Source organism: Aulonocara stuartgranti, assembly GCF_965226115.1.
Source record: "Aulonocara stuartgranti genome assembly, chromosome: 5".
Classification (NCBI taxonomy): Eukaryota; Metazoa; Chordata; class Actinopteri; order Cichliformes; family Cichlidae; genus Aulonocara; species Aulonocara stuartgranti.
This window is the reverse complement of record NC_138943.1, coordinates 24,595,389-24,738,896: the sequence shown is the minus strand read 5'-3', so window position 1 is coordinate 24,738,896 and position 143,508 is coordinate 24,595,389. Positions and strand designations below refer to the sequence as shown.

Below are 143,508 nucleotides of genomic sequence, written 5' to 3'. Positions count from 1 at the left end.
TCTTTTCCTGCCCCTCGGTCCAACTCACCGCCAGTTGGTTCTCAGCTCAGCTCCTTTGCGAAACCCGGTGTCTAAGACATGCCAATCTCACCAAATCCGCCCTGGGTTTCTCGACACGTTACACTTTCACTTTTTTTCTGTCTTACTTTGGGTGGGACAACATTTAAGAGAGCAAAGTTCATCACAGTTCACTGTTAAATCCAAAGCTTAAAAGTTCACTTCACATTGATCCAGTGTCTCAGAATGGCAGCTGTAGTGCAGTTTGGCCAGCTGTAGACCTGACTGGTGATTAGAATGCAATTTTTGAGCACTTTCCATTGCAAAACGTGCCGAAATAGCTCAGCTGGGAGAGCGTTAGACTGAAGATCTAAAGGACCCTAGTTCGATCCTGGGTTTCGGCAAAGCTATTTTGGTCACCATCTAGGGCTTGGTAGGTTTGTTGGTAGGACTTCATTATACGGCCTACAACTACGTGGATCATTGCCATCAAATGAGAAAACAAACACAGATGGTGCAGCTTGCAAACGTCCATCAAGTGGAGGTGGAATTTGAAGAAGGTCCTCCTTCAGAAGCTCCCAGGCCTCACCCATTATACCATTGACTTACCTAGGGCTTTGTAGGTTGGGTGATCACACGTCATAATACAGCCTAGCGATGTTTCCCCTAGAATCAAATCCTTCCCTTGGCTCTTGTCTGAAATGACCATTTAATAATATCTAACTGCAAATCCTCACCAGTACCTACAGTAAAATGAGAGGATAAGACATCACGTTTTTACAGAAAAGAAAGACAATATGTGTCCCAGAGGACAAACACGTGACTCTTGTTACCTGGGTAGCTCAGATGGAAGAGCATCAGACTTTTAATCTGAGGGTCCAGGGTTCAAGTCCCTGTCCAGGTGTCTCCTTTGGATCCTTGCCCTTCCATGGCTTTACCTAACAAGCTCAGTTGTTCTTGATAGTTCTGTGACCTCATTGTCATCTTTAGCAAAGTCCATAGACTGCAGGTGGGATGACGATATGGGATTTGTGGATATCAGGGACAGAGGCCTCTTTCAGATAATCCCACCGTACAAGCTCTGTAAAGAATCTTTTCCTGCCCCTCGGTCCAACTCACCGCCAGTTGGTTCTCAGCTCAGCTCCTTTGCGAAACCCGGTGTCTAAGACATGCCAATCTCACCAAATCCGCCCTGGGTTTCTCGACACGTTACACTTTCACTTTTTTTCTGTCTTACTTTGGGTGGGACAACATTTAAGAGAGCAAAGTTCATCACAGTTCACTGTTAAATCCAAAGCTTAAAAGTTCACTTCACATTGATCCAGTGTCTCAGAATGGCAGCTGTAGTGCAGTTTGGCCAGCTGTAGACCTGACTGGTGATTAGAATGCAATTTTTGAGCACTTTCCATTGCAAAACGTGCCGAAATAGCTCAGCTGGGAGAGCGTTAGACTGAAGATCTAAAGGACCCTAGTTCGATCCTGGGTTTCGGCAAAGCTATTTTGGTCACCATCTAGGGCTTGGTAGGTTTGTTGGTAGGACTTCATTATACGGCCTACAACTACGTGGATCATTGCCATCAAATGAGAAAACAAACACAGATGGTGCAGCTTGCAAACGTCCATCAAGTGGAGGTGGAATTTGAAGAAGGTCCTCCTTCAGAAGCTCCCAGGCCTCACCCATTATACCATTGACTTACCTAGGGCTTTGTAGGTTGGGTGATCACACGTCATAATACAGCCTAGCGATGTTTCCCCTAGAATCAAATCCTTCCCTTGGCTCTTGTCTGAAATGACCATTTAATAATATCTAACTGCAAATCCTCACCAGTACCTACAGTAAAATGAGAGGATAAGACATCACGTTTTTACAGAAAAGAAAGACAATATGTGTCCCAGAGGACAAACACGTGACTCTTGTTACCTGGGTAGCTCAGATGGAAGAGCATCAGACTTTTAATCTGAGGGTCCAGGGTTCAAGTCCCTGTCCAGGTGTCTCCTTTGGATCCTTACCCTTCCATGGCTTTACCTAACAAGCTCAGTTGTTCTTGATAGTTCTGTGACCTCATTGTCATCTTTAGCAAAGTCCATAGACTGCAGGTGGGATGACGATATGGGATTTGTGGATATCAGGGACAGAGGCCTCTTTCAGATAATCCCACCGTACAAGCTCTGTAAAGAATCTTTTCCTGCCCCTCGGTCCAACTCACCGCCAGTTGGTTCTCAGCTCAGCTCCTTTGCGAAACCCGGTGTCTAAGACATGCCAATCTCACCAAATCCGCCCTGGGTTTCTCGACACGTTACACTTTCACTTTTTTTCTGTCTTACTTTAAGAGAGCAACTTTGCTCTTTAAGAGAGCAAAGTTCATCACAGTTCACTGTTAAATCCAAAGCTTAAAAGTTCACTTCACATTGATCCAGTGTCTCAGAATGGCAGCTGTAGTGCAGTTTGGCCAGCTGTAGACCTGACTGGTGATTAGAATGCAATTTTTGAGCACTTTCCATTGCAAAACGTGCCGAAATAGCTCAGCTGGGAGAGCGTTAGACTGAAGATCTAAAGGACCCTAGTTCGATCCTGGGTTTCGGCAAAGCTATTTTGGTCACCATCTAGGGCTTGGTAGGTTTGTTGGTAGGACTTCATTATACGGCCTACAACTACGTGGATCATTGCCATCAAATGAGAAAACAAACACAGATGGTGCAGCTTGCAAACGTCCATCAAGTGGAGGTGGAATTTGAAGAAGGTCCTCCTTCAGAAGCTCCCAGGCCTCACCCATTATACCATTGACTTACCTAGGGCTTTGTAGGTTGGGTGATCACACGTCATAATACAGCCTAGCGATGTTTCCCCTAGAATCAAATCCTTCCCTTGGCTCTTGTCTGAAATGACCATTTAATAATATCTAACTGCAAATCCTCACCAGTACCTACAGTAAAATGAGAGGATAAGACATCACGTTTTTACAGAAAAGAAAGACAATATGTGTCCCAGAGGACAAACACGTGACTCTTGTTACCTGGGTAGCTCAGATGGAAGAGCATCAGACTTTTAATCTGAGGGTCCAGGGTTCAAGTCCCTGTCCAGGTGTCTCCTTTGGATCCTTGCCCTTCCATGGCTTTACCTAACAAGCTCAGTTGTTCTTGATAGTTCTGTGACCTCATTGTCATCTTTAGCAAAGTCCATAGACTGCAGGTGGGATGACGATATGGGATTTGTGGATATCAGGGACAGAGGCCTCTTTCAGATAATCCCACCGTACAAGCTCTGTAAAGAATCTTTTCCTGCCCCTCGGTCCAACTCACCGCCAGTTGGTTCTCAGCTCAGCTCCTTTGCGAAACCCGGTGTCTAAGACATGCCAATCTCACCAAATCCGCCCTGGGTTTCTCGACACGTTACACTTTCACTTTTTTTCTGTCTTACTTTGGGTGGGACAACATTTAAGAGAGCAAAGTTCATCACAGTTCACTGTTAAATCCAAAGCTTAAAAGTTCACTTCACATTGATCCAGTGTCTCAGAATGGCAGCTGTAGTGCAGTTTGGCCAGCTGTAGACCTGACTGGTGATTAGAATGCAATTTTTGAGCACTTTCCATTGCAAAACGTGCCGAAATAGCTCAGCTGGGAGAGCGTTAGACTGAAGATCTAAAGGACCCTAGTTCGATCCTGGGTTTCGGCAAAGCTATTTTGGTCACCATCTAGGGCTTGGTAGGTTTGTTGGTAGACTTCATTATACGGCCTACAACTACGTGGATCATTGCCATCAAATGAGAAAACAAACACAGATGGTGCAGCTTGCAAACGTCCATCAAGTGGAGGTGGAATTTGAAGAAGGTCCTCCTTCAGAAGCTCCCAGGCCTCACCCATTATACCATTGACTTACCTAGGGCTTTGTAGGTTGGGTGATCACACGTCATAATACAGCCTAGCGATGTTTCCCCTAGAATCAAATCCTTCCCTTGGCTCTTGTCTGAAATGACCATTTAATAATATCTAACTGCAAATCCTCACCAGTACCTACAGTAAAATGAGAGGATAAGAGATCACGTTTTTACAGAAAAGAAAGACAATATGTGTCCCAGAGGACAAACACGTGACTCTTGTTACCTGGGTAGCTCAGATGGAAGAGCATCAGACTTTTAATCTGAGGGTCCAGGGTTCAAGTCCCTGTCCAGGTGTCTCCTTTGGATCCTTGCCCTTCCATGGCTTTACCTAACAAGCTCAGTTGTTCTTGATAGTTCTGTGACCTCATTGTCATCTTTAGCAAAGTCCATAGACTGCAGGTGGGATGACGATATGGGATTTGTGGATATCAGGGACAGAGGCCTCTTTCAGATAATCCCACCGTACAAGCTCTGTAAAGAATCTTTTCCTGCCCCTCGGTCCAACTCACCGCCAGTTGGTTCTCAGCTCAGCTCCTTTGCGAAACCCGGTGTCTAAGACATGCCAATCTCACCAAATCCACCCTGGGTTTCTCGACACGTTACACTTTCACTTTTTTTCTGTCTTACTTTGGGTGGGACAACATTTAAGAGAGCAAAGTTCATCACAGTTCACTGTTAAATCCAAAGCTTAAAAGTTCACTTCACATTGATCCAGTGTCTCAGAATGGCAGCTGTAGTGCAGTTTGGCCAGCTGTAGACCTGACTGGTGATTAGAATGCAATTTTTGAGCACTTTCCATTGCAAAACGTGCCGAAATAGCTCAGCTGGGAGAGCGTTAGACTGAAGATCTAAAGGACCCTAGTTCCATCCTGGGTTTCGGCAAAGCTATTTTGGTCACCATCTAGGGCTTGGTAGGTTTGTTGGTAGGACTTCATTATACGGCCTACAACTACGTGGATCATTGCCATCAAATGAGAAAACAAACACAGATGGTGCAGCTTGCAAACGTCCATCAAGTGGAGGTGGAATTTGAAGAAGGTCCTCCTTCAGAAGCTCCCAGGCCTCACCCATTATACCATTGACTTACCTAGGGCTTTGTAGGTTGGGTGATCACACGTCATAATACAGCCTAGCGATGTTTCCCCTAGAATCAAATCCTTCCCTTGGCTCTTGTCTGAAATGACCATTTAATAATATCTAACTGCAAATCCTCACCAGTACCTACAGTAAAATGAGAGGATAAGAGATCACGTTTTTACAGAAAAGAAAGACAATATGTGTCCCAGAGGACAAACACGTGACTCTTGTTACCTGGGTAGCTCAGATGGAAGAGCATCAGACTTTTAATCTGAGGGTCCAGGGTTCAAGTCCCTGTCCAGGTGTCTCCTTTGGATCCTTGCCCTTCCATGGCTTTACCTAACAAGCTCAGTTGTTCTTGATAGTTCTGTGACCTCATTGTCATCTTTAGCAAAGTCCATAGACTGCAGGTGGGATGACGATATGGGATTTGTGGATATCAGGGACAGAGGCCTCTTTCAGATAATCCCACCGTACAAGCTCTGTAAAGAATCTTTTCCTGCCCCTCGGTCCAACTCACCGCCAGTTGGTTCTCAGCTCAGCTCCTTTGCGAAACCCGGTGTCTAAGACATGCCAATCTCACCAAATCCGCCCTGGGTTTCTCGACACGTTACACTTTCACTTTTTTTCTGTCTTACTTTGGGTGGGACAACATTTAAGAGAGCAAAGTTCATCACAGTTCACTGTTAAATCCAAAGCTTAAAAGTTCACTTCACATTGATCCAGTGTCTCAGAATGGCAGCTGTAGTGCAGTTTGGCCAGCTGTAGACCTGACTGGTGATTAGAATGCAATTTTTGAGCACTTTCCATTGCAAAACGTGCCGAAATAGCTCAGCTGGGAGAGCGTTAGACTGAAGATCTAAAGGACCCTAGTTCCATCCTGGGTTTCGGCAAAGCTATTTTGGTCACCATCTAGGGCTTGGTAGGTTTGTTGGTAGGACTTCATTATACGGCCTACAACTACGTGGATCATTGCCATCAAATGAGAAAACAAACACAGATGGTGCAGCTTGCAAACGTCCATCAAGTGGAGGTGGAATTTGAAGAAGGTCCTCCTTCAGAAGCTCCCAGGCCTCACCCATTATACCATTGACTTACCTAGGGCTTTGTAGGTTGGGTGATCACACGTCATAATACAGCCTAGCGATGTTTCCCCTAGAATCAAATCCTTCCCTTGGCTCTTGTCTGAAATGACCATTTAATAATATCTAACTGCAAATCCTCACCAGTACCTACAGTAAAATGAGAGGATAAGAGATCACGTTTTTACAGAAAAGAAAGACAATATGTGTCCCAGAGGACAAACACGTGACTCTTGTTACCTGGGTAGCTCAGATGGAAGAGCATCAGACTTTTAATCTGAGGGTCCAGGGTTCAAGTCCCTGTCCAGGTGTCTCCTTTGGATCCTTACCCTTCCATGGCTTTACCTAACAAGCTCAGTTGTTCTTGATAGTTCTGTGACCTCATTGTCATCTTTAGCAAAGTCCATAGACTGCAGGTGGGATGACGATATGGGATTTGTGGATATCAGGGACAGAGGCCTCTTTCAGATAATCCCACCGTACAAGCTCTGTAAAGAATCTTTTCCTGCCCCTCGGTCCAACTCACCGCCAGTTGGTTCTCAGCTCAGCTCCTTTGCGAAACCCGGTGTCTAAGACATGCCAATCTCACCAAATCCGCCCTGGGTTTCTCGACACGTTACACTTTCACTTTTTTTCTGTCTTACTTTAAGAGAGCAACTTTGCTCTTTAAGAGAGCAAAGTTCATCACAGTTCACTGTTAAATCCAAAGCTTAAAAGTTCACTTCACATTGATCCAGTGTCTCAGAATGGCAGCTGTAGTGCAGTTTGGCCAGCTGTAGACCTGACTGGTGATTAGAATGCAATTTTTGAGCACTTTCCATTGCAAAACGTGCCGAAATAGCTCAGCTGGGAGAGCGTTAGACTGAAGATCTAAAGGACCCTAGTTCGATCCTGGGTTTCGGCAAAGCTATTTTGGTCACCATCTAGGGCTTGGTAGGTTTGTTGGTAGGACTTCATTATACGGCCTACAACTACGTGGATCATTGCCATCAAATGAGAAAACAAACACAGATGGTGCAGCTTGCAAACGTCCATCAAGTGGAGGTGGAATTTGAAGAAGGTCCTCCTTCAGAAGCTCCCAGGCCTCACCCATTATACCATTGACTTACCTAGGGCTTTGTAGGTTGGGTGATCACACGTCATAATACAGCCTAGCGATGTTTCCCCTAGAATCAAATCCTTCCCTTGGCTCTTGTCTGAAATGACCATTTAATAATATCTAACTGCAAATCCTCACCAGTACCTACAGTAAAATGAGAGGATAAGACATCACGTTTTTACAGAAAAGAAAGACAATATGTGTCCCAGAGGACAAACACGTGACTCTTGTTACCTGGGTATCTCAGATGGAAGAGCATCAGACTTTTAATCTGAGGGTCCAGGGTTCAAGTCCCTGTCCAGGTGTCTCCTTTGGATCCTTGCCCTTCCATGGCTTTACCTAACAAGCTCAGTTGTTCTTGATAGTTCTGTGACCTCATTGTCATCTTTAGCAAAGTCCATAGACTGCAGGTGGGATGACGATATGGGATTTGTGGATATCAGGGACAGAGGCCTCTTTCAGATAATCCCACCGTACAAGCTCTGTAAAGAATCTTTTCCTGCCCCTCGGTCCAACTCACCGCCAGTTGGTTCTCAGCTCAGCTCCTTTGCGAAACCCGGTGTCTAAGACATGCCAATCTCACCAAATCCGCCCTGGGTTTCTCGACACGTTACACTTTCACTTTTTTTCTGTCTTACTTTGGGTGGGACAACATTTAAGAGAGCAAAGTTCATCACAGTTCACTGTTAAATCCAAAGCTTAAAAGTTCACTTCACATTGATCCAGTGTCTCAGAATGGCAGCTGTAGTGCAGTTTGGCCAGCTGTAGACCTGACTGGTGATTAGAATGCAATTTTTGAGCACTTTCCATTGCAAAACGTGCCGAAATAGCTCAGCTGGGAGAGCGTTAGACTGAAGATCTAAAGGACCCTAGTTCCATCCTGGGTTTCGGCAAAGCTATTTTGGTCACCATCTAGGGCTTGGTAGGTTTGTTGGTAGGACTTCATTATACGGCCTACAACTACGTGGATCATTGCCATCAAATGAGAAAACAAACACAGATGGTGCAGCTTGCAAACGTCCATCAAGTGGAGGTGGAATTTGAAGAAGGTCCTCCTTCAGAAGCTCCCAGGCCTCACCCATTATACCATTGACTTACCTAGGGCTTTGTAGGTTGGGTGATCACACGTCATAATACAGCCTAGCGATGTTTCCCCTAGAATCAAATCCTTCCCTTGGCTCTTGTCTGAAATGACCATTTAATAATATCTAACTGCAAATCCTCACCAGTACCTACAGTAAAATGAGAGGATAAGAGATCACGTTTTTACAGAAAAGAAAGACAATATGTGTCCCAGAGGACAAACACGTGACTCTTGTTACCTGGGTAGCTCAGATGGAAGAGCATCAGACTTTTAATCTGAGGGTCCAGGGTTCAAGTCCCTGTCCAGGTGTCTCCTTTGGATCCTTACCCTTCCATGGCTTTACCTAACAAGCTCAGTTGTTCTTGATAGTTCTGTGACCTCATTGTCATCTTTAGCAAAGTCCATAGACTGCAGGTGGGATGACGATATGGGATTTGTGGATATCAGGGACAGAGGCCTCTTTCAGATAATCCCACCGTACAAGCTCTGTAAAGAATCTTTTCCTGCCCCTCGGTCCAACTCACCGCCAGTTGGTTCTCAGCTCAGCTCCTTTGCGAAACCCGGTGTCTAAGACATGCCAATCTCACCAAATCCGCCCTGGGCTTCTCGACACGTTACACTTTCACTTTTTTTCTGTCTTACTTTGGGTGGGACAACATTTAAGAGAGCAAAGTTCATCACAGTTCACTGTTAAATCCAAAGCTTAAAAGTTCACTTCACATTGATCCAGTGTCTCAGAATGGCAGCTGTAGTGCAGTTTGGCCAGCTGTAGACCTGACTGGTGATTAGAATGCAATTTTTGAGCACTTTCCATTGCAAAACGTGCCGAAATAGCTCAGCTGGGAGAGCGTTAGACTGAAGATCTAAAGGACCCTAGTTCCATCCTGGGTTTCGGCAAAGCTATTTTGGTCACCATCTAGGGCTTGGTAGGTTTGTTGGTAGGACTTCATTATACGGCCTACAACTACGTGGATCATTGCCATCAAATGAGAAAACAAACACAGATGGTGCAGCTTGCAAACGTCCATCAAGTGGAGGTGGAATTTGAAGAAGGTCCTCCTTCAGAAGCTCCCAGGCCTCACCCATTATACCATTGACTTACCTAGGGCTTTGTAGGTTGGGTGATCACACGTCATAATACAGCCTAGCGATGTTTCCCCTAGAATCAAATCCTTCCCTTGGCTCTTGTCTGAAATGACCATTTAATAATATCTAACTGCAAATCCTCACCAGTACCTACAGTAAAATGAGAGGATAAGAGATCACGTTTTTACAGAAAAGAAAGACAATATGTGTCCCAGAGGACAAACACGTGACTCTTGTTACCTGGGTAGCTCAGATGGAAGAGCATCAGACTTTTAATCTGAGGGTCCAGGGTTCAAGTCCCTGTCCAGGTGTCTCCTTTGGATCCTTGCCCTTCCATGGCTTTACCTAACAAGCTCAGTTGTTCTTGATAGTTCTGTGACCTCATTGTCATCTTTAGCAAAGTCCATAGACTGCAGGTGGGATGACGATATGGGATTTGTGGATATCAGGGACAGAGGCCTCTTTCAGATAATCCCACCGTACAAGCTCTGTAAAGAATCTTTTCCTGCCCCTCGGTCCAACTCACCGCCAGTTGGTTCTCAGCTCAGCTCCTTTGCGAAACCCGGTGTCTAAGACATGCCAATCTCACCAAATCCGCCCTGGGCTTCTCGACACGTTACACTTTCACTTTTTTTCTGTCTTACTTTGGGTGGGACAACATTTAAGAGAGCAAAGTTCATCACAGTTCACTGTTAAATCCAAAGCTTAAAAGTTCACTTCACATTGATCCAGTGTCTCAGAATGGCAGCTGTAGTGCAGTTTGGCCAGCTGTAGACCTGACTGGTGATTAGAATGCAATTTTTGAGCACTTTCCATTGCAAAACGTGCCGAAATAGCTCAGCTGGGAGAGCGTTAGACTGAAGATCTAAAGGACCCTAGTTCGATCCTGGGTTTCGGCAAAGCTATTTTGGTCACCATCTAGGGCTTGGTAGGTTTGTTGGTAGGACTTCATTATACGGCCTACAACTACGTGGATCATTGCCATCAAATGAGAAAACAAACACAGATGGTGCAGCTTGCAAACGTCCATCAAGTGGAGGTGGAATTTGAAGAAGGTCCTCCTTCAGAAGCTCCCAGGCCTCACCCATTATACCATTGACTTACCTAGGGCTTTGTAGGTTGGGTGATCACACGTCATAATACAGCCTAGCGATGTTTCCCCTAGAATCAAATCCTTCCCTTGGCTCTTGTCTGAAATGACCATTTAATAATATCTAACTGCAAATCCTCACCAGTACCTACAGTAAAATGAGAGGATAAGAGATCACGTTTTTACAGAAAAGAAAGACAATATGTGTCCCAGAGGACAAACACGTGACTCTTGTTACCTGGGTAGCTCAGATGGAAGAGCATCAGACTTTTAATCTGAGGGTCCAGGGTTCAAGTCCCTGTCCAGGTGTCTCCTTTGGATCCTTGCCCTTCCATGGCTTTACCTAACAAGCTCAGTTGTTCTTGATAGTTCTGTGACCTCATTGTCATCTTTAGCAAAGTCCATAGACTGCAGGTGGGATGACGATATGGGATTTGTGGATATCAGGGACAGAGGCCTCTTTCAGATAATCCCACCGTACAAGCTCTGTAAAGAATCTTTTCCTGCCCCTCGGTCCAACTCACCGCCAGTTGGTTCTCAGCTCAGCTCCTTTGCGAAACCCGGTGTCTAAGACATGCCAATCTCACCAAATCCGCCCTGGGTTTCTCGACACGTTACACTTTCACTTTTTTTCTGTCTTACTTTGGGTGGGACAACATTTAAGAGAGCAAAGTTCATCACAGTTCACTGTTAAATCCAAAGCTTAAAAGTTCACTTCACATTGATCCAGTGTCTCAGAATGGCAGCTGTAGTGCAGTTTGGCCAGCTGTAGACCTGACTGGTGATTAGAATGCAATTTTTGAGCACTTTCCATTGCAAAACGTGCCGAAATAGCTCAGCTGGGAGAGCGTTAGACTGAAGATCTAAAGGACCCTAGTTCCATCCTGGGTTTCGGCAAAGCTATTTTGGTCACCATCTAGGGCTTGGTAGGTTTGTTGGTAGGACTTCATTATACGGCCTACAACTACGTGGATCATTGCCATCAAATGAGAAAACAAACACAGATGGTGCAGCTTGCAAACGTCCATCAAGTGGAGGTGGAATTTGAAGAAGGTCCTCCTTCAGAAGCTCCCAGGCCTCACCCATTATACCATTGACTTACCTAGGGCTTTGTAGGTTGGGTGATCACACGTCATAATACAGCCTAGCGATGTTTCCCCTAGAATCAAATCCTTCCCTTGGCTCTTGTCTGAAATGACCATTTAATAATATCTAACTGCAAATCCTCACCAGTACCTACAGTAAAATGAGAGGATAAGAGATCACGTTTTTACAGAAAAGAAAGACAATATGTGTCCCAGAGGACAAACACGTGACTCTTGTTACCTGGGTAGCTCAGATGGAAGAGCATCAGACTTTTAATCTGAGGGTCCAGGGTTCAAGTCCCTGTCCAGGTGTCTCCTTTGGATCCTTGCCCTTCCATGGCTTTACCTAACAAGCTCAGTTGTTCTTGATAGTTCTGTGACCTCATTGTCATCTTTAGCAAAGTCCATAGACTGCAGGTGGGATGACGATATGGGATTTGTGGATATCAGGGACAGAGGCCTCTTTCAGATAATCCCACCGTACAAGCTCTGTAAAGAATCTTTTCCTGCCCCTCGGTCCAACTCACCGCCAGTTGGTTCTCAGCTCAGCTCCTTTGCGAAACCCGGTGTCTAAGACATGCCAATCTCACCAAATCCGCCCTGGGTTTCTCGACACGTTACACTTTCACTTTTTTTCTGTCTTACTTTGGGTGGGACAACATTTAAGAGAGCAAAGTTCATCACAGTTCACTGTTAAATCCAAAGCTTAAAAGTTCACTTCACATTGATCCAGTGTCTCAGAATGGCAGCTGTAGTGCAGTTTGGCCAGCTGTAGACCTGACTGGTGATTAGAATGCAATTTTTGAGCACTTTCCATTGCAAAACGTGCCGAAATAGCTCAGCTGGGAGAGCGTTAGACTGAAGATCTAAAGGACCCTAGTTCGATCCTGGGTTTCGGCAAAGCTATTTTGGTCACCATCTAGGGCTTGGTAGGTTTGTTGGTAGGACTTCATTATACGGCCTACAACTACGTGGATCATTGCCATCAAATGAGAAAACAAACACAGATGGTGCAGCTTGCAAACGTCCATCAAGTGGAGGTGGAATTTGAAGAAGGTCCCAGGCCTCACCCATTATACCATTGACTTACCTAGGGCTTTGTAGGTTGGGTGATCACACGTCATAATACAGCCTAGCGATGTTTCCCCTAGAATCAAATCCTTCCCTTGGCTCTTGTCTGAAATGACCATTTAATAATATCTAACTGCAAATCCTCACCAGTACCTACAGTAAAATGAGAGGATAAGAGATCACGTTTTTACAGAAAAGAAAGACAATATGTGTCCCAGAGGACAAACACGTGACTCTTGTTACCTGGGTAGCTCAGATGGAAGAGCATCAGACTTTTAATCTGAGGGTCCAGGGTTCAAGTCCCTGTCCAGGTGTCTCCTTTGGATCCTTGCCCTTCCATGGCTTTACCTAACAAGCTCAGTTGTTCTTGATAGTTCTGTGACCTCATTGTCATCTTTAGCAAAGTCCATAGACTGCAGGTGGGATGACGATATGGGATTTGTGGATATCAGGGACAGAGCCCTCTTTCAGATAATCCCACCGTACAAGCTCTGTAAAGAATCTTTTCCTGCCCCTCGGTCCAACTCACCGCCAGTTGGTTCTCAGCTCAGCTCCTTTGCGAAACCCGGTGTCTAAGACATGCCAATCTCACCAAATCCGCCCTGGGCTTCTCGACACGTTACACTTTCACTTTTTTTCTGTCTTACTTTGGGTGGGACAACATTTAAGAGAGCAAAGTTCATCACAGTTCACTGTTAAATCCAAAGCTTAAAAGTTCACTTCACATTGATCCAGTGTCTCAGAATGGCAGCTGTAGTGCAGTTTGGCCAGCTGTAGACCTGACTGGTGATTAGAATGCAATTTTTGAGCACTTTCCATTGCAAAACGTGCCGAAATAGCTCAGCTGGGAGAGCGTTAGACTGAAGATCTAAAGGACCCTAGTTTGATCCTGGGTTTCGGCAAAGCTATTTTGGTCACCATCTAGGGCTTGGTAGGTTTGTTGGTAGGACTTCATTATACGGCCTACAACTACGTGGATCATTGCCATCAAATGAGAAAACAAACACAGATGGTGCAGCTTGCAAACGTCCATCAAGTGGAGGTGGAATTTGAAGAAGGTCCTCCTTCAGAAGCTCCCAGGCCTCACCCATTATACCATTGACTTACCTAGGGCTTTGTAGGTTGGGTGATCACACGTCATAATACAGCCTAGCGATGTTTCCCCTAGAATCAAATCCTTCCCTTGGCTCTTGTCTGAAATGACCATTTAATAATATCTAACTGCAAATCCTCACCAGTACCTACAGTAAAATGAGAGGATAAGAGATCACGTTTTTACAGAAAAGAAAGACAATATGTGTCCCAGAGGACAAACACGTGACTCTTGTTACCTGGGTAGCTCAGATGGAAGAGCATCAGACTTTTAATCTGAGGGTCCAGGGTTCAAGTCCCTGTCCAGGTGTCTCCTTTGGATCCTTGCCCTTCCATGGCTTTACCTAACAAGCTCAGTTGTTCTTGATAGTTCTGTGACCTCATTGTCATCTTTAGCAAAGTCCATAGACTGCAGGTGGGATGACGATATGGGATTTGTGGATATCAGGGACAGAGGCCTCTTTCAGATAATCCCACCGTACAAGCTCTGTAAAGAATCTTTTCCTGCCCCTCGGTCCAACTCACCGCCAGTTGGTTCTCAGCTCAGCTCCTTTGCGAAACCCGGTGTCTAAGACATGCCAATCTCACCAAATCCGCCCTGGGCTTCTCGACACGTTACACTTTCACTTTTTTTCTGTCTTACTTTGGGTGGGACAACATTTAAGAGAGCAAAGTTCATCACAGTTCACTGTTAAATCCAAAGCTTAAAAGTTCACTTCACATTGATCCAGTGTCTCAGAATGGCAGCTGTAGTGCAGTTTGGCCAGCTGTAGACCTGACTGGTGATTAGAATGCAATTTTTGAGCACTTTCCATTGCAAAACGTGCCGAAATAGCTCAGCTGGGAGAGCGTTAGACTGAAGATCTAAAGGACCCTAGTTCGATCCTGGGTTTCGGCAAAGCTATTTTGGTCACCATCTAGGGCTTGGTAGGTTTGTTGGTAGGACTTCATTATACGGCCTACAACTACGTGGATCATTGCCATCAAATGAGAAAACAAACACAGATGGTGCAGCTTGCAAACGTCCATCAAGTGGAGGTGGAATTTGAAGAAGGTCCTCCTTCAGAAGCTCCCAGGCCTCACCCATTATACCATTGACTTACCTAGGGCTTTGTAGGTTGGGTGATCACACGTCATAATACAGCCTAGCGATGTTTCCCCTAGAATCAAATCCTTCCCTTGGCTCTTGTCTGAAATGACCATTTAATAATATCTAACTGCAAATCCTCACCAGTACCTACAGTAAAATGAGAGGATAAGAGATCACGTTTTTACAGAAAAGAAAGACAATATGTGTCCCAGAGGACAAACACGTGACTCTTGTTACCTGGGTAGCTCAGATGGAAGAGCATCAGACTTTTAATCTGAGGGTCCAGGGTTCAAGTCCCTGTCCAGGTGTCTCCTTTGGATCCTTGCCCTTCCATGGCTTTACCTAACAAGCTCAGTTGTTCTTGATAGTTCTGTGACCTCATTGTCATCTTTAGCAAAGTCCATAGACTGCAAGTGGGATGACGATATGGGATTTGTGGATATCAGGGACAGAGCCCTCTTTCAGATAATCCCACCGTACAAGCTCTGTAAAGAATCTTTTCCTGCCCCTCGGTCCAACTCACCGCCAGTTGGTTCTCAGCTCAGCTCCTTTGCGAAACCCGGTGTCTAAGACATGCCAATCTCACCAAATCCGCCCTGGGTTTCTCGACACGTTACACTTTCACTTTTTTTCTGTCTTACTTTGGGTGGGACAACATTTAAGAGAGCAAAGTTCATCACAGTTCACTGTTAAATCCAAAGCTTAAAAGTTCACTTCACATTGATCCAGTGTCTCAGAATGGCAGCTGTAGTGCAGTTTGGCCAGCTGTAGACCTGACTGGTGATTAGAATGCAATTTTTGAGCACTTTCCATTGCAAAACGTGCCGAAATAGCTCAGCTGGGAGAGCGTTAGACTGAAGATCTAAAGGACCCTAGTTCCATCCTGGGTTTCGGCAAAGCTATTTTGGTCACCATCTAGGGCTTGGTAGGTTTGTTGGTAGGACTTCATTATACGGCCTACAACTACGTGGATCATTGCCATCAAATGAGAAAACAAACACAGATGGTGCAGCTTGCAAACGTCCATCAAGTGGAGGTGGAATTTGAAGAAGGTCCTCCTTCAGAAGCTCCCAGGCCTCACCCATTATACCATTGACTTACCTAGGGCTTTGTAGGTTGGGTGATCACACGTCATAATACAGCCTAGCGATGTTTCCCCTAGAATCAAATCCTTCCCTTGGCTCTTGTCTGAAATGACCATTTAATAATATCTAACTGCAAATCCTCACCAGTACCTACAGTAAAATGAGAGGATAAGACATCACGTTTTTACAGAAAAGAAAGACAATATGTGTCCCAGAGGACAAACACGTGACTCTTGTTACCTGGGTAGCTCAGATGGAAGAGCATCAGACTTTTAATCTGAGGGTCCAGGGTTCAAGTCCCTGTCCAGGTGTCTCCTTTGGATCCTTACCCTTCCATGGCTTTACCTAACAAGCTCAGTTGTTCTTGATAGTTCTGTGACCTCATTGTCATCTTTAGCAAAGTCCATAGACTGCAGGTGGGATGACGATATGGGATTTGTGGATATCAGGGACAGAGCCCTCTTTCAGATAATCCCACCGTACAAGCTCTGTAAAGAATCTTTTCCTGCCCCTCGGTCCAACTCACCGCCAGTTGGTTCTCAGCTCAGCTCCTTTGCGAAACCCGGTGTCTAAGACATGCCAATCTCACCAAATCCGCCCTGGGTTTTTCGACACGTTACACTTTCACTTTTTTTCTGTCTTACTTTGGGTGGGACAACATTTAAGAGAGCAAAGTTCATCACAGTTCACTGTTAAATCCAAAGCTTAAAAGTTCACTTCACATTGATCCAGTGTCTCAGAATGGCAGCTGTAGTGCAGTTTGGCCAGCTGTAGACCTGACTGGTGATTAGAATGCAATTTTTGAGCACTTTCCATTGCAAAACGTGCCGAAATAGCTCAGCTGGGAGAGCGTTAGACTGAAGATCTAAAGGACCCTAGTTCCATCCTGGGTTTCGGCAAAGCTATTTTGGTCACCATCTAGGGCTTGGTAGGTTTGTTGGTAGGACTTCATTATACGGCCTACAACTACGTGGATCATTGCCATCAAATGAGAAAACAAACACAGATGGTGCAGCTTGCAAACGTCCATCAAGTGGAGGTGGAATTTGAAGAAGGTCCTCCTTCAGAAGCTCCCAGGCCTCACCCATTATACCATTGACTTACCTAGGGCTTTGTAGGTTGGGTGATCACACGTCATAATACAGCCTAGCGATGTTTCCCCTAGAATCAAATCCTTCCCTTGGCTCTTGTCTGAAATGACCATTTAATAATATCTAACTGCAAATCCTCACCAGTACCTACAGTAAAATGAGAGGATAAGAGATCACGTTTTTACAGAAAAGAAAGACAATATGTGTCCCAGAGGACAAACACGTGACTCTTGTTACCTGGGTAGCTCAGATGGAAGAGCATCAGACTTTTAATCTGAGGGTCCAGGGTTCAAGTCCCTGTCCAGGTGTCTCCTTTGGATCCTTGCCCTTCCATGGCTTTACCTAACAAGCTCAGTTGTTCTTGATAGTTCTGTGACCTCATTGTCATCTTTAGCAAAGTCCATAGACTGCAGGTGGGATGACGATATGGGATTTGTGGATATCAGGGACAGAGGCCTCTTTCAGATAATCCCACCGTACAAGCTCTGTAAAGAATCTTTTCCTGCCCCTCGGTCCAACTCACCGCCAGTTGGTTCTCAGCTCAGCTCCTTTGCGAAACCCGGTGTCTAAGACATGCCAATCTCACCAAATCCGCCCTGGGTTTCTCGACACGTTACACTTTCACTTTTTTTCTGTCTTACTTTGGGTGGGACAACATTTAAGAGAGCAAAGTTCATCACAGTTCACTGTTAAATCCAAAGCTTAAAAGTTCACTTCACATTGATCCAGTGTCTCAGAATGGCAGCTGTAGTGCAGTTTGGCCAGCTGTAGACCTGACTGGTGATTAGAATGCAATTTTTGAGCACTTTCCATTGCAAAACGTGCCGAAATAGCTCAGCTGGGAGAGCGTTAGACTGAAGATCTAAAGGACCCTAGTTCGATCCTGGGTTTCGGCAAAGCTATTTTGGTCACCATCTAGGGCTTGGTAGGTTTGTTGGTAGGACTTCATTATACGGCCTACAACTACGTGGATCATTGCCATCAAATGAGAAAACAAACACAGATGGTGCAGCTTGCAAACGTCCATCAAGTGGAGGTGGAATTTGAAGAAGGTCCTCCTTCAGAAGCTCCCAGGCCTCACCCATTATACCATTGACTTACCTAGGGCTTTGTAGGTTGGGTGATCACACGTCATAATACAGCCTAGCGATGTTTCCCCTAGAATCAAATCCTTCCCTTGGCTCTTGTCTGAAATGACCATTTAATAATATCTAACTGCAAATCCTCACCAGTACCTACAGTAAAATGAGAGGATAAGAGATCACGTTTTTACAGAAAAGAAAGACAATATGTGTCCCAGAGGACAAACACGTGACTCTTGTTACCTGGGTAGCTCAGATGGAAGAGCATCAGACTTTTAATCTGAGGGTCCAGGGTTCAAGTCCCTGTCCAGGTGTCTCCTTTGGATCCTTGCCCTTCCATGGCTTTACCTAACAAGCTCAGTTGTTCTTGATAGTTCTGTGACCTCATTGTCATCTTTAGCAAAGTCCATAGACTGCAGGTGGGATGACGATATGGGATTTGTGGATATCAGGGACAGAGGCCTCTTTCAGATAATCCCACCGTACAAGCTCTGTAAAGAATCTTTTCCTGCCCCTCGGTCCAACTCACCGCCAGTTGGTTCTCAGCTCAGCTCCTTTGCGAAACCCGGTGTCTAAGACATGCCAATCTCACCAAATCCGCCCTGGGTTTCTCGACACGTTACACTTTCACTTTTTTTCTGTCTTACTTTGGGTGGGACAACATTTAAGAGAGCAAAGTTCATCACAGTTCACTGTTAAATCCAAAGCTTAAAAGTTCACTTCACATTGATCCAGTGTCTCAGAATGGCAGCTGTAGTGCAGTTTGGCCAGCTGTAGACCTGACTGGTGATTAGAATGCAATTTTTGAGCACTTTCCATTGCAAAACGTGCCGAAATAGCTCAGCTGGGAGAGCGTTAGACTGAAGATCTAAAGGACCCTAGTTCGATCCTGGGTTTCGGCAAAGCTATTTTGGTCACCATCTAGGGCTTGGTAGGTTTGTTGGTAGGACTTCATTATACGGCCTACAACTACGTGGATCATTGCCATCAAATGAGAAAACAAACACAGATGGTGCAGCTTGCAAACGTCCATCAAGTGGAGGTGGAATTTGAAGAAGGTCCTCCTTCAGAAGCTCCCAGGCCTCACCCATTATACCATTGACTTACCTAGGGCTTTGTAGGTTGGGTGATCACACGTCATAATACAGCCTAGCGATGTTTCCCCTAGAATCAAATCCTTCCCTTGGCTCTTGTCTGAAATGACCATTTAATAATATCTAACTGCAAATCCTCACCAGTACCTACAGTAAAATGAGAGGATAAGAGATCACGTTTTTACAGAAAAGAAAGACAATATGTGTCCCAGAGGACAAACACGTGACTCTTGTTACCTGGGTAGCTCAGATGGAAGAGCATCAGACTTTTAATCTGAGGGTCCAGGGTTCAAGTCCCTGTCCAGGTGTCTCCTTTGGATCCTTGCCCTTCCATGGCTTTACCTAACAAGCTCAGTTGTTCTTGATAGTTCTGTGACCTCATTGTCATCTTTAGCAAAGTCCATAGACTGCAGGTGGGATGACGATATGGGATTTGTGGATATCAGGGACAGAGGCCTCTTTCAGATAATCCCACCGTACAAGCTCTGTAAAGAATCTTTTCCTGCCCCTCGGTCCAACTCACCGCCAGTTGGTTCTCAGCTCAGCTCCTTTGCGAAACCCGGTGTCTAAGACATGCCAATCTCACCAAATCCGCCCTGGGTTTCTCGACACGTTACACTTTCACTTTTTTTCTGTCTTACTTTGGGTGGGACAACATTTAAGAGAGCAAAGTTCATCACAGTTCACTGTTAAATCCAAAGCTTAAAAGTTCACTTCACATTGATCCAGTGTCTCAGAATGGCAGCTGTAGTGCAGTTTGGCCAGCTGTAGACCTGACTGGTGATTAGAATGCAATTTTTGAGCACTTTCCATTGCAAAACGTGCCGAAATAGCTCAGCTGGGAGAGCGTTAGACTGAAGATCTAAAGGACCCTAGTTCGATCCTGGGTTTCGGCAAAGCTATTTTGGTCACCATCTAGGGCTTGGTAGGTTTGTTGGTAGGACTTCATTATACGGCCTACAACTACGTGGATCATTGCCATCAAATGAGAAAACAAACACAGATGGTGCAGCTTGCAAACGTCCATCAAGTGGAGGTGGAATTTGAAGAAGGTCCTCCTTCAGAAGCTCCCAGGCCTCACCCATTATACCATTGACTTACCTAGGGCTTTGTAGGTTGGGTGATCACACGTCATAATGCAGCCTAGCGATGTTTCCCCTAGAATCAAATCCTTCCCTTGGCTCTTGTCTGAAATGACCATTTAATAATATCTAACTGCAAATCCTCACCAGTACCTACAGTAAAATGAGAGGATAAGAGATCACGTTTTTACAGAAAAGAAAGACAATATGTGTCCCAGAGGACAAACACGTGACTCTTGTTACCTGGGTAGCTCAGATGGAAGAGCATCAGACTTTTAATCTGAGGGTCCAGGGTTCAAGTCCCTGTCCAGGTGTCTCCTTTGGATCCTTGCCCTTCCATGGCTTTACCTAACAAGCTCAGTTGTTCTTGATAGTTCTGTGACCTCATTGTCATCTTTAGCAAAGTCCATAGACTGCAGGTGGGATGACGATATGGGATTTGTGGATATCAGGGACAGAGGCCTCTTTCAGATAATCCCACCGTACAAGCTCTGTAAAGAATCTTTTCCTGCCCCTCGGTCCAACTCACCGCCAGTTGGTTCTCAGCTCAGCTCCTTTGCGAAACCCGGTGTCTAAGACATGCCAATCTCACCAAATCCGCCCTGGGTTTCTCGACACGTTACACTTTCACTTTTTTTCTGTCTTACTTTGGGTGGGACAACATTTAAGAGAGCAAAGTTCATCACAGTTCACTGTTAAATCCAAAGCTTAAAAGTTCACTTCACATTGATCCAGTGTCTCAGAATGGCAGCTGTAGTGCAGTTTGGCCAGCTGTAGACCTGACTGGTGATTAGAATGCAATTTTTGAGCACTTTCCATTGCAAAACGTGCCGAAATAGCTCAGCTGGGAGAGCGTTAGACTGAAGATCTAAAGGACCCTAGTTCCATCCTGGGTTTCGGCAAAGCTATTTTGGTCACCATCTAGGGCTTGGTAGGTTTGTTGGTAGGACTTCATTATACGGCCTACAACTACGTGGATCATTGCCATCAAATGAGAAAACAAACACAGATGGTGCAGCTTGCAAACGTCCATCAAGTGGAGGTGGAATTTGAAGAAGGTCCTCCTTCAGAAGCTCCCAGGCCTCACCCATTATACCATTGACTTACCTAGGGCTTTGTAGGTTGGGTGATCACACGTCATAATACAGCCTAGCGATGTTTCCCCTAGAATCAAATCCTTCCCTTGGCTCTTGTCTGAAATGACCATTTAATAATATCTAACTGCAAATCCTCACCAGTACCTACAGTAAAATGAGAGGATAAGAGATCACGTTTTTACAGAAAAGAAAGACAATATGTGTCCCAGAGGACAAACACGTGACTCTTGTTACCTGGGTAGCTCAGATGGAAGAGCATCAGACTTTTAATCTGAGGGTCCAGGGTTCAAGTCCCTGTCCAGGTGTCTCCTTTGGATCCTTGCCCTTCCATGGCTTTACCTAACAAGCTCAGTTGTTCTTGATAGTTCTGTGACCTCATTGTCATCTTTAGCAAAGTCCATAGACTGCAGGTGGGATGACGATATGGGATTTGTGGATATCAGGGACAGAGGCCTCTTTCAGATAATCCCACCGTACAAGCTCTGTAAAGAATCTTTTCCTGCCCCTCGGTCCAACTCACCGCCAGTTGGTTCTCAGCTCAGCTCCTTTGCGAAACCCGGTGTCTAAGACATGCCAATCTCACCAAATCCGCCCTGGGTTTCTCGACACGTTACACTTTCACTTTTTTTCTGTCTTACTTTGGGTGGGACAACATTTAAGAGAGCAAAGTTCATCACAGTTCACTGTTAAATCCAAAGCTTAAAAGTTCACTTCACATTGATCCAGTGTCTCAGAATGGCAGCTGTAGTGCAGTTTGGCCAGCTGTAGACCTGACTGGTGATTAGAATGCAATTTTTGAGCACTTTCCATTGCAAAATGTGCCAAAATAGCTCAGCTGGGAGAGCGTTAGACTGAAGATCTAAAGGACCTTAGTTCGATCCTGGGTTTCGGCAAAGCTATTTTGGTCACCATCTAGGGCTTGGTAGGTTTGTTGGTAGGACTTCATTATACGGCCTACAACTACGTGGATCATTGCCATCAAATGAGAAAACAAACACAGATGGTGCAGCTTGCAAACGTCCATCAAGTGGAGGTGGAATTTGAAGAAGGTCCTCCTTCAGAAGCTCCCAGGCCTCACCCATTATACCATTGACTTACCTAGGGCTTTGTAGGTTGGGTGATCACACGTCATAATACAGCCTAGCGATGTTTCCCCTAGAATCAAATCCTTCCCTTGGCTCTTGTCTGAAATGACCATTTAATAATATCTAACTGCAAATCCTCACCAGTACCTACAGTAAAATGAGAGGATAAGAGATCACGTTTTTACAGAAAAGAAAGACAATATGTGTCCCAGAGGACAAACACGTGACTCTTGTTACCTGGGTAGCTCAGATGGAAGAGCATCAGACTTTTAATCTGAGGGTCCAGGGTTCAAGTCCCTGTCCAGGTGTCTCCTTTGGATCCTTGCCCTTCCATGGCTTTACCTAACAAGCTCAGTTGTTCTTGATAGTTCTGTGACCTCATTGTCATCTTTAGCAAAGTCCATAGACTGCAGGTGGGATGACGATATGGGATTTGTGGATATCAGGGACAGAGGCCTCTTTCAGATAATCCCACCGTACAAGCTCTGTAAAGAATCTTTTCCTGCCCCTCGGTCCAACTCACCGCCACTTGGTTCTCAGCTCAGCTCCTTTGCGAAACCCGGTGTCTAAGACATGCCAATCTCACCAAATCCGCCCTGGGTTTCTCGACACGTTACACTTTCACTTTTTTTCTGTCTTACTTTGGGTGGGACAACATTTAAGAGAGCAAAGTTCATCACAGTTCACTGTTAAATCCAAAGCTTAAAAGTTCACTTCACATTGATCCAGTGTCTCAGAATGGCAGCTGTAGTGCAGTTTGGCCAGCTGTAGACCTGACTGGTGATTAGAATGCAATTTTTGAGCACTTTCCATTGCAAAACGTGCCGAAATAGCTCAGCTGGGAGAGCGTTAGACTGAAGATCTAAAGGACCCTAGTTCGATCCTGGGTTTCGGCAAAGCTATTTTGGTCACCATCTAGGGCTTGGTAGGTTTGTTGGTAGGACTTCATTATACGGCCTACAACTACGTGGATCATTGCCATCAAATGAGAAAACAAACACAGATGGTGCAGCTTGCAAACGTCCATCAAGTGGAGGTGGAATTTGAAGAAGGTCCTCCTTCAGAAGCTCCCAGGCCTCACCCATTATACCATTGACTTACCTAGGGCTTTGTAGGTTGGGTGATCACACGTCATAATACAGCCTAGCGATGTTTCCCCTAGAATCAAATCCTTCCCTTGGCTCTTGTCTGAAATGACCATTTAATAATATCTAACTGCAAATCCTCACCAGTACCTACAGTAAAATGAGAGGATAAGAGATCACGTTTTTACAGAAAAGAAAGACAATATGTGTCCCAGAGGACAAACACATGACTCTTGTTACCTGGGTATCTCAGATGGAAGAGCATCAGACTTTTAATCTGAGGGTCCAGGGTTCAAGTCCCTGTCCAGGTGTCTCCTTTGGATCCTTACCCTTCCATGGCTTTACCTAACAAGCTCAGTTGTTCTTGATAGTTCTGTGACCTCATTGTCATCTTTAGCAAAGTCCATAGACTGCAGGTGGGATGACGATATGGGATTTGTGGATATCAGGGACAGAGGCCTCTTTCAGATAATCCCACCGTACAAGCTCTGTAAAGAATCTTTTCCTGCCCCTCGGTCCAACTCACCGCCAGTTGGTTCTCAGCTCAGCTCCTTTGCGAAACCCGGTGTCTAAGACATGCCAATCTCACCAAATCCGCCCTGGGTTTCTCGACACGTTACACTTTCACTTTTTTTCTGTCTTACTTTGGGTGGGACAACATTTAAGAGAGCAAAGTTCATCACAGTTCACTGTTAAATCCAAAGCTTAAAAGTTCACTTCACATTGATCCAGTGTCTCAGAATGGCAGCTGTAGTGCAGTTTGGCCAGCTGTAGACCTGACTGGTGATTAGAATGCAATTTTTGAGCACTTTCCTTTGCAAAACGTGCCGAAATAGCTCAGCTGGGAGAGCGTTAGACTGAAGATCTAAAGGACCCTAGTTCGATCCTGGGTTTCGGCAAAGCTATTTTGGTCACCATCTAGGGCTTGGTAGGTTTGTTGGTAGGACTTCATTATACGGCCTACAACTACGTGGATCATTGCCATCAAATGAGAAAACAAACACAGATGGTGCAGCTTGCAAACGTCCATCAAGTGGAGGTGGAATTTGAAGAAGGTCCTCCTTCAGAAGCTCCCAGGCCTCACCCATTATACCATTGACTTACCTAGGGCTTTGTAGGTTGGGTGATCACACGTCATAATACAGCCTAGCGATGTTTCCCCTAGAATCAAATCCTTCCCTTGGCTCTTGTCTGAAATGACCATTTAATAATATCTAACTGCAAATCCTCACCAGTACCTACAGTAAAATGAGAGGATAAGAGATCACGTTTTTACAGAAAAGAAAGACAATATGTGTCCCAGAGGACAAACACGTGACTCTTGTTACCTGGGTATCTCAGATGGAAGAGCATCAGACTTTTAATCTGAGGGTCCAGGGTTCAAGTCCCTGTCCAGGTGTCTCCTTTGGATCCTTGCCCTTCCATGGCTTTACCTAACAAGCTCAGTTGTTCTTGATAGTTCTGTGACCTCATTGTCATCTTTAGCAAAGTCCATAGACTGCAGGTGGGATGACGATATGGGATTTGTGGATATCAGGGACAGAGGCCTCTTTCAGATAATCCCACCGTACAAGCTCTGTAAAGAATCTTTTCCTGCCCCTCGGTCCAACTCACCGCCAGTTGGTTCTCAGCTCAGCTCCTTTGCGAAACCCGGTGTCTAAGACATGCCAATCTCACCAAATCCGCCCTGGGTTTCTCGACACGTTACACTTTCACTTTTTTTCTGTCTTACTTTGGGTGGGACAACATTTAAGAGAGCAAAGTTCATCACAGTTCACTGTTAAATCCAAAGCTTAAAAGTTCACTTCACATTGATCCAGTGTCTCAGAATGGCAGCTGTAGTGCAGTTTGGCCAGCTGTAGACCTGACTGGTGATTAGAATGCAATTTTTGAGCACTTTCCATTGCAAAACGTGCCGAAATAGCTCAGCTGGGAGAGCGTTAGACTGAAGATCTAAAGGACCCTAGTTCGCTCCTGGGTTTCGGCAAAGCTATTTTGGTCACCATCTAGGGCTTGGTAGGTTTGTTGGTAGGACTTCATTATACGGCCTACAACTACGTGGATCATTGCCATCAAATGAGAAAACAAACACAGATGGTGCAGCTTGCAAACGTCCATCAAGTGGAGGTGGAATTTGAAGAAGGTCCTCCTTCAGAAGCTCCCAGGCCTCACCCATTATACCATTGACTTACCTAGGGCTTTGTAGGTTGGGTGATCACACGTCATAATACAGCCTAGCGATGTTTCCCCTAGAATCAAATCCTTCCCTTGGCTCTTGTCTGAAATGACCATTTAATAATATCTAACTGCAAATCCTCACCAGTACCTACAGTAAAATGAGAGGATAAGAGATCACGTTTTTACAGAAAAGAAAGACAATATGTGTCCCAGAGGACAAACACGTGACTCTTGTTACCTGGGTAGCTCAGATGGAAGAGCATCAGACTTTTAATCTGAGGGTCCAGGGTTCAAGTCCCTGTCCAGGTGTCTCCTTTGGATCCTTGCCCTTCCATGGCTTTACCTAACAAGCTCAGTTGTTCTTGATAGTTCTGTGACCTCATTGTCATCTTTAGCAAAGTCCATAGACTGCAGGTGGGATGACGATATGGGATTTGTGGATATCAGGGACAGAGGCCTCTTTCAGATAATCCCACCGTACAAGCTCTGTAAAGAATCTTTTCCTGCCCCTCGGTCCAACTCACCGCCAGTTGGTTCTCAGCTCAGCTCCTTTGCGAAACCCGGTGTCTAAGACATGCCAATCTCACCAAATCCGCCCTGGGTTTCTCGACACGTTACACTTTCACTTTTTTTCTGTCTTACTTTGGGTGGGACAACATTTAAGAGAGCAAAGTTCATCACAGTTCACTGTTAAATCCAAAGCTTAAAAGTTCACTTCACATTGATCCAGTGTCTCAGAATGGCAGCTGTAGTGCAGTTTGGCCAGCTGTAGACCTGACTGGTGATTAGAATGCAATTTTTGAGCACTTTCCATTGCAAAACGTGCCGAAATAGCTCAGCTGGGAGAGCGTTAGACTGAAGATCTAAAGGACCCTAGTTCGATCCTGGGTTTCGGCAAAGCTATTTTGGTCACCATCTAGGGCTTGGTAGGTTTGTTGGTAGGACTTCATTATACGGCCTACAACTACGTGGATCATTGCCATCAAATGAGAAAACAAACACAGATGGTGCAGCTTGCAAACGTCCATCAAGTGGAGGTGGAATTTGAAGAAGGTCCTCCTTCAGAAGCTCCCAGGCCTCACCCATTATACCATTGACTTACCTAGGGCTTTGTAGGTTGGGTGATCACACGTCATAATACAGCCTAGCGATGTTTCCCCTAGAATCAAATCCTTCCCTTGGCTCTTGTCTGAAATGACCATTTAATAATATCTAACTGCAAATCCTCACCAGTACCTACAGTAAAATGAGAGGATAAGAGATCACGTTTTTACAGAAAAGAAAGACAATATGTGTCCCAGAGGACAAACACGTGACTCTTGTTACCTGGGTAGCTCAGATGGAAGAGCATCAGACTTTTAATCTGAGGGTCCAGGGTTCAAGTCCCTGTCCAGGTGTCTCCTTTGGATCCTTGCCCTTCCATGGCTTTACCTAACAAGCTCAGTTGTTCTTGATAGTTCTGTGACCTCATTGTCATCTTTAGCAAAGTCCATAGACTGCAGGTGGGATGACGATATGGGATTTGTGGATATCAGGGACAGAGGCCTCTTTCAGATAATCCCACCGTACAAGCTCTGTAAAGAATCTTTTCCTGCCCCTCGGTCCAACTCACCGCCACTTGGTTCTCAGCTCAGCTCCTTTGCGAAACCCGGTGTCTAAGACATGCCAATCTCACCAAATCCGCCCTGGGTTTCTCGACACGTTACACTTTCACTTTTTTTCTGTCTTACTTTGGGTGGGACAACATTTAAGAGAGCAAAGTTCATCACAGTTCACTGTTAAATCCAAAGCTTAAAAGTTCACTTCACATTGATCCAGTGTCTCAGAATGGCAGCTGTAGTGCAGTTTGGCCAGCTGTAGACCTGACTGGTGATTAGAATGCAATTTTTGAGCACTTTCCATTGCAAAACGTGCCGAAATAGCTCAGCTGGGAGAGCGTTAGACTGAAGATCTAAAGGACCCTAGTTCGATCCTGGGTTTCGGCAAAGCTATTTTGGTCACCATCTAGGGCTTGGTAGGTTTGTTGGTAGGACTTCATTATACGGCCTACAACTACGTGGATCATTGCCATCAAATGAGAAAACAAACACAGATGGTGCAGCTTGCAAACGTCCATCAAGTGGAGGTGGAATTTGAAGAAGGTCCTCCTTCAGAAGCTCCCAGGCCTCACCCATTATACCATTGACTTACCTAGGGCTTTGTAGGTTGGGTGATCACACGTCATAATACAGCCTAGCGATGTTTCCCCTAGAATCAAATCCTTCCCTTGGCTCTTGTCTGAAATGACCATTTAATAATATCTAACTGCAAATCCTCACCAGTACCTACAGTAAAATGAGAGGATAAGAGATCACGTTTTTACAGAAAAGAAAGACAATATGTGTCCCAGAGGACAAACACGTGACTCTTGTTACCTGGGTAGCTCAGATGGAAGAGCATCAGACTTTTAATCTGAGGGTCCAGGGTTCAAGTCCCTGTCCAGGTGTCTCCTTTGGATCCTTGCCCTTCCATGGCTTTACCTAACAAGCTCAGTTGTTCTTGATAGTTCTGTGACCTCATTGTCATCTTTAGCAAAGTCCATAGACTGCAGGTGGGATGACGATATGGGATTTGTGGATATCAGGGACAGAGGCCTCTTTCAGATAATCCCACCGTACAAGCTCTGTAAAGAATCTTTTCCTGCCCCTCGGTCCAACTCACCGCCAGTTGGTTCTCAGCTCAGCTCCTTTGCGAAACCCGGTGTCTAAGACATGCCAATCTCACCAAATCCGCCCTGGGTTTCTCGACACGTTACACTTTCACTTTTTTTCTGTCTTACTTTGGGTGGGACAACATTTAAGAGAGCAAAGTTCATCACAGTTCACTGTTAAATCCAAAGCTTAAAAGTTCACTTCACATTGATCCAGTGTCTCAGAATGGCAGCTGTAGTGCAGTTTGGCCAGCTGTAGACCTGACTGGTGATTAGAATGCAATTTTTGAGCACTTTCCATTGCAAAATGTGCCAAAATAGCTCAGCTGGGAGAGCGTTAGACTGAAGATCTAAAGGACCTTAGTTCGATCCTGGGTTTCGGCAAAGCTATTTTGGTCACCATCTAGGGCTTGGTAGGTTTGTTGGTAGGACTTCATTATACGGCCTACAACTACGTGGATCATTGCCATCAAATGAGAAAACAAACACAGATGGTGCAGCTTGCAAACGTCCATCAAGTGGAGGTGGAATTTGAAGAAGGTCCTCCTTCAGAAGCTCCCAGGCCTCACCCATTATACCATTGACTTACCTAGGGCTTTGTAGGTTGGGTGATCACACGTCATAATACAGCCTAGCGATGTTTCCCCTAGAATCAAATCCTTCCCTTGGCTCTTGTCTGAAATGACCATTTAATAATATCTAACTGCAAATCCTCACCAGTACCTACAGTAAAATGAGAGGATAAGAGATCACGTTTTTACAGAAAAGAAAGACAATATGTGTCCCAGAGGACAAACACGTGACTCTTGTTACCTGGGTAGCTCAGATGGAAGAGCATCAGACTTTTAATCTGAGGGTCCAGGGTTCAAGTCCCTGTCCAGGTGTCTCCTTTGGATCCTTGCCCTTCCATGGCTTTACCTAACAAGCTCAGTTGTTCTTGATAGTTCTGTGACCTCATTGTCATCTTTAGCAAAGTCCATAGACTGCAGGTGGGATGACGATATGGGATTTGTGGATATCAGGGACAGAGGCCTCTTTCAGATAATCCCACCGTACAAGCTCTGTAAAGAATCTTTTCCTGCCCCTCGGTCCAACTCACCGCCACTTGGTTCTCAGCTCAGCTCCTTTGCGAAACCCGGTGTCTAAGACATGCCAATCTCACCAAATCCGCCCTGGGTTTCTCGACACGTTACACTTTCACTTTTTTTCTGTCTTACTTTGGGTGGGACAACATTTAAGAGAGCAAAGTTCATCACAGTTCACTGTTAAATCCAAAGCTTAAAAGTTCACTTCACATTGATCCAGTGTCTCAGAATGGCAGCTGTAGTGCAGTTTGGCCAGCTGTAGACCTGACTGGTGATTAGAATGCAATTTTTGAGCACTTTCCATTGCAAAACGTGCCGAAATAGCTCAGCTGGGAGAGCGTTAGACTGAAGATCTAAAGGACCCTAGTTCGATCCTGGGTTTCGGCAAAGCTATTTTGGTCACCATCTAGGGCTTGGTAGGTTTGTTGGTAGGACTTCATTATACGGCCTACAACTACGTGGATCATTGCCATCAAATGAGAAAACAAACACAGATGGTGCAGCTTGCAAACGTCCATCAAGTGGAGGTGGAATTTGAAGAAGGTCCTCCTTCAGAAGCTCCCAGGCCTCACCCATTATACCATTGACTTACCTAGGGCTTTGTAGGTTGGGTGATCACACGTCATAATACAGCCTAGCGATGTTTCCCCTAGAATCAAATCCTTCCCTTGGCTCTTGTCTGAAATGACCATTTAATAATATCTAACTGCAAATCCTCACCAGTACCTACAGTAAAATGAGAGGATAAGAGATCACGTTTTTACAGAAAAGAAAGACAATATGTGTCCCAGAGGACAAACACATGACTCTTGTTACCTGGGTATCTCAGATGGAAGAGCATCAGACTTTTAATCTGAGGGTCCAGGGTTCAAGTCCCTGTCCAGGTGTCTCCTTTGGATCCTTACCCTTCCATGGCTTTACCTAACAAGCTCAGTTGTTCTTGATAGTTCTGTGACCTCATTGTCATCTTTAGCAAAGTCCATAGACTGCAGGTGGGATGACGATATGGGATTTGTGGATATCAGGGACAGAGGCCTCTTTCAGATAATCCCACCGTACAAGCTCTGTAAAGAATCTTTTCCTGCCCCTCGGTCCAACTCACCGCCAGTTGGTTCTCAGCTCAGCTCCTTTGCGAAACCCGGTGTCTAAGACATGCCAATCTCACCAAATCCGCCCTGGGTTTCTCGACACGTTACACTTTCACTTTTTTTCTGTCTTACTTTGGGTGGGACAACATTTAAGAGAGCAAAGTTCATCACAGTTCACTGTTAAATCCAAAGCTTAAAAGTTCACTTCACATTGATCCAGTGTCTCAGAATGGCAGCTGTAGTGCAGTTTGGCCAGCTGTAGACCTGACTGGTGATTAGAATGCAATTTTTGAGCACTTTCCTTTGCAAAACGTGCCGAAATAGCTCAGCTGGGAGAGCGTTAGACTGAAGATCTAAAGGACCCTAGTTCGATCCTGGGTTTCGGCAAAGCTATTTTGGTCACCATCTAGGGCTTGGTAGGTTTGTTGGTAGGACTTCATTATACGGCCTACAACTACGTGGATCATTGCCATCAAATGAGAAAACAAACACAGATGGTGCAGCTTGCAAACGTCCATCAAGTGGAGGTGGAATTTGAAGAAGGTCCTCCTTCAGAAGCTCCCAGGCCTCACCCATTATACCATTGACTTACCTAGGGCTTTGTAGGTTGGGTGATCACACGTCATAATACAGCCTAGCGATGTTTCCCCTAGAATCAAATCCTTCCCTTGGCTCTTGTCTGAAATGACCATTTAATAATATCTAACTGCAAATCCTCACCAGTACCTACAGTAAAATGAGAGGATAAGAGATCACGTTTTTACAGAAAAGAAAGACAATATGTGTCCCAGAGGACAAACACGTGACTCTTGTTACCTGGGTAGCTCAGATGGAAGAGCATCAGACTTTTAATCTGAGGGTCCAGGGTTCAAGTCCCTGTCCAGGTGTCTCCTTTGGATCCTTGCCCTTCCATGGCTTTACCTAACAAGCTCAGTTGTTCTTGATAGTTCTGTGACCTCATTGTCATCTTTAGCAAAGTCCATAGACTGCAGGTGGGATGACGATATGGGATTTGTGGATATCAGGGACAGAGGCCTCTTTCAGATAATCCCACCGTACAAGCTCTGTAAAGAATCTTTTCCTGCCCCTCGGTCCAACTCACCGCCAGTTGGTTCTCAGCTCAGCTCCTTTGCGAAACCCGGTGTCTAAGACATGCCAATCTCACCAAATCCGCCCTGGGTTTCTCGACACGTTACACTTTCACTTTTTTTCTGTCTTACTTTGGGTGGGACAACATTTAAGAGAGCAAAGTTCATCACAGTTCACTGTTAAATCCAAAGCTTAAAAGTTCACTTCACATTGATCCAGTGTCTCAGAATGGCAGCTGTAGTGCAGTTTGGCCAGCTGTAGACCTGACTGGTGATTAGAATGCAATTTTTGAGCACTTTCCATTGCAAAACGTGCCGAAATAGCTCAGCTGGGAGAGCGTTAGACTGAAGATCTAAAGGACCCTAGTTCGCTCCTGGGTTTCGGCAAAGCTATTTTGGTCACCATCTAGGGCTTGGTAGGTTTGTTGGTAGGACTTCATTATACGGCCTACAACTACGTGGATCATTGCCATCAAATGAGAAAACAAACACAGATGGTGCAGCTTGCAAACGTCCATCAAGTGGAGGTGGAATTTGAAGAAGGTCCTCCTTCAGAAGCTCCCAGGCCTCACCCATTATACCATTGACTTACCTAGGGCTTTGTAGGTTGGGTGATCACACGTCATAATACAGCCTAGCGATGTTTCCCCTAGAATCAAATCCTTCCCTTGGCTCTTGTCTGAAATGACCATTTAATAATATCTAACTGCAAATCCTCACCAGTACCTACAGTAAAATGAGAGGATAAGAGATCACGTTTTTACAGAAAAGAAAGACAATATGTGTCCCAGAGGACAAACACGTGACTCTTGTTACCTGGGTAGCTCAGATGGAAGAGCATCAGACTTTTAATCTGAGGGTCCAGGGTTCAAGTCCCTGTCCAGGTGTCTCCTTTGGATCCTTGCCCTTCCATGGCTTTACCTAACAAGCTCAGTTGTTCTTGATAGTTCTGTGACCTCATTGTCATCTTTAGCAAAGTCCATAGACTGCAGGTGGGATGACGATATGGGATTTGTGGATATCAGGGACAGAGGCCTCTTTCAGATAATCCCACCGTACAAGCTCTGTAAAGAATCTTTTCCTGCCCCTCGGTCCAACTCACCGCCAGTTGGTTCTCAGCTCAGCTCCTTTGCGAAACCCGGTGTCTAAGACATGCCAATCTCACCAAATCCGCCCTGGGTTTCTCGACACGTTACACTTTCACTTTTTTTCTGTCTTACTTTGGGTGGGACAACATTTAAGAGAGCAAAGTTCATCACAGTTCACTGTTAAATCCAAAGCTTAAAAGTTCACTTCACATTGATCCAGTGTCTCAGAATGGCAGCTGTAGTGCAGTTTGGCCAGCTGTAGACCTGACTGGTGATTAGAATGCAATTTTTGAGCACTTTCCATTGCAAAACGTGCCGAAATAGCTCAGCTGGGAGAGCGTTAGACTGAAGATCTAAAGGACCCTAGTTCGATCCTGGGTTTCGGCAAAGCTATTTTGGTCACCATCTAGGGCTTGGTAGGTTTGTTGGTAGGACTTCATTATACGGCCTACAACTACGTGGATCATTGCCATCAAATGAGAAAACAAACACAGATGGTGCAGCTTGCAAACGTCCATCAAGTGGAGGTGGAATTTGAAGAAGGTCCTCCTTCAGAAGCTCCCAGGCCTCACCCATTATACCATTGACTTACCTAGGGCTTTGTAGGTTGGGTGATCACACGTCATAATACAGCCTAGCGATGTTTCCCCTAGAATCAAATCCTTCCCTTGGCTCTTGTCTGAAATGACCATTTAATAATATCTAACTGCAAATCCTCACCAGTACCTACAGTAAAATGAGAGGATAAGAGATCACGTTTTTACAGAAAAGAAAGACAATATGTGTCCCAGAGGACAAACATGTGACTCTTGTTACCTGGGTAGCTCAGATGGAAGAGCATCAGACTTTTAATCTGAGGGTCCAGGGTTCAAGTCCCTGTCCAGGTGTCTCCTTTGGATCCTTGCCCTTCCATGGCTTTACCTAACAAGCTCAGTTGTTCTTGATAGTTCTGTGACCTCATTGTCATCTTTAGCAAAGTCCATAGACTGCAGGTGGGATGACGATATGGGATTTGTGGATATCAGGGACAGAGGCCTCTTTCAGATAATCCCACCGTACAAGCTCTGTAAAGAATCTTTTCCTGCCCCTCGGTCCAACTCACCGCCACTTGGTTCTCAGCTCAGCTCCTTTGCGAAACCCGGTGTCTAAGACATGCCAATCTCACCAAATCCGCCCTGGGTTTCTCGACACGTTACACTTTCACTTTTTTTCTGTCTTACTTTGGGTGGGACAACATTTAAGAGAGCAAAGTTCATCACAGTTCACTGTTAAATCCAAAGCTTAAAAGTTCACTTCACATTGATCCAGTGTCTCAGAATGGCAGCTGTAGTGCAGTTTGGCCAGCTGTAGACCTGACTGGTGATTAGAATGCAATTTTTGAGCACTTTCCATTGCAAAACGTGCCGAAATAGCTCAGCTGGGAGAGCGTTAGACTGAAGATCTAAAGGACCCTAGTTCGATCCTGGGTTTCGGCAAAGCTATTTTGGTCACCATCTAGGGCTTGGTAGGTTTGTTGGTAGGACTTCATTATACGGCCTACAACTACGTGGATCATTGCCATCAAATGAGAAAACAAACACAGATGGTGCAGCTTGCAAACGTCCATCAAGTGGAGGTGGAATTTGAAGAAGGTCCTCCTTCAGAAGCTCCCAGGCCTCACCCATTATACCATTGACTTACCTAGGGCTTTGTAGGTTGGGTGATCACACGTCATAATACAGCCTAGCGATGTTTCCCCTAGAATCAAATCCTTCCCTTGGCTCTTGTCTGAAATGACCATTTAATAATATCTAACTGCAAATCCTCACCAGTACCTACAGTAAAATGAGAGGATAAGAGATCACGTTTTTACAGAAAAGAAAGACAATATGTGTCCCAGAGGACAAACACATGACTCTTGTTACCTGGGTATCTCAGATGGAAGAGCATCAGACTTTTAATCTGAGGGTCCAGGGTTCAAGTCCCTGTCCAGGTGTCTCCTTTGGATCCTTACCCTTCCATGGCTTTACCTAACAAGCTCAGTTGTTCTTGATAGTTCTGTGACCTCATTGTCATCTTTAGCAAAGTCCATAGACTGCAGGTGGGATGACGATATGGGATTTGTGGATATCAGGGACAGAGGCCTCTTTCAGATAATCCCACCGTACAAGCTCTGTAAAGAATCTTTTCCTGCCCCTCGGTCCAACTCACCGCCAGTTGGTTCTCAGCTCAGCTCCTTTGCGAAACCCGGTGTCTAAGACATGCCAATCTCACCAAATCCGCCCTGGGTTTCTCGACACGTTACACTTTCACTTTTTTTCTGTCTTACTTTGGGTGGGACAACATTTAAGAGAGCAAAGTTCATCACAGTTCACTGTTAAATCCAAAGCTTAAAAGTTCACTTCACATTGATCCAGTGTCTCAGAATGGCAGCTGTAGTGCAGTTTGGCCAGCTGTAGACCTGACTGGTGATTAGAATGCAATTTTTGAGCACTTTCCTTTGCAAAACGTGCCGAAATAGCTCAGCTGGGAGAGCGTTAGACTGAAGATCTAAAGGACCCTAGTTCGATCCTGGGTTTCGGCAAAGCTATTTTGGTCACCATCTAGGGCTTGGTAGGTTTGTTGGTAGGACTTCATTATACGGCCTACAACTACGTGGATCATTGCCATCAAATGAGAAAACAAACACAGATGGTGCAGCTTGCAAACGTCCATCAAGTGGAGGTGGAATTTGAAGAAGGTCCTCCTTCAGAAGCTCCCAGGCCTCACCCATTATACCATTGACTTACCTAGGGCTTTGTAGGTTGGGTGATCACACGTCATAATACAGCCTAGCGATGTTTCCCCTAGAATCAAATCCTTCCCTTGGCTCTTGTCTGAAATGACCATTTAATAATATCTAACTGCAAATCCTCACCAGTACCTACAGTAAAATGAGAGGATAAGAGATCACGTTTTTACAGAAAAGAAAGACAATATGTGTCCCAGAGGACAAACACGTGACTCTTGTTACCTGGGTAGCTCAGATGGAAGAGCATCAGACTTTTAATCTGAGGGTCCAGGGTTCAAGTCCCTGTCCAGGTGTCTCCTTTGGATCCTTGCCCTTCCATGGCTTTACCTAACAAGCTCAGTTGTTCTTGATAGTTCTGTGACCTCATTGTCATCTTTAGCAAAGTCCATAGACTGCAGGTGGGATGACGATATGGGATTTGTGGATATCAGGGACAGAGGCCTCTTTCAGATAATCCCACCGTACAAGCTCTGTAAAGAATCTTTTCCTGCCCCTCGGTCCAACTCACCGCCAGTTGGTTCTCAGCTCAGCTCCTTTGCGAAACCCGGTGTCTAAGACATGCCAATCTCACCAAATCCGCCCTGGGTTTCTCGACACGTTACACTTTCACTTTTTTTCTGTCTTACTTTGGGTGGGACAACATTTAAGAGAGCAAAGTTCATCACAGTTCACTGTTAAATCCAAAGCTTAAAAGTTCACTTCACATTGATCCAGTGTCTCAGAATGGCAGCTGTAGTGCAGTTTGGCCAGCTGTAGACCTGACTGGTGATTAGAATGCAATTTTTGAGCACTTTCCATTGCAAAACGTGCCGAAATAGCTCAGCTGGGAGAGCGTTAGACTGAAGATCTAAAGGACCCTAGTTCGCTCCTGGGTTTCGGCAAAGCTATTTTGGTCACCATCTAGGGCTTGGTAGGTTTGTTGGTAGGACTTCATTATACGGCCTACAACTACGTGGATCATTGCCATCAAATGAGAAAACAAACACAGATGGTGCAGCTTGCAAACGTCCATCAAGTGGAGGTGGAATTTGAAGAAGGTCCTCCTTCAGAAGCTCCCAGGCCTCACCCATTATACCATTGACTTACCTAGGGCTTTGTAGGTTGGGTGATCACACGTCATAATACAGCCTAGCGATGTTTCCCCTAGAATCAAATCCTTCCCTTGGCTCTTGTCTGAAATGACCATTTAATAATATCTAACTGCAAATCCTCACCAGTACCTACAGTAAAATGAGAGGATAAGAGATCACGTTTTTACAGAAAAGAAAGACAATATGTGTCCCAGAGGACAAACACGTGACTCTTGTTACCTGGGTAGCTCAGATGGAAGAGCATCAGACTTTTAATCTGAGGGTCCAGGGTTCAAGTCCCTGTCCAGGTGTCTCCTTTGGATCCTTGCCCTTCCATGGCTTTACCTAACAAGCTCAGTTGTTCTTGATAGTTCTGTGACCTCATTGTCATCTTTAGCAAAGTCCATAGACTGCAGGTGGGATGACGATATGGGATTTGTGGATATCAGGGACAGAGGCCTCTTTCAGATAATCCCACCGTACAAGCTCTGTAAAGAATCTTTTCCTGCCCCTCGGTCCAACTCACCGCCAGTTGGTTCTCAGCTCAGCTCCTTTGCGAAACCCGGTGTCTAAGACATGCCAATCTCACCAAATCCGCCCTGGGTTTCTCGACACGTTACACTTTCACTTTTTTTCTGTCTTACTTTGGGTGGGACAACATTTAAGAGAGCAAAGTTCATCACAGTTCACTGTTAAATCCAAAGCTTAAAAGTTCACTTCACATTGATCCAGTGTCTCAGAATGGCAGCTGTAGTGCAGTTTGGCCAGCTGTAGACCTGACTGGTGATTAGAATGCAATTTTTGAGCACTTTCCATTGCAAAACGTGCCGAAATAGCTCAGCTGGGAGAGCGTTAGACTGAAGATCTAAAGGACCCTAGTTCGATCCTGGGTTTCGGCAAAGCTATTTTGGTCACCATCTAGGGCTTGGTAGGTTTGTTGGTAGGACTTCATTATACGGCCTACAACTACGTGGATCATTGCCATCAAATGAGAAAACAAACACAGATGGTGCAGCTTGCAAACGTCCATCAAGTGGAGGTGGAATTTGAAGAAGGTCCTCCTTCAGAAGCTCCCAGGCCTCACCCATTATACCATTGACTTACCTAGGGCTTTGTAGGTTGGGTGATCACACGTCATAATACAGCCTAGCGATGTTTCCCCTAGAATCAAATCCTTCCCTTGGCTCTTGTCTGAAATGACCATTTAATAATATCTAACTGCAAATCCTCACCAGTACCTACAGTAAAATGAGAGGATAAGAGATCACGTTTTTACAGAAAAGAAAGACAATATGTGTCCCAGAGGACAAACACGTGACTCTTGTTACCTGGGTAGCTCAGATGGAAGAGCATCAGACTTTTAATCTGAGGGTCCAGGGTTCAAGTCCCTGTCCAGGTGTCTCCTTTGGATCCTTGCCCTTCCATGGCTTTACCTAACAAGCTCAGTTGTTCTTGATAGTTCTGTGACCTCATTGTCATCTTTAGCAAAGTCCATAGACTGCAGGTGGGATGACGATATGGGATTTGTGGATATCAGGGACAGAGGCCTCTTTCAGATAATCCCACCGTACAAGCTCTGTAAAGAATCTTTTCCTGCCCCTCGGTCCAACTCACCGCCACTTGGTTCTCAGCTCAGCTCCTTTGCGAAACCCGGTGTCTAAGACATGCCAATCTCACCAAATCCGCCCTGGGTTTCTCGACACGTTACACTTTCACTTTTTTTCTGTCTTACTTTGGGTGGGACAACATTTAAGAGAGCAAAGTTCATCACAGTTCACTGTTAAATCCAAAGCTTAAAAGTTCACTTCACATTGATCCAGTGTCTCAGAATGGCAGCTGTAGTGCAGTTTGGCCAGCTGTAGACCTGACTGGTGATTAGAATGCAATTTTTGAGCACTTTCCATTGCAAAACGTGCCGAAATAGCTCAGCTGGGAGAGCGTTAGACTGAAGATCTAAAGGACCCTAGTTCGATCCTGGGTTTCGGCAAAGCTATTTTGGTCACCATCTAGGGCTTGGTAGGTTTGTTGGTAGGACTTCATTATACGGCCTACAACTACGTGGATCATTGCCATCAAATGAGAAAACAAACACAGATGGTGCAGCTTGCAAACGTCCATCAAGTGGAGGTGGAATTTGAAGAAGGTCCTCCTTCAGAAGCTCCCAGGCCTCACCCATTATACCATTGACTTACCTAGGGCTTTGTAGGTTGGGTGATCACACGTCATAATACAGCCTAGCGATGTTTCCCCTAGAATCAAATCCTTCCCTTGGCTCTTGTCTGAAATGACCATTTAATAATATCTAACTGCAAATCCTCACCAGTACCTACAGTAAAATGAGAGGATAAGAGATCACGTTTTTACAGAAAAGAAAGACAATATGTGTCCCAGAGGACAAACACGTGACTCTTGTTACCTGGGTAGCTCAGATGGAAGAGCATCAGACTTTTAATCTGAGGGTCCAGGGTTCAAGTCCCTGTCCAGGTGTCTCCTTTGGATCCTTGCCCTTCCATGGCTTTACCTAACAAGCTCAGTTGTTCTTGATAGTTCTGTGACCTCATTGTCATCTTTAGCAAAGTCCATAGACTGCAGGTGGGATGACGATATGGGATTTGTGGATATCAGGGACAGAGGCCTCTTTCAGATAATCCCACCGTACAAGCTCTGTAAAGAATCTTTTCCTGCCCCTCGGTCCAACTCACCGCCAGTTGGTTCTCAGCTCAGCTCCTTTGCGAAACCCGGTGTCTAAGACATGCCAATCTCACCAAATCCGCCCTGGGTTTCTCGACACGTTACACTTTCACTTTTTTTCTGTCTTACTTTGGGTGGGACAACATTTAAGAGAGCAAAGTTCATCACAGTTCACTGTTAAATCCAAAGCTTAAAAGTTCACTTCACATTGATCCAGTGTCTCAGAATGGCAGCTGTAGTGCAGTTTGGCCAGCTGTAGACCTGACTGGTGATTAGAATGCAATTTTTGAGCACTTTCCATTGCAAAATGTGCCAAAATAGCTCAGCTGGGAGAGCGTTAGACTGAAGATCTAAAGGACCTTAGTTCGATCCTGGGTTTCGGCAAAGCTATTTTGGTCACCATCTAGGGCTTGGTAGGTTTGTTGGTAGGACTTCATTATACGGCCTACAACTACGTGGATCATTGCCATCAAATGAGAAAACAAACACAGATGGTGCAGCTTGCAAACGTCCATCAAGTGGAGGTGGAATTTGAAGAAGGTCCTCCTTCAGAAGCTCCCAGGCCTCACCCATTATACCATTGACTTACCTAGGGCTTTGTAGGTTGGGTGATCACACGTCATAATACAGCCTAGCGATGTTTCCCCTAGAATCAAATCCTTCCCTTGGCTCTTGTCTGAAATGACCATTTAATAATATCTAACTGCAAATCCTCACCAGTACCTACAGTAAAATGAGAGGATAAGAGATCACGTTTTTACAGAAAAGAAAGACAATATGTGTCCCAGAGGACAAACACGTGACTCTTGTTACCTGGGTAGCTCAGATGGAAGAGCATCAGACTTTTAATCTGAGGGTCCAGGGTTCAAGTCCCTGTCCAGGTGTCTCCTTTGGATCCTTGCCCTTCCATGGCTTTACCTAACAAGCTCAGTTGTTCTTGATAGTTCTGTGACCTCATTGTCATCTTTAGCAAAGTCCATAGACTGCAGGTGGGATGACGATATGGGATTTGTGGATATCAGGGACAGAGGCCTCTTTCAGATAATCCCACCGTACAAGCTCTGTAAAGAATCTTTTCCTGCCCCTCGGTCCAACTCACCGCCACTTGGTTCTCAGCTCAGCTCCTTTGCGAAACCCGGTGTCTAAGACATGCCAATCTCACCAAATCCGCCCTGGGTTTCTCGACACGTTACACTTTCACTTTTTTTCTGTCTTACTTTGGGTGGGACAACATTTAAGAGAGCAAAGTTCATCACAGTTCACTGTTAAATCCAAAGCTTAAAAGTTCACTTCACATTGATCCAGTGTCTCAGAATGGCAGCTGTAGTGCAGTTTGGCCAGCTGTAGACCTGACTGGTGATTAGAATGCAATTTTTGAGCACTTTCCATTGCAAAACGTGCCGAAATAGCTCAGCTGGGAGAGCGTTAGACTGAAGATCTAAAGGACCCTAGTTCGATCCTGGGTTTCGGCAAAGCTATTTTGGTCACCATCTAGGGCTTGGTAGGTTTGTTGGTAGGACTTCATTATACGGCCTACAACTACGTGGATCATTGCCATCAAATGAGAAAACAAACACAGATGGTGCAGCTTGCAAACGTCCATCAAGTGGAGGTGGAATTTGAAGAAGGTCCTCCTTCAGAAGCTCCCAGGCCTCACCCATTATACCATTGACTTACCTAGGGCTTTGTAGGTTGGGTGATCACACGTCATAATACAGCCTAGCGATGTTTCCCCTAGAATCAAATCCTTCCCTTGGCTCTTGTCTGAAATGACCATTTAATAATATCTAACTGCAAATCCTCACCAGTACCTACAGTAAAATGAGAGGATAAGAGATCACGTTTTTACAGAAAAGAAAGACAATATGTGTCCCAGAGGACAAACACATGACTCTTGTTACCTGGGTATCTCAGATGGAAGAGCATCAGACTTTTAATCTGAGGGTCCAGGGTTCAAGTCCCTGTCCAGGTGTCTCCTTTGGATCCTTACCCTTCCATGGCTTTACCTAACAAGCTCAGTTGTTCTTGATAGTTCTGTGACCTCATTGTCATCTTTAGCAAAGTCCATAGACTGCAGGTGGGATGACGATATGGGATTTGTGGATATCAGGGACAGAGGCCTCTTTCAGATAATCCCACCGTACAAGCTCTGTAAAGAATCTTTTCCTGCCCCTCGGTCCAACTCACCGCCAGTTGGTTCTCAGCTCAGCTCCTTTGCGAAACCCGGTGTCTAAGACATGCCAATCTCACCAAATCCGCCCTGGGTTTCTCGACACGTTACACTTTCACTTTTTTTCTGTCTTACTTTGGGTGGGACAACATTTAAGAGAGCAAAGTTCATCACAGTTCACTGTTAAATCCAAAGCTTAAAAGTTCACTTCACATTGATCCAGTGTCTCAGAATGGCAGCTGTAGTGCAGTTTGGCCAGCTGTAGACCTGACTGGTGATTAGAATGCAATTTTTGAGCACTTTCCTTTGCAAAACGTGCCGAAATAGCTCAGCTGGGAGAGCGTTAGACTGAAGATCTAAAGGACCCTAGTTCGATCCTGGGTTTCGGCAAAGCTATTTTGGTCACCATCTAGGGCTTGGTAGGTTTGTTGGTAGGACTTCATTATACGGCCTACAACTACGTGGATCATTGCCATCAAATGAGAAAACAAACACAGATGGTGCAGCTTGCAAACGTCCATCAAGTGGAGGTGGAATTTGAAGAAGGTCCTCCTTCAGAAGCTCCCAGGCCTCACCCATTATACCATTGACTTACCTAGGGCTTTGTAGGTTGGGTGATCACACGTCATAATACAGCCTAGCGATGTTTCCCCTAGAATCAAATCCTTCCCTTGGCTCTTGTCTGAAATGACCATTTAATAATATCTAACTGCAAATCCTCACCAGTACCTACAGTAAAATGAGAGGATAAGAGATCACGTTTTTACAGAAAAGAAAGACAATATGTGTCCCAGAGGACAAACACGTGACTCTTGTTACCTGGGTAGCTCAGATGGAAGAGCATCAGACTTTTAATCTGAGGGTCCAGGGTTCAAGTCCCTGTCCAGGTGTCTCCTTTGGATCCTTGCCCTTCCATGGCTTTACCTAACAAGCTCAGTTGTTCTTGATAGTTCTGTGACCTCATTGTCATCTTTAGCAAAGTCCATAGACTGCAGGTGGGATGACGATATGGGATTTGTGGATATCAGGGACAGAGGCCTCTTTCAGATAATCCCACCGTACAAGCTCTGTAAAGAATCTTTTCCTGCCCCTCGGTCCAACTCACCGCCAGTTGGTTCTCAGCTCAGCTCCTTTGCGAAACCCGGTGTCTAAGACATGCCAATCTCACCAAATCCGCCCTGGGTTTCTCGACACGTTACACTTTCACTTTTTTTCTGTCTTACTTTGGGTGGGACAACATTTAAGAGAGCAAAGTTCATCACAGTTCACTGTTAAATCCAAAGCTTAAAAGTTCACTTCACATTGATCCAGTGTCTCAGAATGGCAGCTGTAGTGCAGTTTGGCCAGCTGTAGACCTGACTGGTGATTAGAATGCAATTTTTGAGCACTTTCCATTGCAAAACGTGCCGAAATAGCTCAGCTGGGAGAGCGTTAGACTGAAGATCTAAAGGACCCTAGTTCGCTCCTGGGTTTCGGCAAAGCTATTTTGGTCACCATCTAGGGCTTGGTAGGTTTGTTGGTAGGACTTCATTATACGGCCTACAACTACGTGGATCATTGCCATCAAATGAGAAAACAAACACAGATGGTGCAGCTTGCAAACGTCCATCAAGTGGAGGTGGAATTTGAAGAAGGTCCTCCTTCAGAAGCTCCCAGGCCTCACCCATTATACCATTGACTTACCTAGGGCTTTGTAGGTTGGGTGATCACACGTCATAATACAGCCTAGCGATGTTTCCCCTAGAATCAAATCCTTCCCTTGGCTCTTGTCTGAAATGACCATTTAATAATATCTAACTGCAAATCCTCACCAGTACCTACAGTAAAATGAGAGGATAAGAGATCACGTTTTTACAGAAAAGAAAGACAATATGTGTCCCAGAGGACAAACACGTGACTCTTGTTACCTGGGTAGCTCAGATGGAAGAGCATCAGACTTTTAATCTGAGGGTCCAGGGTTCAAGTCCCTGTCCAGGTGTCTCCTTTGGATCCTTGCCCTTCCATGGCTTTACCTAACAAGCTCAGTTGTTCTTGATAGTTCTGTGACCTCATTGTCATCTTTAGCAAAGTCCATAGACTGCAGGTGGGATGACGATATGGGATTTGTGGATATCAGGGACAGAGGCCTCTTTCAGATAATCCCACCGTACAAGCTCTGTAAAGAATCTTTTCCTGCCCCTCGGTCCAACTCACCGCCAGTTGGTTCTCAGCTCAGCTCCTTTGCGAAACCCGGTGTCTAAGACATGCCAATCTCACCAAATCCGCCCTGGGTTTCTCGACACGTTACACTTTCACTTTTTTTCTGTCTTACTTTGGGTGGGACAACATTTAAGAGAGCAAAGTTCATCACAGTTCACTGTTAAATCCAAAGCTTAAAAGTTCACTTCACATTGATCCAGTGTCTCAGAATGGCAGCTGTAGTGCAGTTTGGCCAGCTGTAGACCTGACTGGTGATTAGAATGCAATTTTTGAGCACTTTCCATTGCAAAACGTGCCGAAATAGCTCAGCTGGGAGAGCGTTAGACTGAAGATCTAAAGGACCCTAGTTCGATCCTGGGTTTCGGCAAAGCTATTTTGGTCACCATCTAGGGCTTGGTAGGTTTGTTGGTAGGACTTCATTATACGGCCTACAACTACGTGGATCATTGCCATCAAATGAGAAAACAAACACAGATGGTGCAGCTTGCAAACGTCCATCAAGTGGAGGTGGAATTTGAAGAAGGTCCTCCTTCAGAAGCTCCCAGGCCTCACCCATTATACCATTGACTTACCTAGGGCTTTGTAGGTTGGGTGATCACACGTCATAATACAGCCTAGCGATGTTTCCCCTAGAATCAAATCCTTCCCTTGGCTCTTGTCTGAAATGACCATTTAATAATATCTAACTGCAAATCCTCACCAGTACCTACAGTAAAATGAGAGGATAAGAGATCACGTTTTTACAGAAAAGAAAGACAATATGTGTCCCAGAGGACAAACACGTGACTCTTGTTACCTGGGTAGCTCAGATGGAAGAGCATCAGACTTTTAATCTGAGGGTCCAGGGTTCAAGTCCCTGTCCAGGTGTCTCCTTTGGATCCTTGCCCTTCCATGGCTTTACCTAACAAGCTCAGTTGTTCTTGATAGTTCTGTGACCTCATTGTCATCTTTAGCAAAGTCCATAGACTGCAGGTGGGATGACGATATGGGATTTGTGGATATCAGGGACAGAGGCCTCTTTCAGATAATCCCACCGTACAAGCTCTGTAAAGAATCTTTTCCTGCCCCTCGGTCCAACTCACCGCCACTTGGTTCTCAGCTCAGCTCCTTTGCGAAACCCGGTGTCTAAGACATGCCAATCTCACCAAATCCGCCCTGGGTTTCTCGACACGTTACACTTTCACTTTTTTTCTGTCTTACTTTGGGTGGGACAACATTTAAGAGAGCAAAGTTCATCACAGTTCACTGTTAAATCCAAAGCTTAAAAGTTCACTTCACATTGATCCAGTGTCTCAGAATGGCAGCTGTAGTGCAGTTTGGCCAGCTGTAGACCTGACTGGTGATTAGAATGCAATTTTTGAGCACTTTCCATTGCAAAACGTGCCGAAATAGCTCAGCTGGGAGAGCGTTAGACTGAAGATCTAAAGGACCCTAGTTCGATCCTGGGTTTCGGCAAAGCTATTTTGGTCACCATCTAGGGCTTGGTAGGTTTGTTGGTAGGACTTCATTATACGGCCTACAACTACGTGGATCATTGCCATCAAATGAGAAAACAAACACAGATGGTGCAGCTTGCAAACGTCCATCAAGTGGAGGTGGAATTTGAAGAAGGTCCTCCTTCAGAAGCTCCCAGGCCTCACCCATTATACCATTGACTTACCTAGGGCTTTGTAGGTTGGGTGATCACACGTCATAATACAGCCTAGCGATGTTTCCCCTAGAATCAAATCCTTCCCTTGGCTCTTGTCTGAAATGACCATTTAATAATATCTAACTGCAAATCCTCACCAGTACCTACAGTAAAATGAGAGGATAAGAGATCACGTTTTTACAGAAAAGAAAGACAATATGTGTCCCAGAGGACAAACACGTGACTCTTGTTACCTGGGTAGCTCAGATGGAAGAGCATCAGACTTTTAATCTGAGGGTCCAGGGTTCAAGTCCCTGTCCAGGTGTCTCCTTTGGATCCTTGCCCTTCCATGGCTTTACCTAACAAGCTCAGTTGTTCTTGATAGTTCTGTGACCTCATTGTCATCTTTAGCAAAGTCCATAGACTGCAGGTGGGATGACGATATGGGATTTGTGGATATCAGGGACACAGGCCTCTTTCAGATAATCCCACCGTACAAGCTCTGTAAAGAATCTTTTCCTGCCCCTCGGTCCAACTCACCGCCAGTTGGTTCTCAGCTCAGCTCCTTTGCGAAACCCGGTGTCTAAGACATGCCAATCTCACCAAATCCGCCCTGGGTTTCTCGACACGTTACACTTTCACTTTTTTTCTGTCTTACTTTGGGTGGGACAACATTTAAGAGAGCAAAGTTCATCACAGTTCACTGTTAAATCCAAAGCTTAAAAGTTCACTTCACATTGATCCAGTGTCTCAGAATGGCAGCTGTAGTGCAGTTTGGCCAGCTGTAGACCTGACTGGTGATTAGAATGCAATTTTTGAGCACTTTCCATTGCAAAACGTGCCGAAATAGCTCAGCTGGGAGAGCGTTAGACTGAAGATCTAAAGGACCCTAGTTCGATCCTGGGTTTCGGCAAAGCTATTTTGGTCACCATCTAGGGCTTGGTAGGTTTGTTGGTAGGACTTCATTATACGGCCTACAACTACGTGGATCATTGCCATCAAATGAGAAAACAAACACAGATGGTGCAGCTTGCAAACGTCCATCAAGTGGAGGTGGAATTTGAAGAAGGTCCTCCTTCAGAAGCTCCCAGGCCTCACCCATTATACCATTGACTTACCTAGGGCTTTGTAGGTTGGGTGATCACACGTCATAATACAGCCTAGCGATGTTTCCCCTAGAATCAAATCCTTCCCTTGGCTCTTGTCTGAAATGACCATTTAATAATATCTAACTGCAAATCCTCACCAGTACCTACAGTAAAATGAGAGGATAAGAGATCACGTTTTTACAGAAAAGAAAGACAATATGTGTCCCAGAGGACAAACACGTGACTCTTGTTACCTGGGTAGCTCAGATGGAAGAGCATCAGACTTTTAATCTGAGGGTCCAGGGTTCAAGTCCCTGTCCAGGTGTCTCCTTTGGATCCTTGCCCTTCCATGGCTTTACCTAACAAGCTCAGTTGTTCTTGATAGTTCTGTGACCTCATTGTCATCTTTAGCAAAGTCCATAGACTGCAGGTGGGATGACGATATGGGATTTGTGGATATCAGGGACAGAGGCCTCTTTCAGATAATCCCACCGTACAAGCTCTGTAAAGAATCTTTTCCTGCCCCTCGGTCCAACTCACCGCCACTTGGTTCTCAGCTCAGCTCCTTTGCGAAACCCGGTGTCTAAGACATGCCAATCTCACCAAATCCGCCCTGGGTTTCTCGACACGTTACACTTTCACTTTTTTTCTGTCTTACTTTGGGTGGGACAACATTTAAGAGAGCAAAGTTCATCACAGTTCACTGTTAAATCCAAAGCTTAAAAGTTCACTTCACATTGATCCAGTGTCTCAGAATGGCAGCTGTAGTGCAGTTTGGCCAGCTGTAGACCTGACTGGTGATTAGAATGCAATTTTTGAGCACTTTCCATTGCAAAACGTGCCGAAATAGCTCAGCTGGGAGAGCGTTAGACTGAAGATCTAAAGGACCCTAGTTCGATCCTGGGTTTCGGCAAAGCTATTTTGGTCACCATCTAGGGCTTGGTAGGTTTGTTGGTAGGACTTCATTATACGGCCTACAACTACGTGGATCATTGCCATCAAATGAGAAAACAAACACAGATGGTGCAGCTTGCAAACGTCCATCAAGTGGAGGTGGAATTTGAAGAAGGTCCTCCTTCAGAAGCTCCCAGGCCTCACCCATTATACCATTGACTTACCTAGGGCTTTGTAGGTTGGGTGATCACACGTCATAATACAGCCTAGCGATGTTTCCCCTAGAATCAAATCCTTCCCTTGGCTCTTGTCTGAAATGACCATTTAATAATATCTAACTGCAAATCCTCACCAGTACCTACAGTAAAATGAGAGGATAAGAGATCACGTTTTTACAGAAAAGAAAGACAATATGTGTCCCAGAGGACAAACACGTGACTCTTGTTACCTGGGTAGCTCAGATGGAAGAGCATCAGACTTTTAATCTGAGGGTCCAGGGTTCAAGTCCCTGTCCAGGTGTCTCCTTTGGATCCTTGCCCTTCCATGGCTTTACCTAACAAGCTCAGTTGTTCTTGATAGTTCTGTGACCTCATTGTCATCTTTAGCAAAGTCCATAGACTGCAGGTGGGATGACGATATGGGATTTGTGGATATCAGGGACAGAGGCCTCTTTCAGATAATCCCACCGTACAAGCTCTGTAAAGAATCTTTTCCTGCCCCTCGGTCCAACTCACCGCCACTTGGTTCTCAGCTCAGCTCCTTTGCGAAACCCGGTGTCTAAGACATGCCAATCTCACCAAATCCGCCCTGGGTTTCTCGACACGTTACACTTTCACTTTTTTTCTGTCTTACTTTGGGTGGGACAACATTTAAGAGAGCAAAGTTCATCACAGTTCACTGTTAAATCCAAAGCTTAAAAGTTCACTTCACATTGATCCAGTGTCTCAGAATGGCAGCTGTAGTGCAGTTTGGCCAGCTGTAGACCTGACTGGTGATTAGAATGCAATTTTTGAGCACTTTCCATTGCAAAACGTGCCGAAATAGCTCAGCTGGGAGAGCGTTAGACTGAAGATCTAAAGGACCCTAGTTCGATCCTGGGTTTCGGCAAAGCTATTTTGGTCACCATCTAGGGCTTGGTAGGTTTGTTGGTAGGACTTCATTATACGGCCTACAACTACGTGGATCATTGCCATCAAATGAGAAAACAAACACAGATGGTGCAGCTTGCAAACGTCCATCAAGTGGAGGTGGAATTTGAAGAAGGTCCTCCTTCAGAAGCTCCCAGGCCTCACCCATTATACCATTGACTTACCTAGGGCTTTGTAGGTTGGGTGATCACACGTCATAATACAGCCTAGCGATGTTTCCCCTAGAATCAAATCCTTCCCTTGGCTCTTGTCTGAAATGACCATTTAATAATATCTAACTGCAAATCCTCACCAGTACCTACAGTAAAATGAGAGGATAAGAGATCACGTTTTTACAGAAAAGAAAGACAATATGTGTCCCAGAGGACAAACACGTGACTCTTGTTACCTGGGTAGCTCAGATGGAAGAGCATCAGACTTTTAATCTGAGGGTCCAGGGTTCAAGTCCCTGTCCAGGTGTCTCCTTTGGATCCTTGCCCTTCCATGGCTTTACCTAACAAGCTCAGTTGTTCTTGATAGTTCTGTGACCTCATTGTCATCTTTAGCAAAGTCCATAGACTGCAGGTGGGATGACGATATGGGATTTGTGGATATCAGGGACACAGGCCTCTTTCAGATAATCCCACCGTACAAGCTCTGTAAAGAATCTTTTCCTGCCCCTCGGTCCAACTCACCGCCAGTTGGTTCTCAGCTCAGCTCCTTTGCGAAACCCGGTGTCTAAGACATGCCAATCTCACCAAATCCGCCCTGGGTTTCTCGACACGTTACACTTTCACTTTTTTTCTGTCTTACTTTGGGTGGGACAACATTTAAGAGAGCAAAGTTCATCACAGTTCACTGTTAAATCCAAAGCTTAAAAGTTCACTTCACATTGATCCAGTGTCTCAGAATGGCAGCTGTAGTGCAGTTTGGCCAGCTGTAGACCTGACTGGTGATTAGAATGCAATTTTTGAGCACTTTCCATTGCAAAACGTGCCGAAATAGCTCAGCTGGGAGAGCGTTAGACTGAAGATCTAAAGGACCCTAGTTCGATCCTGGGTTTCGGCAAAGCTATTTTGGTCACCATCTAGGGCTTGGTAGGTTTGTTGGTAGGACTTCATTATACGGCCTACAACTACGTGGATCATTGCCATCAAATGAGAAAACAAACACAGATGGTGCAGCTTGCAAACGTCCATCAAGTGGAGGTGGAATTTGAAGAAGGTCCTCCTTCAGAAGCTCCCAGGCCTCACCCATTATACCATTGACTTACCTAGGGCTTTGTAGGTTGGGTGATCACACGTCATAATACAGCCTAGCGATGTTTCCCCTAGAATCAAATCCTTCCCTTGGCTCTTGTCTGAAATGACCATTTAATAATATCTAACTGCAAATCCTCACCAGTACCTACAGTAAAATGAGAGGATAAGAGATCACGTTTTTACAGAAAAGAAAGACAATATGTGTCCCAGAGGACAAACACGTGACTCTTGTTACCTGGGTAGCTCAGATGGAAGAGCATCAGACTTTTAATCTGAGGGTCCAGGGTTCAAGTCCCTGTCCAGGTGTCTCCTTTGGATCCTTGCCCTTCCATGGCTTTACCTAACAAGCTCAGTTGTTCTTGATAGTTCTGTGACCTCATTGTCATCTTTAGCAAAGTCCATAGACTGCAGGTGGGATGACGATATGGGATTTGTGGATATCAGGGACAGAGGCCTCTTTCAGATAATCCCACCGTACAAGCTCTGTAAAGAATCTTTTCCTGCCCCTCGGTCCAACTCACCGCCAGTTGGTTCTCAGCTCAGCTCCTTTGCGAAACCCGGTGTCTAAGACATGCCAATCTCACCAAATCCGCCCTGGGTTTCTCGACACGTTACACTTTCACTTTTTTTCTGTCTTACTTTGGGTGGGACAACATTTAAGAGAGCAAAGTTCATCACAGTTCACTGTTAAATCCAAAGCTTAAAAGTTCACTTCACATTGATCCAGTGTCTCAGAATGGCAGCTGTAGTGCAGTTTGGCCAGCTGTAGACCTGACTGGTGATTAGAATGCAATTTTTGAGCACTTTCCATTGCAAAACGTGCCAAAATAGCTCAGCTGGGAGAGCGTTAGACTGAAGATCTAAAGGACCCTAGTTCGATCCTGGGTTTCGGCAAAGCTATTTTGGTCACCATCTAGGGCTTGGTAGGTTTGTTGGTAGGACTTCATTATACGGCCTACAACTACGTGGATCATTGCCATCAAATGAGAAAACAAACACAGATGGTGCAGCTTGCAAACGTCCATCAAGTGGAGGTGGAATTTGAAGAAGGTCCTCCTTCAGAAGCTCCCAGGCCTCACCCATTATACCATTGACTTACCTAGGGCTTGGTAGGTTGGGTGATCACACGTCATAATACAGCCTAGCGATGTTTCCCCTAGAATCAAATCCTTCCCTTGGCTCTTGTCTGAAATGACCATTTAATAATATCTAACTGCAAATCCTCACCAGTACCTACAGTAAAATGAGAGGATAAGAGATCACGTTTTTACAGAAAAGAAAGACAATATGTGTCCCAGAGGACAAACACGTGACTCTTGTTGCCTGGGTAGCTCAGATGGAAGAGCATCAGACTTTTAATCTGAGCATCAGACTTTTAATCTGATATCTTTACAATATCATTTACATTGTGTTCCTTACATTTTCCCCAATTGTATGTTATATTAATCCTATATTTCCGTTTTAATATTTCTAATGTTTGCCTTGTTTTCTTCACTGTCTGGTCTGCCTCTGTCTTGTCTGATTGCTCTGGCTTGGGTCATTAAAGTTCATCACTTTTGCAGTTGAATTTTTGCAGGTGAATTTTTGCAGGTGAATTTTTTGCAGGTGAATTTTTTTCAGGTGAATTTTTGCAGGTGAATTTTTGGCAGGTGAATTTTTGGCAGGTGAATTTTTTGCAGGTGAATTTTTGCAGGTGAATTTTTTGCAGGTGAATATTTTTGCAGGGAAATTTGGAGGATAAAAATTCAGTGTCATAAATTCAATGTCTAAAAATACTTGAATTCTGATGATACTATATTTCTTCCATACTCTAGGAGTTTAGCGTTAAGAGGTCAAGAGTTAATGTTTCCATTGTAACACCCCCAGATTTGAAATAGAAACACTCATTTTTAACACTCGATTTTAGCTACTATCATTTTACACCTCAGAGTTACATTAAAAGAATGTGACTCTGCTTAGAGTAAAATTAACTCTACTTTTGCAAGAAGACTACTAACACCAAAATATTTAACACTTTTGAATCTGCTGTGTATATACTGGTGGAATAATTGCCCAAAGGTGGGCAGCCAGGGAGGAGCAACAAGTCTCTACCCAGAGGAGGAGAGCTGCTGCTGGAGAAAATACTGTGACTCACCCAGACCGTAACAGTTTGGGTCATCTTCCAGACATCTTCCAGGCTGCATGCATACTTTTAACCCTGTGTAGATTAGAGAAAAAAAACAAATCAAACATATGCACCCAGTTCTAGTTGTCTTAAAGTCAATAAAGATGTATTCCGTGCAATCATTTCACCCTGGAGAAAGAACAAAATTACCAAGACATTTATGCCCATGATGAGTGTATGTAAACTTCTGAACACAACTGTAAAGGGATCATTTCTGTTGCTAGGCTATTGTTTCCTTCCTGTGGCCTTTGATTACCCCAAAACACATATCATTATGCGTTTTGATCACTTTGTAATGTAAATTTGTAATGCTGTTATCCTTCAAAAGTAAACTCAGTAAACTCTCTCATAAACTTAACTCGTGTTGGCCAATGTTGTGTTGTTGCAGAATTGTTTTTGCATTAGTTTTGTATGATATGAATCCATTAATAAAGCATTTTAGGGAATTAGCACCTGCTCTCTTAAACCACATACTACAACTCAGTGACTGACACAAAAACTCAGTTCTTTCACTGTTGTCTTCAGACTGCATTCAGTTTTTACAGTTTAAGGAAGCACTTAAAGATTGATTTGTTCTAAATGTTTCATATAAATCTGCTATACTTGCATACACACACATATATACTCTCTTTAACAGTTTGAATGAATAAAGTTTCGCTACTCCTATTTTTTCAGTTGTTGGTGGTTAGTATTTGTTGATGACGTGTGGATAGGGATGACTTTTTGTTCTCATAAGCCACATGCTGATCACGGGCTTGGGCCTGCTCCTTGCATGTCTACTGTAGCTTGCAAATAGAAATGAAATAAATAAAAGGTGAATAAGACTGATTTGAGTAGTTAACTCTTTAATGATTATTGACTAAGGTGTGCGAAGTGTGCGTTGCTTTTAATTGCTTTTAATAATGGTAGGCATGCGGAAGCTATAAGCCACGACCTCTTTAATGTTGCCTTCACGTGCTCACCGCAAACTCATGCTTTCATCAAATAAAGTAGTTACCAGATAGTATGATCCGATTTTGTAATTTATTTCTTTAAAATAATTTAGTACTGTAAAAGTTTATGTATTTACTGTAAGTTTGCAGGGAAAATTCTTTTATTTATTTTTTTATTTAAATGCTAAATGTAGTCAACTAAAGGTTAGTCACCAGGCTAAATGGGTTATTATAATTTATTGTCACGTATCGATATCGATATGAAAAGAAATTTCTATGATTTCTGGTTTTATTAAAGTGCGCATTTTCCTTGTGAAATGTAAATACGCGTGATAGTTCCTAATTCCGGCAACCTTGAAAGCGGCACAAAAACCGCTGGTACGGCTGGGACTGTTTCGGCTTGACAGTGAGCTACCAAGCAAAAATCGGCAGCGGTGTCGTTTGAGGAAATTTCGTTTTGCAATGTAAGTCTATCCTATACCGCACACTTTTATTTGTCAGTCAGATGTTGACGATTTCGCTTCCGTCTTTTTTTCTGGTAATACTTCAAGACGCGGGCGCAAAAACAACGCCCAGAACTTTTGCTACTAGCCTGCAACAAGTGCTAGTGCCCGTCTTCGAGATGTGAGCTAGCTTAGCCACAGCAGCAACGCTGCATTAAAGTTATCTAACGTTGCTCACTCCTCATCATATCAACTTATCTTTGCTAGTTATGTAGATAGTCAAGAAAGAGTGTACACAATCGGTTTGTATACAGGCCACAGCTGTTACTGTTACACGAATCTTACTGTTAGACAACGATATGTGCTAGCGTTTTAGTCTATGCTTAGAAACTACCGTTTCCTGTGTCGTTGGCCTATCTAAAAACTAGTGCTGTATACTTTTATTTAACAAGCTTAAAATGTTTGTGTATGTCGCTTTGTGATTTCTAATTATTGTAGCTCTAATTTGGATATGACTAAAATAATATCAAGACACAATCAAAGGCAACGCAAAGTTGTAAACAGGAAATATAATATTTATGGCCGAAGTGTTTCTGTTTTAATAGGTCGTAATCATGTTGATGACTGGGTAATTAAAATAAGTTTTAAACTATATCTAAGCTGAATACTTGCCACTCCAGTAATAACTTACACCCCGTTGTCGGTAATGCCGTTATCTAACGTTATTTCCATCATCAGCATCTACCGTTTTTTTTCTTTGTTGACACAGTTAGGAACTGTACTCTGATATGTTTCTCGGTCAATATGTGTATTAGTAGGCGCTTTGAAGCTTAGGGGTAATGAAAGAACAAGGGAAAAGACGTGTTTCGTGAGTGTTTACTTTCTGGGAAGGTGTATTGCCTTACAGCATCAAGAGAGGAAGCTTTTTTTCCCCCCTTTTAAACTAATAAAAAAATAAAAAAATATATATATACACACACACACACACAGTGCACATAGAGGCACTGTACTCAGCGTTTTCGTAATGAATCACAGACAGATTTCTAAAACTATTTTTGTCCATATTAAACAAAAATCCTTGACAGAGAATTTGCATGTCTTTCTGAAATTGAGTGATGATTTGATTAAACCATAAAAGTCATTCTTTCATGATGTTATAGTCATTTCTGTTCATTGTAGTGATGGTAGTCGATTAGTAGTATAGATACAACAGTGATGATAATGTAAAATTAGGTCCCGGAATGTATGGATAGTAGATTTACAATAGATTTGAAATAAAATAAATCTATTAATGCAAGAGGGTTAACAAGAATATTCAGTTAACCACGATCACAGTTTCTGCACTCAGTCATTTATTTGAAGTGGTCCAAATGTAACTGGACAATTTACTCCAAAGTTGTTTTAAATTTGTCTCCATCACTTAATTAGCAGTAAGGTTGGTAATTGAATGCTTGCAACTGTAGCCTTTGCATTTGGAAACTGTGGCTGTGAATCCATAACATATGGTCAAATGGAAACTTAATTCAAATGAAGCAATAAAGCAAAAATAAAATTTATCTGCAATTTTTGTTCAGTGAGTTAAATTGAGGCTGAAAGGCGGGACTTAAATTGCATCTTGATGCCTTTCTTTTTATTTTAATGCAGTGGTGAGCCAGCTCTTCCTTGGTGCCTTAGAACTGAGAACTTGTAGCTAGGGCTGCCACAAACTATTATTTTGATAGTCGGCTAGTCACCAATTATTTTTGCCATTAGTCAACTAATCAGATCATGCGTCCATTGGATGTACAACGTACAGCTTATTGCACCAGCATGCATGTGCTCTTATATAACTATCATTAGCTTATAGCTTTAAATGTTTAAGGTATGTGCTAACTAAAAATAAAGACATGATGATAGTTTATTAAATTTTAATGAAATTTACAGGTTGTTTCAGTGGAGTTTAATAAACTCAGCCGCTATCTAAAATACCTAATTTCCTGGAGGAACCCACCCTAGGGATTAATAAAGTTTTATCTAATATAATATAATATAATATAACAGGACACCGGAGTATATTCTTGAGCATCTCACACTTCTGATAACTGGTTGTCTGCTTGACGTTTATTCAGCAGTGTAAAAACTATAACTTTAATCTCAGCCAAACCGATTTACTCGGGAACAAATAAAATACTGAAAAAAGCCAAACAATAGCATTTTTAAGTTATCTAAGTGACTTATATACAGTGTTGGGGAGTAACGGCATACATGTACCGCCGTTACGTATTTAAAATACAAAATATGAGTAACTGTATTCCGTTACAGTTACCGTTTAAAAAGGTGGTATTCAGAATACAGTTACTTTGTTGAAATAAATGGATTACACAGTGGTACTTTCCTGTTTCATATTGTGGTGGGTCAGGACTGTTTGGGTTTTGTTTGACAGCTGTTCTGTTGCTCCAGGTGGCAGCGTTACGGTTGCCATGGTTACAGGGTGACGCTCTCTCTCTGTGTGTTTCCTGGGTGAGAGAGCACCTTTTTGTTGTTGTTGTTGTGCTAAGCTAATAGGCAGAATGCTACAGGTACATGCTCTAAAGAATGTAGCCTCATAGGCAGTGTAGTCCGTGCTGCTGGGAGAATGGACTGCCATACTTGTTATATGTCTGTGAGTGCGAGGAGGGAGAAAAAGGCGAGTGGAAAAGTACCAGGTGTCATCGAGCAAAAACGGGAGCTGGAAGCATGTAAATATAATAGTAATAATAATAATAACCACTGCAGCCAAGAAGAGTGCCTGACGAGCCCAGTTGTAAGTAAGCTATTAAGACTCGACTGTACGCCGTGTTCGTGTTTTCCTCCGAAACAATAAGTTCCGTTGGAGCAGCCTTTCAACGCCTCTCTCTGTCTCTCGCAAGCAAAGTTGACCCAGACAACAAAGTAAAGCTGTTTTTCGGCTATGAGCCCAACACGGAACCCACCGTATTAGTCAGAGGTCCCTTTACTACGGGTTCGGAGCCGCGGACCTTCAGTAACAGTAATAAATCACAGCAATAGTACATTCACGTAGTTGTAAAAAGCATGATAATATATTAAGTAATCCAAAGTATTCAGAATACGTTGCTGTCATTGAGTAACGTAACGGAATACGTTACAGAATACATTTTGGGGCATGTATTCTGTAATGGAATACATTTTAAAAGTAACCTTCCCAACACTGCTTATATACTAAAAAGTATTTAGTCAGCCACCGATTGTGCAAGTTCCCCCACCTAAAATGATGACAGAGGTCAGTAATTTGCACCAGAGGTACACTTCAACTGTGAGAGACAGAATGTGAAAAAAAATCCATGAATCCACATGGTAGGATTTGTAAAGAATTTATTCGTAAATCAGGGTGGAAAATAAGTATTTGGTCAATAACAAAAATACAACTCAATACTTTGTAACATAACCTTTGTTGGCAATAACAGAGGTCAAACGTTTACTATAGGTCTTTACCAGGTTTGCACACACAGTAGCTGGTATTTTGGCCCAGTAGGTATGGTGTTCTTGGGATGCAACTCAGTATTCTTCTTCCTCCAAACACGACGAGTTGAGTTTATACCAAAAAGTTCTACTTTGGTTTCATCTGACCACATGACATTCTCCCAATCCTCTGCTGTATCATCCATGTGCTCTCTGGCAAACTTCAGACGGGCCTGGACATGCACTGGCTTCAGCAGCGGAACACATCTGGCACTGCGGGATTTGATTCCCTGCCGTTGTAGTGTGTTACTGATGGTGACCTTTGTTACTTTGGTCCCAGCTCTCTGCAGGTCATTCACCAGGTCCCCCCGTGTGGTTCTGGGATCTTTGCTCACCGTTCTCATGATCATTTTGACCCCACGGGATGAGATCTTGCGTGGAGCCCCAGATCGAGGGAGATTATCAGTGGTCTTGTATGTCTTCCATTTTCTGATGATTGCTCCCACAGTTGATTTTTTTCACACAAAGCTGCTTGCCTATTGTAGATTCACTCTTCCCAGTCTGGTGCAGGTCTACAATACTTTTCCTGGTGTCCTTCGAAAGCTCTTTGGTCTTGGCCATGGCGGAGTTTGGAGTCTGACTGTTTGAGGCTGTGGACAGGTGTCTTTTATACAGATGATGAGTTCAAACAGGTGCCATTCATACAGGTAACGAGTGGGGGACAGAAAAGCTTCTTACAGAAGACGTTACAGGTCTGTGAGAGCCAGAGATTTTCCTTGTTTGAGGTGACCAAATACTTATTTTCCACCCTAATTTACGAATAAATTCTTTACAAATCCTACCATGTGAATTCATGGATTTTTCTTTTTTCTTTTTCACATTCTGTCTCTCACAGTTGAAGTGTACCTCTGGTGCAAATTACTGACCTCTGTCATCATTTTAAGTGGGGGAACTTGCACAATCGGTGGCTGACTAAATACTTTTTTGCCCCACTGTATCATGTTTAACCTGAGTAGCGAAAGACTGCAGTGGGTTTGAAAATGGAGTCCGGTATTCTCACCGGAACTAGTGAGCCTTGCCCCCGGCTAGCTATCGACAGTGTTGGGGAGTAACGGAATACATGTACCGCCGTTACGTATTTAAAATACAAAATATGAGTAACTGTATTCCGTTACAGTTACCGTTTAAAAAGGTGGTATTCAGAATACAGTTACTTTGTTGAAATAAATGGATTACACTGCGGTACTTTCCTGTTTCATATTGTCGCGGGTCAGGACTGTTTGGGTTTTGTTTGACAGCTACGTTCTTTTGTTCCAGGCGGCAGCGTTACGGTTGCCATGGTTACAGGGTGACTCTCTCTCTCTCTCTCTCTCTCTCTCTCTCTCTCTCTCTCTCTCTCTCTCTCTCTCTCTCTCTCTCTCTCTCTCTCTCTCTCTCTCTCTCTCTCTCTGCGACTGTGTGTTTCCTGGGTGAGAGAGAGCACCTTTCGTTGTTGTTGTTGTCGTGCTAAGCTAACAGGCAGAATGCTACAAGCATAGCTCTAAAGAATGTAGCATCATGGGCAGTGTAGTCCGTGTTGCAGGGAGAATGAACTGCCATACACGTTATGTCTGTGAGCACGAGGAGGGAGAAAAAGGGGAGTGGAAAGGTACGAGTTGTCATCGAGCAAAAACGGGAGCTGGAAGCATGTAAATATAATAATAACCACTGCAGCCAAGAAGAGAGCGTGACGAGCCCAGTTGTAAGTAAGCTATTAAGACTCGACTGTACACCAAAAATGGCACCACACCATGTAAAAATATAATATAAGCTCTGGCGGACTTGGTTCTATGGTAGGTCTTAAAGGGTTAAAGGCAGCTGGCATCCTTGTACATGCAGTGCTGCCATCTTCTGTTTCAGTCCGTTATTACACTCTTAAATCCTACTACTTATTCCTGCATCTTTTGGGATCTTACAAAGCTTCAAACGACGCGTCGACTATTAAATTAGTCGTCAACAATTTTAATAGTCGACTAATCGTGGCAGCCCCACTTGTAGCCTCATTTATCTTAAATTGGTTTCACTGAAATGGAAAGGAAAATCATAATGCACAAAAGATCCTAGGCTGCATCTGGTTAATTTTTTAGGTACACCTTCAAAAGCCACTGTCATCACTTGTTCCCAATTTGGGACCAGCGAAGTGGTGACATGTGAGTGTCAGCTTTTTGGCCCTGCACCTATATTTATTTCTGTGGTTGTAGATTAGGCACATGCACAGCATTAGTAGAAAAGAGGTGTGTGTGTGTGTGTAGACATGGTATCAGACCTACATAGTTCAACTAAAGAGTCTTCACGTGAACTCTGGCGCAATGGCAAAGGTTGCTATCTTTGCACAAGTAATGCCTAAACACAAATGTGAAACTACATAAACCTACACATAGACACACCAATGCACATTGCTAAACTAATTAATGAATAAAAATCGATTATTGTTATTTACAGCTTTTCCAAAAAAGTCAAAGATAGAAACTCATAGACTTGAATACATAAAAATAATGAGTTTGGTTAAAAGTATTGACCAAATTCTTTTTCTTTTTTTTAACCTAACACATATTTGGTAATCCACTCTTTATCCACTTGCTCTTCACGAATACAAAGACCAAACAAAACAAAAGAGAAAAAGCGTTTACTGCATTTGTTTATTAAACCTACCTTCATTGTATCCTAGTTAGACATCAATTTGTTTTTAACCGAGCCACACATTCCCCAAGGGATCCAGCATTTTTATTTATTTTTTTTCCAGTTGCATAAATTAGATGCTCTTTTTAAAAATAAATAAATAAATAAATCTTAAAAAAAATTGCAATCCCAGCTCTTGCCATGGCCCTCGTTGAGAAAAATGTGTTTTCATTTAAAGGAAAGTGGGCTGTATGTATATGGCAACCATCAATTTAAAATTATTATGAAACAGTCATATGCACAATGGTACAAACACAATTGGTTCCGGTGAATATTACATGAATCTGAGGCTAATTTTATGTGTGTACTCGTGGTAAGTTCCAGCCTTTTTACATATTAGAGAATGAAGCCCACCACTGATGCTGTAGTGTAGTTTTGATACTAGCAGCAGCTGCAGGAAATGTATATCTGCAGTTTGTTTGTAATAGTTTGCTTGTTTTTTGTGTTTATTTGTATCAAATTCATGCAATCAAAATTCAAAATAGTTTATCTTTTTAAATATACGTGAATTAGACGTGGCTGTAAAGTTGTTATCTTGGGGGCATAGAGGAGAGGCACTTAATCCACCCATTTCACATAGACTTCCTTTTGGAATAACTTGCATCATTGATTGTTTTTCTTCAGGAAACTGGGTACCTTTGGCTTCCAGACAGATGCTGTTTCTGTTGAGTTAACTGTGGCTTGTTCCTGTGTTTTGTTTTGGGGATTGTTTGTTTTTTAAATATAAACACATGTAGTTTTAGCAAGCTCTTGCCATCAACTATATTTTAGCAAACATGGGTATGCCTGCTTATTAGGGCCAGACAGATGTTTAAGATATTTAAGACTGATATTGATATTTGTTGATTTAAAAAAACAAATATCAATACCAACATGCCCTTGCGTTGACAAATCCTGTAACATTAACACTTATAACATATTTTGAGGGTGTTTCTCCCATCTATTCTTTACTTTCATTTTTAAAGACCGCTACAATGCATTGGCAAATCAGTAATATCAGGCAGCAGACTGCTTATATCTGCCTAAACTGTTTTACATTTAAACTAATATTGTAATTTGGCCTGAGTCAGAATTTATGTAATTAATGGCCACACTTGACTTAGACTGAATCATAATAATCTTTGTATAGCCCTGGTGTAAATAACAACCCAACTTTCAAGTTAGTTTCAATGTTACGAAAAGTCATTGCAAAGCAATGCTCTTTCAGGTCAGGGGGTGGCAGTAAATAACCACTGTTAAAAAGCCATTGGGACAATGAATGCATATCATATTTAGGAATCTAAATAAATAATTACTTAAATTAAATCAATGGGAACCAGAAGGAAAAAACTTTTTGCTTTGTCTCCGGTTTATATTTTTGTTATTGTTTTTAACAGTTTCTTAGAGTTAAAAAAAAAATGCATCAGATAATAATAAATGTGATGCTTGCTATTTTAGCAGGATTGTGTGGGACATCATCTTATTTGAATAGCTTTTCATGCTATCTGATGTCAGCTTTTTAACTGTTAAGAATATACTTAAACCATTATTTTGGGCAAGCATTTACTTAAGCCACATCACTGTCAAGTCTATTGTTGTATGAAAAATAATCTCCTGCCACTTATTGTCTATCCTCAGTTGATACAATGGAGCATGAGTTGAGGAACATCAGTGAGGTGTTTTTAATTAATTTAATTAATTTTTTTTTGTGCGTGCATGGCTGGCTGTTGTGTACAGTCAGAGACACTGAATTGTTCTGTTTTAGCTCACTATGAACTGTTACTCCTGTTGACCTTTAGCTATCCCACAGATTGGGTGCTATATCAAGCAATTTCCTCTGAGAGGACTGTTTTTCTTTTTTCTTGTACCTAAAACTGACTGGTTTCCTTTAAGGTTTTAGTGGGAGATTGTGATGTTATGTAACAGATGTTTCTAAGACATTTCACAGGGGGCTAAGATTTACACTGGGTTTTTTTTTGGGTTTTTTTGTAAATTTCTTCAGGTCAGCAGTTGGTCCAGAAGGTTCTGCCGCAGCGGCCGGCAATAAGCGCTTGCAGCAGACGCAGGCCCAGGTGGATGAGGTATGAAATATGTGAAAACTGGCTTCTATTTAATTTCAGAATTTAATTTGAGGCCAACAGTTCTATTCTCTTATGGCTTATTGATAAGGATCCCCAAAATATGTTCAAATCTTAATTCATGAGTGCTTTAGTGTTACAAATGCACCAGATCGTTTCCTCTCAAGCTAAGAAATTTGAAACCACCTCTCCAAAGATGCCTGCCCTTAATGCTACTTCATCTCCAACTTCAGGTTCATTTCTCAGTTATATGGTTATATGGTTAATTAAATGCTTATGTACCAGTCCAGCTGTACACAAATAAAGGAGAAGATGCAAGTAGAGAAAGATTCAATCAACAATTTGTATTTATTTATTTTTAAATAATTGCATAGTAGCACAGCCGTAATCCAGGAGTGAATAGTTAAATAATGAAAAGATAGTTGGTGGAGTCACAGTGTCAAATAATAAAAAATCTTTTCAAGCATTAAAAATCCTTAAATAACCTCATCTTGTTCACTTTGCATCATTTTTCTCACCTAGCCTATGGCCTTGAACTCCACCCCTGTCTGTCTTCACTTGCTTTGTGTCACTCCCTCTTTTCCTTGATGTTGGTCTCACACAGAACCTTGCATAACTCTTGGCAGCAGTGTTACAATTCACCATAATGTGGAATAATTTGCTCTCTAATACTCCAAAAGACTGCCAAAGGACATTCAGTGAAAGGCAGTCCTCATCCAGTTTTGAGAAATAGCATTCAGAACCATGTCAGTGAGGCCACTAAGAAAATAGGCTGCCAAGTCTCACTCTTAATTCCCTTTACATCTTGCTCTCTCTCGCTCTCTCGGTTGTAGCCCTTCTTGGGATAAGCCACTCCCTCATAGATCTTTAACCTCAGCACGTCACAGAAAGTGTCCAATTGGCTGCCAAACGCTTACATAATCACTGTCTCCATGGTTATGTAAGGCATGCACGGGCCTACACCCTCCCCTCCAACCTGCAGCTCTGTCTGAGAGGAGGGGCAGTAGTTGGGTTTGTGGATCAGTGGAACATATGGGTTACGTGTAATCTGTGTTTATGCACATGCATGTGTGTCTGACTAAAAGTGGAGTCTGTAGGAGTTATTTTACCCTGTTGATTTATTTATTTGGCATTTTTCTTCTTTCTCTTATGATTCTTTCCTATGCCCTCCAGAGAAAAACAAATTAGGGCAGATTTATTTACAGTGAGGGCTCAAGATTGCCTAACACCCATGTACATCAAGAAACGGATTGCAAAAAATGAATATTATGTTTGTTTTGAGTAGGTGGTGGACATTATGCGTGTTAATGTGGACAAAGTGCTGGAGCGTGATCAGAAGCTGTCTGAACTGGATGACCGAGCCGATGCACTCCAGGCTGGAGCCTCCCAGTTTGAGACCAGTGCAGCTAAGCTGAAAAGGAAGTACTGGTGGAAGAACTGCAAGGTGCTTAAACAAAGTTTGGTTCAAAAGTCACACACTTTCCACCACTTTAAATAACAATTACTCTAACTGATATGATGCACTCTATTTTTAAAGTCTTCAAAGACTGAGGTTTACTAAATTAATTGTTTTTATTTAACTACACAACTTACAGTATATATTTGCATGACTTATGGTGAAGACTTCCTGTTTTTATTCAACAAAATGAGGAGGTATTACAGATATAGTTCTTGTGTAATAACGTAGAAATTATCTTTAATTGTTTCAGATGTGGGCGATCCTGATAGCTGTCATTGTGTTCATCATCGTCATCATTATTAGTGAGTATTAAGGATGTGCTCATCAACAGTGTTGTTACAGTTTGTGTTACTTCAAACATAAAACAAAGCATTAAGAACTCTCTACAGTGTTGTAGTTTCGCAAACTGTGTTAGGTGTACTGCTACATTGGTGCTCTTTTAAGAGGCAAACACACATCAACTGTTCAAGATCATGTGATGTGTCATTTGATGACTTATCTGATAAGAGTTATAAAGTTTACGGACTTTGCCCCCAAACATTCAAAAAGCTTTATTTACTTAAAGTTTTACATCTACTATCCATACTATTCCCCCATCATTATTCATGCTAGTTCATGTTATGGATGCAGTAAGCCAAGAAGAAGTACACCCAATTACATAATGCAGCCTCTGTCTTTTGCCTTTATGGAATTCCCCCCCACAGTTCCTTTAGTGTCATATCTCTCTTTTATAATGTCTTATATAAAACATTTGGTTTAAACAAACTTGTTAATTCATTCACAGTCTGGAATTACTCTAAGTAAGCAACAGGAGGAGGAGGGGTAGAAGATACGATAAAGAAGAGAAGTGGAGCTATGTGACTCGTGTCTCAGAGTAGCTCCACATTTTCCACCTCTACAGGGGTCTTCATTCTTTGTTCTGGATTGCCCTGTGTGTGCGTGTGTGATTGCTTATGTGCCTTAGTCACAGTTTTAACCTATAACATTACAAAATTCCAGACATTACTAGGATATATACATACCAAAGAAAACAAACATATGTACAGAAATGTGTTTATAACTTGACTAAAGCCCAGTTATAAATATGAGTCTAAACAGACTTTGGCAGAACACACACACACACACATACTCAAACCTTAAGACTAGAATTGAAGAACATTGTAAACTCTCCTCAACTTGTATTTTTATATTTTATTAACAATTGTTTGATTCCGTGTGCCAGGCTAAGAGAAGTGCCTTTAAGGATTAGCTGTTCAGTGGTATAGTTTAGATTGTAACAGTAATCCTGCGTATGGTGGAAGAGATGCCCCTTCCCAGATTTAAAATATTTCTGCTCTTGATAGTGTAACACCAGTATTTTTTTTTCCTCTCTCATGCTTTTTCTTACTTAATTGGTCAGCTTTACAAATATTAGTGAAATCTCATTACTCATTTTATTTCTGCACATGGTTAAGTGCTGATCAGGTCCAATGTTTAAGGAGTTAATGTTAGATCTGAATGAAGAGGAAAGTCATTCTGACAACACAAAGCTTACTGGTAATGGGTAACGTACTGTTGAACCACCTCACTGTGTCCATTCCTGTTCATGTCATTTTCAGGCAGTAATTGGGATGCAGTAAAAGTTTGCATGAGCTTGTGTTTAGATTGAGTGCTGGTCATGTTTACTATAAGTAGCATGCTCATTGCCTGACAGATTTGCCATAAAATGTAAAAGGAAAAAAAAAATACACAGAAGTGCCATCATGAGGTATCAAGAGATTAATTATCTCAATTAGTTGCTCTTAAGTGTGGCAGAAAAATGGCCTTTATGTAATAATAATGATCAACAATTAAGAGGAAAGAAAATCTGCAGTTTAGCTTTAGACTTTGATAGGTGTCTCCAATGGAGAACAGCCAAAAATGCAGCCATACCTTCTGAACACATGTACCAGCCAGCCAGAGAACAAGTAGTGCCTTGTGAGCTCCCTGTCCAGCAGATACTGTGCAGCTAGCCTGTGCTATCAGTTGAATTTAACCTTTAATAAAGACCTTTGGATCAACGCCAGTGTGAAGAAACATTCTTGTTGATGCACAATGCTTCTAACACAAAACAATTAAAAATTCTAACATGCCATATTTGTCATACAGTTATTTGCATTCTGTTAAATGTAGAGTTGATCATAGTTAGGCTATAGTATGGGTTTTTTTTTTTTGTTTGTTTTTTTTTGTGATGTTTAGGTCAGTACTGCTGAGCATCATGGGTGATATAGAGTGGAAATATTTTGTTGGTCCATGGCATTGTGATACATGTGACACTAACACTGGATTTGGGATTGCTTTGTATATTATTTTCACTCTGTTTGGTATTTAAAGCTCCTGTTTTAGGTTACAGTTTCAGGATTTTTTTTTTCTTGACTTCTAGCAATCATTAGCTCCCCCCCCCCCTTCATACTTCTTGCTTGTTTCTGATAGAGAAATAAACACTAACACAAATATGTACTCACCCGCACCCTTTTCTCTTTTTGTTAAGCATGCAGATTTAATCAGACTGCAGCCACAACTAAAATTTGTAGGCATGGAAATGCTTTTATGGGCCAGCTTTTTATTAACCATACATGGAATTGTCAACCTCATCTTTTTCTCTCCCCCCCCCCCACAGAATTTAAGATCTTATAACTTCCAAGCCTTGCTTCACTTTTGGGAATTTACGTGGAAATATGTGCAATTCTGCTCTGTGGGCCCTAAATTTATTTTTGCTTGAATAAAACTGATGTTAAATCAAAGTGTCCTCTGATTTTTCTCATCTGTGACGTAACAAACGCCAGCTATTCCTTTTTCCAAAAGGAGCCATGATGGCAAAATCATTTTTATTGGAGTCATTTAAAGATAAATTCCTTCAGTGTGACATACAATGGTGTACAGTCCAGCAGTTTTTACACAAGTACTGTTGAGTTTTTTGTTTTTTGTTTTTTTTGTTTTGTTTTTTTTGTTTTTTTTCCCCCCCCATGTTTCCTTCCTCTTTTTTCCATCTCAGTTCCACTCACTTGAAGGTCTTTAGGATAACCCCATCAGTTCTAACGATTATATATTTTATTATTATTTTATTTTGGTTTTACAGAATTGGGAAATTTTCAGTTCAGGTTTAATTTAAATGCAGATTTAACTGAAAAAGTCAAATTGCAATAAAGATGTGGTAAAAGAATATATAACAGCTGCTCAAGTGTTGTGCTTTCAAGCAAATGTCATTGTGTCATAAAGATAATCAACATGACAACTGAGAATAATTAGATTGCATATTATTGTTGCAAATTTTTTAAATATAATGTAAAATAATATTATTTACAATTAATGAATAAGGATATACAAGTATGTGGCATTCTTTGCCTTTTCATTTGCTTAATGACAAAATCTATTAAAATTACTGATAGCTCCCATTTTCTTGTAATTTTTATTTTTTATTTTTTTTACTTAAGAGACTTTACTAAGATGATGTTCAATAACTGACAACAATTTAACCAAACAAAAAGAAGTCAAATGTCCAAACTCCCTGCTACGTGCACTGCAGCAGCTGGACCATGCAACGACTCTGTTCATTCATTTAGCGGTAGGGGCGGGGACGCAGCGGGCTGGTAGTGTCATCGCTCGCACAGTGTGCTTCAGGCTTGTTGTTTCTCGGTTGCGTAACATGGGAATCCACGTGAATCGCCAGCAAGCCACCCAACAGACATGCCGCGGCAGACACGCCTACATCTGGTTTGCTATCCAATCCAATAATAAATGTAAAACCCACCTGCCCAATCATCGCTTAATGGGCGTGGTTATGCTATGCCGGGCTCACGTTGCACAAATGTGTCCACCGCTCTGGGATGGATGACGACGTAGCTACGTGACTGAGATATAACTGAAACAAAATACTTTCTGATGCGGTCCGGTGATCAATTAAGGAGACTCGTAACTTTTTAATCTTGAGCCAAGACACGCGTGGAGCGGGAAAGGTAAATATTCCACCAAAAGACGAAAAATTGGGGGCGTAATTGGTGAGTTAGCTTTCTCGATAAACTAGCTAACCACCTGACGCACGGCTTCAGCTAGAGACAACAGTGGATGTAAACATGTGAAATTGAATCATTGTCTTTTTTGTGTGCTATGAAGTCGTTGCGAATGTGTATTATTGTGGTTTGGGCTTTTTGCTTCTCCAAGGAGTGAATGCTGACTTGACTGTAAGCAGTGGTGTAAGCAGTGTGTGTTGCTCATGTTAGCTGTATAACGTCTGCCGTAAGTCAGGGGGCTGGAGCTCACGGGTTGCGCTGTGTTGGCTGGCAAGTTGGTAACAAACTAAAGCTTTTGTTGCTCAATTTGCATACGGTGCATTACTTAAAAAGCAACCTATTATACTTGCTAATACAGTAGCTAACAGGCTATCAGTTTATTGCGTTATTGCGACCTTCGTATCCAGTTACTGTAGGGGGCGCTGTTTTCACCAAGCAACCCGAACTCTCACGGCGGTTAAAAGGTCTTAACACTAAACTACATTAAGTTTTAGCTTTGTCGCTTTGTCCAGATGTGCTTACACAGCAGGCATGATGAGGCATGGGTGCATATGATTATTGAGATTGGCATGATTACATGAGTGGGAGTTAATTGCCCTCACTAAATGCTGTGTTTGTATTTTACTGTCTGAACCTTTCTGATACTTCCATAGACAGTGCAGGTTTTATACACACTGCGGATATTGCCCCTGATAAATACCCAGTATATTACAGCAACCCAGCTAAACCTGGCACACAAAAAACCCAAACAAACTGAAAATAAACTAATGGGAATTAATTGAAAAAGAACTAAATAAAAATAAAATAGAAATTTTAAAAATGTATATGAGAGGTCTTGATAGATAAAGCGCTATGTAATAACTCTGGGTAGGGGACTTCACTGAAACTAGAAGCTGCCCAGTGGCAAGTCAGGTGTGGTGCTATAGCTTCCACCGGAGTGGAGTTGCTGTCACTCCTTCAAAGCATTGTGAGGTGGCCTCTGGACTTACTTGGGTCACTGGGTTCATATGGTGAGGGGGAGTAAGTTGTAGGCTTCTGCTGAACGTTAACAATAAATTTAAAAAAAAAGCCTGTAAAACAGGTAATAATGTTGACTTTCAGTTTTGCTTGTGCAATAGCTTATCTTAGCTTTTTAGGTGACTTCTGGAAGCAGTCTGTGATGGTGTTGAGCTGTGTTGCAGTGTGCATGCAGGTTCAAGTACAGAGCAACAGCCTAGGTCAAGTGTGTTGTTGTGCTGCATAAGTGAGAAAGGACCACAGCATCCTATGTATGCAACAACAATCACGCGTTGTGTTGTGCACGTCAGTACATGTATAATATCTCAATAGCATAATGTTTTATGCATTCTGAATTGAGCAAATCAGTTATGTAATCCTCCTATGAAGACCTGATGAATGATGCAGGGTACTTTCACTCCCTCCTGCTTTTGCTTCTCAGTTTCTGTCCCTCTGTCTTTATTCTCAGTGTCTGGTCACAGTGCCATATGGATGTGGTGGCAGCTGGAGTTTGTTTAATTATACCAATACCATAGAGAAAAAAACTCGCCCAAGATGGCTGGAAGACAAGCGATTTCCTCTGATGACTCTGATGAAAATATTTTTTTAAAAAACCTGCGTTTGCAGGGATTGCAAAAAATGTAAATGCATAATTAGTAACAGCTATTATGTAACCCAGTATCACATTATTATATCTGGCAGAGCCTTACCTGGTCTTGGCAGTATTGATGGATGAGATGTGCATAAATCGCGGATGCTGGGAGAGAGTCAGAAAGCAGTGAGTCAGTTTTATGGCCAGACAGCTGAGTAGTATTAAATAACATGGCAGATTGTGTTTGTTCACATTTGCACAGAACATTTTTTACTTGTTTATGTTTGGCAATAACATGCTCGTACTTTCAAAAGAAGACAAGTGTTTGCTTCCAATTTTAAAGCCTTTGGCACATCACCCATGCCCCAAGTTTAAAGTGGACATGTGAATATATTTCTAGCTCTATATTTTTTATTCTAGGACTGTAGGCTTGTAGTAGCTTTCTAAAATTTGTAATTCACCATAATCCTCAGGCCCTCAGTTTATTCTCCTTGACTCATGCTGTTTTACCTCTCATTGGAGGAAACCCTCCCTTTAAAGCAACTTGCTTATGATTGGATGATCCTACAAGCAGAGGAATTGAATGTGAGGTGGATGGGGATTCCAACTGGGGATGATTCTCTGCATATGCTGTTAATATCTTTGGAAATACATTTTGCCACTTATTTGAGAAAAAGTTCACTGGCAAGATTCCCAACTTTCATGATTGCCAACCGTGATTTTTTCCATGCTGAAGATTATCTGCTTCCAGGTCGCATTGGCCTTTAAGGTGTCATGCATGATCTGTCTGTAGGGGTATGAGCAGTTGCTTATTAGGTAGGTTGACTTAATGATGACCTACAGAAGTGTTAAAGTTTTTCCAAAAAGTCACACTTTAACAAGAAGTGCTGTTGAAAAATGTAAGAGAAAAGATCTGTCACTGCACAACACTTTATTAAAAAATATGTTTTCACTGGCTAAATCTGAAATGAAATACTAACACAAGGACGTGTTTGTGGGCGTAATGCAAGAACAGGATCCTCAGTGTCATTGGTGGTCAGAGACCAAGCCAGCTGAGATCTGCAACAATAACGCCTTAGTTTCGCTGTTTAAACATGAATGTTTTCAATTTGTAAGGTGTAAAATACAGTTTTAGAGTTGGCTCCTCATAAATGAGATTAAGTTTACTACAGTTTACTTAAACTAAGCTACAAACTGAAACTAGATGTGGAAAAAAAAACATGTACCAAAAAGAAAATAACAACAAGACTTTTTAAAATAAAAAACTAAGTGAACTTGGAATATATATATATGGCGTTTATTTTAGTTTGGTAAAAATGCTATCACGTCTTGCCTGATGAGACATCGATGGATGTGTTTATTGAGAGTCTACACGACTGAGAGTAGACCAAAAATATTTATCACGATATACATTTGAAAATTTGCGATAACGATATAACTGACGATATAATTGACACTAGACAAAATGCTTTAAAACTCCTCAACTTTATTAGTGCAAAAAAAAAAAACCCATTAATGTATTTTCACTTAAACAAGCAGCTTTTTTAAGTGCATTAAGGTTATATAAAAAATTAACAGTGCAAATGCAAATTTCTTGCTGACAGTTTAACCAAAAGGCATTTCCAGTGGAAATTGGCTGACATATCCTGAGCATAACCATATCCACAAAACTTAAAAAGAGGTTATACACACACTCAGTACGGTAATATTATCTTGAAGCACAGTACGTATCACTCCGCGAGGCGCCTGCCTACGATAGCCGTAATGCTCCGACAATCCATCAAGCGGTGCGGGTTCGTAGCTTAGCAAAGTCGTACTGAAACATTTGACAGATATTCGAGCACCATGTACCACATAAAATCAATTAGAGGTCAGTAAACACAACCAGAATTCATACATAAGGCACACGGGATTATAAGGGGCACTGTCGATTTTCAGAAAAATCAAAGGATTGATTTTAAGTGTGCCGTGTTTTCCAAAAAACACGGTAATAACGACAGCCCGCTAGCATGCGCTACCAAAAATAGTGCTTTGTTGTGTATCTGACGGATGAAAGTAGGGCTGCTCAATTAATCGAATTTAAATCACGATTACGATCTGGGCTTTCAACGATCATTAAAAATGACTGAGCCGATTATTAGCCCCTCCCTCGTTTATCCGCGACACCTTAAAGGCCGGTCCGTGAAAATATTGTCGGGCATAAACCGGTCCGTGGCGCAAAAAAGGGTGGAGACCGCTGATTAAGAGGACCCGAGGGAAGCCCGGAAAGCTAAGCAGAAGTTATTTGGAGAGTGACTGCCGTTGGTTGAAAAGAGAGTTTAAAAAAAAAAAACTTCAGTGGTGTTGCACACCATTTTATATTATTATTTTAAAGTCATTGTTAACCCTTTAAAGCCGGTCAGAGCAGCACGCTCCGTTTTGCGTAACTATTTTTAAATCCCTGTAGAACCTGAACCGTGTAAGCTAGCGCAATAATTTGTTTTGCATATGAAACCGGAGGAGTTGTACTTACATCTGATGCCATCAGCTTGTCCTCGGTCACGGTTTCGTTCCACATATAGCTTTGCAAAAATTGCATAAAAAGCGCTTGGAGGAACAAAAACATAATATTCCAGAAACACGCTTTGCCGTTCCTATCAGCTGTTCGTAACACTTCCCACAGTGAAATGATGCACCTGCTGTTTTCTTTGCAAATTTGCATCATAGGATTGTTTTTTGTTTTTCCTGCAGTATATAAAAATTGCTGTATCTCCAAAATAAAACTATGAAGACACTCAAAATAAATTTCCTGTGGTGGGAAACTATTTTTTGCAACTTTATTGTATTTAAAGTTTTGAGGGATAAACCTCTTAAATTTCTCCAAGTAGAAATATATGTAAACAAAACAAAAGCGATTTTCAATTTTTTTTGTAGTTTATTGCACTTTTTTGCAATTTATGTAATTACTATGCACTTAATGCATACATATTATTAAAATATGGGCTATAACAGTTGTATTGATGTATAGCAACTTGAAATGCTCCCACAAATGGCACTACAGCATGTAAAAAAATAATATAAGCTCTGGTGGACTTGGTTCTATAGTAGGTCTTAAAGGGTTAAATAAATATCGTCAAATAATCGTGATCTCAATTTCAGTGAAAATAATCGTGATTATCATTTTTGCCATAATCGAGCAGCCCTAGATGAAAGCCAAACCAGTTCCACACCATTGAAGTTCCAGCATTTTTACAAACCAATTCTGGTTCATCTGTTTCAGTTAACGATCCACTTTCGCTCTTCTCATTCTGCGTCACCGCCATGTGCGTATGTAAACGAAGGCACTGCGCATGCGCGTTTTACCCATATTCTATCACGATATTTCATTTTCTTATCGTTGCTCAACATTACACCGGTATTACCGTGAACGGTATGATATAGCCCAGTCCTAACTGAGAGACAGCTGCTTTCATAGAGTTCAGTGTTTCTGTTGTACTACCTGTTAGGGCTGTTCGATATAACGATATATATCGGATGACAATATAAAAACGTCTATCATTTCATTTTACGCTATTGTTTGTTTCGTGGTGTCGCAAAATAAACTGTTTACGGCAATATTTTTTCATCGTTTTGATGGTCACTGTAGTGGGTATATTAATTTTGTAAAGTTCTCTCTTTCTCTTATATTTTATATAACCACACTACGGACGGACAAGAGCCTGTTTTTATGCGTTGTGGTTAGCAACAATGACGGTAACAGCATCGCGTGTCCGCTTGTTTATGTTCCACATAAACCTTTCACAATAAAGCTCAAGATCCTGTTGAGACTTTTCAAAATAAACTGAATCACGTGAAAGAGCAGATTATTTACTGATGAGAAGTAAAAAAGAGTATAGTTTCATGCATCGCTTAAAACACTCGACTCCAGCTACATGATGCGCAGCTGGAAACACTTCCCGCAAGATGAGCCGCCCGAGATTCACAGAATTTACAGAAAATGTTACATTTTTGTGATTCATATGGTTATCGGGACGATAGAATTCTTATATCGGGATATGAGATTTTGGTCATATCGCAGAGCCCTACTACCTGTACTGATTTTCCTAAATCTTGCCTCTGGCATAACATAAAACTTGATTAGTCCCACACGTGGGAAATTTGTTCCATATACCTTCTATGCAATAATAACTAAACTCAGGCTTTTTGTTTATTTTCTTCTGTTTGCAGTGGAAAAAACAGACCACTTCATCCAACATTCAGCACTGACTGAATGAAAGTCAGTTCATTGTTACCACATGGAACCCATTCCCTTTGGTTGAACATATGAAGACCCTTACCGACTATTGTAACTGGAAAGAAAAATAATTGATGTGTGACCAAAGTGTGGTGATGCCAGGAGGTGACAGCGGACTACATGGCGAGGAGCCTGCATTGCTGTCAGCCACAGCGAACGGTGGAGAGGTGGAGCAGGAGTTGTCCGGGAAGCAGAACGGCAGGGAAACGTCCAAGCACCTCGGGGGTGAAGAAAGTGGAGTTTCAGGTGGAGAGGTGGGACAGGAAGATGAAGAAATGGCGAGTGGTTCACACGACCTGTGTTCATCAACCAATCACAGCCCTGGAAGTGCTTCGGGATCCACCTCAGTTTCAGCTAAGAGGTATTTAACTCCATGTGCTCTCACCATTTAGCCTTTTTTGGGGACTTTCTATGGTGCCTTTCTGACCCTAATTTCTGCAAAGATCCACAACACCACGTGAGAGCTTTTTATCTATTACTATTGCTACACTGTTAGCATGTGGCTCTGACAAATGGAGTACAACACACTGTGACAACAGCCAGGGTTTTAACTTTCTTGCAGCATTGCAAGAATTTTGGCATAGAAGAAAACAAGCCAGTTTCCCAAAATAAACTGGGAAGATGCTTTTTACCAGCTGATCCTGAAGTTCTGCGTCTGTGCTATGATCTATTCATGGTATAATGGTGACAAAAATGCTAACTATGTCAGACAGAGTGAATCTTAACTACTTAAGTAACTGTGAGAAATACTTATCTTTTTATGCTGTTTCTGTGCATATGTAGCAGCGAGCATGCAGAGGCTGGCAAAGGGCAGGACCACAGAGAGGTGATGAATGCAGTGGCTGAGATGAAAAAGAGGCTTCCATCAGACAAACGCAGCCGCAGCAAAGCCAGCACTGTGGAGGCCTTACATTACGCGCTCAACTGTGTCAAACAAGTGCAAGGTAACCTGACTAAATACAGAAGAGTCCATGTAGAATCTTAAGAAAACACTATTTATTTTTCTCCAAATACTGATACTGTTTTTGTGCCTTGGTTTGTCACCTGTAGCTAATAGTGAATACTATAAACTGCTCATGCAAAATGGGCAGGATGAGCGGAGAAATGCCACTGTTTGCACCCTGGAAGAGCTGGAGAGAGTCACCTCAGAACACACCCTTAAAAATACGGTATGCACATCAAACTTAGATGCACAGGTCACAGGTTCTGATGTTATTGTCCCTTTTTTAATGCATCACTGAAGATGTCATAGGACCCACTAAGCATTTGTTTAGAGCTGTTCTGAAATCCTGTTTTGAGGCAGTCTTAAAGATGCAAATACACATGCATATGTACATTTATTTTGCCTCACTCCTGAGCGGGTGTGTGAGTGTATGTGTGTTTATTGCTTTTGTGTGTGTCTGTGACTTTGCTTGCTTGTGCATGTTCTTCTGGGTGCGTACATCTCTTTACCTGTTTGTAGGATTCCTTCGTGGTGGTTTTCTCCCTGGCCAGCGGCCGCGTCCTCTACGCGTCTGAGCAGGCTCCCAGCATCCTGTGCTGCAAGAGGAAGTTTCTGGAGTCCGCCAAATTTGTGGAGCTGCTCTTCCACCAAGATGTCAACGTCTTCTATTCACACACTGCGCAACCCCATTTGCCACCTTGGAGCAACTCGCACACAGGTGCTGTATTTTATTTATTTATTTAGATTAAATAAATAAAATACGGCACAGGGACGGGACAGTTTTGTTTTTTAAGTTAGTTTGCACATGCTAGTGTCTCAGTGGGTATCTAACAGAAATAATGAAAGAGAATATGGCTAACTGACTTCTCTCGCTTCTTTTTCTCTGTAGCCGGCGTTTTGTTTGATTGTGCCCAGGTCAAGTCCTTCTTCTGCCGAATCAGGTCAGTACTTTTTTTTTTCTACATATCCCTTAATTCCTTAAACAATAAATTTTTTTTTTTAAATGCACATTTAATAAAATATATGAGCTAAATTCCATTAAACCCTACATCTGATGTTGCCCTTGTGTATCCAGACTATAAACTGCAGTAATTTCAGGGTTTTTAAATTATGATTGTTGTTTTTTTATTATTAGAATTGTGTAACGTCTACAAGCTTGTGCAACTGTTACAAAATTTCCTGCAGGGTGTAATGAAGTTTCGTTCTGATTGTCAACTCTTCCTCTATAAGGAATTCCATCAATACATGCTTTTTAATGAATGTGTCTGTAGAAACTGTGCTCGGTCCATGGTGTAGTGGTTAACACATTCATTTTATGTGCAAAAGATTCCCAGTCTGAGACCAGGAGGAGACACACGCCTGGATAAATATGAGGGTTGTGTTAGGAGGGGCTTCTGGTGTAAAATGTGTGCCAAATCAAACATGATTATCCATCAGCTCTTGTGACTGAAAGTACCTCCATAGCCATAGAAAATATTCATTTCACACATTCTTACAAGAATTAAATTAGCTGTCATCAACTTGTACCAATAGATATCACTGAAATTTGAAGTAATTGTTTTCATTTTTCATTAGATCTTTATTTTAGGGTTTGAAACTGGTGCAGGTAACGTTTCCTGTTTTCATCTTTGATCACAATAAATTCGGATATGATTTTTGTGTCTTGTGTGTTTTAGGGGTGGGAAGGATCGTGAGGGTGAGATGCGTTACAACCCATTTCGGATAACACCCTACCAGCTGAAGGTGCAGGGATCTGGGAGCAGTGGGGAGGAGGAGGAGCCGTGCTGCCTGGCACTGGCTGAACGCATCATCTCTGGATATGAAGGTATGATACCGTGTTTGTCTTTTAACATGCAGCTTTGATGCTCTGATAGGTCAATGCAATTTTATCTATAATAACCCCAAACACTTTCTGAGAAACTCTTCTGGTATTTCTGATGAACTTATAACCACTGTTTATTCATGTTTTGCACTGGTGTTTATATGATTTGTGTATGCAGCACCTCGGATTCCCATGGACAAGCGCATCTTTACCACAACACACTCCCCTGGTTGTGTGTTTCTGGAAGTTGATGACAGGTCAATACACACAAATTTCCAGTCCCAAGCTTTGAAAATTAATGGCAGTGTATGAAAAGAGCTGATTTTTATGCTGACTGTTCACAGGGCCGTGCCTTTGCTTGGATACCTTCCTCAGGATCTGATAGGCACGTCGTTGCTGACTTGCATTCACCCAGAGGACCGCCCCCTCATGCTAGCCATGCACCGGAAAGGTGAGTTTGTGGGGAGGATGAGTGCAAAAGTTTAGTCTGCTGATAAGAAAACTCTGCATTTCAATGAGCTGACTCAAATTGTATATTTAAATAGATAGATATTCTCTTTTTCATTATACTGTACAAAATGCCAGACAAATAATAAAATAGCTAGTAGTAGTAGTAGTAGTAGTAAATTAATCAACCAAAGCAAGGTGTTTATCCTAAGCATTTACACACGCTTTGAAATTATACGATTTTACCTTTCATCATATAATAAAAATTAATTAATTAATTAGACAAAGATCAACCTGAGGTGATCAACAGCAAGTTAAATAATACACTATGTCATAATTAACAAAAATTAGGGAAAAATGCAAAAGCAGTGTTTGAAAAACTAAGTGCTCTTACTTCTTCCATAGTACTGTAGTTGAGAGAATAAGTAGAAACCAGGGTGCTGCTCTTGACGCAAATGTGAGCACCTCTATGAAAGCAGACATTTGGGCAGTTTGGTGGTCTGGAGTGTTAACATATCTGTTAACATGATGCAGAGGAGAAATGACATCAGCAGTGATCTTAAAGAAGGATTATTAGCCTTTTTCCAAGCAATTGGAATTCCATCATTCTGCAGTGTGAAATACTATTCACATTCAAGTGGAAAACATTCCAAACATTTGCCAGTCTTTCCAGGAGTGAACTTCCCAGACTCCACAGGCCTCAGTTAGCATTTTAAATGTTAAAGTTCATGACAGGACAATTAGAAAAAGACTGAACAAGTATGGCTTGTTTAGTTGGGTTGCCAGGAGAATGCTTCTTCCCTCTAAAAAGAACAACGTAGCACAGTTTAGGTTTGAAGAATAGAACAAACCACAGGACTCCGTGGGACAAATGAGACCAAAAATTGAGGTGTTTGGCCATAATGCACAACGCCATGTTTGGATGGCATCAACAGAGCATATCAGCACAAACGCCTCATACAAACTGTAAAGCACGGTAATGGGGCCGGGTGGGGGTGATCACTTAAGCTTGTGTTGCAGCCACAGGACCTGGACACTTCGGTATGCAGAGGAGTTAATGGACTGCAATGTATTCTACAGTCATTTGTGAGGGCACGTGTAAGCAGAATAACTACAACAGCCTGTCTGAAAAAGAAAAGAAACAGTGTGTTGCAATTGTCCAGACCTCAACCTGACTGAAATGCTTTCCCTTGGTTAAGAGTTATACATAAACAAATACCACAAACCTCAATGAAGTGAAGCAACACTGGAAAGAGGAGTGGGTCAGAATTCCTCCACAATGATTTGAGAGACCGATAAAGTTTCTGACATCATACAGAAAATTATTACTTCAAGTTATTGCTGCTAAAGGTGGCTCTAAAAGCTATTGAATCATGGGATATATTTAGTTTTTAACACACCGCTTCAGCGTTTTGGCTTATTTTAGTACTAAATAAATAGTGAAACAGTTTAAATATCATAATATTTTTATTATTATGTCCTAATACAAATCTTTAGAATTGACAGTAATTTCTTTTTACCGTGACTGTATTTTTGTCATACATTTTATTTATTTATTTATTCATTTATTTATTTATTTATTCTTCATGCCTTGCTTAGTCTTGAAGCATGCGGGCCAGCCTCCATTTGAACATTCTCCCGTGCGTCTGCACTGTCAGAATGGAGACTACATCACCTTGGATACCAGCTGGTCCAGCTTCATCAACCCATGGAGCCGGAAGGTGGCCTTCATCATCGGGCGCCACAAAGTCAGGACGTAAGTTCCATAAGCATAAAATCTAAACCCCAAGACGACAAAAATGTGTGCTGAGGTGTAGAGTTTGGTGTCTGTTGTGTAATCCCCCTGGGTTTCTGTGAAAATGGTGTGCGATTACATGAATGACGCAGTAACAAAGATAACATCACTCTGTTTACTGCCTTTGCCTACAGGAGTCCTCTGAATGAGGATGTGTTTGCTGCTAAAGCAAAGGAGTTTGTTCCAGTAACTCACGAGGAAATAAAAGATCTTCAGGCAAAGATCTATAAGCTTTTCCTACAGGTGAATATGTCGTTGCTGAATAAATGAATTCCAGAAAGCACTCACTTTAAATCCTTTGTTGCTGTAATGCAACAAAGGTGCTGGTATCATGCTGGTATCAGCGTAATAACATATAAAAGCTGATCATGTTTCAGTCCTGTCAGAAAAAGGGAAAAAATAAAAAAATGATTCATACTAAATGGGTTGGAGTTGTAGTATGTGTGGTTTTTGCTTTTTGGTTGCTGTACACAGGCTGAAAAAAGAAGCATTAATATCTGTTAAACAGCAGCATTAATCTGTTCTTCCTTGTGTCTCTTCTTTACAGCCCGTTCACAACAATGGCTCCAGTGGTTACGGTAGTTTAGGCAGCAACGGCTCTCACGAGCACTACATCAGCATTGCATCTTCAAGTGACAGCAATGGCAACGTATGGGAGGACTCACACCGGGAACCGGTAAGACATCACAGTGAGGTCATCATCCAGGAATTCACATGTCACCCAGTTGCCTAACTATCTATTGCCATGGTTACTCATGCACTTTTTTGGGGGGTGCTGTGTTCGTCTGTTTGTGTGTTCCAGATGACTTTACAGCAGATCTGTGCTGATGTAAACAGAGTGAAGAGTTGGGGCCAGCAGGCTTATCTGGATTCCAACCACAAAATTGCTTTCCTTGGAAAACGTGTCACAGGTATCGCAGTTTCACATCCACTGAGTACAAAACAGTTAAAATGTGTTTTTTAAAATTGGCAGATATTTTAAATGTTGGCTGTTTATTTTGCCAGCTCCTCTACCCTCTTCAGCCTCCAATGCTGAGGTCAGAGAGCACAAAGTGAGCAGGAAGCAAACACACATTCCCTCCTATCAGCAAATCAACTGTGTGGATAACATCATCAGGTGTGTGGCGATAAACATGACTTTTTTTTTCTGCAGCACTCAGTCCTTGTCATAATATTGACTCCTGCTTTCCCTGTTGGTTTGCGCACATTTCTTGTGTGTAACCAGATATTTAGAGAGCTGTACAGGTCCAGCCCTCAAGCGGAAGAGTGAATCTCATTCCTTGGTAACCTCTTCTTCCTCATCCTCTACCTCAGAAGATGACAAGCCTGCAGGAGCCACTGACACAGCTCAGGAGATTTCAAATGGTATAAACCCACACACAGCACATGGCTTAGCATTCTGTTACTTTTAGGGTGAAAGGCTGCAATGTTTCTGTCATATAAACTCGTTTTGCTCCTGGCATTTGTTTTTTCTCACTTTTCAGCAGTCGTGGTGGAGACTGAGGTGTCAGTGAGCCCTCCAACTCCAGCTGTAGTCGGGGCACCTCTTACAGACATCACCATGTCTACTAAAGCCATGAGTGTTGTCTCGGTCACCAGCCAGTGTTCATACAGCAGTACCATAGTGCACGTGCCACAGCCTGAGTCAGGTATATAAACATAGTCTTATATCATGAGTGAGACCTGCTCAGATGCTTCTTTTTTTTTTCTCTCTTAATGGTAAAATTTCAAAATTCTCTCAGGAGTTTTGCACACAGAGAAACATTTAGTGCTTTCTTTTGACACTGCCCCCCCCCCCTATGTTTTTCTGTTAGAAGCCACAGCACTGGAGGATGCCCCGATGGGCAGTGAGCCTGCTGATCCTGCCCCAACCCCTGTCCGTCCAGCTCCAAGCCCTGCCGCAGAGGAAAGAAGGTTTGTTGGTCTCACCAAGGAGGTGCTGTCAGCTCACACCCAGAAGGAGGAGCAAGAATATGTAGATCGATTCCGCCATCGCATCCTTCAGAGCCCTTACAGCTCATATCTGCAGCTGGACAACAGCTCTTTTGCTCACTCCCACCACCCAGGTTTGTTGAATATTTCTTTAGCAACGCAGCTGATGTTTTGAAATCTGACAAAGTGTTGGTGCAAATGTGTCTGTGAAGGTTCTCAGTCATCCAGGTCATCGTAGTCAAAGGAGCTTGCAAAGAAAAGCGTCTGGACTTCTTTAAGTTACTTGAAGACGTTTCACCTCTCATCCGAGAAGCTTCTTCAGTTCTAAGGTCAAATGGTGGACTAGTAACTTAAAGAAGTCCAGACGCTTTTCTTTGCAAGCTCCTTTGACTGTTGGTGCAAATTTTTGTGCAACTTTAATTAGATTCTATGATCTCTATACATTCACTGCAGGAGACTACCTGCATCCACTGAGTGCCGGAGGTTGGAATCGTTCTCGAAAAGGGAAGCCAAGACACAAGCGTCCCAAACCCCAGGGTTCGTCAGACAGCTATGCCTCCCCTCCTGAACTCGCTCGCCGTGTCCCTGACTCCTCATGGCCCTCCTCAGAGTCCTCCCAGCCCCAGGTGGGAGCACCCTACAGCCAAACATCTCCAGTCCAGGTGCCATTCTTTCCTGTAATGGGGAAGCCCGGCCCGGAGCAATCACCCAGGACACAACAGCTGCCTGGAGCAGCTCCTACGGGGCTCCATCCTCCTGACCAGCTCAGCTACAACTTCAACATAATGCAACCTACTCAGAGCCTGCCAGGCATGCAGCAAATCCAAATGGAGACCATTCAGAATGTTCAGAATACCCAAAACTTTCACAACCTGCAACCCATAGCTCCAACACAGACCTTCAACCCTTCTTTCATGGCTCCAGTCATGGCTGTCATCCTGCCCAACTACCCCACTTTTACCCCAGGTTACCCATCCATTTATCCACAGTCAGCTCAGTTTATACTTCCCCAAATACCCATCACTATGACAGGGTATGCCCCTGTCAGTGCACCTTTCCCTCAGCCTCAGTTCCAGGCCCAGCCTGGTCCCCATTCTCAAACATCCCCAGGCCTTTTACTTTGCTCACCCAGAGCAAGTTCATCTGTCGGCGAAGAAGAGGAAGCGGCTGGGCCTACAGCTTTGTTCTCTAGTTCTCGCTCAAGTTCTCCACTGCAGCTCAATCTGCTGCAGGAAGAACTGCCCAAACCGAGTGAAGGGCAGAGCAGCACTGGGCACAACCACGCCGAGAGCCTCCATGAACAACATGCCAATGAGGTGAGTCAATCTACCACCTTTTATAACAGGTATGGGTTGAGTATAGGTCTGATAGTTTTCTCACTCTAAATTGCCGACTGATTTCTGACCATCTTTTTTATGATTAGCGTGATGTCGCAGGAGAGTCTGGCAACCATGATGCCCAGTCAACATCCAGCGAGCTCCTTGACTTACTGCTTCAGGAGGACGCCAGGTCAGGGACTGGCTCCAATGCCTCAGGGTCTGGATCAGGGGAGTCTGGAGGCTCACTGGGGTCTGGATCTGGCTCCAATGGAACCTCTACTTCACACACTGGTAAGAAAGGCAATATGCATGCATGCAATTCATGCAAAAACTGCCTTTTTTGCACCATATTTGTAAAGCATAAGTCTAGTTGTTATAGTTTTGACTTTCAGTTTCCAATGTCCGTGTACACCAAGCTTCTAAATGTTGCTGCATGATGCAAACAAGTAAAAGAATGCCATGCAAATGCAAAACAGAGGAACAGCATTTTCAGTTAAGAGTAGGATGGAAGGATGTGAATGAATTTTTCCCTGGGTTACAGGCAGCAGCAACAGCAGTAAATACTTTGCCAGCAACGATTCATCGGACACGTCACGCAAAGCTCGTAAGAGTCTGGAGACCCTGGCAGAGCACAAACACACCTTCGAGAATCAGTCGGAAAACTCCCTGTGGAGCATGATCCAGCACACGCCCGAGCGTGTCATGATGACATACCAGATCCACACCAGGTACACCAATACACTTAATTAATAATGGATAAAAGGGAAACGCATTCTTGAGAAAAGCTATTTTGGCATTACAGATTTGTGTGTGGAATTACTTTTGTGTCTTTCTTGTCATTTTCAGAGCGAACTCTGAACACCGCGCTCAGTTTTTTTGTTTTTGTTTTTTAAATGCAAGATGACTTTCTGATGAAAATGTAAATCCAGTTAAAGATTAACAGAAACGTGTATTTGTTTAACCCATCACCCATCTCGTTTATAAACTGTAGATATTTCCAAGCTGTCCCTCCAATCGAGTCTGGCCAACAGAGAGAGAGTACATCTTTCAGCGTGGGTCCCGCCTACTTTTCAAACAAGTTTCTAAGCTTTAGGATTCACAAATCACATTTTAGAGCCACATTTGAAGTCAGTGTAATCCATTTGCGATCGAGCTCTCAAGTTTGATTTACAATTGCAAATGCGTTCTGTTTTATAGTAACAGAGGCACAAAAGTAACTAATGCAAGCATGAACAGAAATAATGTCAGCCTGTTCAGTGTATATCAGCATTGCTTCCCCCCCCCCCCCCCCGTGACACTTTCACAGTGGCCTTTGAAACCTGGTGCTTTGTACTAAAAATCATTTATCTTCAATATAAAGTGAGGATTATACTCACTAGTTGACTGAGTAAGCGCAGTAAGGTTAAAGGTGAGGCTTTTATGAGGCTCATAAAGTCAAAACATGTGCAAGTGTTGTTTCTTTTGTTCTTTTTAGCAGTCCTTTTCATGATTCTCAAACACTGTCATCTTATCTAAATGTCTCACCTTGTTTAATGTGGCATGGTATTTAGTCTTTTTGTCTGATGGCTTCGCTTATTCAAAGCCAAATGGTACAGCAAAAGGGCTACCTGCTGATTTGATTATGTAATGATGTCAGTGCGCCCCAGGGTGGCTGTGGCTACAATGTAGCTTGCCATCACCAGTGTGTGAATGTGTGTGTGAATGGGTGGATGACTGGATATGTAAAGCGCTTTGGGGTCCTTAGGGACTAGTAAAGCGCTATATAAATACAGGCCATTTACCATTTACCATAATCGGGGAGTACAATAAACACCAAAGCCGTCTTCACAGTACTGTGCTTATTTATATTTATACCAGTTAGATGGACTTCTTATGCCTTATACATGTTTTCTTTTTTATTTAACTTTTTTACAAAAGCACAAACAAGAAGACAAGCAATGGGTGAAAAGATATAAACCAAAAGCATACCACAGAGCAGCATGAATCAGCCTCAGAGACTATGAACCGCCTTTTCTACACTGAATCCCTTCAGTTTAGCAGGAAGTGGTATCTCTTTAATCCACCTTTAAAAGCAGAAAGATCATGTTGGTTTCCATTCTGATAAACTTAGGTCACTTCTTTGCATTCCCTCAAAGCCCATTTTGATTGGACAGGAGCGGCCAAGTTATGTCCAGGTTACATTTCAGGTGTGTCGACGTGCCATACTGTTTAGAAACCCAAACAAATATGCCCCTCACAGGTGTGAGAATCACCCCTGTGCAATACCACTTTTGTCACACATGGGGGAGACAGTTCATCTTCATGCCCTTTACCTTTTCTTCATCATCCTTTATCATCTCATGCTTTCTCTCCCCGCAGGGACCAGAACAAGGTTTTGGCGGAGGACAGGGAGAAGCTTCGAGTGCTTCAGCCCCTCCAGCCCTGGTTCAGCCAAGAGCAGAGAGTGGAGCTGGCTGAAGTCCATCCATGGATCAAACAGCATGCCATCCCACAGGAAATAGACACACAGGTATCGCCACGAATCACTCACTGTGAACATTTTTGTTTTCGTTTCCTGTGACCGTGTGTTTAATGCGTTGCTGTCTCTCTCAGGGTTGTGTGAGCTGCAGCTCAGGTGCAGGCATGTCCCACCCCACTCACCCAGCTGCACCTGACAGTTCCTCACTTCTGGAGAGCCCTCAGCACGACCCGATCGGACTCGTGGTTGACACTTGAGAACTCTGACCAGAAATCACCCGTCATCAGGTTTACAGTGTGCCAGCCCTGTCAGGAACCTCAACAACTCTCACCATGCATCTCTTTTGACCAGTCTGAAGGAGTAGATCCCTGTGCTTTAGTGTAAAATCTAATATGTTTAATAAAGGTCGCAGAGGCTGGACCAGGCCCTAAGGAACAGAGGAGGCGAGAGATGGGCATTTTCTTTCACTCTGCTTAATGTGGCTGTTCTTATTGGACCATGAATATTACATTTTTCCTTTTATGTGTTAATAGAGCCCCTAATGAGGGGGGTTTAGGCTGTATTTAAGACTGTTCAGATCTATGAACCATATATGGAAAGTGCCCTGGGATAAACATGAGCACTGTGTGTACACCTGGTCTGTAGAACAGGAGTGACTGGCTGGGAAGATGAAGACGGTGCTGGCCCAGAGTATCAGAACATACGTCAAACTCTTCTCCAGTAACACTGAGTCCAGGATGTACAGTATGTGTACTACATCAGCTCCTTCGGTGACATAATTAAGACATTGTGATTTTTTTTTTTTTTTTTTAATTAATTCACCCCCCACCGAGGGACACTAAGATAAAAACACATTTGCTGCTTTTCTGTTTTAGGACACCTAGATTTGAATATGGTGTTGTTACTGGAATTTACACTCTTGTTCCGTAGGCTTGTTTCCTTCAAAGCGTTCTCATCCCAGGGTATCATATACTGTCGTTCTGGCAATGCGGACATAAACACAAGGTGTTCTTTGTGTAACTTGTACAGAGTAATAATATCTGCTTTAGAAGGCTGTGGTTTGTGTCCTATTTGAAAGCTTTGGAAACCAAAAGGTTCTTGGTGAAGTTTAGGTAAAGATTGTGCTTTTGGGTTCTCAGCGTTAGCCCTACATTGCCATCAAGCATGTATGATGTCCTGGGAATAAGAATGGGCCGTTTTCCGCATTTTGATCATTTCAAATTGAACTTGGTGCTAGAAGACACATCTAGCCCGTTACTCAAAACTTCCTGTAGCAAGTCCTTTCTCCACCGACCTATCCTGCCCGGTCATCGCCCTGTAATACCTGTAGCTTACCTCTTAATTGTAAACAAACACAGTGTGGCCCCAAATTTCCGCTCATCTTGTGTTTACTAAGTAAATGAATTTCCTTCTATACCCTGCAGCTGTCTGCCTGATTGGATGCATGTTTGTATGAAAGGGAGACCGGGAAGAACTAACTAGCCTCTTGTAGTTCTGTGAATGTTTCGTTTCTTCTTCCTGTACTGAATTTAAATCACAGGTGAGCTTGTGGATGTGTAAAAGTGTGCGTGCTGGCCGACTGCGAGCTGCTTCTTTCGATACACTTGTCCAACAGTGCAAGACAGAACGTGGTTTTCTACCGTTTTTAGATTGAAAGTATATAACAGTATCATGTATTTTATAGGAAATGTACACAAAATGAACTTCACAAAGTGTATAAAAAGCCATTTGTCTTGAATTCAGGGACTGTTTGTGACACAAAGGAATGAATAAATGAGATAAAACCTAAATTGCAGTTTGACATGAGTGTCAGTCAAATTTTTACGTAACATTAAACTCATGCTCCTGGATTTTATTTTATTTTATTTTTTGACTAAAGAAGACCTTCCTCCTAAATTTCATGTTTGAATTTTTAAAGTTGAATTTGATATTTTGTCATTTGAGGAGACTCCTGGGCAGAGCAGGAAATGCTGGAGAGATCATATCTGCTGGCTTAGAAATGAAACTACACAGCAACACACAGTCTGTCTTTTGTTTTTCATTTTTACTGGATTAGCAGTACAGTACAACACAACAATAGGTAGTTAAATTAGTATCAAGCATGGCTAACTGAGAAAAGCAAAAGCCACAGCAGATGTAACAGCAATCTTTTTTTCTTTAAGAGTGGAGTGTTATTCACACAGAGTACTGCAAGTAGGATGGTGTCCTCCTTTATGTCTTAGACACTGTAATGCTGGGATTTTACTTTGTAGTAGTTAATGCAGACTAAGCTAGGGGGCGCACAACACACGAGAGAAATCAAGTTGATGCCGTCAAATACAAATACAGCAAGCAACATCAGAATATTACAATAATAATAATAAAACCGGGGTACAAGGTCTGCTCAGACAAGTGAAAGCAGAAACCCAGGAGTTTTTAAATGGCTAAGAACTTCTGCTCTCTAACTTCCTTTTCCACAATGGGCACTACTTGTGGGATGAACGAAGATGAAGCCCAAAAATAGAAAGTGAGGTAAACATCTATTCTCACACAGAGTGGAAACAATAAAATTTCACCTTCCAGATTTTTTGGTGGTTTTAACTGTAATAAAAACGCCTGCCTGTAAGTACCAGGAGCCACTTGGCTGAATGCAATATTTTGATTTCACACAGTAACAGCAGCAGTGACAGCAGAGAATTTACAACAGCGTTGTTTAACCAGCTGGTTTGTATTTTGATTTAACTGCGTTGTTTGAAGTTGTGTGAGACGGTTGCTATACTGGTTATAACATGACTAAATCCAACAAAGGGTAAGAGAAACTGCTGTGAAACACGCCTCCTACATTCACAGAGGAAAAAAGAAGCAGGGTGATGCCCACTAAGCAAGTGTACAATAAAAAATATCTGCATCAGAGCGTGGATACAAAACAGAACGTTTCACATATTCTGCTTGGTGGTGAGTGAGCATACAGTTAGTCAGCAGCTACTGGACGCAGTGCAGAGTTATGGTAACACTTCAGTGGCGCTTATGGGAGGAAAAGAAAAAGAGCAAAATCAGCATAAAAACTTTCTAACTAAAGGAATAATGATTCAGGCTGGAACTTTATCTTAACCAACTCAGAAGTGAGTCAGTTCTGTGCGATCTGTGCACACATTTCTCCTTCCTTTCGCAGCCAGGTCAATCTTAGTGCAGTGAAAAAGAATTTTCCCTCTTCCTCATTTCTTAGGATTTTTTTGCATATTTGTCACAGCTATATGTTTCAGATCATCAAACAAAGATAACCTGAATTTTTAAATGATGATTTTATTTATTAAGGGGAAAAAAGTGATCCAAACCAAGCCGGCCCTGTGTGAAAAAGTATTCACCCTCATTGTGGCACAACCAGTTATTAGGCAATCAAGTTTCACAATCAAGTGGTTGTGATCATTGTCGATGAGTCTTTGACACCAGTGTGGAGGAATTTTGGCCCACGCATCTCAATCCGATTCAAGTCCCGACTTTGACTAGGCCACTCCAAAACACTTTTTTAAACATTTCAGAGGTGGCCTTGCTAGTGTGTTTTGGACCATTGTCCTGTTGCGAAAACACGAACTGACGATCAGACGGGATTTTTAGGTAGAGAGCAGAATTAATGGTTCCATCGATTAGCCAACACTGCCACCACCATGTTCTCTTTATGAAATGCTGTTTTAGATTTACACAACATGTAACGGGACTGAAACCTTCCAAAAAGTTCAGCCTTTGTCCACAGAATATTTTCCAAATGTGAGATGAGATTTTTGTTGTGTTCAGTCAGCTGTGGTTTTCTCCTTGGAGCTCTCCCATGGATGCCATTTTTGCTCAGTCTTATTATTTTTTTCCCAACTGTTGAATCATGAACTCTGACCTTAACTAAGAAAAGTGAGGTCTGCAGCTCTTTAAATGTTGTTCTGGGTTCTTTTGTGAACTCCTGGAGTTGCCCTGAGTTGTCGATGCGCTCTTGGAGCAATTTTAGTGGGGCAGCCACTCCTAGTAAAGTTCAGCACTGGTCCAAGTCCATTATCCTCCGTTTGTGGATAATGGCTCTCACTCTGGCTCACTGGAATTCCAGAGCATTTTTGGATATTTCTTTTTTAAACCAATTAATAAATGAAATCACCATGTGAAAACTGGATTTTGTATTTACTCTGATTATCTTTGTCTAATAGTAAAATTTGTTTGATGATCTAAAACATGTAAGTGTGACAAATACACAAACAAACTAAGAAATGAGGAAGGGGGCGTATACTTTTTCACAGTCCTGTTTGTATCTAATATCTACAATTTGGCAACACAAAACCTCAGTGTTCTTTTTCTGAATGTCACAACACAGATTTTTGCAACACTGCGTTTCTCTCTGCGGCATCTCTCCTGACAGGACAGAAGACGGTATGGAGGTGTTTATCTTGGAGCGCAGCCTCTGGACCAGCCAGTGACTCCAGTTCCACTTCTTTTATTTCACTTAGAGAACTTCTGCATCTCTGCAAGAAAGAAAGATGGATTGAGTTTGAGGAAGAGAGTGTCAGGTGATTTATGATAGATGTTCGCATGTGTCTGTGTACCTTTGTCGAGATCAATGAATTTTGGCTGAGTTTTCACGTGGGCTTTTTCTTTCAGCAGGTTGTTCTTGTAGTCTAAACACAGAAAGACCACATCTAATCCCATCTGAGAGATGAACCAATATTTTTTTACACTCCACTCTTTTCTTTCTCTTAACTCACCGAATCTTCTTTCCTCCGGGCTGCACACATTCACCTCAGTAACGTCCATCTCAAACTCATCTGAGCAGCTCTGACTTCTGCTGGGCCTATCACAGTGAGGGGGACACACGTGGGTGAAGAAAGCGGTTATATGTGTGTGTGTCTGTGTGTATTGTCAGCACTCACCCCATATACGACTGAGGATACATTTCTGCAAACACAAGAACATTTAATGAGATTCAAAAGAAGGGGGGAAAAAAGCAGATTCTGAGTGATTTATCTGAAATCAGCCGTCAGCTTCACACCTTTGGTCGTGCGTCGTCGTACGATGACAACGATGATGAGGACAACAAATGCCAGGAGCAGGAAGGAGGTGAGGACGTAGCCCAGAGGCAGGAGAAAGTGGTGCCTTTGCTCAGGCAAGATGACGGTGATGACTCGCGGTGATTCAGCCTTAGCTGTCTCTGAGCAATAGAAGAGTGACAGCAGTCAGCATTTCTTTTTCATCTGTTCTTCATCTTTTCCCTCACAAACAAACCGGTGTGTCATTACGTGGTTTACAGATGTAGTAAACAAGACCGGAGCTTCCATTTGAACAGACATTACTCCTGTCGTGAGTGTCACATTGTTTTTTGTTTTGGACAGTGTACCGGCTAAAGACTTGGAGGGAAAAGAAAAAAAAACCCCCCCACAGATTTCTGCTGAGACTCATCTTGTTGTTAGTATTTTGTGTTTACACCATAAAGACACGCTCTCCTTGCTGGTACATCCGGTGGCATGGCTCACATGAGACGACCTTTTTTTTTTTTATCCTACACATGTTGTACTAGATTTCCTGCTGTACGACATGCAAAACACGTTATGGAAGTGAGAAATAATTAGTCGTCTTTTTTCTATCTCAGCACGGTTCTGCTGAGTATTCACAAAGAGAGGATCAAGGCGAGTCTGGTTTCATTTAGCTTCATAAGGAGAAAAAAAAAAAAAAGAGTTAAAAAAGTGCAAGGCAGGAGGCAGCTGCGGACCTCAGACTCAACATATTAAAGCCAAAATGAGATCCAGACTGTCATGCTCTGATTTACTTTTCCTGGCAGTAAAACACAGAAAAGCGACAAGCGCGAGAGAAGTGAAGGAAGCAGTGAGAGCCGAGGGAGAGGAAGGAGACGATGAGATGTTTCTCCAGAGGTATGCCTCACAGAATAAAGCTAGAAAAGATTTCTAGCAGACATCCCAAACACAGCACATGGACACAAAAAAGAAAACATAAAAACAAAACACATCGACGTTACAAATCCTCTGATTGTTTTATAAAGACTTTTTTCCTCCCCTGACATGAGAACATGTGTGTTTTTATTCAAACTGGCCGCAATGACGGTGCTAAAACTCCACGGATAAATAACTCTAATGGGAGGGAGGGAGGGAAAGGGTGACCTACATCTCATCGACCCCATTTCATCAACAAATTCCTCGCTCCCTTCTTGTTCTTCTTTCCTCTCTTTCTCCCTCTGTCTACCTTTCAGTTTGACTTTCGACTTGTGTGACCAGCTGTTTTGCAGATGAGGCACGCTTCCTGTTCTTGTCCAAAAGCTGCAGAAAATGGCTCCTTTCTTTATATGTGAAGGGAAAAAGTCAGGCGAGCTCATCAAAGCAGAAAAATAAGAAGGACCCAGCAGAAGGCAAACAAAAGTGGGGTAATGAGTGAGACAAATTCTTGCTGAATGCGTGGAGAGAGCCAAAGTCAACACGGCAGCAGACAGACGAAACGAGAGAGATAGGAAGACATAATACTGCAGTAGACTACTGTAATGTCTGAGAGTGCAGAGGAGCAGGCAACAAAACAGATAAACCAGCACCATTCCCGTGGATAAAATCCTACTTTATTATTACAGCTCTGGGAGCGAAGGATTAATTGAGTGGGCAGATCTGGACTTCAGTCCTGTGACTGTATGCAAGAGATTCCACTGAAATGAGATCGGTCTTCTTGGCATGAACTTTAGGCACACACACATATTTACACACACAGATGGACTCAGCCATTTCTAAAGCCGTCTCGATGATTTTCCCACATTGATACATGTGCCATTAGCAACTTTGCTTCAGTTACCTTCTGGAAAAACAAACCCATGCACCAGAAACTCTCTCATTATCGAAGAATTTGAGGTAGGCTGCTGGCAAGCCATCGTGCCAAACACCCCTCCTCCTCCTCTCCACTGTGTCTTTTCTCTTTTACTGATGTCCACCCAACAAAAGAACTTTTCAGACCAGGCAAAGAGTTGAGAAATTTGTGTGGACAGAGCAATCCCTACAAACCTTAAATGTGCAACTACACACATACGTGAAATTTAGACAAACGTGAAAAGTGGCGAGGGTGAGGCTTAGAGGGTTTTGGCGGAGGTTAAAAGGCCTGGCATCAAAGAAGCTGACAGTGCAAGAAATAAGAGGGTCTCTTCACCCACACCCTTTCTTTTTTTTCTTCCTCTGCTGCTACTTCTTTTGTAGAGTGTGAGTCAGTGAATGAGGACAAAACAAGACGGGATGAGTGAAGGAAAGAGCAGATGTGTATGTTTCCCCTTCTCCTAATCGTACACATGATAGTTCAAATCCACCAGGTCATAAAACATTTTCTCTACTAAGATACTCATGCTGACAAGAACAGGAAGAAAGAGACTGTGTGTTTGTGTTTTTGTGAGTTACCCTTGTCTTCGCTGGGCAGTGATTTAGCCGGCATTGTTGGCTTAACCAGCGAAGGCTCCACTGTGACCTGAAATACTCTTCTCTCGTGGAGACCGCAGTAATGATGGTGGAGGTGGCAGGAATACAGCCCCTGGTCTGCTGGCTGTCAGAACACAAATACACATTAAACTATATGTATATAAAGTCAAAACCCTAAAATGGGTTGTTGTTAGCAGACAGACAAATGGAAGAAAATATCAAAGAAGAGTGAAAAATAGGACCGAGATTGTACAAAGGGCATCAGTACAAACTCTATTAATATTAACAATATGAACTATACAAATATAATGAATTTAATAGAAATTAAATCCAAGTTTATTAAAAGATTGAATTCTCTTTAAAGATTTTTTTCACATCAATATTTTATTTTCACTGTGTAATGAATCGTGGCTAGAAAATAAGCCCGTAATCAAATGTTGCTAGATTGTTTTATATCAGCCACCCCACCTAAGCCCATCCCAGTGGCTGATCTGATCTAAAAAAAAGATTTTGGTCTTAGATTGTGAGATTAAATGTGTTTTATCCATCCTCTGTACTCAACAAGGGATCGATACAGGCTCAAAAATGCTGGAAAAAAATATTACATGACTTACAAGCTGCAAATCTTCAATCTGGCAGTAAAATTTTGCGTCGCATCATTAACACTAGTAAAATTACAGTAGAAAAGAAATCAGCTGGTTCTGAGAAGATTAGATAGGAGGTCCTCACTCATTTTTCATGGAATGACCCAAGACTTTCTTGAATAAGAGTAAAGCTCTGTGATTATACAGTACTGTGCAAAAGTCTTAAGCAATTCCTCATTTCTTCATATTTTGCTAGGAAAATGTGAAATAGGTCCATAGGTTATTATAAATGGAGATAGAGTATATTAGGAGCGATCGTGGCTCAAGAGTGGGGAGTTCGCCTTGTTGCCGGTTCGAGCCCCGGCTTGGACAGTCTCGGTCTTGTGTCCTTGGGCAAGACACTTCGCCCGTTGCCTACTGGTGGTGGCCAGAGGGCCCGGTGGCCTTTGTCAGTGTGCCCCAGGGAGGCTGTGGCTACAATGTAGCTTGCCATCACCAGTGTGTGAATGTCTGGGTGGATGACTGGTTGTGTAAAGTGCTTTGGGGTCCTTAGGGACTAGTAAAGCGCTATACAAATACAGGCCATTTACCATAAGACAAAAACAGTTTGTACATAATAATAATAATAAGCTTGAAAGTCAATATTTAGTATGACCACTATTATTCTTCAACACAGCCTGAACTCTCTAAAGAAAGCTTTTTTTCGGGTCATTTTTTAAAGTAGTTCTCAGGAATAGCTCTCCAGAATTTTGTTCTATTCTCGGCCACAATGATCCAACACTGCTTCAATAATGTTGAGGTCTGGGCCATGACTGATAGTGTTGCATTGGGCGTTTTTCTATCCAGGTATGTTTTTACTGCATTGTCAGTGTGTTTAGAATAATGTCATGCTTTCCAGATGTATTGCATCATGGATCCGTCCAATAACATCTGTGGGTCTTTGACAAGATTCCCAACACCACTGGCTGAAATGCAGCAGGAAACCATGACAGAGGCTGTACCATGTTTTACAGATAGCTGTAGATACTCACTGTTGTGCCCCTCTCCTAACCCTGTTCTTTTATAATTTGGCATACCTTAGCCTTTTCTCCCTGCGCCACCTCCTTAAAAATTGTTTCCTGACACAAATTTGGCCATGAATTAAAAGCGTTACTTGACAATGATCATGATGGTCATTACATCAGATCCAAAGTGCAATCGAAACACTGGGGTAGTCAGCTAAGGATCTTTGGGCTTTATAATGGTGAGAATAACAGCTGAACAATGCTACTAACTACAAATCACCAGAAAGGGAAAAAAATGTATGACAAAATCATAAATTATTATCAATTCCTTGGGTCCTACATGTGCAAGACTAAAAAAAACAATATTGCTCAATAGACTAACAGGCAAACCTGTTTACTTTCACCACAGAGTTGAACAGCAGAATTTAGCAACATCTGGGATTTGTCAAAAATACATTTGTGCAAGAGTCAGAAGTGAATTGTTGATACAGATTTTTTCAAACACCCCCTCAGTTCATGCTCTGTATGAAACAAGCTGTTTTAGCTCCTTTAAGGGCACTCTGTGAATTCAAGAAAATCCGAAATAAATTTAAACTGTGCATCAAAATCTTATTTTTTTAAAAGTTATTGAAGATTTTACATGTTGTACAGTCATTAAACGCTGGAAACACAGGACAGTTTAAAGAAAGCATTAAAAGCATTCATGAGTGCATGTAAATGCCTGACCACAGCTGTATGTAAGACAGAGAAAAGAAAAAAATTAGGCCCATGTTAAACACATCTGTTTTCATGCATCAGAGAAGTTGTGCCGTTACACACAACTGATATCTGAGAAAAAAAATTGTGTTAATTTTGAAAACATCTGCCTATGGTTTTTTGTAGCTGACCAGAAAACGGCTCCCTAAAGTTTCCCGAGCCTGTATATAAATGAAATGTTATGATTTATGAGATCTGCTTGCTATTATAACAAATGGCAATAACTGTTGCTGTTGGGTTTTTTTAAAACTGCATTGGTTGCCCAACATATTGTGGTTTAAAACCTCATTTTTCCCAATGGAGCAATAAAGTTTGACTTGAAAAGAGATGCATTACTAATGAGAGTTTCATCTGTTCTGGAAACACTGTTTACATGTATACACACAAATACACGCTTTTGCAGACGCTTTTATGCCAAGAGCATTGGACCACAGATTTGTTAAAGCACAGATGAACCTCATGAGAAGTGAGCCTATACCACTTTTGTTTAAGTAGCTCTCTTTTAAAAAGCTCACACATACGCACCTGCAGATCAGATATGGTGAGTGAGAAGTCTCCTTCGGAGAAGGCGTGATTGCTGATATTCATCTTCCTCTGAAGGAACAGAGGTCCATAGCTCCGCTGCTCCCCAGAGGCGTACAGGTCCACAAGCCGGTCAGCTCGGTCATGGGAAATTCCTGGAGCCTGACGGTCCCAGTGAACCACCTAAAGAGCCAGATATATCAGTTAATGTACAATTGTAGTCAAACATTTACACATGTTAATTATGAGCATGAATGCAATCATAATTTTGGACTTTTAATGATTTCTTTTCCAGGGTGGAATGATTGTACAGCATACATCTTTAATGATTAAAACAAAAAACAAAACAACAAGAACAGGGTGCACAAGTTCTGAATTTATTTAGGATTTTCTCAAATCCTCGAGTCAACACACACTTAATTCAATCTTTTAATAAGTAGTGCTGAAAGTTCTACAATGTCTTTTAACAATGCCAAGGCCTATTAACCCCTTGTTTAACTTTTTGTTTGTGATCATGATTGATGACAACTGATAGTTTATCTTTGGCAACATAAAAAGGATTTGTTTGGCAGCATCCATTGGACTGACCAATACTCAGAACAACAGGAAACTCCAAGGAACTCAGTGAAAATCTAACAAGGAGAACTGTAGATTCACACAAGTAAGGTCTCTTGGAGCCATTTCTAAAACAACTGCTTAATCCAAAATCATCACTTAAAACAACTTTATGTATGTACAAGTTATTTGGATGCATTATTAATTTGCCAAGATGTGGGCAAAGACCCAAACTGTCTTGGCAAAGGCAATTTGGGTCAGTTTGGGCAAAGACAGTTTCTGTCACGGGCTGCGACGGCAGACCGTGGAGTTGTAGAGAAAGTAGGGCCCAAACGCGAGACTCAAGTGAAGGACAGTGGATTTATTTATGGCGAGTGGACAGAAACGACAACTATATACAATTCAAGCACTGTGACTCCTGTGGCGATTCCTCCAAGAATCCCACACAGTGCACGTGTCCATAGCAGTGAAAAGGTGACAACTCCAAAAACCCGATTCCACTCAGTGATTTCTCCTCGTGACGACGTTCCTGACTCCCGACTCCTGGTGACACAAAAACACACACAGCTCAGCAGGCAGCCTTTAGTAGCGAAGCCGATCACAACGCACTAATCTACGGAGGTACTTAACAGGTTCGACTTAGTATGATCCCGCGCCGACTGGGGCTCCGCCACCTTCTTAAATAAGGCGCCCCTCATGAAGCCATCAGCTGCAGCTGGTGAGGGCTAATGGGCGGCAGGTGCGGCAGTCCCCAGTGCGGGAACACTTCCGGGTCGCAGTCCCCTCAGCGACCCCAAAACATCCGGGAGCACCCAGGGAGAAAGGACAAAAAGGGAGAGAAAACCACCATAACATATGGAAAAACATATACAAGAAATACATGAGCTCTGGGTCATCAGAGCCAGACCATGACAGTTTCCCTCTGATGAGAGGAAATTGGTGAGGATGTTCTGGAACAACCCAGGAATCACCAAGCATCAAGCCTGACATTAACTGGAAACTGCTGGAAGACCAGCATCACTGTCCATGGTGAAGTGAATTTTAAATCACCATGTACAGAGAGGGTGCCGACCAAGAAGGAAGCTCCTGCTCCAAAATAAACTCTTTTTTTTGCAGCTGTCCATATGGACCAGTCAAATGCCTTCTGGAGAAAAATAAGACGGTCAGATGAGACAAACATTAAACTCTTTGGATATAATGAGAAGCGGGATGGTTGAAGAGTTAAAGGTAAGGCTTTCAAACCTAAGAACATTGTACCAACTGTCAAGCACGGTGGTGACCATCATGCTCTGGGGCTGTGTTGCTGCTAGTGGTACCGGTACATTGTACAAAGTAGATGGAATAAGAAAGAAGGAGGATTGCCTCCAAATTCTTCAAATTCACCTCAAATCATCAGCTAAATGGTTGAAACTTGGACACAGTTCGGTGTTTCAACAGGAAAATGATCCCAAACACGTCAAAACTGGTTTTGGAATAAATAAAGTAGATTAACATTAAGCAACTGGAATGGCCTTCCCAAATTCCCGAACTCACCTCATTGAAATTTGAGGACTATGCTTAAAAGATATCTCAATCAACCAATTAAATAACCTCTACCATTTCTGCCAAAAAGAGTGATTTGCACTCAGTTCTTGTCATTAAAGTCATTAAACATGTATGCTGTACAATTGTTACACCCTGGAAAAACAGTTCAAAGAAATAATCCAAAGCAGATTAACCAGGACATGTACATGTCAATTGTAATGTTAAAAACAAATGTTAGCTCTTGATCTGTCTCGGGAAACAAGTAGAAACACCTGCTGATCCTCCTCCTGGTCGCTCCAGTCTGTCCACACACTACGTCGGTTGGTGCACGGCAGCACTGCAGTGCTCCCAAGCAGCACCACGAACACGGCATTATGCCCATTCCAGTATCGCTGTTCTTTACGGCCTTTGTGGCAAAAACAAGTCAAAGGGGTTTGTGGATTAATACTAATGTACTTCAGCTCACGTGCTGATAGCTGATAGAGTGTGATACATACGTGATTTAGTGACATTGAGCTGGACTCTGACTGTCTCGTAAAAGTTGCAGTAGAGATGGTGGAGGTTGCAGGAGTACAGACCTCGGTCATTCATCGTCACATCTGTCATCACATGTAGAAGTACAGCAAATCAAGCATGGCCACTTAGGAAACAGAAGTGCAAACTTCATATTAAAGCAAACCTTTTTCCAAAACCTTTTAGATTTAATGGCATTTTTTTTTCATTATCAAGTAATGTAGTTTATAGAGGCTTCATATTTATTCCTTTGTGTGGCATTTAGGTATCTGTGAAACCTTTGTTGACTCTGTGTTTGAGATTTGGTGTTGGATGGTAATCTATGTAAACTGGGCATTTTAGTTTTTGGTAATGGGGTGGCAATGGGGACCAGTTGCGCACTGACGGGAAATCAGAGACAAATACCGAACTAAATCACTTGAAAAATTTCCACACAGAGCTTTAATGATTTTAATCATAGCCAGACCGACTGCCTCTATTAGAAGACATGGTTGCCCTGTAACAGTATAGTGGTCACACTGATGCAATTTAGCCATACCTCTGCATGGAAGAGAGGTGATAAGGGGATGATATCTGATTGTGAGGGGAGTGTGTCAGGATGCATTTGGCTTTCTACCCTAACAAATATCTAGATGGTCTTTGATTTTAACTGCATTTCAGTGGCAATGATTCACCTTTCTTTTAAAATATTTGTCTACATACTTAATATGTGATCTGAAATATTTGTTATAAGAACATAACAAGCAAAGCCACAGTGAGACACACCAACAAAGTAATGTTGGCCAGTTACAGTTACACATGAAAGACAAAAACAGAATGTGTCTGTATGTGTGTGTGACCTTTGATAACCAGGGAGAAGTTTCCATCTTTGAAGGCTGTCGGGTTGAGACCAACCCTGCCCAGATTGTAGGAGTTGTACATCCTTTGTTCTCCTGCTGAGAACATGTCCACTACCCTTTCCATGGCGTAGTCCGGATAAGCCCGGTACATATCCCAGTGGATCACCCTCTGCCTGTCTCTCACCCTGTCCCTGGTCCACACCATCCGGCTGCTCACACACTGCAGCACCAGCTTTGAACCAGCGCGGGAGCTCACATTATAACCTGCCACAACCACGCTGCTGCTCTCAGCCTGACATGACACTGACAAAGGACAGACAGGATGTAACATTTTTAGTACTCATGGACACATAGATCACATGTGCACACACACAAGGAGAAACCTACCTGCAGTGAAGAAGCAGGCCACAGGGACTGAAAAAACAAAACAAAAAACAGTAGAAATAAGCAAAAGGGTTAATCACTTAAACAGATATTCAGACCAAATCTGTAGGTCCCTGCATCTGAAAATGCATGTATGTGTGTGCATGTGTGTGTGTAGGCAATTTACTGCCGGTGTAAACTAATATATATTGCTATCTGGAAACCCTTTTGGGCTTTGTTTTTGTACTGTGCAGTTAGGCCTGATTGAAATGAACCCTCCCTCAGTGTTTCTCATCTCCGAAGAATGTATCTGCGCTGTAAGTGTGGACGGAAGTCTGGTTTTAAAATCAGCCCAGAAAGGTCAAATACATCAATCTACCTTAACGACACTAGAAACAAACAAACAAATCTTTAACAAATCTTTCAAACGTTCTTTCACCTCAGAACAAAAGGAAAAACGAGGAAAAGTTACTTAGTAAAATATATTTTTAATTTCTTTAGAGTGTTCTCCACTGCTGAGTCCAACTTCTAAAATACTTTAACTCACGAATGCAAAGTCTATCCACGCTTGCAACAAAAGCAAAACAGTGCTTCACTCCAGCCTACTTACTGTGGATCAAGAGGAGAGTCTGAAAAATGATGTCGTCCCTCTTGGTTTTCATCTTTTCAGTTTTAAGCCGATAAGTCAGTGTTCTGCACCTGGCAGCCCGCCCTGAGCATGAGAAAATATGTCCAGCCTGTCTGTTCGCAACAGCAACCCGTCAAGGTTAGTCACATTTCAGAGTTTGGAGAGACCTTCGCTGCCACAGCATTAAGTTAGAGCTTCACCACAGAACCAAAACAGAACCGAGCGGAACTGAAATCAGCCGGGAAATGAAACCCGACACCGCCAAGTAAACCTCCTCTCACAAACCCCCCGACTAATTAGCCTACAATAAAAAATCTCAAGAGAGACTTTTGTTTTTACACTTACATTCTCTTACTTTTCCACTAAGTTGTGTTAATAGCTGTACATCATTACTTTTGCAGTGGTGACATATTGGTATTCGTATTAGAGCACATTTCAAAAGCCACACTATTTTTCCAGTAGCACTCAGCATAGTAAGCCAAACAATCATTTCCAAGAGCATAGCAGATAACTTAACGACGACTAATCTCGATAGGCGCAAAATATTTTATATTTTGGGGTATTTAACCTGATGAAGAAATCAGAGAAATCAACAGGTCATCGTCTCTTCTAATTCAGCTCAATAACGACACCCAGCGGTTGGTTCCGCTCTCAAGTGACCACAATAATTTAATAAATTATACTGTGTTTTGGAGCCCATTGTGCCATTTTGTCACTACGAAGGCCAAGTTCGACATTCACGTGAAAGACATTAAAATCCCATCGTCACAAAAGAGGCGTTCCCATACCGGGAGTCGAACCCGGGCCGCCTGGGTGAAAACCAGGAATCCTAACCGCTAGACCATATGGGACACTGTACTCACCAGTCGTGTAATGTTGGATAATACATGTACGCAAACGCATGGCACCCAACGATCATTACCTTTGTCTGTTTTTGTTAAGTTGTATTCTTGTTATTCTGATTTGCACGAATTGGAACAATTATTTGTCTTCAGTAAATTTCATTAACAATTTGTCTTCAGACAAAAAGAAAAATTATGATTGTAGGAAACAACATCGTGTTTTCAGGCAACATTACCCAGCTTTAATTTTCCTAATTTTTCACAAATACCAGTATTATAATGTGCTTTCTTGTTTTTGAATTTTACAAGTAAAAACACATAATAACAACCACAAAATCAAAAGCGTTTAAATTCAGAGTACATAAATAAAGTTAATTTAATGAAGTATATTTTGACTTGGAGACGCGGAACGTTAGTTAGGGAATTGCTAACAACCGGCGCGTTTGGATGTAACACACCAAACGCTTCCTCTGAAACAAGCGAACTCATTGAAGGGTTTTTGGCTGAAGGTAAACGAGCCGAGCAAGTGAAGTTATTTTGAATAATACTGGGAAATTGTACACATATATTTCCCTGGACATTGTTAAACTGATGGAATTTTGATGTTTGATGTATATTTGTGTCTAATATGCAGTTAATTGTGTAATTGGTTGCGCTGTTAGCTAGCACGCCTGCTCGGTATCACCGCTAACTGCAGCTAGCAGATAACCCGGTGTCACAGCAAACTTGAAACCAAAAACTAGAATCAGCTCTCAATATTTGCTTTATCTTGTTGGTACTGTACATTAATCTTACGCAAATAACGCATCTATCTTTTTCTAGATCCTGCGTTTAACGTTAAAAGATGTTTTTGACCAGATCGGAATATGACAGGTAGGTGCAGCACAAACTGCTTTGTCATTTATTGAGCGCTTAACAGAGGGAAATGAACAAACGAACGAGAGCACACAGGTGTTTTATTGTCTACCCGAGAAAGAAAGCCCGGTTAAACGCCTAAAGAAAATATAGAAAATACTGATTTCGTTAAACCCTTATTGTAACAGTGTCTCTACAGCTTGTATCAGCTAGCAGCTAATAATCAATGTTAGGAAAAAGTTGGTTTGCTTTCACTTTCGGTATGCCATCCTTTTCAAGCTGAGCGTTTATTTACTTTACTGTTATGAGGTAATAGACGTGCAAATAATAATAGTGAAAAATAACGTTTACAGCTATCTTTAATATATTAATCGTTGTTAAAATTTCTAAACTTTAATTTCTGTTTTCCAGAGGTGTGAACACATTTTCTCCTGAGGGAAGATTGTTCCAGGTTGAATATGCCATAGAGGCAATAAAAGTGAGTACTTCACAGGAATCTTTAACTATTTCTGCGCGGTTATTAAACAAAGTGATTATATTCGAGCTCATCTATTTTCTTTGGCCTGGCTTTGCTCTTCTAGTTGGGCTCCACAGCCATCGGTATCCAGACTTCAGAAGGGGTATGTCTGGCTGTGGAGAAGAGGATCACCTCTCCCCTGATGGAGCCCAACAGCATTGAGAAGATCGTGGAGATTGATAGTCACATTGGTAAGTGGAAATGGACCATGACAAAGGATTAAGGCTTTTGTTGACATAATATTACTGGCTGTTTTTTGTAATGAGAAAAGATATCCAGTCAGCTAAACCAGTTAATTGATTCTTTGATTAAAATTGGACTTGAAATGCATGTTATTGTTTTTGTTTTTTTTACACAGAAATCCAGTGCAATATTGTTAAAGAAAAAGAAAAGCAAAAATATTTATTATTTTCTTTTTAGCCCAGAAAATATTATTATTAATTGAATGTACACTTCAATTTCCAAAAACTTTTATTCCCTTACAAAAAAGAGAAATGTGGACAAAAGCAACTGAAACCGTCTAGATCAATAGATTGAAACAACCTAAAGAGTCATTCCATGTGAATTCATTAAATCTTAAAAAAGATTCCAGCCAGACCCTCTCTGATTTACTTCAGAGCACTGATTTTAAATATTTTTGCAATTAAATCAGAGCCATTTAAACCAAGCATTGCTTAAACCAAATATTATTAGATTTAGTTTTTTGGCTGATATAGTTTGTGTGACAATATAGACCAAATTAAAGCTGTTAATGAAATTATTTTTGAAAGCATCATCTCTTTATTATTTGGTCCCTTTGCAAGACTGTAAAGCAGAAAATAGATAAATAAACATTTTAAGTAAACAAAGTGCCATTAATAGTACTTTAAACCAGAGAATATCACTGGGCTACTCCATGTAAAGATTGGTGAAAATATCTTAAAGTTCTCTTTTCTTTTTTTTCCCCCAAATATTTTGTAATTGTCAGTGTGTCGTTTTTTTTGTTTTGTTTTGGGGTTTGTTTTTTTTGCAGCCCTCTGTTTAAGGGAGAGTATTCATCTTTTTAAAAAAAACACCTCGAGAAATGATTCTCTTTCCTTTGCTTCAGCAAAAACTCTTTGGTATAAGTGGCTTAAATTAGTCAGAACACTGTCTCGCAAAGCTAAGCAAATCAAGTCCTCAACTTTAATTTTCACACTGTTGTTGTAGCTGTTTCAGACAAATTTTAATCATCCACATTCTTGCACAGTAAAGCTTTCCTTCGGATTACACGAAATTTCATCTCGTTTGTCTCACTTTGATGGTGAAGAGTCTTGCTTTAGGCCACAGCTTGTGAAAGATAAATGCAATTTAGTTTTCTTTCTTTTCACGTCTTAGGCTGTGCCATGAGCGGCTTGATAGCTGATGCCAAGACTCTTATCGACAAAGCAAGAGTGGAAACACAGGTATGATTTCAGAGCACAGCGCTGTATAAGGCATATTTAGAGTGCTGTGTTTATCTGCGGTTAACCTGTATGTGCTCTGTTTCAGAACCACTGGTTCACTTACAATGAGACGATGACAGTGGAGAGTGTGACTCAGGCTGTGTCCAACCTGGCGCTGCAGTTTGGTGAGGAAGATGCAGACCCTGGTGCCATGGTGAGTCACTCAGCCAGTGTTTGTGTTTTAATTTTGAGATGCAGACCTAAAAAGTTTGATGTTTAACTTCTATTTGTGTCTTTGCTTTGTTTTAAACAGAGTCGACCTTTTGGTGTAGCGCTTCTGTTTGGGGGAGTTGATGAAAAAGGACCTCAGCTGTATGTCAAGATAATTGTTTATTATTTTAAAATTTAAGGGATATTTGCTTGCTTTGCTTAAACACATGTATCGTTTTTTTGTGTGTGTGTAATACAGGTATCACATGGACCCATCAGGAACTTTTGTGCAGTGTGATGCTCGGGCCATCGGTTCTGCATCTGAGGGAGCACAGAGCTCTCTGCAAGAGGTCTACCACAAGGTAATAACAGCCATGATACCATAGCATTGTACCAACCATATGCCTGCATTACACGCTGTGTAATTCACTCATGTTATCCAGTTAAGTACGGTACTCCTGTGTTTTCTTCACACTCCCATGTCATGCTGGAACACAGCCTGCTTCAGCGGTCAGATTGAGTCCACTTAGCTGGTACAAGACAAGTTACAGCTGATGAGGATATTTCAATATCAGTGTCTCAACTTCCATCACTCTGTTGCTACAAACATACAAATAGTTTTCTTGGACATTTGTCCAAGATGGGAAACCAGAAGTTCTTAAAAAAAAAAAGAAAAAAAAAGGTAAAAAAAAACACACTCTTAAGCTACTTTGGCCACAGCACCCAAGAAATGTAGAAAAAAAACCTGTCTCAGCTTCCCAAAGCTTCAGCTGAAATATTTAAAACAAAATTTCTGGAGATGCCACATCTGTCTGTCTGCGCTCGTCCACTAAACAGTGATGCAGTTCCTGGTTTGTGGAATAACCATAAACTTGTGGCTGGGATGAATGATCGCTGTGCTGACTAATTTAGGTTTTGGTTAAGCGACGTTTAAGGAACATGAAATAAATCAGTCAGCACAGAGAAGTATTGAAAAATGTTGACAGACATATTTTAGACATTTATGTCTGGTATTAAATGGTCATAAATGGCGAGAACATACAATTTTTGTGTTTTACTTATGTATACTACACTCACAGGCATTTATAATTTAATATATGGCTTAGCTGGCAAGGGACAATTTAAAATATGTCCCACGCCTTAAAGAGTTACAGGGAAGGTTTGACTCAGGTCATTTAACATTTTGAATATAGTAGGGCTGCCACGATTAGTCAACTAGTCAAGATTACGTCGACTATCAAAATTGTCGACGACTGATTTAATAGTCGACGCATCGTTTGAAGCTTTGTAAGATCACAAAAGACGCAGGAATAAGTAGCAGGATTTAAGAGTGTAATAACGGAAACAGAAGATGGCAGCACTGCATGTATAAGGATGCCAGCTGCCGTTAAACCCCGAAGAAAAAGAAGTAGCTCTGTCCCAGAATTCATAGCACAGTTTCCAACAGTTTCCAACAATAGACCCTGTGCACAAGAAAATGCTAACTTCCTGGTTTGAGACCGGATGTGGGGTTGTACATTTCCGGTAGCTTTACTTTGCGGTCAATCGCTACTGCGAAGATATACTCCAAAATCATGTCCAAAACTCGAAAAGGGAAAGATCGCGTTAAGTTTATGACACAACAGTGGTGAGTGTTCCCACCTTCTGGAGCAGAAGGTGGGAACACTCACCACTGTTGTGTCATTAAAAAAATCTAATGATCAAAAAAGCAAAAAATGAAAAATTGCTGAACGATTGCTGGTAACGGTTTCTATACATTAGTATTTACGAAGGGTATGTTGTGACTTACCTTCAAAATTACAGCGGTCCCTCGCTATAACGCGGTTCACCTTTCACCTCGCTGTTTCGCGGATTTTTTAGTGCAAGTTTGCATGCTTATTTTTATTTTTTTTTACATCACATTGTGTCCTGATCGCTGCAGACGATCTCCTCCGTGACCTCTCTCCTGTACAGTATAGAATCGCTGCATCGATCGCTAGCAGTGTGACTCTGAAGTGCAGTACTGTATGTCCACGATGTCGACGAAACGTTTTGCACCGTCAAAAAATAAAATTAGCTACTTGATTTCACCTATCGCTGGTTATTTTTAGAACATAACACCCGCGATAAATGAGGGACAGCTGAGAAATATAACATTTGAATCCATTTTCTCTTTTGCCCTGAGACGTGGGGAAAAAATATCGACAAGTCGATGAACATCATTTACAGATATATTGGGTAAATGCCCAAGACATCTATAGAAATGTAAATCACCGCTTGATTCATTCATTTGCTTAACTTGTTTTGGACCGTAAACAAGGCGCGAATAGGACACTGGAAACAAAGCTCCCCACAGTAGTTTCCGCACCGGAAGTAGCATATGCTAACGTGCACGTAGTCTATGGCGACAGCTAGTTAGTTTTAATACTACTCTTATTATTCTTTCTGGGTCACAAAATTAAACGTTTAACATATTTTCAGGCGAGAATGTAACTGTATAAACCTCAAATATCTGCTCAGTTTTTCAAGACACCACATATTTTCAAAAGCGCTCCGACGTTTTCGGAGACGTCTGTTACCCACTAGCTCGATAGCTAGCCGGGGGCAAGGCTCACTAGAGCCCGTGAGAACACTGGACTCCCAGCAAATCGTTTTCAAACCCACCGCCGTCTTTTGCTACTCAGGTTAAACATGATATGTAAGTCACTTAGATAACTTAAAAATGTTATTGTTTGGCTTTTTTTCAGTATTTTATTTGTTCCTGAGTAAATCGGCAGTGTTGGGAAGGTTACTTTTAAAATGTATTCCACTACAGATTACAGAATACATGCCCCAAAATGTATTTTGGGGCATGTTGTCTGGGTCAACTTTGCTAGCCAGAGACAGAGAGAGGCGTTGAAAGGCTGCTCCAACGGAACTTATCCGGTTGTTCAGTGATGACGCGACGAATCCTACTTCCGGGTCTAAAGTAGTCTGCGTTTAATATGGCTTTTGTGTTGTTAACATGTTTAATGTTATGTATTTTCTTCTATTTAATCTCAAAAAGCTTCTAAAACAGTCAGAGATCACTGTTGACCTCCCTCGGCTTTTATTACCGCTAATCATTTATTTAAGCTCAGTTTTTAAAACCTTAGGATGTAACTACAGCCCAGCCCATGCAGCAGTATATGAATGACTAACCTTGTATTGTGGATGGATTATCTCAGTTGTTCTCCTGGCTGAAGTTTGGTCCTTTTACAGCATCCTGCCATGTGATTACATTTGTTCCTGACCACTGAGAACACTCACGTTAACTTTTATCAGTGGAAAAAAAAGTTATCTTGTTTATATTATGCTAACATAGCTGTGTCGCTAGCGGCCACGTAGCACATCATTATATACCAGCTAGCCAAACTTCAGTAACCCTACAAACGTCACTGCTGTTTAGTTTTCTGTCTTCATTTATGTTGGAAGTGATAACAGAGCTGTACTTTTTAATTTGTTTCCAAAACCCCGCAGTCAGGACATGCTATATTGTATTTAGATAGCAGGAAGTTAGCTCGCTAGCTTCTAACTTCTAACTCCGTTAAATGTCATAAATTCCGTTTTCATGAATTGTTACACCTGGTAGAGCAGAACGCTGATCATTTTATTAAAGATGAAAGACTTTAGACAGTTTTTCAACTCTCAGTAATGCCATAGTGATCGTTTGATATATGGACCTGCAGCGGAGTTTAGGTCCAGACACGGCTAGTGACGTCAGACTGAACAATCGGATTGTTTCGGAGGAAAACACGAACACAGCGTACAGTCGAGTCTTAATAGCTTACTTACAACTGGGCTCATCGGGCACTCTTCTTAGCTGCAGTGGTTATTATTATATTTACATGCTTCCAGCTCCCTTTTCTCCTCGATGACAGCTCCTTTTCTCCCTCCTCGCGCTCACAGACACATAACGCAGTCCATTCTCCCTGCAGCATGGACTACACTGCCCATGAGGCTACATTCTTTAGGGCTATGCAATAATTGGGGCTATGCCTGTAGCATTCTGCCTATTAGCTTAGCACAACAACAACAAAAAGGCGCCGCTCTCTCACCCAGGAAACACAGTCGCAGAGAGCGTGTCAATCCTGTAACCATGGCAACCGTAACGCTGCCGCCTGGAACAACAGAACAGCTGTCAAACAAAACCCAAACAGTCCTGACCCGCAACAATATGAAACAGGAAAGTACCGCCGTGTAATCCATTTATTTCAACAAAGTAACTGTATTCTAAATGCCACCTTTTTAAACGGTAACTGTAACGGAATACAGTTGCTCATATTTTGTATTTTAAATACGTAACGGCGGTACATGTATTCCGTTACTCCCCAACACTGTAAATCGGTTTGGCTGAGATTAAAGTTATAGTTTTTACACAGCTGAATAAATGTCAAGCAGACAGCTGATTATCAGAAGTGTGAGATGCTGGAGAATATACTCCGGTGTCCCGTTATATTTTAGATAGCAAGGAGTTTATTAAACTCTACCGAAACAATCTGCAAATTTCATTAAAATTTAATAAACTATCATCTTGTCTTTATTTTTAGTTAGCACATACCTTAAACACTTAAAGCTGTAAGCTAATGATAGTTATATAAGAGCAGATGCTGCTGGTGCAATAAGCTGGACGTTTTACGTCCAATGGATGCATGATCTGATTAGTCGACTAATCGCAAAAATAATCGGTGACTAGTCAACTATCAAAATAATCGTTTGTGGCAGCCCTAGAATATAGTCAGAATTTCTCCATGATGGACGGGTGTATGTTGTGAAAACTATGGACACGCAGATTTGAATAGTTTTGGCTTTTTGTCTTTCCCTGTCTCTGGAAATCTGACAGTCCATGACATTAAAAGAAGCCATCAAGTCATCTCTCACCATTCTGAAGCAGGTGATGGAGGAGAAGCTCAACGCCACCAACATTGAGGTTTGTCCCACTCTGATACTTGATGCCAGAAGGTTGTATCTGTCCATTTCCAACCAAATCAGCTGTGTTATTTGGACTTAAGTTGCAAAGACCTGCTGTTGTCTAAATGGTTGTTTTTCACACATACTTTCTTAATCTGTCTCCTCTACAGCTGGCAACAGTAGAGCCTGGTAAGACCTTCCACATGTATTCCAAAGAGGAGCTGGAGGAGGTAATCAAGGACATCTAGAGCAGGAAAGACTTGGTCTCGGTTTCAGTTCTGGGCACGAGGGAAGAGGGTGTGAAGGCGCACCTGGGCCGAATGTCACAAAGCAGCCACAACTTTCTATCCGTACATTCTCATTATTTGCTGCATTCAAAATTGCAGTGCAGAAGCAGTTTCTATATACGATCCAATAATTTTTCTTTACGTCTCTCAGTATCTGTACGTGTCTGTACAGGAGTCTGACCGGGACTTATAACTGAGTGGCAAGGGGGAAAAATGTGGGGGAGGAGTGGGAGGGGTATTTTTGTTACGAATCAGTACAATTAAACTGTTGTATTCAGAAAGTTGCCGACTCTTTGCAGTTTTTGTTTTTCTTGTCTTTCAACTATGGTATTTCAATAATATCTAATTAGTATTAGTAAACCGTATTGCAAACGCAGCGTAACTGGTTTAGTTTTGTGCTCATGATACCATACACATGTTAGCAAAAACTAAATTGAAGGCATCATCCTTTGTCAAAAAGGCCTGTTTATATACACAGTCTCCCATTTTCAGAGGCTCAGAATTAACTAAACAATTGGCAAGTGCTTTCATGACCAGGTTAGGCCTGCTCCCTTATTTGATGAGAAGTAATGCAGATGTAATGTCTTAAATTTATTCAAAGTATTGAATTTGTGTTTCATAACTTTTTAGTAATATAAGTGAGGGATTCTATGACTAGGCTGAAAATCTAAAATAAACTGATCAGAGAGAGCAAAAAACCTTCGGAGCAGCCAAATTGGCAATCTGTTTCATGATTTAGAAGAAGGAATCCACTGATCAGTTCAGCAGGAACAGAAGGATTGAAAGACCACAGGAGACAGCTAAAGTGGATAATTATATAATTATTTCCATTGTTTAAGAAAAATAACTTTACGAGTCAAGGACAGGCGCATCACTGTCAAGATCTGCAATCATGTTTTTATGATTGGAGAAGGAGTTTACAACAAGATTCAAAATGCTGATTATAAAAACAGGAAGGCTGGAAAAGACTTTTTTCTAGAAAGAGCCTGCACAGTTCTGGAAAAAATTCTTTGGACAGATGACTTTACCAGAATAATGGAAAGAGAAAAGTATGGAGGACAGAAACGGGTCATTATTTGAGGCATACTACATTATCTGACAAACATGGTGGAGGCAGTATTATGGCTTGGGTATGTGTGGCTGCTGATGGAAGCAGCAGGATTCTCAAGTATACAGGCCTATACACTCTGCTTATACTCCAAATGTTGAAAAACTGATTGGACGGTGCTTCACAACTGAATCGAAGAATAATGCGAAAGAAAGGTGGCTGATGTAAAAGCCTGCAGAGCATCTCGACCAGGAAGATACATGATACATGATGTCCATGGTTTCAAGACTTTACACCACAGGTGTCGAACTCCAGGCCTTGAGGGCCAGTGTCCTGCAGGTTTTAGATCTCACCCTGGGTCAACACACTTGAATCAAATGATTAGTTCATTACCAGGCCTGTGGAGAACTTCAAGACATGTTGAGGAGGTCATTTAGACATTTAAATCAGCTGAGTTGGATCAAGGACACATCTAAGACCTGCCGGACACTGGCCCTCGAGGCCTGGAGTTCGACACCTGTGCTTTACACAGTCACTGACTGCAAAAGATTTCATTCAAAACACTGAAAACAATCCTTGTATATTGTAATTATCTTAGTTTGGCTAATTAATTTTAAACCTCAGAAACAGGGTCTAAGTATAAAATGGCTTTAATTCCTCAACTGTTGATGCATTTTTTTTGTCAACTAATACAAAAAAGAAACCAAACAAATTTAAAATATATTTTTTGTATTAAAAAACTTAAGTTTTATTTTGAGGGATCTGTATGTAAGAACCTTCACTAGCTGTTTCACAATAAAAAGTGAAACTACCGCTGCTGTGCAAAAAAAAAAGAGCGAGAGGGAGAGAGAAGGAAGCCGTGCTGTAGATTATTTGTTCTACTTTTCTATTTGCTTCTTGGAATCCCAAACAAATTCAGAGAAAATAATTCAACAACACTCAAAAGCGCTAGTAAGTTTTGCGCGGTCCTTCCACCAGGGGGCAGTTCAACCCCAGAAAAGGTGTGACACTCAGTCGAGAAAGATCGACGCCGTCCAATTATATCACAGGTTATTCTGGTCCCGACCAATCCGGTGCCGCGGTGGATGGGCCGCTGTGGAAGATGCTTTGGGTGATGAGGGGGGCATGTGCGGCCAACTGGTGGTGGGACAGTGAAGTTTCTCGCAGGAGTCTCGAGTTGGACACCGCTGGGTTCATAATGATCTCCGCATCTTGCATTTTGGCGCTCGGGCTGTTTTCGTCTGCGCTGGGCAAACATCAGTACGAAGGGGGAAAATTTTCACATTTGAGGAGGCTGCAGGGGGAATTGGGTGGTGATGAGGAGCGACTTATTCCAGAGAGGAAGGAGCTGCCGAAGCGCAGCGCAGGACTGAATGAACAGACATGTACAGCTTTGCCCGGAGTAGAGTCAGCCCTGCTGAACGACACCAGCACTGTAAGTGACTTCACACCCACAGTGACAGGATTACACGTGAGCTTATTCCTCACATGATGGAGTTGCTCGTAACATTTCCAAACATTTTCCTAACAGATGCACACAAGGAAAGATGTGAATCTTGCATATTAAACTGCTTCTAATTACTGAATGGGTTTGTAGATTAGTCGATCAACCGATGGAAAGACATTTTGATAGTCATTCAATCAAATAAAATTAACTCAATACGTTTAACTAACTTAAATGCTCATTAATTAATGTTGAGTATGTGAGTTCAGGACAGTTTGGGATAAAAAGAAAAAAAAAGACTAATACGATTATGTCAAAGATTTATTTAATAGAAAAACAAATAAAAATAGAGGACTATTAAATTTTTCTGTTATTAGTAAATCTGATATTGTTTAATCAATTATTATTTGATTTATAAATGTTTTTACAGGGATCTCCAGTTTGTTTGCTTCGAGCACCTGTATAAAACTTTAAGATGTACTTTTTACTGGCACACGGGACAATCAGTCCTTAAAAAGATTCCAAAGACTTACTGAATATCAAAATATTTGATATTGTGTATGATATTTATTTGTAACTAGTCAATAAACAAACAAAGAAAACGTGGAGAAGGTGAAAGTGGTTTAGTTAAGTAATCTGCCAGTTTCAGCCAGTTCTCCTATTTTTCTAGTTCTTTCTGTTGCAACCTTTTTTAATTGATCTGGATTAATGTAGGTCAGCGCTCCACATGTGTGGTGCTTGCTGACTCTGTGTTTTCATGCTCTGATGGACTAATGGTGCTGGGTGAATGGAGAATGTAACAGCATACAGTCATACGCATTTGACTGTGTTCCTCGTGTCTGGAGGGATCTTGGAAGAGCCGGCTGATAGCATACCTTTACTACCTCTTTGGAATCGCCATGAGATAGTGGAATGGTGGTAGGCATGAAGTACAGTTTTTTTCTTCTTTTTTTTATTCTCAGACAAACAACAACTGAGCATCCAACCAGAAGCACAATAACAACAAACTCATAAGAAGTTACAACAAAGCTCCACAGGATCATTTTCATGTTGTGTGTGTGTGTCTTAGTTGTGCATGTATTACTAATGCTGTGGGGGTCTTGAATCTCTTTATACATTGCGGGGACTTATCTTCCTTATGGGGACAAAAACACATCCATAATGTCAGCCACATGTTTTAAAGTTAGGGGTAGATTGTAAACCAGTGTATTGTCCTCTGAAATCATGGATACACCACTTTGGTGTGTGTGAAGGTAATAGGTGGTGTTACATCATTTCACTGAATGAAACACCTGGTCTTCTATCGACCGTGAAAAAAATTCAGTGTGTTTTCAGAGAGCAGGCTCCTCCCTTCTCCTCCGGGCCTTTCTCCCTGACAAACATTCCCCACGTTCTTCTGCTAAACTTCATCTGATCTCCACTGTGGGCTGATGTCTGAGTTATCAGAGCTGCATGCTAGATCAGGAGGGGAAAAAGGATTTAGATCTGTATTATGTGCTCCTTATTTTCCAGATGGCTGTGTAAATTATCAGATCAGACACAGCTGACCTCCTTCTCTCTGTGCTCCTTTTTGTGGTTTTTGTAGACCTGGTAGACTACACAGGATGTGTTCTGTCAGCCAGCCCAAGCCTTAACGTATTTTCCCCGTTTGTGCGAGGTTCATTTAGCTGACTCAGGTTAACAAACTAGCTTGTTTTGTTTTTCTTTTCTTTTTCCCCCCCTTCTTCAGACTCTATCCTGTCTCCCGTTCCCTCAGGCCAAAAAGAACAAAACAAACAGGAAAAAAGTGCTCTGTCCTCAGGGTAGCTGGGGTGCAGCCAGCTGCTGGAGCACCAAGGAAAGCAGCAGAGCTGGTGTACCACATGGTGTGTGTCAGAAAGAAATCTGGCCTTGTTGATACACAGGGAACATACAAGAACGACAAAGTATAAATGAAGGAGGCACTGGTAGAACCCATGATCAACTTGCACTACTTCAGTGGAAAAATTAGCCTGCTGCATCTAATAGCATCAATCAAACATGCTGAATATGTATTTAACATAGCAGATATGTATTGATATGAAAACTTTCCTTACAGAGGGTGGTGCAGGCAAAGATGCTTGATTCCCGTGTTTACCATCCTCTCTGCACAGCCTGCAGCACATGTGGCAGAGTCCAGCTGTGTCTTCACATTAATCCGTTATTCAGTGAACTACGTTGTTAATGTAACAATGAAACTGATGCTACTTTATGTATATACTATATACAGTAAGCCCTTATTTAAAGACAGATATGTCAATATCTTATAGTTTTTACTTCCTTTGTTTCTACCAGCAAAAATGTGAAGGTTTAGCTGGATTTGGGCAGTTGATTAGTTTTTCATTATTCAGTTTATTATGGATACATAAATTATCAGAAGATCTAACAGTCTAGTCCACTGCTATCTATTTCATAGATCAGGCTGCCGTATCCATTTAAAGCCCAAATGATGAAATAATTGCCAGAAAATTGTAATTTCTTTTGAAAAAACAAAAGACTCTTTGAAGCTTTTGACAGAAAAAAAAACCCCATTAATTTGACTATATGAACTTCAGTTTGCATTTTATTTGCCACATCCAGCATTTTTTTTTTTTTTTTTTTAAATTCTGCAGTTTAGGTTTTTTGGTGAGGAAAACAAAGACTGATGATGCAGAAGTCTCAAAAACTCAAGTATCAAATATGATATGATAGGTCTTCCATTTTTTTTTTAGCATGCTAACATTTAGTGTTGGAGCCAACAGATGACAGATTGGCATTGCCATCTGACGAGCCATGCTGCTAGCCTGGAAAGAAAAACATGAAAAAGACCAAACAAAAAGATTTTGATGTGCTGCCCAAGGAGCTAATTATTTGAGAGATTAAAATTTCGCTCATAGACTTAAAATGGGCAATAATCATGATTTTTTTTTAATCACTTTGTAAATGTATTAGTTAAAAATTAATTAGCATTAATTTTTTCTTCTTTTCTGGTATTCCTGGAGAATAAGAATCTAGCAAACAGCTTGGAACTCAAATCGTAGTCGAACAGCAGAGGCTTGCAACGCTGCTTCATGTGTGAGATCAGAGCCTCAGCATTTGACCTCCTTCTGAAGTTTTATGCGTGTAAACATTGCTGAAGCAGAGAGAATAAGGAGCTCATTGTGTTGCCTTTCCTGTGAGAGGACTTTACTGTGCTCCCACCCACAGACTGTGTGTTATTGAGTCTGCTTGTATAGATGTTTGTATGTGTCTATTTGTGATGTACACTCCAGAAGTTTTGTTGTTACTGAACTAAATGCCAGATTCGGGAGGTTAGAGAAGCCTTTACAGAGCAGCTCTGGACCCTTAAATCCAACATGAGACACAGCATGAGGTCATGTCTGGTATGTGAGGCCATGTTCAACTGGTTCAGGCATATCTTCATTTTTACATACATGATGTTAATTCCTACATTTAGATGTCTATCTTGGCCCGTGATAATCTTATAGAGGAGATTATAAATCTGAGGAGTTTTCACTTCCTGGTTAAATACTAGGTAAAAAACAAAAAAAGACAACCTATGATATAAATGCAGTGTTTGATCGTTTAGGTGTGTGTACTGCAGCTGGGCAAGTCAGCTTTAGTCCATATAGAGTTTCAGAGAAACCGATGTGGAAAGTGTCCCACTGGTTTAAATTTAACACAGGTGTGATAGCAACTGGCAGAAACATTTGCAAAGACTTAGTATTAGGACAAGACATGACTTAAATTTCATATTGTTTAGTTTGAAATGATCATAATATTTTACATTTTATGATATGACTCCTCTGCTTACCTTATATTCTCATGCTCTGCTGTGATTGTACAGTCATTTATGTCCTCCTCAGGATGAATTATATTAACTTTGTTGATTTTAGCATTGGTAGTCATCCCGCATTTCAGTTTCTACAATTATGTTGATTTTGAGCAAGATACCAGCACAGCTAATGACATTCCCATCAGCCTCAGCTCTTCTTGTATTTGCATGGTTTGAAAACTCTGCTTGTTATTAGTGGCATTGCTGGCATTTTTAGCATGTTCACAAGCATTTATCTCAAAGCATTACTTTGCTATAAGCTCCTGTAGCCTCTTCAGTAGTTTTTAACATGACTCAGTGCAGTGATAAGTCCAACCTTACTGCTTCCACAGGAATTAAGAGGGTAAGTAGCAGTAGCCAGCTGCTGCTAATCCAATGCCCTTGATTAGATGATCATCAGCAAGTGTGAACACTTCGATTAAAAACACAAGTTTTTGCAGCTTATTGGTCTGGAGCATGCAAGGGTGTATTAAAGCAACCCCACAGTCTTCACAAGAGTGGACTTCCAAGTAAATTTAGACTCTCCATGTTATGATCCATGAACTACTCTTTATACCAGAGTATTCTAGAGTGAAACGTGAGGCCATCTGTCCAACAGCTTGGCCGAAACTGGGTCATGCAACAGGACAATTATCCAAGGCACAGGGGCGAATGTACAACCAAATGGCTGAAAAAGAAAAGAATCAAGGTGTTGCAATGGTCCAGTCAAAGTCCTTAAGAGAGCTGTGCATCAGTTCAAACCTCAATAAACTGAAGCAACACTATAACGAAGACTGGGAAGTGGGAGGAGTACTTTTCATAGAGTCCTCTGAAAACTTTGCCTTGGTTGTCTGGGAAAATTTAAGTATGTGTGTGTACTCTATATGTACATATTTATATTCATATCTGCTTATTTAATCCTTATTCGCATTATCTAATAGTATCATAAATTGTGTTAAGGTGATTAAAAAAACTAACGATATACTTAGAATGCTAATACTTGTAGCTGTGTAGTCTCATTAAAACATGTCTAGTGGAGCATATGCTAATAGTTTTGCTTTCTTATATCTCGTAAAAATCTTTAAAGTCTTGACATTTAACCTGTAGGTTCAAGCTAGAGAGTGAGTTTTGGGGAGGACAGCACATATGACTTTTTAAAAAAACTGACCAATAGGATGAAAAGAGGATTGCAAACGGGGTTGTAAAATAGTTATACGATCAAAATAGGAACAGATGGATGCAGGAGGCATACGGCAGGCGTGACCATCTTCTGTGGCTTTATGGACACAGACGCTTTTGGGCTGTACTCACCTTGAAAACATCTTTGTCCCTCCAGCTAAAGAGAGGAGGGGAGTAACCTGCTCCCTCAGACTCCAAACATTGTGGGCTGTGGCTAGAGACCAAACACTTGAGCTTCAGTCGGGATGAATGAAGAGGAATGTTGTTTTTCTGTCAGAGTTGGGAAATAGTAGTTCTGCTCCCTCCGTGCCTCTAATATTATGTCACACCTGTTCCTTTTATTTTGAACTTTGAGTCTTTCGGGGCTTGAGGAATGTATTAGTAAGTGACTGTTAAGGTAAACACCGGAAAAATTGGCTACATTCAGCCTTAATGTCTGTCATGTGTTTGAGAGAGTGTTCTTGCTGCGTTCGAGACATTAGCAAAGTGTGTTGTTCTCTGGCTTCGTCTTTGTGATTTACACAGGAATGTAGGTCACACAGGCAGAGTGCATCCAAATGACCGAGCTGCTTTGGACAGTATGGAAAATTCAAGCTGTCCTCTCCGTTCATGTGTCTAGTTTTTAGTAAACAGCAGTGTTTTCTGTATTTTCACTAAAATGTCTTCTTTTTTTCCCTCCCTTTCAGTTCACGTTCAAGGTGCAGACATTGGGTTCACTGTCTTTAGCCTGGGTGGGCAATGGATCAGGGGTGAGTTCATGTGTATGACAATATATAACTCCAAGATGATGCTTGATTTCTGTGTAACTCCATTCATCTCTCACCCCAGGTGCTGCTGGTGTTGACAACCTTTCAGGTGCCTTTGTTCATGATCCGCTTCGGCCAGTCTAACCTTTACAGGAGGTGAGAAGTGCCTCGCTGCTGGTTTGGTTTAGTGGCTTTATTAAACTTTTACTAATTACAGTGGTCTGAGGGTCTAACTGCAACCTTGTCTGTGTGTCAGTGAAGACTATGGGAAGACGTTCAAAGACGTGACTCATCTGATTAACCACACCTTCATCCAGACAGAGTTTGGCATCGCTATCAGTCCAGACCACTCAGGGAAGGTGAGTGATTCTTTAAAAGAGTCAGTACATGCAGTGCAATACGATGAAGTATCCTCAAAGGTTTTTGCAGTTGTGGATCATTTCTCATCTACTTGTGTTTTCAGTAAAACAGCACAATTTCCTCAGTTCTTCTGTTGTTTACATCTAAAGAAAACAGTAAATAAATGTCAGTTGTAATCCTCTGATTCACAGGTGGCATCTCCAAAATGTTTATTTGATCTGATAATCCACTGACATAAAATGAAGAAAAGCAACGAATCCCCACCTGAATAATGTTCAGTGCTTTGGTTTGATTTAAATGTGTTTTCTCTCTCATCAGCTACGTGACCGATTGATTTAACTCTGGCTCTTTTGTTTGGCATCAGGTGATCCTGAGCGGTGATGTGTCCGACGTCGGGGGTTTTCGGCTGTTTCGCTCGCAGGACTTTGCACTGACCTTTGTTTCCACCGACCTGCCATTTGAGCCCCTCATTCAGATCCTGTACAACCCCGGGGACTGCAACAAACTTCTGACACTCAGTATCATGGTATATAGTCAGGGATTTGGAGTTTCAATAAAAGAAAACCTCTCTTCTCCTGAAGTGAACCATTTCCTAATTTCTCAATTAGGAATGGGTAAATACTAAAAATAAACATGTACTCCCTTTTTACTGACAAAGCTTTTTTCTTTTAAGATGGACCTGTGGTTGTCTGAGGACTTTGGTGCCACCTGGAGGAAGATCCACGACAGTGTGTGTTTGGTCAGATGGTAAGAACTGTCCTCCCCATCAGATTGATGTTAAAGTATAATTAAGGACAGGGGAGATAATCAGGACAGGTGAGGGGTGTGAACCTTACCTTTGGCCTTTTTTTTTCTTAGAGACTTTCCCTCAACTTTAATGAAAGTGACATATAAACATAAAGCAGTGCGCGCTTCCTTTAGACAGGATTCCTGCTCTCTGTTTCTGAGCCAAGAGTGAATTTCGGGCCCAGGTTAAAGGCCACTGGTGCTTACACATAAAATAAATGTTTCTCATAAAACACAAGTTTCCATCACTGACAGGCACATTTGTCCGTGTGGGTTTACAAACAGTCAACATGTACGTCTTTGCTTTTGGTAAAAATAGGAGTGTGTGTGTTCTTTGTCCATTGTTGTTTTTCCAGCTGCTTTCCTCACCACAGTCTGTATCCCCCATCCTGACTCTGGTTTTATTTGAACACCAGAGTTCACATGAGGTTGCGGTGTCAGCCTGCGGTTGTTAGCGCTGCATTGTGGGAAGATTGTGATAGCTCTGTGCGACCACAGCTGTCATTTAGGCCTCAACCTAAATTGACTGCAGAGCCAGGGAGCTGAGGTTGCTGTCAGACTGAATCATGAGTCAGCAGTGGCATTCTTATTCAGCCCGCAGTCCTTGAACCAGAATCTGTGCAGTGTGAAAACCTTCATCTTGTTTGGCAGCGAACAAAACCCGACAGAACTTGTGGGGGGTCTCTGTGTGTGTGTGTGGGGGGGGGGGGGGGGGGGGTAACCAAGGTAACCAGGGTTGATGTCTGCCTTGCTCACACCAGCACTTTAAAACCATAACCATAATCTGCAATTTATATAAGTTCCAAAAGTGGATCTACATTTGATTTACAGATGTTAAACAATGTTAGCGCAATTAGATCTTTCCCTCCGCCGTCTGCTTCTACCCGATTATGGTTTGTTTTTCTCACACACAGGGGTCCAAAGAATAGCATCTACTTTACCACAAACAACAACGGATCATGCAGTAAGTGAAGATAACACCATCCCTCCACAGAAGCCCTTTCAGACATGCACTCCTTTTATGAATCCACACCACCTGAATGTGTCGTATCCGAACGCGGACCCAGGTTTATCGTTCCTTAAAAGTTGTGCCTTGTTGTTGACAGTCATGAGTTACTTTCAACTTGGCAGTCTAAACCAAATGGATTCTTACACACGAATAGATCCACACAGTATAAAAAGTTTCTCGTATTTCAGTATTTATTTCATGATTTATTTCCAATCAAGAAATTCCATCTATGTGCAACTCAATCCATTCCTTTAACAGACTTATTAAAGCAGCAGAGATATGTATCCCCACTTTATGTGGGTAAAGCGCTATATTAACACGTTCAATGATAACTAACTTCACTAACTTCACCTTTTTTTTTCTGTCAGATGACAAAGGCATGTTACATCTACGAAAGACATTCGACTACGGTAAAAGTTTCCACACCATTGCAACGAGAGTTTACTCATTTGTACTTGGAGGAAGATTTGTTTTCGCCTCCATCATGACTGGCACGGTACGTCTGTGTGTGTGCGCGCACCTTTGTACCTTTATTCTTTAAGAGCTGAGTGTGTTTGTTTTGTGAACAGACATTGCATTTTTGCAGTCTGTGTATTTAGTGGCATTGGGTGTAGTTGTTTATTTGTACACCCATTTTCTTCTTCTTCTTCTTCTTCTTTCTATGCTTTCTTTACTCAGTTTGCAAAATAAAAATACATCTTCTCACTTAAAGCGTTCAAATAGTTTGTGACATCTGGCATTAATGTTCAGTCTGTATCTGGATATCCTATCTGGGTAACTAAACACAGATACAGGAAATCTTTCATACCTCATGCAATAACTATTTGTTATACAATACATCTGTCTGGCAAAGAGTCATCTGCTCTTTAATTTTATAGCATAGCATAGCATCTTTATTTATAATGCACTTTACATTATGACTTTATTGTCTTTTAAAACGATCTTTTTCCTGCATGGATATTAAAATATTTGATTTTACTTGCTATATATTATTATTAGTTGTCTTATAAATATTATTTATAGCTTGTCTCTACTCAAAATCGCATGCTTGTAGTGTAAATGCTTGGATTGTGACTGGAATGCAGTTTGTTTAGTGTGACTGTATCTGGAGTTGGCCTGGCCCACATTCTTAAGATGATGATCTGCTCACACAAAGTTGAAAGGCCGTCTACATCTTCCTCCTGGCTTAGCTTTCAAGATAAAAGCACAGTTTTATAAACGTATTTCCAACGATGCTTTGCTTGACTGGGAATACAGTATAAGCCATGCATGCAGAGGAATTTACTCACACTCCTTGAACTCACATATTTCATGTAGAATTTAATGTTTTAATGTCTGGTGTAAAGGCAAATAAAAGAGACAGACTGGGTGTCTTTAATAATACGGGGTGTAGGCGATGAGCATATACTGTATAACCAACAGTGTCATACAGGTGCCTGGATTTTGGTGTAATGATTCCCACTAAAAGTAGCATAAATACACCTTCTGTGCAGTAATTGTGTCTGTGAATGTGTGTGTGACAGAGTACAGAGCGTATGATCCACGTCTCAGTAGATGGCGGCGAGACGTGGAACATGGCTCAGCTTCCTACAGTCACCCACGAGCAGTTTTATTCCATCCTGGCAGCCAATCAGGACGTGATCTTCATGCACGTGGATGACCCCGGTGGTAAGAACTGGTGCTGATGATGATTTCTCTTCTGCTATCAGTTAACATATCCAAGTGTATAATCCAGACGTGTGTTCTGTGCGGGGCAGACTCTGGTGTTGGAACCATCTATGTGTCAGATGACAGAGGAACTGTGTTCTCCAAGTCTCTGGAGCGCCACCTCTACACAACCACAGGAAGTGACACTGACTTCACTGTCATCCATTCACTCAGGGGCGTCTACATGACCAGTGTGCTCGCAGACGGTCAGTTAACACACTAGTTAAATGTAGAAAATGTGAAAATTATCTTCTGCTAGGAATTTAAGTGAATTTTGAATCCATCATGTTTGTTTTGCAGATGGCACAGTGGAGACTGTAATCACCTATGACCAAGGAGCAAAGTGGCAGAGGCTGCGCAGACCAGAGAACAGCCACTGTAACACTGACACCTCTACCAACAGACCTAACAGAGTGAGACACACAGACACAAGTATTGGAGTATATTTTTATTAGGATGTGGTCGCATGTGACCTCTTGTAATGCCCCAAAATGAACTCTTTCAAACGGATTTAATTTCTCAGTACGAGCCAGTGTGTAAACATTGTTTTCATCACTGTGTCTTTACAGTGCAGGCTACACATCCACGCCTCCTACAGCACCACCATGAAGATGAACGTCCCCATGCTTCCTCTCTCACAGCCCAGTGCAGTGGGCCTCATTCTGGCCCACGGTAAGACACACCAAGCCACCAAATTCTTTCAGTGCAATCAGTTTTACTGAATGTTTCTTGATAGTCTCCCTCCCTTTTCTCCAGGCAGTGTTGAAGATGCAGATTCAGTTCTTTTCCCTGATGTGTATGTGTCTGATGATGGGGGCTACTCATGGATGTTGGCCCTCAAGGGACCCCATCATTATGCTATACTGGACTCAGGAGGCCTGCTGGTGGCTGTGGAGCACACTAACTTACCTGTCAGCCAGATAAAGTGCGAACAACTGTTAAACACTGTCTAGCATTTTGTGACATATATGTAAGTGTTTGTGTGCGTCACTTTTGCAGCTAATGTTTTTTTTAACCACCCGTCAGGTTTTCCACAGATGAAGGACAGTGCTGGCATACATATAACTTCACCAATGACCCACTTCACTTCAGTGGCATGGACAGTGAGCCTGGCTCTCGCTCCATGAACGTCAGCCTGTGGGGCTACAGGAAGGACTTCAGTAAATGGGTGGTGATCACTATAGACTTCAGGAAGCTCCTCACCAGAGACTGTGAGTAAGGCACAGAGGATGGCGATGTTTGTGCAGCATTACAGCAAGTGTGTTTTCACTATGATAATGTGCGTGTTTGCTTTTGCAGGCACAGAAGGAGACTACGTGCAGTGGCTGGCTCACTCTTCAGACACCACTGGTTCTAATGATGGCTGTTTGCTGGGCTATAAAGAGACCTTCTTACGCCTGAGGAAAGGCTCTGTTTGCTGGAACGGGAGGGACTATGCAGTCACCAAGAGGCTGTCCCCCTGTCCATGTACACTGGATGATTATCACTGGTATCTCCTTGTTCACTTCATCTCCTTTTGTGCAAGTGATTGGTGTAATAGATGAACTTGTGACTTTATTATGGTATTCTTGAAACTGGATTTTGATTTTTACATAAGAAGATTGTGGGGTATACATTATATTTGTAGAAATGCTCTTTATGCATGACTTTTTCCTTCAACACATTATTTATTCTGCTATTCAGTCTCTCTACTAGTTCAAAATACACTATGTGGACAAAAGTATTGGAACACGTACACATCAAACCCACAGGAACCTTTATGACATCCATTTCTAATTCCAAAGGCATTAATATGAAGTTGGACTATAGCTATAACAGCTTCCACTCTTCTGGGAAGGCTTTCTACAGCATTTTTGGAATGTGTGTGGGAATTTTTGCCCATTCATCCAGAATGGCATTTATAAGCTCAGATGTTGGTAAAGAGGACCTGGCTTTTAATCTCTTTTCTAGTTCAACCCAAAGGTGGTGTTCAATGGGTTTGAGGTCAGGGCTCTGTCTGGACCAGTCAAATTCTTCCACACCAAACTCATCCAGCCATGTCTTTATGAACCTTGCTTTGTGCACAGGCGCGCAGTCATCCTGGAAAGAAGGGGGTTTTCCATAACTGTTCCCACAAAGCTGTAAGGAGAGAATTTTCAAAAATATCTTGGTAAGCTGAAGCATTTAGATTTATCTTCACTGAACATGTTTCTACTGATCCAGAGTCCAGTGACAACGTGCTCCATCCAATGCTTTGGATTGCTCCTGGGGATGTAAAGCTTGCATGTAGCTGCTGATCAGCTGCCATGAAGCTCCCAGCGCACAGCTTTTGTGCTGATGTTAATGACAGAAGAGGTTTGGACCTGTGCAGTTATTTAGTCAGTAGAATACTGGTGACTTTTACACCTCAACATCCAGTCTGTAACTGTACCTGTGACTTGCTGTGGTTCCTAATTGCTTCCACTTTGCAATAATATCACTTACATGTGATCGTGGAATGTCTAGAAGGGAAGAAATTTTATGAACTGACTATTACAGTACCACTCTCAAATACAGTGAGATCACTCTTCCACAAATGTGTAAATGTAGACTGCATGGCTAGGTGTTTGCTTTTCTACACCAGTGGGACTGAATAAAATACTGGAATACAGTGATAAACAAGTGTGGCCCAATATTTTTGTCCATATAGTCTAAATTTGATCTATCTTATCTTATTTGCATATTTGACAGTTCAATGAATCTTCAGCTTTTTGCATTCAACAGTGCATTAGTGTAGAAATGACACAGCTTTGTGTTGCAGTGATTTTGGGTATTACCGACCAGAGAACAGCTCAGAGTGTGTGGAGCAGGAAGAGTTGAAGGACCGTCCTTTGGAGTTCTGTTTAAATGGGACCACTGAACAGCTGCAGACCAGTGGGTGAGGACATTTGACATTTTTACCCCCCCCCCCAAAAAAACCAAAACCTCTTACTAACCAAGATACATTATGCATTATAATTATAATACACATTTTGCATATTATACATACTATCCCTGTGCCTGAGATGCACAAACCATTTTTACACATCCACAACACCCCTGAACTCTTCTTGGACTCACCTGGCATGTGTGAAATGCAACGTCCAAGGCAATCAGATCATTTTTGGGGGGGTTAGGCTATGTACTGATATTTTTGTTTTTGTGGTACAGCTTGTGATCTTTGCTCAATCCAGCATGAAAGTTAAAAGAAAATAGCATTTTCTTCATTTCTGTGATTATAAATTTAACGTTAAAAAGTATTGTGTTTTATTTTAGCAATGGGGAGGAATATAATTATATACCATATTTACTAATCAAAAACACACACTCTCGATTATATACTCCCTTTGTTCTGCTTGTCTGTCTGTCTGTGAGCAGTCTAGCATCCACTTTTCAAGATATCATGTTTTTTGTGAGCCTAGATAGAAATAAGAGCTTGAGCTTATTTAATTTAAATAATTTAACATTTAAAATTAAAATAAAAGTCAAAGCTTAACTGGTGAGAAAAATGTCAGGAAACCATATCAAGTGATATATCAGATGAAAAGGCATGGAGAGAGCTGTACAACACACTTGTTGTAATAAAAACATCATAAAACATCAGTTTTTAGAATAGCCAACTGTCTCTGATTTCAGTCTGCTAGAAAAATGGCATGAAAGTGGGTCAATGGGCCTGCAAATCTTAGATGGAGAAGCAGAAAATATTCTAAAAATTTGATGATTTGAGTTGTTGAAAACACATATTTAACTAAATTATTTTCTGAGTTATTAGTTGTGTTCTTTTAGACAGGACAATCTATCTATCTAATATCTTAAAGCAGCATGAAAACTGAATGAAAACGCAATTTTCTTCATTTCTGTGTTCAGATATCGTCACTAGGTGTCATTTGCACTTTGAAGTTTTTTTATTAATGTGTCAGAAAGGACAGCTGGGAAAAAAAATCCAGACCTCGTTCTTCCAGAATTGTAACAAAGTTCTTGTGCAAAAGCAGGTCCATTTACAAACAGACACTTCAGGAACTGTTGGTGTCCATGCTTCAAGACAGGATTTTCTAAATGGCCATTCTTTTTCCCACTTTTTTTGTGTTTGTTAATCTCCCTCCACTGTTGTCAGGAATAATATTTTGAGTTGTTCTGCTGTAACTGATGTCCTTTTCTTTGAATTTTGTCTCGCCTTACATATATCTGTCCCTCCTTTTCAAGCTACCGGAAGATTCCCAGCAGCCAGTGCGAGGGAGGTTTCCAACCAGTTAGGAAAGAGACGGACTTGAGGAAGATGTGCACCAGCAACGCTCTTATTCCTTATTCCCTAGTGAGTTCTGCTTATTCTGAAATACAGGCTGTGCACGTTAGTATATAGACTTATTGGGACAAAATGAAAGTTAAGGAAGGGTCTGATCTTCAGCATGGTCAGCACTGGAGGTGTGAAATGGCTAATCACGTAGCAGCTTGAGTTGAGCTTTTGATCAAATGTAGTAAAAATGTGAAAATTTTAACATCTGTTAACAGAAAGTGTAAATTGATGTTTCTCTTCACTATTGAAACACACATATTTAGAGTTTAGAGGTAAATGGAGATACAGACTGATGAAGAGCAGAACATTTTTTGATGAGACGTAACAGCCATAAACTTTACCACTTCCCCCAAAAGTCTGTCTAATCTTTTATTAGTACATGTAAGCGTTCTAAAGTGATTCCTCTGCCAGTTTGACCTACAAGAGTCACTTTTTCATGCTTTCTTTTGGTGACTCTTATCGAATGAATGGCATTAAACCGCAGGCTTGTTAACTAACTGAAAAGGAAAGAAGGGGAAAAACAGCACAGGGGAAAAAAAGTTAAGTCTTGTGGTGTCACAGAATCATTTTTTGCAAACAGCATGATGGCATTGTAAAATGACTTACTCAGTGATTTCAGACTCCAGTGTTGTTGTCATTTCCAAAGCAAGATGTCGTCAAGCCAGTGTAACAGAAAATGAGGCGGTGCAGTGGGCAAAATCATTTGTGTTTGCTTTTTGAATGAATTTAAGGAGCATTATTGCTCATCATTGTTCTACAGATCTAATTGAGTTTCATGCTTTGTGAATGTTTTAAATCTATAAAACGGATGTGTGGATTTTCCTTTTTTGTTTTGATCCTTTACCTTTTCCTTACTAAAAAGTTTGTTTTTGTTTACTTTTTAAAAGACACTTCGGAAGCCCAAATAACGTATAAACTGTAGGCCGAGGAACCTAGTGCACTGCGTTGCATATTTAAACTTTTCCCGTCTCTTGAACAGATTGAAAACAGTTCAACGAATACTGCTCTCATAGTCATGGTCGTCATAGCGATCCTCCTGACAAGCGCTGTCGCAGGTGTTTGGCTGGTTAAGAAATATGTCTGTGGAGGACGGTGGGTTACTTTCTTTTCTTTTTTCACCCTTTGCAGCCACAGTAATAAATGATGCACTCACATCTCTTCGGTTTCTTCCTAATATGGACTTTTGTCCTCATCAGGTTCCTCGTGCACCGTTACTCTGTTATGAGGGAACATGCTGAAGCTAACAAAATAGAAGGAGTGGATGATGTGGACCCCCACTACATGGAGACAGGAAAAGCACAGTACAATGAGGACTCGGATCAGGTAGATGTTGTGTAAAGGGCCCCTTATATTTATTAGTTTTACCTAAAACGCTGTGATTATCTAAAAACACTGTTATACTGTTTGTGTCTCCCCATAGGACCTTTTAGAATAAGATTTCTTCCCACTCAAAGGCTCTTCAGACTAAATCTAAAGCAGTCTTTCATGATGCCTGGGCATTCCTGTTGCTCCCACATGCTGATTAACATCTGCTTCTCACTTCTCGCTATCCCCTGGAGGCCGGAGGACTCAGCAGCAGCGGGGCGACTTCCTATATTGCTTCCTTGTACCGGCTGAGACTCCCAGCAAATAGGCGCACTGGTGATTTTGGGAGGGGACAGAAGAAAGCCTCTGGGATCCCCGGAGAGCTTTTGTTCTCTCTGTCACAGAAAATTCTGTAAAGACCTTTGAGCGTGAAAATGTGCTCCATTGTGCTCTGTATGTTTCCTTTCATGATGACCTGAGAAGAGACCGCGTTGCACTGCACAAGCACCATGCAGCTGCTACAGCTTGGACATGTGGGTGCACAGAATGTTTTATTAAGAGCTGGGAAACATGGGAGAAACAGGACACAGAAAATAATCAGTATTTTAGCTCAGAGTTTTCATCTGCTGTCAGTTAAGTAGTTTTTGTACTCTGTACATTTAAAACTTTAGGATCCAGTCCTTGTGTTCATGGTGGGCCACTTTATATGTTTCGCTAATCGCTAAAATGAAGCAATAACATAATTTTTTGTTCCTCATTTTGTCACAGGTTTTGGGAAATTGGGGTTTTGTATTTGATACTAACTCCTGTGAACAGTGGTACCTATTTTTAATTGTCTTTTTCTTTCAACCATACTGTCTGGATCTTTGAAGGTAAAAACTGGCCAGAATCGCTTAATGCACTAGAAATTGTAAGACTCAAATTGGTGATTGGAATTGGCTTTTTTTAAGGAGAACCTTTCATCTTTTGTTAGGTACCAGATAATGTGTCAAAGTTAATGTAGTTCTTGCTTTTAAAACATGTTCTCCTAGTTCAGTGTGCAAATAATGGATATTAAAAACCAGAAGCTGCTGTGCTACTGGGATTTTCCTGCACAACCATTCCTTCACAGAGAATGGTCTGAAAAAGAGAAAATATGCAGTTAGTAAGTTTTCTTGGTGGAGATTTCTTGTTGATGTCAGAGGAGCTTTGAGCTGACAGGATTCCAACAGTAACTCAAATAACCATTCGTTACAACCAAGGTATGCGGAAGAGCATCTCTGAATGTACCACCCACTACACAGCAGATGGGCTACAGCAGCGGAAGACCAGACTGCTGTCAGCTAAGAACAGGAAGTGGAGGGTATATCTGCATAGGATCACAGGTATTAGACAACAGCAGATTGTTGCAGACCAGGCATCAACAATCTGCTGTTGCCTGGACTGATGAGTCTCAGTTTCTGTTGTGACAATCAGATAGGGTCAGAAACAACGGGAAACCACGGATCCATCCTGCCTTTTATCATCAGTTTGGGATGGTGGTGGTGTAATGGTGTGGTGGATATTTTTCTTGGCACACTTGTAGACCACACCACAGTGCATTCTTCCCATGGCTGCTTCCAGCTCAATAACGTCATGTTACAAAGCTCAAATCTTCCCAAACTGGTTTCTTGAACACGAGAAAGAGTCCACTGTACTCAAATGGCCTCCACAGACACTAGATTACAATACAGCACCTCTTACACAATTTAAACAATCTATTACGTATATAAACTGTAGTAAACAAGAGTAAACGATTTTAGTCCTTCATTTTTAGTGCCTAGTGAAACCCAGCCCAACACAGTCATTATTTTTCACTCTCCTGTGAGTGTGGTGAAAATGAAAGATTTGAATTATTGCCAAAGCACTTTTAATGGATATTTTTCAAACATAAAAACATATGCTCATCCAAACCCTTTACTTGAACTTCTATGATATTTTTGTTTAACAGGATGCGCCAGTACATTGCTGTTTGTTTGTTTGTTTGTTTGTATTTCACTGACATTTCAGCCAGGCATAATCAGCAAATAAATAACGATAGTGGTTTTAAAAAGAAGTGCAAACATTTCTATAATCATCTGATATCAGCGCAACACAAAACATAACCTCACTTTTTGTTCACAATAACAGTGTATTAAGATTAATGGTGCCTGGTGACCGTAAGGAGCGCTTGCTTTATAAAATTAACTACACCTGTGTCCCAGTACGCATGTCTGTGTAATATCAAGTGTTTTAGCTGGTATGTTGGCTGGCTGCCTTTTTTATTATCTGCGATGGAAGAAGTATAACATTTGACACACATGTAGGGCTTATGGCTAATGCTTGTATTCTCCAGCAGATGCAATACCACCCCAGCAAATAAGCTATTGCAATAAGCTGGCCTAATACTGAGGCATAACTCAAGGATCGTTTGGTGGACTTTGTCAGATATGAAAGCAGGTTTTTAATGCTTGATCCTTCTTGATTTACTTAACTGTCAGTAAGAACAAGCCCAGCTGTCTCCTGTATTTAATGATTTATTATTGCACTACGTCTACAGATGTGTGATGTTGCGTGTGTTCTAGTCCTTGTGTGTTTTGTAAAATATCAGGGGCCAAGATGGGTGACATTCTTTCCATCTCGTTTTCTCCGCTGTCTGTTTGCTGGGATGAGTAACTCTGGATTCAATATTCTGTCGAGCAGATGTTTTTATAACAATGTTTGCATTTATAGACTGAAATAATACTCTCTTTTACATCTGTGCTCTTGTGCTGGAGTTTTCTTCAACACAACACAAAGTACATAGAAAAAATTACAGTACTTTAGCAGCAATTATTTTAATAGTATTTTTGTGTCAAAATACACCCTAAAAAGAACATAAAGTCAGTTTTTTTCCTTTTTGAGGAGATTAGTTTTTACTGTTATCAGTTTACTTTACTGCTCAGTATACAACAAAATATATTGTAATATTGAAGGGGACATATCAACGACCTCTATCAACTGTTCTTGTAAGTTACTGAAAGCACTTAAAATAAGGTGCTGTTTTATAAGTGGTTCATTCATAAAGTTAATATTTTATGAATAGGTAACGCCATATAGAAACAAACCAGTTAAAGTGGTGTTTTTAATGCAAAGCGGTCTAAACTGAGTTTCAAATTTCATGATATGACATGTAGCATTACTCACGCAGACAGATATTTAAAATAAAAACTATAGGAGAAAAGGTAATATCTACACTGGAGTTTATTAAGAAGAAATGCTGGATTTTATAATGTGTAGGTAAATGAAAGCTACACTTACTTAGCTGTGCTTTTTGTTGAGTGCCAGCTGCCTGCTACCGGTGAAAGAAGGACAGCGCTCAAAAAGAATTAAGGGGTTGTTCAGTCATCACAGCATAACACAAAGTCCTTTTAACTTCAGAGCTATGAGCCTGTGCAGTTAGGAAGCAGAAAACACTCTGTGTCCAATTCATCTGTGTTGGTGCAAATGAAAGCGACAACAGACGCACTGGAGAGGCAACAACAAGACAATTCTCATGAAGTGAATGGCTTTGCAGGTGCTGACTCCTTGTTAGTCACTGCTTGTAGCACGGGATGATTCCTGTAGTCCAGGATTGTCCAGCTCCAGGCCTCAAGGGCCGGTGTCCTGCAGGTTTTAGATATCACCCTGGGTCAGCACACCTGAATCAAATGAATAGTTCATTACCAGAAGACCACAAATGTATGTGCCATCACCATGGAGCTGGACTACCTGTGCAGGCTGAATGGGCGTCCAACTTCAGGCCTCAAGGGCTGGTGTCCTACAGGTTTTTAGATGTGTCCTTGATCCAACACAGCTGATTTAAGTAGCTAAATGGCTCGATATGCCTTGACGTTCTCCAGAGGCCTGGTATTGAACTAATTGTTTGATTCACCACTCCTGCACTACAGCCTCCTACCTGAGGGGAGTGCAATAAATGTGTGCAGGGTGAGTAGCGTCTTTCAAGCATCTGCTGGTGTAGTGCAGTGATGATGCTGCCAGTCGTCTTTGCAGATTTCAATACACTCAACAGAGCCTTCTTCTTCTACGGCAGGGGTGAGGGGGAACTCCAGGCCTCAAGGGCCCGTGTCATGCAGGTTTTGTGTCCTTGATCTAACACAGCTGATTTAAATGGCTAAATGACCTCCTCAATAGTTAGCTATGGCTCCATATGTCTTGAAGTTCTCCAGAGGTCTAATAATGAATTAATCATTTGATTCAGGTGTGTTAACCCAGGGTGATATTTAAAACCTGCGGCCTGGAGAGGTCTGTGGCCACAACCAGCAAAACCATTCCTTTCTTGGGATGTCGTGTTGTCACCGTTCGAAGTGGACTCCGTGGTTTATGCTTCATAAACGCTTCCTAAACTGAACAGGGTATTTTCGCTGAAGTTTTTTTTTAAAATCATTGTATTTTACAACATGCTTTTAATCTGAAAAGACTGTTTTAAAAAGGGAAAAATGCCTCTGTAAGTAATATTTTTAAAAAGTAGGGGGAGCCATATTCTGGCTTCTCATGCGGAAGTTGAGTAGCCACAGTCATCATTTTGAATCTGTAGTTCAGCTAACTGTCTCCTGGTTGCTAGCGTTAGCTAGTGTAAAAAGCCAGCATTTCAGTTTTCCATACGTCTTTACGATGCGGACCAGCTGTTAAGCCAATACTGCGCCCGAAGCAATGTACTGGCTGTGAAGTAATGTCAGCTCCTCACGGTGAGTTAATATTAGGAGCGAATTGTTGAGTAACTGGCTAGCTTCCAAAGTTAGCCATCGTTAGCGCTGCTGCTATGTTAGCTAACACGTTTGCCTGTAGCGATAGCAGCCTTGCCACCTGCTAGAGATGTCTAGAGAGGCTGCAGCTCACGTGTGTGTGTGTATGTGCACAGCAATACCTATACTTTTACATTTTTGTGCCATATGTTCGGCGTTGGCTCGCCTGGTTTAGTTTTGTTTTGTGAGGGCGCCAAAGGGAAAGTAATAGTGTGAGAAGTGACAGGCCATGACGGTTTCAGATTGGGAAGTTAACTCGGCCTAGTTGGCACTGACTATAAACATTGTCAGAATTTTTCAGTCCGTCAATAACTTGACATTGCTAAGCTGCGTTTGGCGCCGTAGGCGCTGGTGTTGCGTGGGATGTGCAAAGTCGGTGACTATAGCAAGCTGTGGAATGCTGCTGAATGGGTGAGTCGTTTATAATGCGTGTTGTAATTTTTGCTTTGCAGCTTTAGTTCGTTTACTATGAGCTCCCTACCAACCCAGACTCCGGCATCAAGCTCGTCATGCAGGACGCTACCGGGAGAAGGGAATCAGGTGCAGTTAAGACGCAACTACAAGCATTCAGTTACCTCATATATAACATGTAATGCTAAGCGGCGGTGCTGTTGTCCATTTAGGTGCAACCAAAAGCTCCTCTCCTGCAAATACTGCGTGTGGCTGGAGCCCAGGAGGATATCTTCACGCTCAAAGAGGTGAGCTGTCTAGTGTGACTTTGAAAAAGAGCTATCGGTCACGTGGTCATTCCAAAGGTACAAATGTAGCCTGAACATATGAAATCTTCTGCTTTGTGTAGGTGATGCACTACTTGGGCCAATACATCATGGGGAAGCAACTGTATGACAAACAGAGGCAGCACATAGTCCACTGCCAGGATGATCCTTTGGGAGAGCTGCTGGAAGTGGAGAGCTTCTCTGTTAAAAACCCGAGGTAATTACCTTAACCAAAACCTGTGCTCATTGTTGGTTCTGCTTTGTATCTGGACTTTATACATTTTTAAAAAAGAAGAAAAATCTTAATTTTAAATGCTTGTATTCCCATTTTACAGCCCAGTGTATGAAATGCTGAAGAAGTATTTGGTTGTTATTGACTGTGCTGGTAAGTGATTCTTTCATTTATTGATTTAAGTCCTTTGCACATTTTTTTTTTTTTCTGGTGAAATTATATTTTTGTTAGGTGGAATCAACAAAAAACAAAACAATCTGTGGATTCATTTGTGGGTGTCTGAAGTCAAAGTATGTCTCTTCCTGTGCTCCTTATTGAATTCACTGTTATTTGCATCATATTGTGGCTTTTTTAAATTACATGAGAAGATCTGTGGGTATACCAACATTCCATGTATATTCAAAGACCATCTTGTTGACTATATTATGAGTGATTGTGAAAGGCTGTCCATCGCTTGGAGGATGTGGGGATCCTGCACAGTCCCAGATGGACCCCTTTCCCCTGCTTAAACTTCATATCTGAAGGGCCTTAGTGAGAGTGTGCAATGCTATAATTAAAGGGGGGGGGGATGTCCTTTTTCTGTTACTGTGTCTCATTTGAAATGCAGACGCTGCAGAGAATCTTTCTGTGGGCCGTGAATGTGTAGATGGCGGAGTGGAGGATCGTGGTCAGGTAAAGCTGAAGCATGGTGCTCAGAAGAAACAGAGACCCTTACCTGCTTTCGCTTCACTACACACAACTTTTTGTAACAATGTCACAAAATAAGTGCACAGCCACTCCGATAATGCCTTTAAATGGAGCCCGACTGATATATCAGACAATTTTAGCTACTTATACGTATATTGATATTGGCATTTATAACTGCAGATGAATTAAAAAGTAAAGAGGAGATGGAGAAGTGTGCTTCAACCATGTCATGAGTGTTGATGTTCCATAGTTTGGCCACCAGAGGGCACTCTGCAACTTCCCTGCTGGCAGCAAACATATCTAGATGGTCAGAGCAGTTATGCAGAGCATGAACTGGTACTTCATGACTTATTGTCATAATAAAACAAGATAATTCAACAGTTTGCTTTTTCACAAATAACTACACATAACAAGTTGTCTTTTTTTTCCTGACAATAACTTATTTAGAGGTTAAATCCCCAAGTATCAGTCTTAAAAATCTTATTTTGGCTGGGCTCTGTTTTAAAGTGCTTTGCCCAAAGTATAAGTTTAGTTTCTACTGGGTTGTGTGTTCTGGGGAAGGTGGTGTAAGGGCTGCTGTCTTCGTTGGTGTGCAGTTGTACAGAGTGGCACCGTCTCTGTACAACCCCATTCTTGGTTTGGTCTGGTGGCTTTTCATCACTGTTTTATGACCCACCAGTTCCACCCATTGGATGGGGGGGCAGAGTCACTGTCTCTGTCTGTATCAGAGTTCTCTTCTCTGCTCCGAACTGGAGGATCACAGCTCCTGATCACCCACAGGTCTGACTGCCCTAAACCTTTTCACCTAATCCCACGTTCCTGCACCCTTCTTTCCAATCCCTCCCCAAATCCTCTTTGATCTTACTTCGTGGCTTGTATATAATTTGGTTTGCCGCAACATTGAGCTATATTAAGATATTTGTCCTTTTTATGAAATTAAAGGTTGCTGCATGTGCCACAACCATCTCAGAATGCTATTGAATCAAATTTCAGATGATAATTTAAGTGTTGAATTTGCATATTTCCTAGATACATTTTAGTGATTAAAATAATAGATCTGTCTGGTAGGGGTGCAACGATACACAAAATTCACGGTTCGGTTCGATATTTTTTTCGATACAAAAAATGTTCATGCCTTTTTAATTTGTCATTTTTTTATTGAAATTATAAATATATATATTTTAACTCAAAAGTACAGTTTTTAAACAAAGTAATAAAAAATAAATCTATCTGATCGAGAAATCGCTCATCTTTGGAAAAGAGTTTATTACAGAGAAATGTCTCTTTCCAAAATAAAAGCTATACTATCCGCTTCTTCTGGGCTATATTCTCAGCAGCATATTAAATATATCAGGTCCCCATAAGGAGAATCATGTGCTAACAGCTGTCTAAATGACTCGGGTAAAGTTTGTAGCATGCGTGCTTGTTGTTTTTGTCTGCTTCCACTTGTCTTTGCACTAGGATGATGTCGGCGTAAATGTGCAGTCATATTCATTGTTCCCACTAGTGTGGACAGCACTAATCTCGTTGAAATGACATTAACGCCACAACACGGCAAATCTCCGTTAACGAGCTACCGCGGATCGCCCCATGCGTGGGGCTGGATGGCCAACACGTTAACCTCTGGGTGGTCTTGGGTCGATTTGTGGCATTTTTCATTGTTCATTTACACGCCATTTGCACTGTGTTGAATGGAATATAGCGAAAGTCTGCAAAAAAAAAGTTCGGTCACATTTACTGTTAAAATTTCAGTATGACTTCCGGAAATTAGCTTCAGTGGCTAAGCTACAGACAAACTTACACTATCGGTCCTAGTGGTCGATTTGTGCCCCATTGAAACCCATTATAAACGCTATTTTTCACAGCAAAAAAATTACGGTCAAATCGATCGTGATCGGTTATGTTTCCGTTTGCAGTACTGGCCTTAGAGTTGTAATTTTTTTATTTGTCCACCGGGTGGCGCCCTTGCTCCACATTTGACCCCGGGCTGGAAAACAGCGGGCTGCTTAAACAGACCTGCGGGAAACGAAGCCTCATTTCCGGCGTGCAGCAGCGGCTTCGCCCGCTGATCGGGCGGGACCATTTTCGGCCCCTAGGACCGTTTGAGGGTGCATATATTTTTTTTTTTTTTTTTTTTTTTTTAAATCAACAGGAAATGACGTATTTGTTGTGACGTGGTACCGGACGTGTGTGTTGGAAAAAGGGGTCCGACGCAACATGCCCCGGTCATCGTCGGGAGTTAACCCGGGAGGATGCACTGATTTCGGCCTAGAGGAGGAGCATTTGCCGCCTGGAGACCATTTTCTGGTCCTGAGGGGAAAAAAAAAAAAAAAGGCGATCGAAATGAAGGTTGGTGCCAATCTTTAGTCCATCTAAAGGCCTAATTATAATAACAATCAAATATTACTTCAAATGTTTTTTTTTTAAAATATTTCGTTTTGTTTTGGGGGGCTAAAAAAAACGGTGCGCTCATGTAATTAAACTGCGATTAAAAGGGTTAAAACCCCCGAAATATAATTAAAACTTTACATGGATAGTTCAGGGAGAAGTAGTTTTAAAAGATTGGCTAATTTAAAGTGGAATAAAATATTAATATATAAATTTTTTATAGCACTTTTTTGGGCGTGGTCGATTTGTGGCTCTAGGTCCGATAGTGTATGCATTTTTCTAGGACCCCCCAGAGGTTAACGAGCAAACTGCGCTAACGCACTAGTTCCCACCAATGTAATTGAGCATTGCGTGGCACATCCGACATACTGTTTTACTTTTGTCCATACCTTCAGGGTCATACGTCACATGAAAACCAAAATAGTTCCCAAGGCCAGATCTGAATGAGGGTGGGGGAGGTTCAATTTGCCATGTTGCAAGGAGAGCTTAGCTTCTGTCTCGCTTGCTTGCCCTGCGGTCAGTGAATCTGCGTTCGACTGCTCCGCCTAGGCTGCACTGTCAAGCGCAGATCCACTGAGCGCTCAACACAAATGGCATCGTCAGAAGGAAAGTTGATAAAATAAATTAAAACATTTGTATTGTTCGATACATATGCGTACCGAACCGAAAGCACTGTATCGAATGGTTCAATATCGATACGAGAATCGTTGCACCCCTACTGTCTGGTAGATGTTACTTTAGACTTAAATTCTGTGTGCGTCTGTTTCTTTGCTTTGACAAATGTGCCAAATTGTTCATTTAAGAAAAAAAAATGAGACCACAGTACATACCTTGGAATAAATGTATTAAATCCAACGAATTTAGAGTTGCGGTGGATTGTGTGATCATGCTCTTGTTTATTCACCTGTCTGTTAGTATACTGGCTTTCCTTGCCTTTGCTTTCTGCTTTGTTTACCCAGCACTCAACATTTCAGTTTGCATTTATATCCTAAATTATTTTGAACTCCCTCCCTACTGGCCCTTACCCAAATTGCCCAGCCCTTTGTCCCTTGTGCCATCCCACCCCACCTGTAAACAGAGGCCATGTTGAAAAGGAGCTGCGAGTCCTCCAAGTACCCAGTCACGGCTCTGTGTTCTAATTTCTTGCGTTTGCATTTTCTTCTTTTACAGATGTGTGGAGGTGTGGTGAAAGCAGGTTTGGAGGCTGGTAGTGATGGGCCTCTCCTGCAGACCCCCTCCCAGAGACGACCTCGGGAACCAGATGATGGTAATCAAATAGTCCATTGCACACTTAACAGCCTCGTTACAAGACACTGTTTAAATGTTCAAAACCTCCTTAGACTCTCTTGAAGGTTTGCAACGCTCAGCCTGCAAGCGACCCAAGCTGGATGTTACTCTGGATGAGTGGGACCTCTCTGGCTTGCCCTGGTGGTTTCTGGGTAATCTCCGTAATAACTACAGCCGCAGGAGCAATGGCTCCACTGACATCCACACAAACCAAGTAAGACACCTCACGTGCTGCTAGAAAGTCCACCCAGTATAATTAAAAATGGTTAAAATGGGCAATAAGGTTCATTTTAGAGGTTTCAAGCTTAGGAAAACTAACAGACATTACTTGTTGACAAATGGCAAAAATCAGATCATAACAGTGGTGGTCTGACTGATGTGTCAGCTGTCTCTTGCACAGGAAGAGGATACGGCCATTGTGTCGGACACCACTGACGACCTCTGGTTCCTCACAGAGGGCGAGAGTGAACAGGTGAGTGTGGAGATGAAAGAGGCTGCTCTGGAAGAAGGCAGCAGAGAAGGAGAGCCTCCACTGGAGGATGATGATGGGGGAATGAAGGAGGACAAAGCAGACAGAGAAGTATGTCTTTTTCTTTCTTTTTTAAATTTTGTGATATATTTCTTTCTTGCCAATAAAATGTTTTTCACTAAGAAATGTGGAGAGGTGATGTGATCTGATGTGTATTTATTAGATGCAGGAGGAGCCAGATGAAGACTCTCAGTGTCTGAGTGATGATACTGATACAGAGATCTCCACACAGGTCAGTATCTCTGAGCCTCCGTTTATTCATTTACAGCCATTTGTTTAAAACTATATCAGTCTTGTGAATGCTGTGTTTATATCTTAGGATGCATGGCAGTGCACAGAGTGCCGAAAATACAACATACCTCTCCAGAGGTACTGTGTTCGGTGCTGGGCTCTAAGGAAGAACTGGTATAAAGATGTCCCTCGGCTTGCGCATTCCCTTTCTGTTCCTGACATCCCAGCATGCAGCTCACTCATTACCCACGATGAGGAAGATGACAGCGACACGGGCATTGATGTCCCAGATTGCAGCAGGACAGTTTCTGATCCTGTCATCCTCCCTTCACATTCCACCGCCGATCGACCATTGCCAACAATGGTAATGGGAAAAGGCAAAGGTCCGAGGCCCTCTGTCTTCCACAAAGATGAGCAGCTCTCTGAAGGAGACAGTCAAGAGAATCTGGGCATGGAGGTTGAGGACGTTAGGCCTGAGGCGCTGCTAGAGCCTTGCAAGCTCTGTCGAGTGCGGCCACGTAATGGAAATATTATACACGGACGCACTGCTCACCTGCTTACCTGTTTTCCATGTGCAAGGAGGCTACATAAGTTCCAGGCTCCTTGTCCAGGATGTGGGAAGATAATCCAGAAGGTTATTAAAATTTTCATCCTGTGAAGGGCACACAACCCATCTGTAAAGTCCTGGGGACCTGACCAAAAAAATCACAATACAAACTTTTCAACAACATTCAACCATACAGCTGCATAGCTCCTAGTACCAGTCTTTGCTTGTGGACTCATAAAATCTCTGCACCTTACTGTCAAATTTATAAAGAGACAAAATATAGCACTTGGTGAATCTTGCTCTGTTGCATGGTTTATTTGAGTCACACTGCCTCTGAAGTATTGTTAGATGAAACCTCAGTCTTAACAGTTCACTATACGAAATGCTTGTTTTGGTGCCACATTTAAATAAGGGACATACAAATCCAGAAGTATTTATTTATTTATTAAAACTATCACATAGGCACACACAGTTTGAGTTATTTTATGTTATGAAGGGTTTGTTTGTTTTTTGTTTTTTTTTTTTTCCCTCTAAAATTTTATGGCTTTTTTTTTTCTTCATTATTTCTTATTCATAGTGCAGTTTTTGGGTGCTGATTTTTATTTCTGGAAATTTTAGGATGTGCTTAAGTTTTTCATTAATTTACTTTGTCCATCTGGACAGAAACTGAACAGAATAATAAATGCAGGTATGCAAGTACAGGTCTCTTTGAGCTGTCCCTTTATTTGTGGGTTTTGTTTTTTGTCTTAATCCCTCCTGCATCTCTTTACATAACACAGCTCTAAAATGTAAGTTTTAAAGCAGCTGAACGAAGAAAAACTCTAAATCTGTTTTTAGATGTTTCAGGCTTGAAAGTTTCCTCCCAAAATCAATGTACTCTCAGCACATGTGAATGTATTGTGAAATACAATGGTGACTTAAGTCTAGTTTCTTGCAGCCAGAAATGTAAATGTAGACCGTAATGCACAGCTGAAGTATTAACCGTAATTGTTGAACCTTGGTAATTTGTTAACGTGTTCAGTATGTACATTTGTCAAACCTCTGACAGCTATGCCTGCAGTAAGTTATGTCATAATGTTGTTGGTTCGTGTTTAAATATTATAATTCGGAGTACTTTAGATTATTTCTGGAACCTGTTTAAAATGTAGGTATTGTATTTATTTATTGTTTTACTTGTGGTCAGCTCGTAGCAAACAGAAAATGGTGCACTTGTTAAAAAAACAAATCTAATTTGCATTTGTAATTTAACAATAGAGAGAAGAAACCGGCTGAGTTACCAGGTGTACCCTCAGTGAAAATGGCTTCACAGGGGTTATTTTAAGCGTTACACTGCCATGTAATGACTTTATACAGAAATGTGTATTATAGATTTTATTTGGATTGTTCAGCTTTATTTGAAGATTGTGGACCACATAGATGGTACTTTTTGAGTGTGTGAACGGCCTTGAATAAATACATTGTTCCTTATTATTCAGTGACTTTTAGGCATTTAACTTTGGCTCTGCGTAACACAGTGTGTATATTAAGTGTTTGAGCTGATGTTTACTTGTGCTTAGTCTTTCCGCCAGGAGGTGGAGAGAGGTTTCAGTCTTGTAACCGTTGCCTACAGAAACTGTACAGTCCCTGTAATAACATGTAATGGATATATATAGAGCATGCCTCTTAATCAGATCCAGCACAAAGCTGGTGTCAGAGCTATATTAGTAATGTAAATGCAATAAAAGATGAATTATAGATTGTAACAAGTATTAGCATTGTACATCAAGGGGGAAAAGGCTCCCATTAAATACAGACCTCATGTAAATGAAACACTTAATACCAGTGATACTGGTTGATTAACACATCCCAATTTGTCACATTAAGACCATAATGTTCTAAAACATGGTGCAGTTATAGGGTTTTTTTGTTATGGAATAAACATGTTTTGTTAAGCGAGAAAGAGTTGGGAATTGTCTGCTTTGTTCACTACTTCACCAGAGAGACAGTTGGTGTACGGTACCCACTGGTGAAATCTGTGTTTTAGTTGAATAAGTCATTGTGTGTGACAGGCCAGCTGTCATGTATCCTCTCCTCCTTGACTGGGCTCCAGCACCTGCGACTCTCCTCTGCTTACTCACTGTTCATTTCCTGCTTACTCGTGCTTGCCTTATTTTTGTCCTGTTCTTGAGAATTGGGGCATACGCCCTGCCTTCGACTGTGTATGCCTCTGTAACACCACTGCTATCCAAATTCTGTATAAACACTGCAGCTACTTTACACCTGAGTTATTTACCAATTACTCATTGGGGTGTATTTCCTGTTCATTGAAAGTCCCCTGTTAAACTGTTCTCCAGTCCCAAATATGCAGTCATAACGCAACAGCTTGTTATTCAAATTATAAGTTATTTGTTAACTTTCAGATTCTTCATTATTACATTATTGTTATCTATATATGTAAGCAACCTTTAATGCTTATATTGAACAAACTGTTGGTAATAATTATCAAAGTATTTCCACTTGGAATGGCTATGTTTCTTTTTTTTTTTTTTTAATCCACTTTTTTTTTTATCCACATAATTGTTGTAAAAAAAATTTAACTAAAAGGTGGCTTATCCTCAGAATATTTCTGAATCTCGGTAGCAGCAGTTTACATGGATGTGCAGTACTTGGGAAAAGTCTTTATATAAGACTATATAATTTATTAGGAAAATGGAAAATAGGTGCAGCAAGATATTGAAACATACATAAAGCAAAAACAATTTGTAGAATTGCAATGAGCTTGAAAATCAGTATTTGGTATCACCACCTTTATTCTGCAACAACTCTGAACTCTCTTAGGGAAAATCTCTTGTCATTTTTAAAGCAGTCTTCAGGAATAGTTCTCTGGGCTTTTTGGAGAGCATTCAAAGCTCCCACACTGCCTCAATAATGTTGAGGTCCAGGCTCTGGGGAGGCCAATCCATGACTGTCCAGGTCTTGTGTAATTTGGTATTCCTCAGTCTTTTCTCCCTGTTTCCCTTCATTAAGAATGTCTTCTTGGCTTGGCAGCCATCCACAGTAGATGGATCAACTGAAGAGCCAAATATGTTTCTCAGATCTTTGCTGTAATTTTTTCTGTTTCTTACGAATATTGAGATACTGCTGTAGATAGTTTTTAGGAATGTGACTTCTTCTTTGGTCCTCCACTTGTCCAGTTTCCTAAAATGTTTTAAGGACACACTGCACACCATACTGAGATGTCACCTCATTGGTGCAAAAATGCTATTTGATGCCTGTTAAACTATTTTCTTTGGCATTTTTGTAAATTCAGCTAACAAAAACTGTCTAAAGATACAATTAAAATGTTCTTCCTTGCTTGTTTGTCTCTTATATATAGATCCAACACTGATTCATCCCTTTAGTTACTCATAAATGGCTTCTTGGATAGCAAAGGTTACCAACCTCTGGTCAAAACTGCAGTGGGGTAAAACAAAATAGAAAGACAACAATACTCACGGACATTTTTTCTCTCCAATTTCCACTCATGTGCTTTATTTAAAGAATTTATTTTCCAGTGGTTTACCACTGAAGACCTCACATGCGAGCTGGTAGGTAGGTGTTGATGTTTTGTGAAATGCTTCCCTTTACTCTGTAGCTAATTCAAGAACAGTCTAGGCCTGCTGCTTTGTATGTGGCATCTGGTGCGTCACCGAGAGTAGAGACGAAGAATGGCATAACACCCCTGGTGACATGGCACCCGGAGCTTGGCAGCTCTAGAATGACAAGACCCAGGGAGTGGTGAAGGATCTGCATGTTTCCATGGCGACAGTGCTCCCATCTCAACATCCCAGAATAACTTAACACATTCTTTCTTTATCCTCGGTGGCGTATGCAATTATTCCTGAAGGGAAAATAGTTATTACTTCCATTCTTATGCCTATTTTTATTGTTTTATTGCAGCCACTGCCATTAATCGGTTTATTTGTTGATGTCATAAATGCAAAACTCATTTTAAGATATAGATTTTTGTGATACATTCCTCTGGTGTCCTTTGTCTCATACCCCGAGGATAGTACATGTCTGGATATCTATAACTGTATCTGTGGGGCTAGGGCCTTTCTTTCTTTTCTAATTTCCATGCAGATATACAAACACACACACAAATACACACATTCCCTCTGTTGTGTCCGACTATTTGGTCGCTCCAGAAACTAGGCCGCTAAATTTGTCCCTCTGCTGACATGGGAGAAGGTCACTGGAACCAGAGAAAAACAAAGACAGGAATACGGAAGAAGGCCTGAAGATAGTGTAGATTAAAAATAAGGATATTGATGGGTAGCGAGGGGCATGATTGAAATGTAGCAGAGTAAGATAACAGAGCTGGACTGAAAAACTGGAAATAGTTTAAAACATAGCCATCCAACAGTATATACTATATACATACCTGGCTTCAGAGGGATTCAGAATTTCCCAGAGGAACTATGCTAATGGTGCTTTATACTTGGAAAGTGTCAGGGTGTAAATGTCACTTTGTTTTCCTGCCTGTGATACCTGCTTTGATTATCATAAGTCCTCTGAATATATGTCATTGAAATAATCTGGTTGTTTGTAGCAAGGGGGCACAAGTTATTTACAGGGAATAACTTTTGGGCTGCCATGTGCTGCAAAGTATGTTAGTGGGAAGTGGGTTATGCACATAGGCATGAGTATGTATGTGTATTTGTCTCTGTGTGCTGGAGCCTTTCAGTGAGTGGGATGCCAGCGAAGGGAAGGGCAGCGGATGGTGCAGGGGCTCAGTCCATTCCTGTGATTTAACATGACACCACTTGCACTAAGACTGCGACAGCTGCGTATGCACATGCCGGCCATTCTGTTTGTTGTAGGGGATTACTCTGCAATAAAAGCCCCAGTGACCAGCAGCATGGCTGGGCTACAGAACTACTGTTCCCCCTACCCTGACTTAGAAGGCTTTCTCCAGGCCTCCAGAGCCCTGTGCAAACACAGGTGGGGCACTTCATTCTGAGTATAAATGAATGGGAGTATTCTCCTGATGATTAGCCAGGCCATAGTAGTGTCACATCACCTTTGGGGGGGTCGTCAAACTGTATCACTTATGTAAGGGTCATTACTCAACAGCAATAGTGGGATACAGCAGCGCAGTAATCAGATCTGACCGTGAATATTTTAATTTGCTCTCATTGTGTTTTATGCACTGATGATTGTCGAGGAGGAGTCGGCTGCTTTGTCACATCTCCACATAATGATCCTATACAACATTAATGCTCTATAGTAAGTATAACCTCTGGAAGAAAAGCTCTGATATCAAAGAGTTTAGGAATGGATGTGCAGTTTTCATGGCGACAGTCTCTGAGACGACAGACTTGGACATGTGTTGCTGTCACTATGGTGACAATGCTCTCTCCCAAAGGCATGAAACTAGTACATAATAATGCTGCATGAGTCTGGATTTCAGACTGAATATTGCTTTCCAGGAGTACAGAAAGGCCAGGAATGAGACTTTATTTTTTGCATGTGGAAAAAAATAATTAATAATTTCCTGTGTCTTTTTCCTTTAAAATGTTAAACTTTCTGACTCATTCTGAATGATCTAAATAAATATTTAGACATCCAAGCAGGTCACCAGATTTTTTACACAAATCCTAAAAGTGTAAAACACAGAACTCAGTGATTCAAGCAGAACATAACTGTTATTTATAGAGTGAAAAAAATACACCAGCAAGTCTATGAACACATTGAGGATTAGAAGTTAATTTAAAAAAAAAAGTCATCTGTCTTCAGTCCTTTTTATTTAAAAAAAATAAAATAAAAATCCATTGCCATGTCTGAGGGACTGTATCTTACCATGCACAAATGAGATTTCTAAGGTCCTTTAGAAAAAAGGCTTATTGAAGCCCACCAGGCTGGAAAAGGTTACAGAACTATTGCTACACTTTCTACTCCAACAATAGAAAGTCAGACAGATAGCATAAATTGAGAAAAATTGAAGATCATTGTTACACTGCCCAGGAGTGCTTGATCAAAAAAAAAAAGATCTCTCCAGTAGCAAGAGGGGTCATAGCCTGGCAGGTAACAAAGAAGCCAAAAAAGGTCGTTTCTAAAGTGTTCACAAAATTTCAAGCAAAAGTCAAAATTGAGTGATTCTGCTTCCTTCCGATTCTCAGTATCTACCAGTCAAATTAATAGGTTAGTGCTCATGCTGGACACTAAAGCACATAAAGCTGTTAGAATACAAATAAACTCATGGGAATTATTATGAGTTTTATGAGTTTAACATCCAAATAAAGTAGAAACAAAAGCATGTATTTTATTTGTTTAAACAACTTGTGTATCCTGTTTTGCGTCCTATATCGTAATGTATCACTGGATGGAAGACCTGGTTTAGCCACCTCTAATAAACAGTTCCTTGCTGTTGTTATGTTATTCTCCTCTTACATATCTGAGATTTCCCGACTGCACTCAGATGACAGCTCTCCAGGTCACTGGAAAACTTGAGGCTAACCTGGGGTGAGGAGGACTGATCCCTCCCTCCTCCCCCAGAGCTCAGCTGTCCCACAATGTGCTGTTGCTTGTCACTGAGGAGAAGTGGAACAGTGTTGCCAGTGACAGGGCTACCCCCCCCCCCCGCACACAAGGGGACCCTTACACACTATGGACAAGAAATACGTTATTATATTATATTATATTATTGATATTTATTTAGTAATTTAATCAATAGCTCTGATACTTAGAATAAATCCAAATGTCACAATAGGTATTAATTTGTATATTTTTTGCATTATTTCTTACATGGGGCCAATCAGTCATAATTAAATTAGAGCCAGCCTATTTTTCACTGGTTTGGCCTATTTTAAGATGGAAAATAAAGTACAGTATTAGCAAACCACAGGTAAACAAACTGTTCTGTATCTTAAGTGTTCACTTCAAATACTGAGGGACACACACACACACACACACAAACACACATCTAGTTCTGCTGACAATGGGTTAAGATGACAGAGGGTTATGAGTGATTCTGACACACTGCAAACCCCCTCCTTGCTGTACCCCTGAGTCCAACACAGGCTTCTTTGTACTCACTCCACCATCAGTGACGATCCATCACAGACTAACCTGACAGCCGACCCAGCCCCGTGCCAAGCTAAGACTGTGCACTCTGCCTTAAACCCAAGCCCAAACCCCAGGAGGATACCACAAGCCACCAGACGGGCCTGCCAAACCTCTGCCTGGCACCTAATCCCAGGACTGAAATCTTCCTGTAGTTAATTCACTGACTTGTAAGATTTTTTTGTTTTGATTGTGTCTAGCTGAAACTTTGTGTTTGTTACCTTCAAAAGGATATAAAACACAGGTAAAGAATAAACAGT

General features: G+C 41.9%; 6 protein-coding genes and 2 long non-coding RNA genes across 12 annotated transcripts; 5 read left to right on the top strand and 3 right to left on the bottom strand.

The window, feature by feature from the left end:
• The first annotated feature begins 52,979 nt into the window (after positions 1-52,979).
• On the top strand, positions 52,980-64,799 carry vamp3 (vesicle-associated membrane protein 3 (cellubrevin)). The gene is made up of 5 exons (XM_082533138.1): positions 52,980-53,109; positions 61,226-61,304; positions 62,587-62,745; positions 63,011-63,062; positions 63,545-64,799. Coding segments are annotated over exons 1-5 (312 nt in total). The 5' UTR covers positions 52,980-53,107; the 3' UTR covers positions 63,565-64,799.
• Positions 64,800-66,555: 1,756 nt separating this feature from the next.
• On the top strand, positions 66,556-85,155 carry per3 (period circadian clock 3). Its single transcript, XM_082533114.1, is given in 23 exon segments — positions 66,556-66,734; positions 72,583-73,010; positions 73,433-73,593; positions 73,700-73,818; positions 74,112-74,310; positions 74,482-74,533; positions 75,269-75,417; positions 75,593-75,671; positions 75,759-75,865; positions 77,461-77,617; positions 77,791-77,899; positions 78,204-78,332; positions 78,459-78,567; positions 78,662-78,773; positions 78,882-79,021; positions 79,141-79,305; positions 79,471-79,722; positions 80,042-80,904; positions 81,012-81,198; positions 81,449-81,635; positions 83,266-83,416; positions 83,500-83,538; positions 83,540-85,155. Coding segments are annotated over 22 exon segments (3,963 nt in total). The 5' UTR covers positions 66,556-66,734; positions 72,583-72,723; the 3' UTR covers positions 83,750-85,155.
• Positions 85,156-85,390: 235 nt separating this feature from the next.
• Positions 85,391-98,583, bottom strand: LOC309706515 (matrix remodeling-associated protein 8-like). The gene is made up of 12 exons (XM_082533129.1): positions 98,042-98,583; positions 97,456-97,482; positions 97,069-97,371; positions 96,214-96,315; positions 95,989-96,122; positions 93,641-93,820; positions 90,754-90,895; positions 88,368-88,526; positions 88,249-88,273; positions 88,084-88,169; positions 87,925-87,996; positions 85,391-87,843 (listed from the first exon to the last, which is right to left on the bottom strand). Exons 1-12 carry the CDS (start codon positions 98,091-98,093, stop codon positions 87,821-87,823), a joined length of 1,305 nt encoding a protein of 434 aa, XP_082389255.1. The 5' UTR covers positions 98,094-98,583; the 3' UTR covers positions 85,391-87,820.
• Positions 93,994-95,980, bottom strand: LOC309706522. Its single transcript, XR_014276747.1, has 2 exons — positions 94,823-95,980; positions 93,994-94,735 (listed from the first exon to the last, which is right to left on the bottom strand). It is a non-coding gene; the product is annotated as an uncharacterized lncRNA (long non-coding RNA).
• A 727-nt stretch (positions 98,584-99,310) lies between the features above and the next one.
• Positions 99,311-107,362, top strand: psma5 (proteasome 20S subunit alpha 5). The gene is made up of 10 exons (XM_082533137.1): positions 99,311-99,410; positions 99,724-99,774; positions 100,168-100,234; positions 100,338-100,464; positions 101,630-101,697; positions 101,783-101,890; positions 101,990-102,048; positions 102,146-102,248; positions 106,727-106,813; positions 106,965-107,362. The coding sequence occupies exons 2-10, from the start codon at positions 99,746-99,748 to the stop codon at positions 107,040-107,042; spliced, it is 726 nt and encodes a 241-aa protein (XP_082389263.1). The 5' UTR covers positions 99,311-99,410; positions 99,724-99,745; the 3' UTR covers positions 107,043-107,362.
• A 1,838-nt stretch (positions 107,363-109,200) lies between these two features.
• Positions 109,201-127,027, top strand: LOC309706512 (sortilin-like). Its single transcript, XM_082533119.1, has 20 exons — positions 109,201-109,564; positions 115,250-115,312; positions 115,392-115,465; positions 115,566-115,668; positions 116,034-116,195; positions 116,343-116,416; positions 117,370-117,419; positions 117,833-117,960; positions 118,988-119,132; positions 119,222-119,377; positions 119,472-119,584; positions 119,741-119,843; positions 119,928-120,096; positions 120,198-120,382; positions 120,471-120,660; positions 121,951-122,067; positions 123,372-123,480; positions 124,442-124,554; positions 124,659-124,785; positions 124,883-127,027. Exons 1-20 carry the CDS (start codon positions 109,232-109,234, stop codon positions 124,895-124,897), a joined length of 2,529 nt encoding a protein of 842 aa, XP_082389245.1. The 5' UTR covers positions 109,201-109,231; the 3' UTR covers positions 124,898-127,027.
• Positions 125,334-128,574, bottom strand: LOC309706524. The gene is made up of 2 exons (XR_014276749.1): positions 128,515-128,574; positions 125,334-128,444 (listed from the first exon to the last, which is right to left on the bottom strand). It is a non-coding gene; the product is annotated as an uncharacterized lncRNA (long non-coding RNA).
• A 49-nt stretch (positions 128,575-128,623) lies between these two features.
• On the top strand, positions 128,624-138,104 carry mdm4 (MDM4 regulator of p53). Of its 5 annotated transcripts, XM_082533127.1 has the most exons (12): positions 128,743-128,838; positions 129,005-129,158; positions 130,001-130,088; positions 130,172-130,246; positions 130,348-130,481; positions 130,600-130,649; positions 131,104-131,168; positions 134,742-134,838; positions 134,912-135,072; positions 135,244-135,438; positions 135,551-135,619; positions 135,707-138,104. In XM_082533127.1, the coding sequence occupies exons 3-12, from the start codon at positions 130,017-130,019 to the stop codon at positions 136,274-136,276; spliced, it is 1,488 nt and encodes a 495-aa protein (XP_082389253.1). In that variant the 5' UTR covers positions 128,743-128,838; positions 129,005-129,158; positions 130,001-130,016; the 3' UTR covers positions 136,277-138,104. The 5 variants fall into 5 exon arrangements, with proteins under 5 accessions (XP_082389251.1, XP_082389250.1, XP_082389253.1 ...); XM_082533125.1 differs by lacking the exons at positions 128,743-128,838; positions 129,005-129,158 and adding an exon at positions 128,624-128,730 and having other exon boundaries at positions 135,259-135,438; XM_082533124.1 differs by lacking the exons at positions 128,743-128,838; positions 129,005-129,158 and adding an exon at positions 128,624-128,730.
• Positions 138,105-143,508: the final 5,404 nt, after the last annotated feature.

Bases quoted from the DNA above. Each gene is read 5' to 3' on its own strand.
- vamp3 (XM_082533138.1), top strand. The intron at 61,305-62,586 runs GTATGAAATATG...TGTTTTGAGTAG, and splicing joins CGCAGGCCCAGGTGGATGAG to GTGGTGGACATTATGCGTGT. The intron at 63,063-63,544 runs GTGAGTATTAAG...ATTCATTCACAG, and splicing joins CATCATCGTCATCATTATTA to TCTGGAATTACTCTAAGTAA.
- LOC309706515 (XM_082533129.1), bottom strand. From the start codon at position 98,093: ATGAAAACCAAGAGGGACGACATCATTTTTCAGACTCTCCTCTTGATC. The intron at 96,316-97,068 runs GTCACACACACA...ATGTGATGACAG, and splicing joins CTTCTCCCTGGTTATCAAAG to ATGTGACGATGAATGACCGA. The intron at 90,896-93,640 runs GTGCGTATGTGT...GTGTTCTGACAG, and splicing joins TCACCATATCTGATCTGCAG to CCAGCAGACCAGGGGCTGTA.
- psma5 (XM_082533137.1), top strand. From the start codon at position 99,746: ATGTTTTTGACCAGATCGGAATATGACAG. The intron at 99,775-100,167 runs GTAGGTGCAGCA...TCTGTTTTCCAG, and splicing joins ACCAGATCGGAATATGACAG to AGGTGTGAACACATTTTCTC. The intron at 102,249-106,726 runs GTAATAACAGCC...GAAATCTGACAG, and splicing joins TGCAAGAGGTCTACCACAAG to TCCATGACATTAAAAGAAGC.
- LOC309706512 (XM_082533119.1), top strand. From the start codon at position 109,232: ATGCTTTGGGTGATGAGGGGGGCATGTGCGGCCAACTGGTGGTGGGAC. The intron at 115,669-116,033 runs GTGAGTGATTCT...GTTTGGCATCAG, and splicing joins GTCCAGACCACTCAGGGAAG to GTGATCCTGAGCGGTGATGT. The intron at 116,196-116,342 runs GTATATAGTCAG...TTTTCTTTTAAG, and splicing joins TTCTGACACTCAGTATCATG to ATGGACCTGTGGTTGTCTGA.
- mdm4 (XM_082533124.1), top strand. The intron at 130,247-130,347 runs GTGAGCTGTCTA...TGCTTTGTGTAG, and splicing joins ATATCTTCACGCTCAAAGAG to GTGATGCACTACTTGGGCCA. The intron at 131,169-134,741 runs GTAAAGCTGAAG...CTTCTTTTACAG, and splicing joins GAGTGGAGGATCGTGGTCAG to ATGTGTGGAGGTGTGGTGAA.